Source organism: Macaca mulatta, chromosome 16 (assembly GCF_049350105.2).
Source record: "Macaca mulatta isolate MMU2019108-1 chromosome 16, T2T-MMU8v2.0, whole genome shotgun sequence".
Lineage (NCBI taxonomy): Eukaryota > Metazoa > Chordata > Mammalia > Primates > Cercopithecidae > Macaca > Macaca mulatta.
Window position 1 is genome coordinate 60,889,403 of NC_133421.1, and position 121,896 is coordinate 61,011,298.

At 46.0% G+C, this 121,896-nt stretch overlaps 1 protein-coding gene, 1 non-coding gene and 1 pseudogene across 5 annotated transcripts; all 3 read right to left on the reverse strand.

Annotated features, from left to right (window-relative positions):
• Window positions 1–66,412: 66,412 nt before the first annotated feature.
• On the reverse strand, window positions 66,413–121,498 carry IGF2BP1 (insulin like growth factor 2 mRNA binding protein 1). 4 transcript variants are annotated; one of them, XM_077968614.1, is made up of 16 exons: window positions 121,426–121,498; window positions 120,747–121,249; window positions 119,493–119,553; window positions 91,279–91,327; window positions 90,417–90,468; window positions 85,067–85,130; window positions 78,936–79,217; window positions 77,267–77,401; window positions 75,890–76,012; window positions 75,007–75,142; window positions 73,841–73,963; window positions 73,317–73,436; window positions 72,330–72,404; window positions 71,379–71,510; window positions 71,026–71,139; window positions 66,623–68,477 (listed from the first exon to the last, which is right to left on the reverse strand). In XM_077968614.1, the coding sequence occupies exons 2-16, from the start codon at window positions 120,919–120,921 to the stop codon at window positions 68,385–68,387; spliced, it is 1,734 nt and encodes a 577-aa protein (XP_077824740.1). In that variant the 5' UTR covers window positions 120,922–121,249; window positions 121,426–121,498; the 3' UTR covers window positions 66,623–68,384.
• On the reverse strand, window positions 79,938–80,190 carry LOC114673138 (COX assembly mitochondrial protein homolog pseudogene; annotated as a pseudogene).
• LOC114673246 (U6 spliceosomal RNA) lies at window positions 80,942–81,048 on the reverse strand. Its single transcript, XR_003723975.1, has one exon. It is a non-coding gene; the product is annotated as a U6 spliceosomal RNA (small nuclear RNA).
• Window positions 121,499–121,896: the final 398 nt, after the last annotated feature.

The following is a 121,896-nucleotide window of genomic DNA, read 5'->3' on the forward strand; positions in this document are numbered from 1 at the left end:
GTGCTTGGGAAGTAACATTTGCCATAGTGTTAGCAATTATTATTTGAAGGGCATCTTTTGTGAGTTGAAAAGTCTCCTATGGTTACTACGGTTTAAATTAATATTAAGCGTAGGCAGGCCATGGTGGCTCATGCCTGTAATCTCAGCACTTTTGGAGGCCAAGGTAGGTGGATCATTTGAGGTCAGGAGGTTGAGACCAGCTTGGCCAACATTATGAGACCCTGTCTCTACTAAAAATACAAAACTTAGCCAGGCGTAGTGGCACACACCTGTAATCCCAGCTACTCAGGAGGCTGAGGTAGGAGAATCGCTTGAACCCAGGAGGCGGAGGTTGCAATAAGCTGAGATCACACCACTACACTCCAGCCTGGGTGACAAAGCAAGACTCCGTTTCAAATAAATAAATAAATGTAGTGAAGTCACAAGTACAAGCTCCATATTCAACAAACAGACCTTTTAATTTGTGATGGGATGAATTATTAGTTTGAATTCCTCGCTTCCTTGTAAAAGAGTTGAACATCACACCTTGCCATAGCCTCAGAATGGACAATGCCCTTCAACCTTGGGTTTGACCAAAATACTTACTGTAGCCAAAGGGATGTTAGCAGATGAGGACTCAAGCAGAGACTGAAATATGTTTGTATGGATCAGCTTTCTCTCCTGAGTTCCAGTGATCCACCATTAGAAGAACATGCCCCAGGGACCTATTGCCTGTTCAGCCCTTGGCCCCAAGAGAAAACCCAGTTATCGGATCCAAACTGAACCCAGGGCCAGGCAGAGCCAAGCCCAGCTGGCCAGCAGTTTGTAGCAGAGTAACCCAGCTGAGCCCAGCCTAGATCAACTGAACTATAGTTGATATTCATACCCACAAGCACGAGAATAAAACTTATTGTAAGCATGGTTGGGGTGGTTTGTTATACAGCATTATTATTGCAAAAGTCACCTTAGACATATTTCTATCAATAAGTCTAATAAATTTTAAAAATAACTCAGCCTTGGCAACATGGTAAAATCCTATCTCTACAAAAAATACAAAAATTAGCTGGGCATGGTGGCACACACCTCTGGTCCCAGCTACTTGAGAGGCTGAAGTGGGAGGATCACTTGAGCCCAGGAGGTCAAGAGTGCAGTGAGCCATGATCATACCACTGCACTTCATTCTGGGCAACAGTGCAAGACCCTGTTTCAAAATAATAATAAGAAGTTTCAAGGGACCTTTGATGAATATTTAAACTTCCTTAAACAATCATATGCATTAGTCAATGTCAGTTTCATGAGAGAAAACATGGCACACTCAAAAGGGGGTAACTGCGGAGTTTGAACAAGGGCCTATTTACAGAGATGTGCATAGGGTTAAGGAAACCAACAAGGGATGGGGAAGCACTCAGGGACTAGCAAGAGCAGGAAGCTGTTACTGCCTTAGGCTTGAGGGAACAAGGGATGGCAACAGTGATAGCTGAACCCAGAAATAACTGCAGCCTTAGGTGAAGGAATCAGAGCTGTTGTTCAACCTCAGCCTGGCCAGGTGGGAGTTGAAGGAATAAATACTCTGCTCTCTTTTTTCTCCTACTTTCTCATCTCTTGCTGGTTCCTGCCATTGACTGAACCCAGCTGGAAACAAGAGGAGAAGGGAGCATGAGTCACACAGACAATGGATGTCCTCCTGGATCACAGAACAGGGTGGAGTAGGGAGGAGGACAGAGCTGGGGGAACAGAGACTAAATAGCACACAGTCACCTCTCACAGCTGAAACAGTCAGCACAGGATAATAGCTGCTAAGAAATTTTAGTGGCCTAACATACAATAAAAGTTTATTTCTTGCTTATGTAAAGACCAATGTCCGTGGTTCCTGAATGCTCCTGGTTGGGTCGCTCTGTTGGGTGGCTTTCCATCAAAGAGTGATTCACGGGCCGGGCGTGGTGGCTCATGCCTATAATCCAGCACTTTGGGAGGCCAAGGCAGGCAGATCACTTGGGGTCAGGAGTTCAAAACCAGCCTGGCCAACGTGGTGAAACCCTGTCTCTACTAAAAATACGAAAGTTAGCCAGGAGTGGTGGCAGGCACCTGTAACCCCAGCTACTCTGGAGGCTGAGGCAAGAGAATGGCTTGAACCCAGGAGGTGGAGGTTGCAGTGAGCCGAGATTGTGCTATTGCACTGCAGCCTGGGCAACAGAGAGAGACTATCTCAGAAAAAAAAAAAAAAAAAAGATTCAGGCTCTTTCCATCTGGTACAATCTTCATCCTTGATATGTGGCCTCTAAAGTCAACACATAATGGAAAGAAGCTCATGGGAAAAGCAAGCCAGATACCCAAACCTGATGGCCCAGAGGCGACACACTTAACTTCTACTGTCTCCCACTGACTATACCTGGTCACTTGGTCCACTTAACCACAAGAGGTTGAGAATGGAGTTCCATGTCAAGCAGCCAGTTCCTATCAACAACAAGCTACAGTGGACTTCCTCTGTGGAAAGGGAGCCCAGTTTATTTGGTGGTCAGATAGCCTTCTTTTTCACGACAATCTTAGTTAGTTAAATTCCCTAAACATTTTAACTTGGATTGTTAAAGATAACATAGCTATTTTTCTTTTTTAAGCATTTCACTTGTTTGATCAGATAAGCAAAACTTCTCTAAGCATCTAATCAGAAAAACCTAATAAACTCATAACATATAGTAAATCTCAATTATCTTAAAACAGTCCATCACTGTTTATAAACTTCATATATTCTCATACATTTCTCTTTAAAATCACGTGCTTAGAAACAATTACTTAACTGCTTATTAATACATGTCATTCCTGAAGATAACAGGAAAGTACTCATACAATGGATTTATTTTGTCATCTCTATATTTAAACTCTGAACTGTCCATAAACTTATTTACTAAGAGGACAATTTCACTCTACCCAGCAATAACCAAGATTACCATCTCAGTAGGCTGAGTTGTTTATTACATGGAAAGTTTTGACTGGGATGCAAAACTTGATTCTCCCTGACAGATGTGCTGAGCGTTTTTTAAACAAAAGCTCAGCCAGCTGGAATTGCAAATCTATATCCAGTAATAGGGGAGTTTTCATGGGACCTATCCATTTGAGTCCATGCTACACCATCATCTAACTCTTTCATTAAATTTGAGTATACTGAAGCTGATAACTTCACATCATGTTAAGCAGGCTTCCAAACTAATTAATGACTAATTAATCTGCATGATGTAATCTGTAGCAAATGATTGTAACTTCTGTATTGTACCCTCCAATGAAAAGAGGACAACTCAGGTATAAGGAGGAGTTACCCTCTCCCTTCTTTTAAACTTTTCTTTAAAAATCTACCTTGTGACAAATTCTAGAACACCTCCAACTTTGTTGATATGTTTTCCACACCACTAGACCCTACCCTTTCTGAACTTCCTTGCTCTGAACTCTCAATTCTCTTTCTCCTCCCTTGCTTTTGGATCCTCCTGAGAAGCCCCCTGTCCATTCCAGACAAAACCTACTAACTGAGGCACACCTGCTCTTGTTTATACTCCCTGAGATAAAACAGAACATAAAAATTGGATCATAGCCAGGCACAGTGGTTCATGCCTGTAATTCCAATATTTTGGGAGGCCAAGGCAGGTGGATTGCTTGAGCCCAGGAGTTCAAGACCAGCCTGGACAACATGGCAAAACCCCATCTCTTCAAAAAATACAAAAATTAGACAGGCATACTGGCACGTGCCTGTGGTCCCAGCTACTAGGGGGACTTCTGATTTCAGAAGAGAGGGATACCGAATGGATTAAAAAGGCTAATTGACAAAATCCTCTGGAAAACTTTAATAGAGTAAATGAGGGTATACAACAGAATAGAAGCTCGCCCTTTAGCCAGAGAACTTTTAGATGCCATCCCAAAAGTCTTTCCAAAACACATAGATTGGGTAAAATTTGGCAATGCTGTCAAGGTCCTAACCTAAGAGATTTAGATCATTTTGAAGGATTCAAAAAGACATTTAAACAATACTCTGGTGTGTCTGATAACAGTGTTAATAATAGAAAAAAATGAATCTATGTTAAGCTCAGCTTTTCTTACTGGCCTTGACTAAGAGTTTGTTACCCTCGTTAAGTGACATCAGATAAATTGGGTAACCACTCAGACATGTGATCTAGTTAATATTGTGGCCTTCTCCACAAAAAAGAAAATTCTAAATCTGCTAGGATTACAAGCTTTCAAGTAGCAACAGTTGGCCAATCCACAACAGGGATTTCAAAAACAGCCATTTCAGCCCTCACCAGTTCAGAGAAATGTATGTTTTTATTGTAAGAATCCTGGTCACATCAAAAAGGATTCCAGGAAGCTGAAATGGCAACCAGAAGAAAAGGCCATGACAGAACCATCAGAGTAGGACTGCTCCGAGGAAATTCCAGGGTCCTTTCCTTTCCTTCTAATGCCCTTGGTGAAATGAATTTAACTATTAATGGTGAAAAGACCAAGGTTTTAACTGATACTGGAGCAACTTTATCTGTTTTAAATTCCACCTCCTGAAAGGGCCTCCTCCTTGGAGTGCAGAAACCTTAAACATGGTGGAAATTTCTAATTGACCCATGACCAGGCACAAAACCTTACTGTTGCCTTTCCAATTAGATACCTTAGTCCATTATCATGAATTTTTGTTTCAGCCCCAACTCACCTTCTTGGGAGAGATTTCCTAGAATTACACAATGCACATATTTCTTTTTTTCCAAAGGGATAATGTATTTGAACCTGTCAGTAGAACCAACTGAAGCAGAACCAACTGACGTGTCACTTAAATTTTTCTTCCCCTGCTTATTCTATTTAAATTTCTTCAGCAACCTCTGGCACCTCAGAAAAGTCTTCTGAGTCCATGAAACAATTGCTTGATACCTTGCTAGCCCATTGTGGTCTCAGTCTTTCACTGATATTGGGGAAATTCTTTCAGCTACTACCATTAAAATGGAAGTAAACCCTTAAAAATCAAACATCAAGTAGTATCCTTTGTGACCAGAGGCACTCTAAAGAATTAAACCCATAATTGAAGAGTATATCAAGAAGGAATTTATCCTTCTGTGTACCAGTCCATGCAGCACCCCTATTCTGCCTGTTCAAAAGCCTAATGGTGAAGGATGAGGATTTGTACAGGACTTAACGGCTATCAGTAACACTGTAGTGCCACAGCACCCTGTGGCTCCCAATCCGCACACTTTGTTAGCTAACATTCCCGAGAATCCCGAGAATAGCACTATTTTTATAGTAGTATACTTACGTAGTGTCGTTATTAGAATTATTGTGGATCCTAATAGCCAGTATCTGTTTGCCTTACTCAGAATAATTGACAGTATACTTGGACTGTTATACCTCAAGGGTATACTGAAAGCCCCATTTATTTTTCACTGATCCTGAAAGTTTATCTAAATGATGTCTCACTTGAAATGTTTCTACTTTACTTTAGTACATAGATGATTTACTTCTTTGTTCACCTAACTTGTTTGTCTTTCAGCAGGATAGCCTGCATCTTTCTAAAGATGTTTTATTTTTAATTATTATGGATACATAATAGTTGTACATATTTATGGGGTACATGTGAGGTTTTGATATAAGCATACAATGTGTAATGATCAAATCAGGGTAATTAGAGTTATCCACTACCTCAAACATTTAAAATATACAATAAATTATTGTTAACAATAGTCTCCCAACTGGGCACAGTGGCTCACGCCTGTAATCCCAGCACTTTGGGAGGCCAAGGCGGGTGGATCACAAGGTCAGGAGTTCAAGACCAGCTGGGCCAACATAGTGAAACCCCGTATTTACTAAAAAATACAAAAATTAGCCAGGCATGGTGGCACATGCTCGTAGTCCCAGCTACTCAGGAGGCTGAGGCGGAAGAATTGCTTGAACCCAGGAGGTGGAGGTTGCGGTGAGCCGAGATCATGCTAATGTACTCCAGCTTGGGCAACAGAGTGAGACTTTGTCTCAAAAAAAAAAAAAAAAAGTATCCCTATTGTGCTACCAAATACTAGATCTTATTTCTTCTATCTAACTGTATTTTTTTACTCATTAACCATCCCCTTTTAATCCCCCTCCCCACTACCCTTCCCAGCTTCTGGTAACCAGTTTATCAAAAGAACATCCACACTCCCATGTTTACTGCAGCACTATTTACAATAGCCAAGATATGGAATCAACCAAGGTGTCCATCAATAGATGAATGGATAAAGAAAATGTGGCACATACATGCAATGGAATATTATTCAGCCATAAAATAGATTGAAATCCTATCATTTGCAACATGCAGATGGAATTGGAGGACATTACATTAAGTAGCTTATTTAAGCCAGGCACAGAAAGACAAATACCACATATGCTCACTCATATGGGAGTACCTGCATCTTCTAAGGCAACTCACAGGCAAATGTCACAAATTCTTTAAAGAAAAACTCCAGTTATGCCAAGAACAAGTTAAATGTTTTGGTCATTCAATATCTAAGGAGGGGTTTTCCATCAACTCTGATAGAGTTAAAGGCATAATTGTCTTTCTAAAACCAAACACCAAGAAATAGTTACGAGGCTTCCGCTGATTGGCAGGATATTGTCAAAACTGTAATCCTAATTTTTCTCTAATGACCCAACCTCTTTGTGAATTACTAACAATTGACCAGCCAGAGCTATTAATATGGACAGAAAAAAGTCAGAAATCCATAAATCAAATTAAACAAGCCCTAATGGAACTCCAGCTTTAGGACAGGCAAATTACAAAATGCCTTTTTATTTGTGCACTAGACACACAGGAGTGCCTTGAGAGTTCTTTTTTTTTTTTTTTTTTGAGATGGAGTCTTGCTCTGTTGCCCAAGCTGGAGTGCAGTGGCACGATATCAGCTCACTGAAACCTCTTCCTCCCAGGTTCATGACATTCTCCTGCCTCAGCCTCCAGAGTAGCTGGGACTACAGGCACCTGCCATCATGCCCGGCTAATTTTTTTTGTATTTTTAGTAGAGACGGGGTCTCACCATGTTAGCCAGGATGGTCTCAATCTGCTGACCTTGTGATCTGCCCGCCTCGGCCTCCCAAAGTGCTGGGATTACAGGCATGGGCCACTGCGCCCGGCGAGAGATCTTATACAAAAACATGGGAATCATAACAGACCCACAGGGTATTACGGTCAGAGGTTGGACTCAGTGGCTCAAGGCCTGCCCCCATGTCTAAGTGCTATTTCAGCTACTGCCCTGCTATTTAGGTCTATAGAAGAAACGATAATGGGTCCCCCATAACTATACATGCTCCATTCATTCCACTGAAGCACTCTTAAATGCATATCACATCCAATGTTAATCAATGAGTCCACTGACTTCTTATGAGATCCTTTTACTTTCATCTCCTAATGTAACTATTACCCAATGCAATAGTTGAACTCTGCTACTCTTTTGCCCTTTCCATTCAATGTATCTCACCATAACTGTCTGACACTTAACTGCTCAACTCCTTCTCCCCAGAGCTGATTTACAGGAAAGACCCTTGGACAATCCAGATTTTATTTGGTTCACAGATGGATCCTACTTGAGAAATAAAGATAGAAAATTTTCTGCAGGTTATGCAGTAGTTTCAAGTATGTGATCGAGGACTTTTATCGAGGATGGATGGTTCCCTAATGTTTCATCAGCCCAGCAGGCAGAATTAGCTGCTTCAACTCATGTTTGTTTCTTAGTTGAAGGAAAAACCACAAATGTTTATACTGACAGCAGGTATGCCATTGGTGTGGCTCAGGATTTTGGTACGCTATGAAAACAAAGAGTATTCCTCACCTCTGCTGGGCAGAGCATTAAAAATGAAAAACAAGTTTCAGAGCTCTTAGGTGCTGTTCAAAAAACCTAAAGCTTTGGCCATTATCAAAGTCCTGGAGCCAGTGGCTCACGCCTGTAATACCAACACTTTAGGAGACCGAGGCAGGCAGATTGCTTGAGCCCAGGAGTCTGAGACCAGCTTGGACAACATGGTGAAACCCCATCTCTACAAAAAAATACAAAAATTAACCAGGTGTAGTGGCACACCCTTATAGTCCCAGCTATTCAGAAGGCTGGGGTAGAAGGATTGCTTGGGCCTGGAAGGTCGAGGCTGCAGTGAGCCATGATTGCACCACTGTACTCACTCTACTCTGGGCAACAGAGTGAGACCCTGTCTCAAAAAAAAAAAAAAAAAAAAAATCGTCCTGAGACACTCTAAAGCAAGCTTGTCCAACCCACAACCCACGGGCCACATGAGGCTCCGGACGGCTTTGAACGCAGCCCAACACAAATTCATAAACTTTCTTAAAACATTATGAGTTTTTTTGTGATTTCTTCTTTTAGCTCATCAGCTATTGTTAGTGTTAGCATATTTTATGTGTGGCCCAAGACAACTCTTCTCCTTCCAATGTGGGCCACGGAAGCCAAAAGACTGGATACCCCGCTCTAAAGGAAATGAGCCTGAAGCTAGAGGCAACTATTTTGCAAATCAGGTGGCTAAAGAAGCTGCCTTAACTAAGAAATTTCGTTCCCCAAACTCTTATTTCATACAAATATTCAAATTAACCCCCTCAATATTGAGGGAGGCTCAACAGGCTGCCCCAGATACAAAAATGAGGTTTGGGAAGGAAAATGGAGACAATGTGCTTCCCAGACTCGTATATGGTACGGCCCAGATCCAGGTAACAAACCCATAATGCCCACTGGATTGCAGTTTGCATTGTTGGAGTGTGTATACAAGTTGGGGACCCATTGGGGTCCCAAAAAGATGAGTGAACGGGGATTGAAAACCATCATTTACTGTAGCAGAGAAGGTGGCATCTAGATGTATCAACCAGTGCCCCTGGTTGCAAAGGATTATCACCTGGGCAAGTCTTTCCATAGCACTGCCGGGCACTTTCCCTTATCCTTTGGACCTTCTGAGATGTGGCAACTGGATTTTATCCAGATGCCACCCTCCCACAGCTACAAATATGTCCTGGTTATTATTTGCATGTTTTCTTACTGGGTGGAAGCCTTTCTATGCAGAAGGGCCACCACCTTAACAGCAGGAGGAATGCTATGAGAACACATTATCCCATGTTGGGGAATCCCCTTGGGACTCCACAGTGATGAGGAATCATTTTATAGGACAGTCATGAAATCAATTTGTAAAATCTTGCCTCTTATACAACACTTCCATTGTGCCTCCCACACCCAGTCTCCTGGGATGGTCAAGCACACTAATGGGACTATAAAAATCCAACTGGCTAAGCTAACAGAAGCTTTTAACCTTATATGGCCTAAGGCTCTTCCACTGGTCTTGCTTAACATGAGATCCACTCCTTTTGGAAAACACAAATTGTCTCCTTATGCAATCATTACTGATTAGCCTTCATCATCACAGGACCCTAGTTTTAATTCAACAGGACTAAAAGGTGAAATTCTACACTATTGTAAAAACTTTGTTAAGTTTCTTAATAACAGCTGGCTGGTAATGGACTTTCCATAGAGCACTTCCAAGAGGTGAAGATAAAAAATTTCATAACTTACAACCAGGTGATTTTGTATCCTGGAAAAGATTGAGGATTCTCTCCAGCCTCGTTGGAGAGGTCCTTTTCAGGTACTCCTCACACTCCTGCACTGCAAAATTAAAAGAAGTCCATTTTTCTCATTTTAAAAAATACTAAATATCCTGAGTGGGTTGTTTCATCAAAGAGTGACCTCCGGGTCAGGAACAGTGACTCATGTCTGCAATTCCAGCACTTTGGGAGACCCAGGCAGGAGGATCACTTGAGCGCAGGAGTTCAAGACCAGCCTGGGCAACACAGCGAGATTCTGTCTCAATTTTTTAAAAAAATTTAATTAGCCAGGCAATCTTCCTGCCTTAGCCTGGGCACCACAGGTGTGTGCCACCATGCCTGGATAATTTTTTATTTCTATTATTTTTTAGTAGAGATGAAGTCTTGCTATGTTGCCCAGGCTGGTCCCAAACTCCTGAGCTCAAGTGATCCACCTGCCTAGGCCTCCCAAAGTGCTGGGATTACAAGCATGAGCCACCATGCCCGGCTAGCACTTCGATTAAACTATCCCAAAGTATTGCCACTGGAGGAAACATAGCCGATTGCTGGATCTGCCATATGATTCCTAGATATATTCATTACCAATATATGCAATTAGTGACACCTGTCACTGATTTTCCAGATGTCCCTGGTGTCACCACTTATTTAGAACAACCCTTTGGGGATTAACTTTCCAGGTCTAACTTCATAACCCCAATACTATCACCCCCTGTTTTGATTTGTCTCTGGGTTGTTAATGTTGGCCTGAGTTTTAACCCAGGCTATACCTTGATCCACGTGTTATTGGATAAACAAACGTGTTAAAGAAGATAAAAATGAGCCTCTACTATGCCAACAATATAAATCAATAGGCTACCGCGTACATGGATTCCGGAAGGCTTGCAAAGGAGAAAATTCCTGATTTAATTTGTTATTGTTACTCCCCATGAATTAGAATTAGTCTATTAACAAAAATACCTTGAGAGGAATCACCTGCCTCCCATGGGTTCTGTGTTTGTATGTGGCATTGGGACTGATTTGCCTACATAAGGATGGGCACGTTGCTTTAATAGCTGGCAGATAGAAGGCGTATGCTTGTTAGGACGTTTTCTAAATCCCTTGTCATTGCATAAAAATAAATGAAAAGATCCCCTTTTTCCCTCTCTTACAGAGCTAAGAGGACTACATCAAGCTAAGAGGATCTACATATGATTAGAAACATGTCAGCTACCATTGATCAGATAGCTGGAGACACTGGAAAAAGCATTGTAGCTCAACAAAAGTCTTTAAATTCTTTAGCCCAGGTAGTACTAAATAACAGAATTGCCTTGGACTATTTATTGGCTAAATAAGGAGGTGGCTGTACAGTAGCTCATACTACCTGTTGTACCTATATTAACACCTCTACAGAAGTGGAAACTTGAGAAATAGTAACTTAAAAGGCTAACTGGTTACAGGCATAATTACAAACTGATCCTCTAAATAACTTTTTTCGTTGGTTACCCTCCGGACTAAGTTTTGTTTGTTTGTTTGTTTGTTTGTTTGCTTTTGAGATGGAGTCTCGCTCTGTCGCCCAGGCTGGAGTGCAGTGGCCGGATCTCAGCTCACTGCAAGCTCCGCCTCCTGGGTTCACGCCATTCTCCTGCCTCAGCCTCCTGAGTAGCTGGGACTACAGGCGCCCGTCACCTCGCCCGGCTAGTTTTTTGTATTTTTTAGTAGAGATGGGGTTTCACCATGTTAGCCAGGATGATCTCGATCTCCTGACCTCGTGATCCGCCCGTCTCAGCCTCCCAAAGTGCTGGGATTACAGGCTTGAGCCACCGCGCCCGGCCCGGACTAAGTTTTTATTCCATTCTGGTCTTCAAGTTGTTATTACTAAAATCATAAGCATAATTGTTATTTTCCTGAATATTAAGTTACTTATGAATTACATTTTCGTTTGCTTTAGGTCAAAGACTAAGGCCAGAGTACTGCTCTCCTAGTGCTAGGGATGATTCATTATTCAAGAGAATAACATGAGAATAGCCTCAAATCACGACCTACCCCACTTTGCTAGCAACCTGGCCCACCTGCAATAACAAGGCTCTTTCTCCCCTGCTGAGAAACATGACTTCCTGCCAATGAGACTTCCCAGTGCCAAGGAATGAAGAACTTTCACCCCAACCTAGCTGGTACCACAGGTATGTGCCTCTCCAACCTAAGCAGAGATTGATCACCAGTGTTTTCATGGGAAGAGTTTTGGTGCTTTTTTTTTGGTTTTTGGTTTTTGGTTTTTGTCTTTTTCGAGACAGAATCTCACTCTGTGGTCCAGGCTGGAGTGCAGTGGCGCAATCTCGGCTCACTGCAACCTCCACTTTTCATGGGAAAAGTCTGATCAAAAGGGGGGAATTGATAACCTGCAAGTCACATTATGTTAAGCAGGCTTCCAAACCAATCCACCTTGGAGAGGTCTTGTGACTTGGAGATATTCTGCCACTGAGTAAGGAATCTTATTGTAAGTTCCTCAGATTGTTGATGTACTGATCATTGCATGGCCTGTTGACATTGACTAGGACGCTGATTTAGGATTAGCTGAAGTATGAAGTTCTACTGAGTGTCTTTCATGTAGACCTTTCTTTAGCCTGTATGATGCAATTTGTATCTAATGATCATAACTTCTATATTGTACCCTCCAATGAAGAGGGGACAACTCTGATGTGAGGAGTCTCCCTCCCTTCTTTTAAACTTTTCTATAAAAATCTTTCACTATGTGACAGACTCCAGAATACCTCTGACTTTGTTGATGTGTCTTCTAGGTCAATTCTCACATTTTGCTTTCAATAAACATTTATAAGATTATTTATTGGCACAGAGGCATATACCCATAGTCCCAGCTACTCAGGAGACTGAAGGGAGAGAGTTGCTTGAGCCTAGGAGTTAAGTCCAGCCTGGGCAACATAGTGAGACCTTGTCTCTAAAAAAACATATGTGTGTGTGTGTGTGTGTGTATTTCTGCCTCAACATCCTCAATTCAGTTGACAAGGTCAAAGATTGCATCAATTTCCTCATTGCTTGGATGGATTTTGCATTTCTTTCATTTTCTTAAGGAGCAGTAAGTTAGGGTAATAAGGTGGGTAAGAGTATAGACTCTGGAGGCAGACTGTCTGGGTAAATTTCTGTTCTACTTTGTAGCTGTGTGACAATGGGCAAGTCCTTTACCCTCTCTGTGCTTTAGTTGCTTTATCTGTAAATTGATTATGATAATAGTACTTAAAGGGCTATCAATACATTGGGAGTTAATACAAGTAAAGCATTTAGAACAGTGTTTGGCAAAGGAGTGAATACTAAATAGTTATATATACTTATTTGCTAACATTTTTAAGACTCTAAAGGTTTCTTTAATGTTATTTCATTCACTCCTTCACATCCTTACGTAATTCCACCATAATGTCTTCAAATTCTGTATCCTGAGCACATTATCCCTTTCTCTCTAGGCCTAAATGCACCTGAATGAATCTGCCCCCCTCCAAGGCTTTGCTTGGCATTACACAACACATGGAAAGAGCAAGATGAGACAAATGGCTTGAGTCACAGAGTACAAGAGCTGAGTGGCCTTGATCTCCCTAACATTGTTCCAGACTTTCCCACTAACACCCATTTCTAGAGTTAACAAGGAATGAGATCTTCCTCAGAGACAAGGAATGACCCAGGGATAAGAAGGTGGCTTCTGGGATTCCAGCAACATTTCTCCTTCTGAAGCAAACACCACCAGCTCTGAAATTGTTGGAATTCCTAGCCTGGAACTTCCACACTTAGGAAAGGAGTTTGAAACATCAGGATTCCAGCAGTGCTCCTCTTGTGCCAGACTTTTCTACGTGGCTCAGCCAGGGGCTAGGCCTGGGGCTGGGAAGAACCTTCGGGGAAGTGTACCAGGAACCTCAGGGAAAGATTCCCCCGAGAAAGAGAGTTCCTGACCCACTCACTCCATTTGGGGAGATGCCGTCTTAGTCTCCACCATGAAGAGAAACACTGGCTAGAACAGCAGAGCAGGAAAAGAGGATGAGCTTAGGTCCTCAGTGAGTCACTGAAACCTCCCTGGAGCAGGCTCTCCTGGCTCCAGGCAAAGTGGTGATCAATGGCCTGGCTGCTGTAGCTGTTTTAGCCAGGTGTTAATTATAACTGAAAAAAAATTCATTAATATGACACTGGAGTTTGCCCAGCTCTTAAATTCATATCTACAGATAACAAACTAAACGTGGAATAAAGGACAAAGTGGATTTATGAGGATCCACAGATCTCATTGGGCTATCTAATTGTGGCAGAGCCCTTAAGCCAAGATGCAAGAGACCCAACCCTGATCCCAGCTCCAACCGTGCCCAGCTCTGTGTGCCCTTGAGCAGGCCACTTCACCTCCCTGGGCCTCAACTTCTACTCTCTCCTCTTGGCCTATCCTTTCCCTATAATATGTAGAGATTATTTAAATCTCCACCTTCTCACACCAACACTCTTAGAATAAAGATAAGAAGAATAAATATTAATTTGCATATTGATGGCACTTGATACGTGATTCAAAGACAAGAGGTGTAACTAATATACTAGATGACAGAAACAAAACCAATGTTGGCTCTATCTAGTAATGAAACGTTCAGAGGAACATTCAGATTTGTGCTGATGGTCTGTTACTGGAAAATGGACTCAGGGAATAACCACACCACTTGTGAAAAGGATGAGGGAATTGATGTCACCTCTAAGTTCATTATCAATCAAGTAGGACCTGGTGAGGTTCCTCTCCTAGTCACAGTTCAAGTCCTACTTGTTCCCTGTGTCCCCTCCTCCCCCATTCTCAGAGCCTCACACTTGCAATAGCCTCTCAATCTTCTGTATCTTCAGCTTTCCCTCTCTACTGGACCCTTCCGGGCAATATTTAAACATGCCCATATCTCTCTTATTAAAAACAAAAAAGTCTGCTCTGTTTTTCTCTTCAGCTGCTGTTCTCCTTCCTTTATTCCTCCCTTCCTGCAGATTTTCCTAAAGAGTTGTGTATCTTTGATGCCGCCTTTCCCCCACCTGCCATGCTGCTTAATCCAGGACTCCATGCCGCTGTGTCACCAGCATTGCTTTTGCTAAGATCACCAATGATCATCATGTTGCTAAGTCTAATGTATGCTTTTACACATCAGACATGTTTTCATCTTTCTCAACCTCTCGGCTAAACTGCTGACGAACATTCCACCTACAGTAGATGGTGTTTTTTTGTTTGTTTGTTTGTTTGTTTTTGTCAGAGTCTCATTCTGTCACCCAGGCTGGAGGGCACTGGCGCCATCTCAGCTCACAGCAACCTCCACCTCCCGGGTTCTAGCGATTCTCCTGCCTCAGCCTCCTGAGTACCTGAGATTACAGGCACAAGCCACCACACGCCCGGCTAATTCTTGGATTTTTAGTAGAGATGGGGTTTAGTAGAGATGGGGTTGGCCAGGCTGGTCTCGAACTCCTGATCTCAGGTGATCCACCTGCCTCGGCCTCCCAAAGTTCTGGGATTACAGGTGTGAGCCACAGCACCTGGCCGAGGTAGATGATAGTATAGTTCCTAGCTGTATCTGTGCTCTCTGTGATGTGACTTTGTATTAGTAGTTCCTCTCGTCAGAGGTTAAGTATACTTTCCCAGTCCACTAGTGTTGGGATTGGCCATGTGACTTGCTTTAGCCAATGGGGTATGGGAGGAAGTGTGCCAGAACAAGCCCAGAACTTCAGGGGCATTGCATGTTTCTATTAACTTTGCTTATGCCACTGCAATGTCACGGGAAGAAAATGTTGCGGCTTCTGAAGAATGAGAGACGCGTGAAGCAGAGCTGCTCTGGCTGACCCACTGACTGACTGTAAGCATGAGTGTGATAGTTACTGCTTACTGTTGATCCCACTAACTTTGCAGTGGTTTGTTACACAACACTGTTATGGTAAACAGTAGCCTTATACACCTCCTTAAAATAGCCATCGGCTTCAAAAACTGGTCTAGAAATCAAAGTTGTTCACCAATGGCTTGCTTTTTTAATTTTATTTACTTATTTTGAGACAGGGTCTTGCTCTGTCACCCAGGCTGAAGTGCAGTGGCACCATCACAGCTCACTGCAAACTCCACCTCCCAGGCTTAGGCAATCTTCCCACCTCCACCTCCTGAGAAGCTGGGACTATAGGCACATGCCACCACGCTCAGCTAAGTTTTGTATTTTTTGTAGAGACAGGGTTTCATCAGGTTGGCCAGGCTGGTCTCTGAACTCCTGGGATCCTCCCACCTTGGCCTCCCACAGTGCTGGGATTACAGTGTAAGCCACTGCACCCAGCCAATAGCTTTCTTCAGACTCCATTTTTTCTCTTTCTATATCTGAGTACTGGAAGAAAATGGAAGGTTCCAAGGAGAAGACATGTTGGCTTTTGAAATGTTATGAGAATCCCAAATTTCAACATAAGAATTTGAGATCTAGGATCTGTGGGTTTGGACCACATGGGAGGTGATTTTAAGCATTAACATCACAGCTTTCTTACCCAGAAAGCACCAACCAGGACATAAGGTAGCTGAACTTTCACTTTTCTACAAACAGGTGTTCTTTTTTTTTCTTGGTTGGCATTTATGACCATAAATTCCCAGTGTTTGATATTTATAAACATTAACACTGTTTCCTATACTTCTGAAAATAGTAAAATGTTCATTATTAAATTCTGAAACCACGTCCCACAATTTCTGTTTCCAAGTTATGTACCTTTCTGGCACCCGTCACAGAGTTTCATCAGCAGCAGTGATTTCAGCTGTATTTTATAGCTAAGGCATAAAGCTTTTATTTTAAAATTATTCCATCCTTGCAGTACCAAGCTACTACATTTCTTAGTGATCTTTTTCTAATATTTGTGGCCTATCCATGAAAATTGTGAGGGAGAATTGAGCTGGCTCCCTAAAGAAGTACCCGTCGTGGGGCCGGGCACGGCAGCTCATACCTGCGATCCCAGCACTTTGGGAGGCCAAGGCGGGCGGATCACGAGGTCAGTAGACCAACATGGTGAAACCCCGTCTCTACTTAAAAATACAAACATTAGCCAGGCGTGGTGGCACGTGCCTGTAGTCCCAGTTACTCGGGAGGCTGAGGCAGAAGAATTGCTTGAACCCGGGAGGCAGAGGTTGCAGTGAGCTGAGATGGTTCCACTGCACTCCAGCCTGGCAGAGTAAGACTACGCCTCAAAAAAGAAAAAAAAAAGTACCCTTTGTATATATGTGTATATATTATATATATATATTTGTACACACACACGGGTATATTATATATCTTATCTATAATATATAAGTATATATCTTATCTATAATATATAAGTATGTATCTTATCTATAATATATAAGTATGTATCTTATATATGATATATACTATGTATCTTATATATAATAAATATGTATATATCTCATATATAAGATGAGATATGTATCATATATTATATATAATTATATATAATATACAAGTATATACATCTTATAAATTATATATAAGTATATGTCTTATATATAGTATACATCTTATATATAAGTATAGACATCTTATATATAAGTATATACATCTTATATATTATATATAAGTATATAAGATATATACTTATATACACATATATGTATATATACTTATATACATATACTTACATATATACTTATATACACATATGTGTATATATATATTGTGTGTGTGTATGTATACACTTTTTTTTCCATATATTCAGTACCTGGCTCTAAAGGGGATTTCTATGGCTGGATGAGGATGTTAAATACTACATCAGGTTATAAGCTAGAATCCTCGTGTCAAAGACCGAGTGTTAACTGATACCAGTGTTTTCCTCTTCGACACACAGCTCAATATCCTCCAGCCTATGCTGCAGGAAGCCATGCGATTTTTTTTTTTCAGATGAGGTCTCACTCCCTCACCCAGGCTGGAGTGCAGTGGCATGATCATGGCTCACTGCAGGCTTCACTTGCTTCTTGGGCTCAAGTGATCCTCCTACCTCAGCCTCCCAAGTAGCTGGGACTACAGGCATGCACCATCACACCCAGCTAGTTTTTTGGTTTTTGGTTTTTTGGTTTTTGGGGTTTGTGCGTGTGTGTGTGTGTGTGTGTGTGTGTGTGTGTGTGTATGTGTGTAGAGATGAGGTTTCACCATGTTACCCAGGCTGGTTTTGAACTCCCGGGCTCAAGCAATTCTCCTGCCTTGGCCTCCCAAAGTGCTGGGATTATAGGCATGAGCCACCATGCCCAGCCCACACAAATTTTGAGAGAGAATTATCCTTGTGCCCTCTTCTGTTTAGCTCCGGTTGTTGCTCATTCTGGCTAATTTATAATGCCCCAAGCAGTGGCCACAGCTCTCTCACTTCTGTTGTCCTGTGTAATGGAGCCACACAGTCTTTATGCTATCATGCCCGTGAATCTCAGGCCCCGGCTAGATTTGGAATATTTAATAAATATCCATTCCTTCCATAAATCCTCAGCTCTCCATGTACCACTGACTCCCCGTTCTACTCAAGCATGTTAAGAAAGTCTCTTGGTTTGTCAGAGCTGTGACTCTCTTAAGGGGATCTCTTCTGCCCATGCACAGGCCCAGACAGGAAAGCAGGGACAGAGATGATCTAGGGGCACTGCTTTTCATCACCTGGACCTGGCAACTTCTTCTAAAGTAAATAAAGAGAGCATAGTACTAGTAGGAGAGCCAGTCACAATTACCACCAAAGCTACACAGGCGGCTTTCGTCCATGCTTGGAGTCATTCATCCATTACTCAGTGACACCCTCATCAGCTCCCAACTTCTCTAGGGCCATTTTGCTGAGGAACAAAATGACCTTCCACTCTAAAGCATTGTCTGCCTGTAATCTGACTCCCCTGGGAATACCACACAGTTGCATTTATTCCATGGTTAGTTCAGAGGCTCCACTGAGAACCCAGGTAGTCAAGTGACGAGTGTGTAGATTTTGTTTGCGGTTATTTGTAAACATATTTTCTACCTGCACAGTTTACAAAGGTGACTCTTCCAAACAGGTGGCACTGTGTAAGCCTCAGGGTACCTGACATCACAAGGTTTGGTGGGTGCCTGATGGCTGTGCTGTAAGGTCCCAGGCCTAGGAACCGCAGGAGGACTACAGAGAAGTGGTGAGCTGGAGTGGAATTCTGCGTTGCTTTGGATTTAACCATAGGAAAAGTTCCACGAGCTCCTAACCACATCTGTGATAGATTAGCAAGCCAGGGCTTATCTGTCCCATTATTCAGTCTTGTTTATACCCTGTCTCTGTTTATGCACATACCCTCAGGATTCTAAGCTCCTTTTAGCTTTGAGTACTTAAAGACTGCTGGGGGGCAGACATGGTGGCTCATACCTGTAATCCCCCCACTTTAGGAAACCAAGGTAGGAGAATTACTTGAGCCCAGGAGTTTGAAACTAGCCTGGGCAATCTAGTGAGACCCTGCCTCTTTAAAAAAAAAAAAAAAAAAAAAGGCCGGGCGCGGTGGCTCACGCCTGTAATCCCAGCACTTTGGGAGGCCGAGGCGGGCGGATCACGAGGTCAGGAGATCGAGAGCATCCTGGCTAACACAGTGAAACCCAGTCTCTACTAAAAATACAAAAAATCAGCCGGGGTTGTGGCAGGTGCCTGTAGTCCCAGCTACTCGGAAGGCTGTGGCAGGAGAATGGCGTGAACCCGGGAGGCGGAGTTTGCAGTGAGCTGAGATCATGCCACTGCACTCCAGCCTGGGCAACACAGCAAGACTGTATCTCAAAAAAAAAAAAAAAAAATTCACACACACAAAAGAGACTCTCAAAAATGTGACTTGAATGTGGCTGTTTTATTTATCTCACATAACTCTGAAAACTGTGGCAGCTTTATCTCATATAATAAGTCATTCAGAGGAAGGTAATTCAGAGCTGATAAGGCAGTTTTACATCACAAGGGACCTAGGGTCCTCAAGCTCCCTACTCTTTTTTTTTTTGAGACAGTGTCTCACTCTGTCGCCCAGGCTGGGGTGCAGTGGTGCAATCATGGCTCACTGCAACTTCTGCCTCCCCAGGCGCAGGTGATCCTCCCACCCCAGCTTCCCAACTATCTGGGAATACAGACTCAAGCCATCACACCTGGCTAATTTTTGTATTTTCAGTAGAGACAGGGTTTCGCCATGGTGCCCAAGCTGGTCTCAAACTCCTGAGCTCAAATGATCCACCCTCCTTGGCCTCCCAAAGTACTGGGGTTACAGGCGTGAGCCACTGTGCCCGGCCTGAGCTCCCCGCTCGTATTCCTAGGGTGAGCTTTCAACCTCATGTCTACGTAATGGCTGCTAAGATGGAAGCAATTCCAGTAGGGGCGAGGGAAGAAACAGCTAAGTACAAAAGGCTGGGATTGCCTGTTGAGTCGACCTCTTTTTAGCAAGCCAGTGATTTCCTCTGCCATCTTATTGGCCAGAATTGTATCATGACCACCTCCAGCTTCAAGATAAGCTGGGAAATGTATTTTTTTTAGCTGGACTTTTTGACACCTTGAATAAAATTGAGATTCTGTTACTAAGAAAGAAGGGGAAAATGGATATTGGCAGGTACAGCAGTCCCTGCCACACTAGGCAAAGGCTTTGCCACTGGACTTGGGGACACATACAACACCTATGGGGAGGAAGCTACTCTAATACCCCTAATGGGAGGTGTCTACTTTTGCTCAAGGCAGGAATTAATTTGAGCCCTTTATTGATCCTTACCCTTTTAAAAATAAAGCAACTATGTAAACATCTTTGATAAAACTGAGTTTGCACTGCTTACCTGTGGAAACTCTCAGCTGTCAAACTAAATCAAAAACTGAATCAGGCACAGGCGCAGCGGCTTACACCTATAATCCTAGCACTTTGGGAAGCCAAGGCAGGTGGCTCATTTGAGGTCAGGAGTTTGAAACCAGCCTGGCCAACATGGTGAAACCCATCTTTACTAAAAATACAAAAATTAGCCAGGCGTGGTGGTGCATGCCTGTAATCCCAGCTACTCGGGAGGCTGAGGCAGGAGAATCACTTGAACCTGGGAGGCGGAGGTTGCAGTGAGCTAAGATGGCACCACTGCACTCCAGCCTGGGCAACAGAGCAAGATGCCGTCTCAAAAAAAAAAAAAAAAACTGACTCCAAACAGAATCCTGTATGACCCCAAAAGAGGAGACCACAGAAAGATACCGCAAGAACATATTTATAACCAGGGATATTAATGAGACTCCTACAAGAGAGAATACCCTGAGAGACACCCCCCAAAGAAAAACTCAGGAATAAAAATTACAAAATATAGAGGAAATCCAATACCATGAGAAATAGTTAGCAAATGCAACAAATTGTGAACTAGAAATCATAAGACAATTTGGAATCCACTTTAAAATAACTGTGTTTACATTTTTCAAAGAGAATAAAGAAGAAATTAAATCCATAAAACAAGGCCAGGGCATTATGCAAAAACCAGCAGGCAGATATGAGAAAGATTCAAATAGAAAATCTATAAAGTTTTTTTTAAATAATTAAAATTGTCTGGGCACAGTGACTCATGCCTGTAATCCCAGCACTATGGGATGCCGAGGCAGACAGACCACATGAGGTCAGGCATTCGAGACCAGCCTGGCCAACATGGCGAAACGCTGATTCTACTAAAAATACAAAAATTAGCGAGGCATGGTGGTGCATGCCTGTAATCTCAGCTACTCAGGAGGCTGAGGCAGGAGAATCGCTTGAACTCAGGAGGCACAGTTTGCAGTAAACCGAGATCACGCCACTGCACTCCAGCCTGGGCAACAGAGCGAGACTCCATCTCAAAAAAATAAATAATTTAATTAATTAATTAATTAATTACATAAAATAATTAAAATGAAAACTAGTGAATGGATAAAAGCAATTTGAACTTAGCTGAAAAGATATTACATAAACCAGAAGACAGATCTGAAGAAATTCCCCAGAATAATACGTAGAGAGTTAAACAACAGGGCTAGGCCTGGTGGCTCACACATCTAATGCCAGCACTTTCAGAGGCTGGGGCGGGAGAATTGCCTGGGCCCAGGAGTTCCAGACCAAACTGGGCAACATGGTGAAACCCTGTCTCTACCAAAAAAACAAAAATTAGCTGGGCACGGTGGCATGTACCTGTGATCCCAGTTACTCTGGAGGCTGAGGCAGGAGGATTGCTGGAGCCCGGGAAGTCAAGGCGGCAGTGAGCTGAGACTGCGCCACTGCATGCCAGCCTGGGTGACAGAGCGAGACCCAGTCTCAAGTAAATAAATATTTTTAAAATTAAAAGTTAAAAAGAGAATTAAACATCTGGAAAAAATGGAAAATAGGGTAAGAGGCATGAAAGTTAAATGAAGAGGTCCAGAAAACATCTGACAGAAGTTCCAGTAGAAAAAAATAGCAATAATTGGCCAGGCATGGTGGCTCACACCTGTAATTCCAGCACTTTGGGAGGCCAAGGCAAGAGGATCGCTTGAGGCCAGGAGTTCAAGACCAACCTGGCCAACATGGCAAAACCCTGTCTCTAATAAAAATACAAAAATTAGCCAGGTGTGGTGGTGCACACCTGTAATCCCAGCTACTCAGGAGGCTGAGGCACAATAATTGCTTGACTCCAGGAGGTGGAGGTTGCAATGAGCCAAGATTGCACCACTGCACTCCAACCTGGGCAACAGAGCAAGACTCTGTCTCAAAAAAAAAAAAAAAAAAAAAAATTAAAAATAAGAAAAGAATAGGCCGGGTGTGGTGGCTCACGCCTGTAATCCCAGCACTTTGGGAAGTTGAGATGGGTGGATCAGGAGGTCAGGAGCTCAAGACCAGCCTGCCCAATTTGGTGAAACTCCATCTCTACTACAAATACAAAAATTAGTCGGGCATGGTGGCGCATGCCTGTAATCCCAGCTACTCGGGAGCCTGAGGCAGGAGAATCTTGAACCCGGAAGGTGGAGGTTGTAGTGAGCTGAGATCGCACCATTGCACTCCAGCCTGGGTGACAGAGCAAGACTCCATCTCAAAAAAAAAAAGAAGAGGAAGAAGAAAGAAAAGAAAAGAATAGCAATAACAGAAAGGCACAACATTAAAAAAAGTGAATAGCTAGGAATTGTCCAGAACTGAAGAAAGGAGTATGCATCCTGTTTGAAAAACACATGCCAAGTTCTGAGCAGGATAAATAAAAATAAATCCATAGATTGTGGTAAACTGCAGAAGACCAATGATTAAAAGGAAAAACTTAAAACTGCCAGAGAAAGAGGCAATTGCTAATAGGTTTCCTTTTTATTATTTTTATTTTTTATTTTAAAAATTTTTTTGGAGACAGAGTCTTGCTCTGTTACCCGGGCTGGAGTGCAGTGGCACAGGCTCAAATGTAATGGCCCAGGCTCAAGTGATCCTCCCATCTCAGCCTCTACAAGTGTGCACCACCACGCCCAGCTAATTTTGGGTTTTTTGTTTTTTGTTTTTTGTTTTTTTTGGTACACTCGGGGCTTTGCCATGTTGCCCAGGCTAGTCTCCTGGGCTCAAGTGATCCTCCCGCCTCAGCCTCCCAAAGTGCTAGGACTACAGGTGTGAGCCATCACAGCCACCCCAAATAGGTTTCTAACAAGAAAATGATACCCAGAGTGGCAGCAGCCTTTTCATTAGTAACAACAGATGTCTGAAGACAATTGAATTACACCCTCAAAGTGCTAGGGAGAAATAACTGTCAGTTTAGAATCTTATACTCAACTTCAAGGGTGAGGTGAATTAGACATATTCAGACTTAACAAAGACTAAGAGTGTTTTTTTGACGCCAATATTCCTTCTGAAATATCTACTAAAGGAAGTACACGAGTGAAAGAAAATAAACCCAGAAAGAAGTTAGTGGGATGCAACAAGAAATATAAGCGTAGAAGCTAATAAAACAAATTGGTTTGTCTAAATATTAATAATTGCATGATTAAGGCCAGGCGTGGTGGCACACACCTATAATCCCAGAACTCCGGGAGGCTAAAGTGGGAGGATTGCTTGAGTCCAGGAGTTTGAGACCAGCATACGCAACATAGTGAGACCCTGTCTCTACAAAAAAAAATTTTTTAAATAGCTGGGCATGGTGGTGCACGCCTGTAGTCTCAGCTACTCGGGAGGCTGAGGTGGGAGAATTGCTTGAGTCCAGGAGGCTGAGGCTGCAGTAAGCCATGACTACACCATTGCACTCCAGCCTGGGCCACACAGCAAGACCCTGTGTCAATAAATAATAATAATAACAATAATAACATGATTATAAATGATGACTATTTTGTGTGTGCCTGTATTCATCAAAGTTCTCCAGAGAGACGAATAGGAGATATATATATATATATATATATATATATATAGAGAGAGAGAGAGAGAGAGAGAGAGAGAGAGAGAGAGAGAGATGAGAAGGGATTCATTAGGAGAATTGACTTACATGAATTTAGAGGCTGAGAAGTCACACAACAGGCCATCTGCAAGTTGGAGGCCCTGGGATACTGGCGGCATGGCTCAGTTCAAGTCTGAAGGACTGAGAACCTGGGGTGTCACTGGTCTATGTCCTGGAGTCCATCGGCCAGGGAAGCTAGAGTTCTGATTTCCAAGGGCAGGAAAAGGGTATACCCCAGCTCCAGGAGAGAGAGACCAATTCACCTATCCTCTGTTTTTGTTCTCTCAGGGCCCCCAACCAATTGGATGGTGCCTGCCCACATCAAGGGTGGGTCTTCTCCACTTAATCCACTTAGAGTCACACATCAGTCTCCTCTGGAAACACTTCCCAGATACACCCAAAAATAATGCTTTACCAATTTTCCAAGTATTCATTAATCCAGTCAAGCTGACACCTAAAATTAAACAGCACAGTGCCTAAAACTCTAAACTTTAATATTAAATATTTATAAATGTAAGTATTAGAAAACAAGAGCATAAAATATGGAAAAGGAATGTTTGGAGTGAAGCAACAAAGGGAGTAAAATTCTCATCTTGTTTAGAAAGACAAAAGGTGTTTTAATCAGCATGAGATTTTGATGGAAGACTATAAGGATGAGCACATTATATTAAAGATGTAAGAGTAATAGTTAAAAGTATAGAAATAAATGCATATCTTCCAAACCAATAAAGAAGGGGAAAAATGAAAAAAAAAAAAGTCTTAATCCAACAGAAAGCAGAAGAATAATAGGGAGTAGGAAAGTAAAAAAGCATGGATATCCAAAAACTCCAAATAAGATGTTAGAAATATGTCCAACTGTATGAGAAATTACGATCAATATGAATGGACTTAACTCATGTAAAAGACAGTCTTGTAATAGGCTATAGAATCTTCGTAAGGGACACCTAAAAACAAAAGAAAAACCACGCAGCAAGATTAAACAGGAAAGAATGGGAAGATATTTACTAGGCAAGTAACTAAAAGGAAGCTGGTAAAACAATACTAAAATCAGAAAAATAAAATTTTAGACAATGTCTATTGACAGAAATAAAAAATAGCATTTTGTAAAGATAAAAGGAACACTCTTACAAGAATATATAGCAATCAGGCTGGGCGTGTTCGCTCATGCCTGTAATCCCAGCACTTTGGGAGGCCAATGCAGGCGGATCACAAGGTCAGGAGTTCAAGACCCACCTGGCCAATATGGTGAAACCTCGTCTCTACTAAAAATACAATAAAATTAGCCAGGAGTGGTGGCAGGTGCCTGTAGTCCCAGCTACTTGTGAGGCTGAGGCAGGAGAATGGCATGAACCTGGGAGGCGGAAGTTGCCCTGAGCCGAAATCACACCACTGCACTCCAGCCTGGGTGACAGAGCCAGACTCCGTCTCAAAAAAAAAAAAAAAGGCGGGGGGGCCGGGTTCGGCGGCTCACCCCTATAATCCCAGCACTTTGGGAGGCCAAGGTGAGCAGATCACAAGGTCAGGAGATCAAGACCATCCTGGTGGCTAACACGGTGAAACCCCATCTCTACTAAAAACGCAAAAAATTAGCCGGGCATGGGCGCCTGTAGTCCCAGCTACTCTGGAGGCTGAGGCAGGAGAATGGCGTGAACCCAGGAGGCGGAACTTGCAGTGAGCTGAGATCGCACCACTGCACTCCAGCCTGGGCAACAGAGCGAGACTCCGTCTCAATAAAAAAAAAAAAAAAAAGAATACATAGCAATCAGGAACTCACCAGTCCCCTTATAACAGGACCTCAAAAAAATAGAATTATAAGGAAAAATTCATGTGTTCAATTGTAGCTGGAGATTTTAACATAATTTTCTCAGTAACAGTACAAGTACACAAAATTCTAGTGAGGGCCAGAAACTGTGACTCATGCCTGTAATCCTAGCACTTTGGGGGGCTGAGGCGGGCAGATCACTAGAGGTCAGGAGTTCGAGACCAGCCTGGCCAACATGGCGAAAACCCGTCTCTACTTAAAATACAAAAATTAGCCAGGCATGGTGGTGCACACCTATAGTCCCCAACTTGGGAGGCTGAGGCAGGAGAATCGCTTGAACCCGGGAGGTGGAGGTTGCAGTGAGCCGAGATCACGTCACTGCACTCTAGCCTGGGCGACAGAGACTCTGTCTTAAAAAAAAAAAAATATATATATATACACACACACACACACACACACACACACATATATATATATAGTGAAAATGTAGTAGACTTGAACAACACAGTTAAGTTTGGTCAAAATTTGTATATGTAGCCGGGCACAGTAGCTCACACCTGTAATCCCAGCACTTTGGGAGGCCGAGGCAGGCGGATCACCTGAGGTCAGGAGTTTGAGACCAGCCTAGCCAACATAGTGAAACCCCATCTCTACTAAAAATAAAAAATTAGCCAAGTGTGGTGGCACACACCTGTAGTCCCAGCTACTCTGGAGGCTGAGGCAAGAGAATCGCTTGAACTCAGGAGTCAGAGGTTGCAGTGAGCCGAGATCGCATCACTGCACTCTAGACTGGGTGACAGAGTGAGACGGGGTCTCAAAAAAACAAAACAAAAAACAATTGTATACACACACACACACACACACATACATGCACCCCCAAAATAGGGAATGCACCTTTTTTCTTTTTTTTTTTTGAGACGGAGTCTCGCACTGTCACCCAGGCTGGAGTGCAGTGGCGGCATCTCGGCTCACTGCAAGCTCCGCCTCCCGGGTTCACGCCATTCTCCTGCCTCACCCTCCCAAGTAGCTGGGACTACAGGCGCCCGCTACCACGCCTGGCTAACTTTTTGTATTTTTAGTAGAGACGGGGTTTCACCATGTTAGCCAGGATGGTCTCGATCTCTGACCTCGTGATCCACCCACCTCGGTCTCCCAAAGTGCTGAGATCACAGGCGTGAGCAACCGTGCCCTGCCTACTTTTTTGGTTTTTTTCTTGGTGTTTTTTTTTTTTTTTTTTTTTTTTTGTTAGACAGTCTTGTTCTGTCGTCCAGGCTGGGGTGCAGTGGTGAGATCTCAGCTCACTGAAAACTCCGCCTCCCAGATTCAAGCGATTCTCCTGCCTCAGCCTCCCAAGTAGCTGGGATTACAAGTGCACACCACCATGCCCGGCTAATTTTGTAATTATTTTTAGTAGAGAAGGGGGTTTCACCATGTTAGTCAAACTGGTCTTGAACTCCTGACCTCAGGTGATCCGCCAGCCTCGGCCTCCCAAAGTGCTGGGATTACAGGCGAGAGCCACCGTGCCCAGCCGGGAATATACATTCTTTTTAAGCACACACATGAATATTTACAAAATGGACCATAGTAAATGCACCATTTACTATGAGCAAAAGAGTTTCCCCAAAAATGGATAAATTACAGATCATATTCATAACCACAATGCACTGCAGTTAGAATCCACACGCACACAGGCCAGGAAATTAAGACGCACAATCCTAAAAAATGAACAAATTAAAGAGAAAAATCTCAACTGAGGTTGCTATTTAGAAATGGACTATGATGTGCTTCTGGTTTTTACCAATATGCTGAACTAACCATAGAGGAAAGACACCATGCAATGGGAAGTTTGTGAAAAGCCCCAGAGGCGGAGGGGTCTGTGCCAAGCGTAGGGCAGGAGCTTTGGCTGGCGGCCAGACGCCTGTGGGTATTTAAAGTAGGAGAGTAGCCGTTGGAGTTGTGCTTTTGCTTCTCCCCCACCATTACCTTGGGGCAAATGTTGTCTGCCTCACATCTGTGGCCACTCCGGAGACCCTGGAGTTCTGATTTCCAAGGGCAGGAGAAGAAGCGTGTATCCCGGCTCCAGGAGAGACAGACCAATTCACCCTTCCTCTGTTTGGTCCAGGTGTCCTCAGCAGTAAAATCAGGGCAGTGCAGGTGCAAGGGGGAGACAAAGAAAAACAAGGAGGCCGACTAACTTGGATATTACCTCTCTACCACCCTTCGCATCTCTCTTTCCAAACTTTCAGAAGGCAGTTTCAGCTCCTAATTCAGAAACCATGACCGTGCATTCCAACAAGAACACTTCTCTGTGCACTAGAACCTTCATATCCCCAAACTCAAGGTCATGGGGATGGGAAGCAGAAATTATTCAAGCAGGCTACGAGGTATAATAGTGAGGGAGATACTTCAACCTTCGCTCTTTGTTCCCCAATCCACGCACCTGGGCTAAAGCAAAGAAGACAACATGTTCCAGCCACTGGTTTACGGTGGATGCCGGTTAGACCCTGGCAAAAGGGGCCCTCACTTAGGCCCGTGTTTCAGAGGACCTGCTGTTTCTCCTGTGACACTGACCTCACAGGATGAGGAGTCTATGTCAAGGGGTTGTACCTGCTTAGAGCCCACGTGCTGCCCACCCCCGCCCCAGCCCAGGCACCTCCAGTGCCCAGGACCCTACAACTCCCTGCCCACTTCCAGAGTCTGTGCCATGCTCTTCCTGAGATGTGTGCCACTGCCAGCAGTGTGCGCACCCCTGGGCCCAAGGGGTGGCCCCGGGTCAGCTGTTTGCAGGACATGTGGACAGAGCTTGGGATGTTCACATGCAGGACATGTGGACAGAGGCTTGGGGGTTCATACCATATTATGAAAGGACAAAACCAATGATTGGAGAGGGAAGGGAGTGGCCCACAGGCTGCTGTAGGGAACTGACTTGCCTTGCACTGCAAAGACAAAAACTCTCAGTTCAAATCTGGGTTCACAGTTCCTTATGAAGATGTGATTGTTAAGACAGGAAGGCAGAAGGTGAGCCTCATTTATAACTTTAAAATATTTAGACATACGGTGTGTCTGCCTCTACTCCTATTCTTGCCTTAGCCCTGCAACGTTAGGGGAGGGTCCGTGTGCTGCAGGGCAAGCCCAAAGGCACAGGGTGTGGGCTCCAGGCCACTGAGCCTTCAGCAGACCCTTCCTCTGTTCTGTCACGCTGCTGCTTCCTGCTGAGGGGCCACTTGCCAAGACAGGGAATTCTGTGGGCACTGGCCCATTATCACACTTCCTTTGCCATAAAATGTGTCCCCTGGTTGGCATTTTACATTCTGTGAGGGACACGAGGGTGTTAGATGAAGCGTTCTATAAGACCATGAAAGAGGATGCCAGTGAAGTGCTGAAGATAGGGCATGCAAATCCATAGCCGGGATACGTGTCTATCCCCAAGTGGACAAAGTGCTTCTCCCCACCCCCATGACGGGAAAGGGCCCAGTGAAATCCACTTGTCCCTGGTTAGCCAGCTGGTCCCCCAAGGAATTTCAGGAGCTTAGTGTTGATCTCTGCTGTTGGTGGGTTGGGCACTCGGAGGTAGCCAAATCCACCTTGGGAAGAGAATAATGTGTCTCCACTATGACTGCTTTGTACCTGGACCCATTGAGCAAACACTGGTATGGCTGAGCAGGAAAATAAAACCCATGCCTGGAATACATGCTGATATGGTTTGGCTTTGTGTCCCCACCCAAATCTCATCTCGAATTATAATCCCCATGTGTCAAGGGAAGGACCTAGTGGGAGGTGATTGGATCATGGGAGTGGTTTTCCCCATGCTGTTCTCATTATAGAGAGTTCTCATGAGATCTGATGGTTTTATAAGGGACTCTTCCTCTTTCGCACACTCTCTCTCACCTGCCACCATGGAAGACGTGCCTGTTTCACCTTCCGACATGATTGTAAGTTTCCTGACGCCTCCCCAGACATGTGGAATTGTGAGTCAATTAAACCTCTTTTCTTTATAAATTACCTAGTCTCAAGTAGTATCTTTAAAGCACTGTAAGAACAGACTAATGTGCATGGCAATTCCAGTTAGGGCAGATCACTACCCACTCCAGAGCAGAAAGGCTCTGATGTAATCAACCTGTCTCTGAGTGGTAGATTAATCTCCTCAAGAGACAGTACCATATCAGTGGTTTAGCCATGGTTTCTGCTGCTGACAGGTCAGACATTTAGGGGCAGCAGCAGAAGCTAGATCAGGCTTGTTCAAGGGAGCCCAAGCATAGACCCATGCATAGCCTACACCCCTGCCACCACGGATACTCTGCTGACAGAGCCATTTGTTAGCCAGCACTGGGGTATGGAGGAGCAAAAGAGAACAGCTCATATCCACTAAGTGAGTTAGTGTATCCACCTGGCTATTGAGATTTCTGAGGTTGATGCCTGGTATTATTTGGCTCTGTGTCCCCACCCAAATCTCATGTCCAATTGTAATCCCCAGTGTTGGAGGTTGGGCCTGGTGGGAGGTGATTGGATCATGGGGGTAGATCCTTCATGAATGGTTTAGCACCATCCCCTCAGTGCTATTCTCGTGATGATGAGTGAGTTCTCACAAGATCTGCTTGTTTAAAAGTGTGTGGACCCTCCCCACTTTATCTTTTGCTCCTGTCCCTGCTCCTGCCATGTAAGATGCCTGCTCCCGTTTTGCCTTCCACCATGAGTAACAGCTCCCTGAGGCCTCCCTAGGAGCAGATGCTGCCATGTTTCCTGTACAGCCTGCAGAACTATGAGCCAATTAAACCTCCTTTCTTTGTAAATTACCCAGTCTCAGGTATTTATTTATAGCAGTGCGAGAACAGACTAGTGCAATGCCCTCTGATAATTATTGACAGAAAACATACATGTCTCCAATGCTGGTTCTTAAAAATAGACTACAAAAAAATTATATATATAATATATATATATATCTCTCACATATATATATCACATTATATATATATAACTTTAAAAAATAGGTCAGGCGTGGTGGCTCATGCCTGTAATCCCAGCACTTTGGGAGGCCGAGGTGGGCAGATCACTTGAGGTCAGAAGTTCAAGACCAGCCTGGCCAACACAGTGAAACCCCATCTCTACTAAAAACTACTCAGGAGGCTGAGGCAGGAGAATCGCTTGAACCTGGGAGGCAGAGGCTGTGGTGAACCAAGATCGTGCCACTGCACTCCAGCCTGGGTGACAGAGCAAGACCCCGTCTCAAAAAATAAAAGACAAATAAACAAACCAAAAAAAACCCTACTTGTAACTGTTGCTAAATGGAGCATATATTCAGGACAACTTGAATATATGCTCCCAGGTTGCAATCCTCAGTCTTGGCCCAAATATACTCTCTATTTATATTAATTTTACCTGAGCTTCTTCGTTTTAGGTCAACAAATGAAAACCTAAAATACACAATAATGGCCTTGAGAACAAGCAGCCAATAAGTAGCAAAGATACACAGAGTGTTGGGAAAATGGTGAACTACTATATAGCAAGACACTTGGTCTAACTGCTGCCTGGCAAAACCTTTGGTAAAATTGCAGACTCACATCTCAAGAAAGACATGAGCTTATAAAATAACTGGCCAGTTTGCAAACAGTCAAGAGGAAATATGGACAGTGCAGAAATTAAAATTGTTTAATTTGATATTAAAATTGAAATTAAATTAAAATTAAAACTGTTTCCTAGCATATGAAAGGCATGGCCATCAAACTATAGCCTCAAAAAACACCCAGATGCAGCTGGGTTCGGTGGCTCACGCCTGTAATCCCAGCACTTTGGGAGGCTGAGGCGGGTGGATCATGAGGTCAAGAGATCGAGACCATCCTGGCCAACATGATGAAACCCCATCTCTATTAAAAATACAAAATTATCTGGGAGTGGTGGTGAATACCTGTAGTCCCAGCTACTTAGGAGGCTGAGGCAGGAGAATCCCTTGAACCCAGGAGGTGGAGGTTGTGGTGAGCTGAGATGGCACCACTAGACTCCAGCCTAGCAGCAGAGCAAGACCCTGTCTCAAAAAAAAAAAGAAAAGAAAGAAAAGAAAAACACCCAGATGCTGCCATTAAGACATTAAGACACAGCCTGTATTCGTTAGATTTTGCTGCATAACAAACTACCCCAAAACCTAATGGCATGAAATATGCATTTTTCTCACAATTCTGTACAGGTTGACTGGGCAACTCTTCACATCTAGACCGGCTTGGCTTGGGCTGAGGCTGGATAATCAAAGAGTCTCACCCACGTGTCTGACTGTTGTCAGACTGAGTAGCCTGAAGAAACCTCAGCTGGAACTGCTCATCTCTGCTTTATCTGGTCTGTCATCTTCCAGAAGCCTTCTTCACAAGTGGCAGAAGGGTTCTAAAATGAACAAGCGAGGGCAAAGCTTTTTCAAGTCTCTCCTTTCATTGTTTTGCTTATGTAGAGCAAGCCACCGGCTAAACCCAGATTAAAAGCATGAGAAATCAAATCCACCTTTTATTGTGAGAAGTGGCAGAATCACAATGCAAAGGGGTGTGCGTACAGCAACCAGAGGAATGTGCGGCCATTTTTGTAATCTACCACATGGCTTTAGGGCAAAGACTAAATCAAGGGTGTGATTATCGCACCCTATTTTGAAGATCTATGTAAGGATTAAGGTGGTGCCATTCAGCTAGACAAAAGAGTTCCTAGAATGATGAACTGTGTGGTCCCACAGAAGCCTGATATGCCTATTATTTAGTATCTGGTATTAAGTCTAGAGAGGAAAGGATGAAAGAATTGTGAACATGGCTTTTGGCCCATGAAGTTGTCTGAAATCAAATACATAGAAAATACTCAGTTCAGCCAAGCGTGGTGGCTCATGCCTGTAATTCCAGCACTTTGGGAGGCCGAGGTGGGTGGATCACCTGAGGTCGGGAGTTTGAGACCAGCCTGACCAACATGAAGAAACCCCGTCTCTACTAAAAATACAAAAATTAGCCAGCCATAGTGGCGCACATGCCTGTAATCCCAGCCACTTGGGAGGCTGAGGCAGAAGAATCGCTTGAACCCGGGAGGCGGAGGTTGTGTTGAGCCAAGATCTTGCCATTGCACTCTAGCCTAGGCAACAAGAGCAAAACTCCAAAAAAAAAAAAAAAAAAGGAAGGAAGGAAGGAAGGCGGCAAAGTGCCCCCAACTTGGACTGAAGGAGACAATGTGTAAAATAATATCTATGTCCCCAACTTTCTACAGATAGAAAGAGGCTAAAAAAGCTTCCAGCCAACACAGAGGGCAAATGTTCCAGTGCCCTCTTCCACAGTGCCCAAGGAGGAGGATGAAAAAGGAAGGACTTTGTGAATATCGAGGAAGGTGACAAGAAGGACACCCAGGGGTAAATACTCCACTGAGAATTTCGTGTTGCCAAATGCAATGTTCATGTAACTGTAATAGGTTTGTTTCCCGATGCACACAGCAAATCAATAGGCCAAGACACTGGGCCACAGCAGAGAAACAGGTTTAATCATAGGACTGCTGAATGAGGAGATAGGAGGAAACCTCAAATCTGTCTTCCCGAGGAATTTTGGACTACGGTTTTAAGGGTTTGGAGCAGGCTGAAGTATGATCATTGGTTGGTCAAAGAGTAAAGGATGAAGTTATGGGACAGGGAGATAAAGAAACTGTATTCTCATGCTGATTCTATTCCACTGGGGAGGTCTTCAAACTGATTGGCATCAGCTGTTTCACTGGAAGTCAGGATCTGCTTAAGAAATTTTTTTTTTTTTTTTTTTTTTTTTTTTTGAGACGGAGTCTCGCTTTGTCGCCCAGGCTGGAGTGCAGTGGCCGGATCTCAGCTCACTGCAAGCTCCGCCTCCCAGGTTTATGCCATTCTCCTGCCTCAGCCTCCCGAGTAGCTGGGACTACAGGCGCCCGCCACCTCGCCCGGCTAGTTTTTTGTATTTATAGTAGAGACGGGGTTTCACCATATTAGCCAGGATGGTCTCCATCTCCTGACCTCGTGATCCGCCCGTCTTGGCCTCCCAAAGTGCTGGGATTACAGGCTTGAGCCACCGCGCCCGGCCCTGCTTAAGAAATTTTTAAACAAAAGTCTTATGATTCCAAAACCAGAGATCCTATCTTAAGCAAAAGCCTTAGGATTTTTTTTTTTTTTTTTTTTTTTTTGAAACGGAGTTTCGCTCTTGTCACCCAGGCTGGAATGCAATGGTGTGATCTCGGCTCACTGCAACTTCCGCCTCCTGGGTTCAAGTGGTTCTCCTGCCTCAGCCTCTCGAGTAGCTGGGATTATAGGCGCCTGCCACCAAGCCTGGCTAATTTTTGTATTTTTAGTAGAGACAGGGTTTCACCATGTTGGCCAGGCTGGTTTAGAACTCCTGACCTCAGGTGATCCACCTGCCTCGGCCTCCCAAAGTGCTGGGATTACAGCTGTGAGCCACCTCGACCGGCCTCTGAATTTTTTTTTTTTTTTTTTTTTAGACATGGTTTCACTCTGTTGCCACACCAGGCTGGAGTGCAGTGGCACAGTGGTGCTCACTGCAGCCTCAGCCTCCCAGGCTCAAGCCTCCCAAGTAACTGGGACTACTCTTACCTCAGCCTCTCAAGTAACTGGGACTACAGGCATGCACAACCATGCCCAGCTAAGTTTTGTATTATTTGTAGAGATTAGGTTTCACCATGTATCCCAAGCTGGTCTTGAATTGCTGGGCTCAAGTGATCTGCCCACCTCGGCTTCCCAAAGTGCTGGGATTACAGGTGTGAGCCACCACACCAGGCCCAAAGTCTGATGATTCTAACATCAGAAATCCTATTTATAGGAACCATGAAGATACAAACAGCCAGTATCTAGTGCTGCTACATGACTTTCAGTGACAAGGAAGGGGACCAAAATGTAGCCTAATGATTAATGATAACTATATTTCTGTTCAGAATTCTTGTTACCCCTGTGAGGCTGGCTTCAGTCACTTCTCTGTGTTCACACTATTTGCCTTCTTGGAAGATTTTAGCACAGTTGACTTCTCTCTCTGATTTGGTTTAAATGTTTTGTTCCCTCCAAATCTCATGTTGAAATGTAATCCCCAGTGGTGGAGGTGGGGCCTTGTGGGAGGGAGGTGTTTGGGTCATTGGGTGGATACCTCATGAATGGCTTGACACCCTCCTCTCGGTAATGAATGAGTTCTCACTCTGAGTCCATGTGACATCTGGTTATTTGAAAGGGTAGACCATCCTGCTCTTGCTTTCTCTCTCACCATGTGACAGGCTTGCTCCTGATTTGCCTTTCTCCATGAGTAAAAGCTCCCTGAGACCTCACCAGAGACAGAGCAGATGCCAACACCATGCTTCCTCTATGGCCTGCAGAACCGTGAGCCAATTAAACCTCTTTTCTTTATAAATTACCCAGCCTCAGGTATTCCTCTATAGTGACACAAAACAGACTAACACATCCTCCTTCTAGGAGCCTGTACTTCTTTTGGCTTCCACTCTACCACATCCTTCTGTAACCACCTGACAGTTCCTCCTGCCCACTGCACAAACAAAATCAATTCATGGGGACCATGGCATTGAGTAAAGACAGAGTTTAATTGACCCAAGGCCAGCCATGCCACACTGGAGATAGTTATTATGCAAATCAATCTCCCTGAAGGCTTAGAGCTTAGGAGTTTTACAAAGATAGTTTAATGGGCAGGGGGCTACAGTGGAGGAAATGCTGATTGATTGGGTCAGAGATGAAATCATAAGGAATTGAAGCTGTCTTCTCGTGCTGAGTCAGTTCCTGGGTGGGGGCCACAGGATTGGTTGGCAGGTCCAAGTGGGTCCATCCAGTTGTCAGAAACGCAAAAACCTGGAAAGACATCTCAAAAGAGGCCGATCTTAGGTTCTACAATAGCAAGGTTATCTGCAAGGTTATCTACAAGCAAGGTTGGGAAAGTTGCAAATCTTATGACCTCTGGAACCACGGTTGGTAATTATTTAGAATTCAAGCCCCTCTCATCCTCCTAACTTGATGGCCTTTCATTAGTTTTACAAGAAGAGTTTAGTTTTGGGGGAGGGTTATTATCATTTAGACTATAAACTAAATTTCCCCCAAAGTTAGCACGGCCCGCACCCAGGAATGAGCAAAGACAGCCAACCTGGGAGGCTAGAGGCAAGATGGAGTCAGCCATGTCAGATTTCTCACACTGTCATCATTTTGCAAAGGTGGTTTCACTTCAGGTCATTGAGGCTCAGAAGCTGATACCCCAAAATACGGTACTTTGACATACTGAACTGAAGAAAGCTTGTTGTCTCTCTGACCATCTCCCCCCACCACACTATCTCCTTCATCTGCCTAAGATCCAGACCCACCAAAAAGAATGATTGTTTTTATTTCCCCTCCCTGTAAGACCAAGAATGTAACCATACCTGAACAGACCCTTTCACTGACAAAGAGAACTATTTACAAGTGAATCTCTGTTCCCGAACCCATTCATTCTCCCTAGTAATCCTTTACTGTCCCTCAACAGTATTCCTCTACCCTGACCCCCTAATCTGTTTTGCCAGCATGATGTATCCCATTGCAGGGTAGATAATCACTCTGTGGTTCTCCCCATGTACATGTTAATAAAATTGGTATGCCTTTGTCTTCCATTAATCTGCCTTTTGTGAGTTTCTTTTTCAGCAAACCTTCAAAAGGCAAAGGGGAAGTTTCCCTTCACCCCTACAGTTGCCTCACTGATGCAGGATTTTTCTCAACCACTTTGCCAACCAGGGTCCTCCACGGCTGGTGACACCCCCATGCCCAGGCCTCACTTGGTCCCAGGCCTGTCGCTGGAGGTGCCTCACCAACTCAGCCCACCTGTGCTATAGCTCGTACCCACATTCTGTGGTCCTGAGCTCTTGTCCTGCGTCCAAGAAGAATGAGGATATGCTGACAATTGAAAGGTGAGGATGGGCAGAGAACAATTTTATTGAGCAATGGAACAGCTCTCAGGGAAGAGGGGATGTGGAGAGTGGTCTCCTATCCCCTCAGTGGGGTGGTTTCTTTCTGTCAGTGTGGCTGAGTCTGGGGCTTTTATGGCTCAGAATAGGGGAGTGTGTGCTGATTGGTTTGTGAGTATGTAAAGAAAAGCTAAAGCAAAGGCACCACTCAGAGGTGGGCACGGCAGTGTAGAAAACCAATTAGGAAAGGGTTGGCATATGTAAAATAGGCAAAGGGTAGGGATCAATCAGTGGAAAGTGCACCAAATGGGAAGACAGGTTCTCAATTCAGTTGGAGACTTATAGCTAGATTTTAAACTGTCTTCAGCTTGAAGGTGGGGTTTCACTGGAGACCCTCCCATATCTGCCTAGGCATTTGCCTGCCTCCTGCCACTATCATCACCACCTCTTACTCCCTGAAGAATGTAAGCATCATGAGAGTAGAGACCTCGCTTATTTTGTTCATTCTATTTCCCCCATACCAACACCAGGCCTGGAACATAGTAGGCATTCAGTGAATGAAGAAATTAAGTGAACTATTCTTGCCCAGCCTAAGGCTGAGGTCTCAGTTTGTCGTCATTGCCCTGCATTCCCTGGCCTTTCTGTCTTGGAACAGCACAACTGGAGTTTACTGTCATCATGTTTGTCTGCAAAACCAAGATATCTTGCACATATCTTAGTGGTTTCTGATCCCAAAAGAAAGCACATCTGGTGACTCAGAAAGGGTGTGGAAGCTGTGCCTGGATGTCACAGACGCCCTTGATATTTGCCTTCGCTCTTTCTGCTGCTGTATTGCATCCTTTGTCATTATTACTGCTAACGTAAGTGTACTGCATGAAGTCTCATGAATCCTTTCTTCCGTCTAACTATCAGAGGTGTTTGAACCACAGTGACTCCATCTTGAATAAGGACTGGGTAACATAAGGCTGAGACCAACTGGGTTGCATTCCCAGGAGGTTAGGGCATTCTTTTTTTTTTTTTTTGAGGCGGAGTCTTCACTCTGTCGCCCAGGCTGGAGTGCAGTGGCACCATCTCGGCTCACTGCAAGCTCCGCCTCCCGGGTTCGCGCCATTCTCCTGCCTCAGCCTCCGGAGTAGCTGGGACTACAGGCGCCCGCCACCGCGCCTGGCTAATTTTTTGTATTTTAGTAGAGACGGGGTTTCACCGTGTTAGCCAGGATGGTCTCGATCTACTGACCTCGTGATCCGCCCGCCTCGGCCTCCCAAAGTGCAGGGATTACAGGCGTGAGCCACTGCACCCGGCCAAGGGCATTCTTAGTCACAGGATGAGATAGGAGGTCAGCACAAGATACAGGTCACGAAGACATTGCTGATAAAACAGGATGCAGTAAAAAAAAGCCAGCCAAAACCAAGATGGCAACAAAAGTGACTTTTGGTTGTCTTCATTGCTCATTATACACTAATTATAATGTATTAACATGCTAAAAGACACTCCCACCAGTGCCATGACAGTTTACAGATGCCATGGCAACATCAGGAAGTTACCTTATATGGTTTAAAAGAGGGAGGAACCCTCAGTTCCAGGAACTGTCCACCTTTTTCCTGAAAAACTCATGAATATGTCCTTTGTTTAGCATATAATCAAAAAGTAACTATAAGTATTATCAGTCAAGCAACGCAAGCTGCTGCTCTGCCTATGGAGTGGCTATTCTGTATTCCTTTACTTACTGTTTTTTTTTTTTTTTTTTTTAAGTGAAAGCAAGTTTATTAAGAAAGAAAAGGAATAAAGACTGGCTACTCCATATGCAGACCAGCCTATTCCTTTACTTTCTTAATAAACTTTCATTTTACTCTATGAACTTGCCCCAAATTCTTTCTTGCACAAGATCCAAGAACCCTCTCTTGGGGTCTGGATCAGGATCACTTTCCGATAACATCTTCCTGTGGAATCACAAAGGCACTATCATGAGGAGACCCCCGACCCAAAGGAAGTAGACTGCAGCACCAATTGGCCTACCTTGGGTAAGTGGTGGGATACATTTTACCCAGTTAAAGGATGGGATTGGGTTAGAGTCCTTCCTAAAACAGAGAGGGTAAAGGTCCCTCTTAATAATAAGGCAAGGATGCTTGACCAAACTTGTATTTGAAGCCCAACTTAGGAAGGTTAGAGTCCTTCCTAAGATTTAGGGGGTTAGAGACCCCTTTCAGTAAAGGCCCTCTTGGTTAAAAATGAATTTGGCGGCCAGGCGCGGTGGCTCATGCCTGTAATCCCAGCAGTTTGGGAGGCTGAGGCAGGTGAATCACAAGGTCAAGAGATCGAGACCATCCTGGCCAACATGGTGAAACCCTGTATCTACTAAAAATACAAAAAATTAGCTGGGCGTGGTAGTGTGCGCCTGTAGTCCCAGCTACTCAGGAGGCTGAGGCAGAAGAATCGCTTGAATCCCAAAGGTAGAGGTTGCAGTGAGCCAAGATTGCGCCACTGCACCCCAGCCTGGCGACAGAGCGAGACTCCGTCTCAAAAAAAAAAAAAAAAAAAAAAAAATGGATTTGGCATTCTGGGATGTTAACCCTTAGTCTCTTTGGATTAATCTGTCTTGCACTCTTTGCTGATGGCTGTGAGTGACAGGATTAGGCATGTACAGGATCATTGGACATGGGGAGCTTTTTTCTCCCTATAGAGGGAAACTTGAGAGCTAATGGGACTGCTGGGAAAGATCCCTTCACTACCGACAAGGAACTGCCTGAACTTTTGATTCAGTGTGGCTGCAATGGGCGTTTTTTTCTCTGGCCTCCCTGAGCTCCTTGCCTTCCCCACCCTGCCAACCACCCTGTCACAGGAAATGTCTTCCTCCCTTTCTCTCCTTTCTCTTTCCTACCTTTTCTGTTACTCAGGGCAGCTGTCTGCTCTTTCATCTTGCCCAGAGACCACATGTTAAATCTCCTGGTCAGAAGATCATTCCACCCCACCCTGAGTCGATCAGAGTTCACAGGGCCCAACCAGGGGTAAGTTTGAGCCTTGCCAGGTCAATATTGCAAGCTACGTGGAGTGGCTAATGTCTGTGTTTTATCACATGTGTTCTGCTCTGGCCAGAATGGAAAATGTTAATTTGGTTACCCCATGTAAACCTCTTGGGCAGCATCTTATAGAACTAAGAGGATTTTGCCTATGGTTCCATGAAACAGAAAAAGATGATTTTCTTTTGTGTGGTGGCTTGGCCTCCAGGGCTATGGTGTGGCGAGCAGGGAACTGCTCAGGGAAAGGGAACCCAGAAGCCTGGCATGTGCCCAAAGGGTAAGAATTTCTTACCAGTCAGGCTTTTGGTCTCTCTCTTGCTATGCAAACTGGTTGAATGCATGGTAAAAATCACTGTTTATCTCCTCTGTAAGGTTTTAATTAATGGGAAAAGGGATTTTTGAGGCTGGTCTTAAGCCACAGCAAATCTGGTATACTTTGTGCTATAAATGTATCTTTCTGTATCATTCGGTCATAAAGAGGAGTACTTTAGGATAGAACATGGGCTTAGGACCCCATAAGCCCACTGTTCAAGCCAGCCCAGCAAACTGGCCAGTAACAAACTTTGCTGCAGGTCCCTGAAATTAAAAAACAAAACAAAAGACTGGATGAGGGCTCCTTCTTGTTTTATGTCCTTGGGAGCTTGACCTTGTAACCACGCGGCAGTACTTTCTCTTGGTCTTCACCATTCGGAAGACAGGAATTTTGGATTTCATGTCACAGTTACCCCTAAAACTTGTCTTGAGCATTTAAAAGCCATTGCAAGCTCAGAATTGGCTGCTTCTAGGATCCTTGTGGGAAGAGCAGTGGTGACTGCCCATTGCTATAGCTCATTAGCTACAGCTTTCTCTTTTCACAATGGCATCCAGGGTTCAATTCCTGGCTTAAGGAATGAGTCTTTTCTGGTTTGATATCTGCACGACCTTTACCATTTGTTTATTCTCTTCCCCTCCACAAACTGTCTTGAATTTTCCTTTCTCTGAGCACCTGGGAGGTTACCTTTGGTAAAGTTCAAAAAGCCAGAAATATTGGCTGTTTGGCATGGCTAAAGTTGGGTAATAAGAGATTTTAAAGGATTTTTTTAGTGTTATGGCTAAAAGTCAGCTTAATTCAGGCCAGGAATGGCAGCTCATGCCTGTGATCCCAGCACTTTGGGAGGCCAAAGTGGGTGGATCACTTGAGGTCAGGAGTTCGAGACCAGCCTGGCTGACATGGCAAAACCCCATCTCTACTAAAAATACAAAAATTAACTGGACGTGGTGGCACACATCTGTAATGCCAGCTACTCAGGAGCACCAATGGGATGGCGCTAAACCATTCATGAGAGATATGCCCCCATAATCCAAACACCTTCCAGTAGCCCCACCTCCAACAGTAAGGATTTCATTTCAACATGAGATTGGAAGGGTACATCCAAACTATTTATCAACGAGGAAAAGGGGTGCGTGTGTGTGTGTGTGTGTGTGTGTGTGTGTCTGTGTGTGTCTGTGTGTGCCTGTGTGTGTTTTGGAGACAGGGTCTTGCTCTGTCACCCAGTCTGGAGTGCAGTGGTGCAGTCATAGCTCACTGCACCCCCCAACTCCTGGGCTCAAGGGATCCTCCCCTCTCCACGTCCCAAGTAACTAGGACTATAGGTGTGTGACACCACACATGGATAATTTTTAAAAGCTTTCTGTAGGGACAAAGTCTTACTGTGTTGCCCAGGCTGCTCTCAAACTCCAGGACCCAAGTGATCCTCCTGCCTTGGCCTCCCAAAGCACTGGGATTACAGGCATGAGCCACTGTGCCCGGCCAGGAAAAGTTTTTATTATAGAAATATTTCTGCTAATACAAAAAAAAGAAGAAAAAAAAGAAATATTCCCACTAATAAATAAAGAAGAAACCAAACATGCTGGTGCACACCTGTAGTCCTAACTACTCAGGAGGCTGAGGTGGAAGAATCCCCTGCACCCAAGAGTTTGAGTCCAGCCTGGACAACATAGTAAGACCTCATCTCTAAAAATAAATAAATACATCCATAAATAATAAAGAAGGAATGGTGGCATTAGAATATCAAAATAAAGAAGGAATGGTGGAATTAGAATATCACAATATTGCATTCTCTAATGAAATAATGAATCTAGGCAGTGATTAAAAGCAGCTGCTAGCTGGGCACGGTGGCTTACATCATACCAGTAATCCCAGCACTTTGGGAGGCTGAAGTGGGCGATCACCTGAGATCAGGAGTTTGAGACTAGCCTGGCCAACATGGTGAAACCCCATCTCTACTAAAAATACAAAAATTAGCTAAGCATGGTGGCAGGTGCCTGTAATCCTGGCTACTCGGGAGGCTGAGGCAGGAGAATCACTTGAACCTGGGAGGTGGAGGTTGCAGTGAGCAGAGATCAGGCCATTGCACTCCAGACTGGGCGACAAGAGTGAGACTCCATCTCAAAAAAAAAAAAAGCAGCTACTGATGAGTGGGTAGGGTGGCTAATGCCTGTAATCCCAGGACTTTGGAAGGCTGAGGCAGGAGGATTGCTTGAGGCCAGGAATTCAAGACCAGCTTGGCCAACATAATGAGACCCCTGCCTCTACAAAATAATTTTTTAATGTTTTAATTAAAATAAATAAATAGGCCAGGCATGGTGGTTCACGCCTATAATCCAGCCCTTTGGGAGGATGAGGTGGGTGGATCACTTGAGGTCAGGAGTTTGAGACCAGCCTGGTCAACATAGTGAAACCCTGTCTCTACCAAAAATACAAAAATTAGCCAAGCATGGTGGCAGGTGCATATAATCCCAGCTACTTGGGAGGTTGAGGCAGGAGAATCACTTGAACCGGGGAGGCAGAGGTTGCAGTGAGCCGAGATGGCGCCAGCGCACTCCAGCCTGGATGACAGAGCAAGATTGTCTCAATCAATCAATCAATCAATCAATAAAAGCATTAGGTGAAAAGTTGTATGTATTTTCATTGTTACTTATGCATAAGAGTAACATATAATGGATAAAACAATGTCTAAATAAATCTTAAAAGGCTCTTTCAATAAGATAAAATGTCTAAGTGACTGGAAGCAATGGCAATTCTCCCCATGATGAGCCATCAGAGAAATGCAAATCAAGGCAAAATGAGGCACCACTCCACACTCACTAGGATGGCTACAATCAACAAGACAGTCATAAAGAAGTGTTGATGAGAATATGCAGAAATTGAAACCCTCATGCATTGCTGGTAGGAAAGTAAAATGGTACTCCTACTTGCAAAATTTTGTCGGTTCTTCAGAAAGTTAAACATAGAGCTACCATATAACCCAGCAATTCCATGCATAGGTATATACCCACAGAAACAAAAATATTTGCCCATGCAAAAACTGATACAGGAATGTTTACAGCAGCATCATTTATAGTAGCCAACAAGTAGAAAAACCCTAAAATATCCATCAACTGATAAATGAATACACAAAATGTGGTATATCCATACAATGAAATATTATTTCGTAATGAAAAGAAATGAGAAGCTGATATATCTATGACAAGAATGAACCTTGAAAACATTATGCTAAATGAAAGAAGCTAGTCATAAAAAGCTACTTATATCATGATTCCATTTATATGAAATGTCCAAGATAGGTAAATCTATATAGAGAGACAGAAAGTAGATTAGTTACCAAGGGTATCAGAAGAGAAAGAAAAAAGAAAAGGAAAGGAAAGAAAAAAGAAAAGGAAAGGAAATTTAAAAAGAAAGTAGGTTAGTTGTTGCTAGGGATCAAGGGAAGGGAGGAATGGAAAGTGACCACTAACAGGATTTCTTTGAGGACGGGAGAATGAAACTGTTCTAAAATTAGACCTTGGTGATAGCTGCTCAACTCAGAATATATTAAAAACTATGAGCTGAGCATGGTGGCTCACTCCTATAATCCCAGCTCTTTGAGAGGCTAAAGCGGGAGGATCACTTGATCCCAGGAGTTCAAGACAAGCCTGGGCAACATAGCAGGACCCTGTCTCCACAAAAATGTGTTTTAGGTCAGGTGCTATGTCTCATGCCTGTAATCTCAGCACTTTGGAGGCCAAGGCGGGTGGGTCACTTGAGGTCAGGAGTTGGAGACCAGCCTGGCCAATATGGCAAAAACTTGTCTCTGCTAAAAATACAAAAAAAAAAAAAAAAAAATTAACTGGGTGTGGTGGCACGCACCTGTAATCCCAGCTACTGGGGAGGCTGAGGCAGGAGAATCGCTTGAACCCGGGATGCACAGATTGTGATGAGCCAAGATCGAGCCACTGCACTCCAGCCTGGGCGACAGAGTGAGACTCCATCTCAAAAAAAAAAAAATATTTTAAAAATGAGCTGGGCATGGTGGTGCATGCCTGTAGTCCCACCTATTCAGGAGGCTGAGGTGGAAGGATTGCTTGAGCCCAGAAGGTCAAAGCTGCAGTGAGCCAAGATCATGCCACTACACTTCAGCCTGGACAACAAAGCAAGACTTGCTGTCTAAAAACAAAAAAAAAAGAGAGAAGCAGTGATGACATTTTCCTTTAATGATGATATATAAAATAAAGCTGCATGCTGCATCTTACAATTGATGACATCTTAGCATTAAGTATGGTTGTTGGTTTTCTTTTTTCTTTTCTTTTTTTTTTTTTTTTTTGAGACGGAGTCTTGCTGCATTGCCCAGGTTGGAGTGCAATGGCGTGATCTCGGCTCACTGCAACCTCTGCCTCCTGGGTTCAAGCGATTCTCCTGCCTCAGCCTCCTGCGTAGCCAGAATTACAGGCATCCACCACCATGCCCAACTAATTTTTTTGTATTTTTGTAGAGACGGGGGTTTCACCATGTTGGCCAGACTGGTCTCGAACTCTTGACCTCAGGTGATCCACCCACCTTGGCCTCCCAAAGTGTTAGGAATACAGGTGTGAGTGGTGTTTGTTTTCCTAACTGTGAAAACAATTCTGGGACTTAGTATTAATACGTGTCTCTTGTAAAGTGAACAGCCATTTTCCTGTAATGACTCCTACATTCTGCCCAGGGAAAGTCTGAGTAATTGCAAACCCAGGTTAGTGCAGAGTTAGGCAGGAAGCCAGCTGTAATATGAAGGAGCAAGATCAAGCCCAAGCCTAGGGGTCTCACAGAACTGCTTTGGACTCCAGGAATCCAAGTGGAGGAGAATTAGACAGATGTCAATTTCATCCAGAAGAAGACATAGGCAAAAATGGAGCTGGAAACAAAGTATCATTATCCTAAGCTCAGTAGTTCCCCAGGAACCTGCCTGGTGCTGGCTATGGGACCCACTCTCAACCCTCAAGCCCCAGTGTCAAGGATGGAGTCATCATAGGCCTTCTCTGTTTACCCCCATCCTGAGGGCAACACCACCAGCTGTGACTCTCCCTCAGAACGTTTTACCCTGTTCTGTTGGAACGTTACAACCAGAAAACTTTTTCTCTCTTCCGCATGAGAGGCCCAGGAGTTTAAGACCAGCCTGGTCAACATAGTGAGACCCCAACTCTACGAATTTTTTTTTTTTTTTTTTTTTTTGAGACACAGTCTCACACTGTCGCCCAGGCTGGAGTGCAGTGGCGTGATCTCAGCTCATTGCAAATCTCTGCCTCCCGATTTCAAGCTATTCTCCTGCCTCAGCCTCCCGAGTAGCTGGGATTACAGATGGCTGCTACAGATGCCCGCCACAGATGCCGCTAATTTTTTGTATTTTTAGTAGAGATGGGGTTTCACTACGTTGGCCAGGCTGGTCTCGAACTCCTGACCTCATGATCCACCCACCTCAGCCTCCCGAGGTGCTGGGATTACAGGTGTGAGCCACCATGCCTGGTGAATTTTTTTTTAATTGGATGGGCATGGTGGCACAAACCTTCAGTACCAGCTACTAGGGAGGCAGAAGCAAGAGGATAGCTTGAGCCCAGGAGTTCAAGGCCACAGTGAGCTAGGATTGCACCACTGTACTCCAGCCTGGGTGACAGAATAAAACCCTTTCTCTAAATAAATAAGCCATTCTGAGTCATCATAGACCTCTGTTCTCCCCCTTCCTGGGGGTAACACCACCAGCCCTGATTCTCCCTCAGAACGTTTCACTCTGTTCCGTTGAAACATTACAACCAGAAAACATCTCTCCTCCCCATGAGGGGCCTGTCCCCTTGGGCATGGCGTGGGCTCTGGCGTAGGAGAAGCCTGCAGATGCTCTCACAGGCTAGGGGCTTCGTCTTTAACTAAATGCTCTTATCAGAGGCTTCCTCCCCCAGCCCATCCTTAGTGCACAGCAGACAGCTGTTTGGAGAGTTTCTGGAGCCTCATTCCAAGTGATGGCTTGGGACTGGGTTAGAATTTTGGCTTCATACAAGTAGCAAACCAGCCACAAAAGCCATCTGAGCAAGGGGGAGGGAAGAAAAGGCAGATGAGTAGGTGTTTGCTTAAGGAGGTATAGTTTCATCCCCAGATGATATCCAGAAAACAAGGATCCTCTGAGCAAGGCCAGGATTCCTGGAGGGTAAAAATAGTATCTAAAGCCATTCCAACGGCCAGGTACAGTGGCTCAGGCCTGTAATCCCAGCACTGAGAGGCTGAAGCGGGAAGATCACTTGAGCCCAGGAGTTCAACACCAGCCTGGTCAACATAGTGAGACCCAGCTCTACAAACATTTTTTTTTTTTTGAGATGGAGTCTCGCTCTGCCGCCCAGGCTGGAGTGCGGTGGCGGGATCTTGGCTCACTGCAAGCTCCGCCTCCCGGGTTTACGCCATTCTCCTGCCTCAGACTCCCGAGTAGCTGGGACTACAGGCGCCTGCCACCTCGCCTGGCTAGATTTTTTGTATTTTTCAGTAGAGACAGGGTTTCACTGTGTTAGCCAGGATGGTCTCGAACTCCTGACCTCATGATCTGCTCATCTTGGCCTCCCAAAGTGCTGGGATTACAGGCTTGAGCCACCGCGCCCGGCCTACAAACATTTTTTCTAAGTAGGTGGACACGGTGGCACAAGCCTGTAGTTCCAGCTACTCAGGAGGCTGAGGTGGTAGGATAGCTTGAGCCCAGGAGTTCGAGGCTGCAAGGACATAGGATAGCACCACTGTACTCCAGCCCAGGCGAGAGAACAAAACCCTGTCTCAAAATAAATAGATAAGCCATTCTGAGTCCCCTCTCTTTCCTGACTTCTCTGGGTTAGGAAAAAGAGCTCGGCCAAGCGCAGTGGCTTAAATCTCTAATCCCAGCACTTTAGGAGGCCGAGACGGGTAGATCACTTGAGGTCAGGAGTTTGAGACCAGCCTGGCCAACGTGGTGAAACCCCATCTCTACTAAAAATATAAATTTAGCTAGGCTTGGTGGTGCACTTCTGTAATCCCAGCTACTCGGGAGGCTGAGGCAGGAGAATCACTTGAACCCAGGAGGCAGAGGTTGCAGTGAGCCGAGATCACGCCACTGCACTCCAGCCTGGGCAGAAAGAGCGAAACGCGAAACTCCATCTTAAAAAAAAAAAAAAAAAAAAAAAAAGCTCTGGGTTCCAGCTTTTTAGACCAGTTTTCTTGTGTGTCTCCCAACCCCAACTCCCCTGAAATCTGCTGTATTGCATTCTTTTTCCTTTCTGAGGCTCAACTTTGCCCTTGATGGCATGGGTAGATTTACCCTGCCCTGGTAACTATCGCGGCTGGGAATTTGCCACCTCCTGGTTCTTCCCAGCCTCCTGCAAGAGCATCTGTTCAAACCTCCCTGCCCTGTCTGCCCCTGCCACTGCTGAGCTGCCAGGACTCTGCTGTGGGGCTCCTCTTATCCTGCATTCTCCCTTCGGGGTGGGACAGACATAGTCTGTGCCTTGGTCAGGAAAAGAGCGACACACGGTTCAGACAATTGGAATGAATAGTGCAGCACCTAGAATCAGTTCGCACTGCAGCATGGCTCAGGCTTCCAGGTGGAAATGTTGGTGGTAGAATCTGTACACCTGAGGCCGTCCCTCTCATTACCAAGAGAATAATGACTCAGCCCTGGGCTAGGTTTATGGAGGGGAACCCCCAAGGGAGCCTTCTCTACAACTTCTTCGGGAGCTGGCTTTATACCTTGTTGCAACAGAAGAAGACCCACTTGGTGGGGTTTAGAAATAATAGGAAGGCCTATCTAGCCCCACAAATCTCTGCCCACAGCACTTGAATCCCTCTGCTTTGTCAAGTTGCCTGGCTTAGCCTCATTAGGGATGCATTCCTTTGAGTTAATTGAATCCAGAGTACCACCCAGGTGGCCAAGATTGTTAGGTTTAACCTAATCTAATATAAATCAGTTAGCTTTGCATAAAGGAAAATACCATTGCTAGACCACTGCATCCCATTAGGTTTGCTCCAGCCCAGGACAGGATGCAACATCAAAATATGAATGGAGACAGCGGAAGACGGGAGTGGCTTAGTCTACCATGGGGGTGCTTGGGACATAGAGAAAGAACCCTGGTCACACAGGACTATGCTAGGAACACCTTAGGAGTTGTCACCTTGTATTCATTGATTATTATCATCAGTGTTCATAGTTGCCCAAATCCAGCAAGCATAGCTGGGAAGGAGAGTACGACAAAAGGACCACGAGGTTAGAGTAGCCAACCTCCCTCTCCAGATCTTCTTTGTTACTTGCAAGTTCCAGGAGCCCAGTCTCCCACGGGTAGATGTGGATGGGAAAAGGTAGAGTGAAAATGGTTAATTGTGTGCTTCAAGTCTCTTACAACCATTCTGGGCCTTGTCCCCTCCTTCTCAACATTTTATTTAGATAGGAGGTACCTTTTTGGGAATTGCCACATTCAGAAACAAACTGTGGGTCTTTTGTTTTGGGAGGTGTGGAGTTTCGCTCTTGTCGCCCAGGCTGGAGGGCAATGGCACAATCTCGGCTCACTGCAACCTCCGCCTTGCAGGTTCCAGTGCTTTTCCTGCCTCAGCCTCCTGAGTAGCTGGGATTATAGGTGTGCACCACCATACCCGGCTAATTTTTGTATTTTTAGTAGAAATGGGGTTGCACCATGTTGGCCAGGCTGGTCTCGAACTCCTGATTTCAGGTGATCCACCCACCTCCGCCTCCCAAAGTGCTGTTATTACAGGTGTGAGCCACCACACCCGGCCTAAACTGTTGGTCTTAAGTGTATGTGCTGCTGGGAGCTGAAGTTTGGTTATCCAATCATCCATTCCAACTTCTCCTTTTTCAAGAATCGATACCATCCTTTAATGGCACCTGCTACCTGGGGACGATATGGGGCCTGAAAGGTCCAGTGAATGTCCCAGGTGCGGCTCACTGCTGGGTAATTTTTGCTCTGATGTCACCATGGTTTGACTGGATATGTTCAAGGAATCAAAAATGTAACATAGTCCATCTAAGAGTCCTTGCATAGTATGGCACTAATCTACTGTGCAGATGGAGATAGTAGTGTCAGATCCTGAAGAGATATCTATAGTAGGCAAAATAATGAACCCCCAAAGGTGTTCAGGTACTAAACCCTGGAACCTGTGAATATATTGTGTTACATAGCAAGGGACATTAGAGATACAGATGTAGTTAAGGTTGCTAATCAGCTGAATCTGAGACAAGGAGATTATCCTGGATTTCCTGGCTGGGCCCAATGTGATCATAAGGGTTCTTATAAGTGAAAGAAGGAGACAGGAGAGTTAGCATCAGAGAGAGTGAAGAAGGGCTGGATCAGCCAGATGCAGTGGCTCACGCCTGTAATCCCAGCACTTTGAGAGGCTGAGGAGGGCAGATCACTTGAGGCCAGGAGTTTGAGACCAGCCTGGCCAAATGGTGAAACCCTGTCTCTACTAAAAATATAAAAATTAGCTGGGCGTGATGGTGGGCACCTGTAATCCCAGATACTTGGGAGGCTGAGGCAGGAGAATTGCTTAAGCCTGGGGGGCAGAGGTTACAGTGAGCTGAAATCATGCCACTGCACTCTATCCTGGGCGCCAGAGCAAGACTCCATCTCAAAAAAAAAAAAGAAAACAAAAAAACAGAAGGACCGGATTGACCACGGCTGGCTTTGGAGATAGAAGGGGACCAGGCACCAAGGAATGTGAGCCACCTCTAGAAAAGGTAAGAAAATTATTTCTTCCTAGGACCTCCAGAAAGGAATGCAATCCTACCAACATCTTGATTTTAGCCCAGCAGAGACTCATTTTGTGCTTCTGAACTACAGAACTGTAAAATAATACATTTATGTTATTCTAGGCCTCTAAGTTTGTGGCAGGTTGCTACAGCACCGGTAGGGTATGAACACGGTGTCTGCTGCAGTCAGCGCCCAGCAGTATTCTTACAAAGAAGGGTCGATGCAGTCCATCGCCAGGACTAACAGGATCCGGTACCCCTAGCTATATGCTCTGAAGTTCACTTTGCCACTCAACTATGTGGCTGACATTTCAGGCATGTTTACCAGGCTTCCTTGGCCTCAGGTGCTAGAACCACTAGACCTGGTTTTGGGGCCCAGTCCTGAATTGTACATGAATTACATGTGTGACGGTATATCCAGGGAGCTATGGTCCTCACCTGGGCAGCGCAGATCTGATTACCTCACTGATTTCATTGATGTTCATCCTTGAAGGGTCCTTTCTCAGGGGCATCCACATGGGTCATGAAGTGGAGGTAAGGGTAACAGGCTACAATGGCCGGGTGGGGTTGTGTTAACAAGGGCAAGTGCCACAACCTGCCACCCTGCCCATCGAGCCGAATTCTCTTGCCCATGCACAGTTTGAAACTGTTTTCTTTGAGGCTGCCCAGCAGGAGTGGTCCAGGACAGTCCATCAGCCATTAACTAAGTGGATCCATCCATGAACCAGGCCCAGGCATCTTCAGAAACTTTGTGTACCAAAGCCCCCAGGAAGCCCAAGACGCCAACATAGACCGGCATCTGGGGTAGCCACATCTGGAGTGTGACTGGTCACTTTTTCATGTTGCTGTGGGGCACCACTAATGCTCAGTTTACTTCTTTCCCAGATATACCGCTTGCACTTAATCATGAATGACTGCTGGGCAACACCCACATGTTGGCGTTCTCATTTCTGATGCATCCAGTGATAGGGCTGTCAGCGCCTGACACCACCTGTGTTGATTTATTAGTCTCTCGGTGTCTGCTCATCAGTGATGTCCAGTAACAAGCCAGTAATTGCCTCTCAAATGAAATATACTGGGTGGCAGCGTCAGCCACATGCTGTACCAAAACCCCAGGGTGCCTTTTGCCACAGTCTCCAGTCTGCATAATTGTCAGTCACTGACACGTGTAGTTCAAATAGCTCATTAGGGCTGATGGCCCCAGCAGAAGTCTATACAACTTGTTAAATAGTTTCTAGGGCCTGTCATTGGTCAGGGTGCCATTCAAAGGTGGCTGCCTTGTGAGAGATCTTATGAAATGGGTTGAGCAGGGTCCCCATGGGAGGTAGGAGCTGCCTCCCATACCCAAATAGTCCCATTAGATGCTGTGCCTCCTTTTTGTTTGCTGGAGGTTTTGAGGCTGACAGTTTTCCTTCAACAGTTTCCAGTATTGTTCTCTGAGGATCAGCCCACGTGGTTCCTACATTAGTCTGTGAGGCCTGCCACAGGCAGGTTTGTGTAAACCACACTGTGTGGTTTAAACAGCAGAAGTTCATTCTCTCACACTCCTATTTTCAATTTTTTTTTTTTTTTTTTTTTTTTCTTTAGAAACAAGGTCTTGCTCTGTCACCCAGGCTGGAGTACAATGGCATGATCATGGCTCACTGCAGCCTGAACCTCCCAGGCTCAAGCAATCCTCCTACCTCAGCCTCCCGAGTAGCTGGGACTACAGGGACATGCCACCACACCCATATAATTTTTGTATTTTTGTAGAGACAGTGTTTTACCGTTTTACCCAGGCTGGTCTTGAACTCCCAGGCTCAAGTGATCGGCCTGCCTTGGCCTCCCAAAGTGTTGGGACTACAGGCATGAGCCACTATGTCCAGCCTCAAATTGTCTTTTTTTTTTTTTTTTTTTTTTTGAGACAGAGTCTCACTCTGTTGGCCAGGCTAGAGTGGAGTGGCGTGATCTCAGCTCACTGCAACCTCTGCTTCCTGGGTTCTCCTGCCTCAGCCTCCTGAGTAGCTGGGATTACAGGTGCACACCACCACACCCTGTTAATTTTTGTACTTTTAGTAGAGACGGGGTTTCACCACGTTGGTCGGGCTGGTCTCCAACTCCTGACCTCGTGATCCACCCACCTTGGCCTCCCAAAGTGCTGGGATTACAGGCGTGAGCCACCGCACCCAGCAAATTGTTTCTTCTTAAAAGGATGCCAGTCAGATTGGATTAGGGCCCACCCTAACAGCATCGTTTTAATCACCCCACTACAGGCTCTATTTCCAAGTGCATTCTGTTGGCAATGGGGATTAGAGCTTCAACATATGAATTTAGCGGGGACACAGTTCAGCCCCTAATAGTTCCCCAGAACTTGCCTTGGTTGGCTGGCCCCTGCTTTATGTTGGAGTTAATCTTCTAGCCCTATTTACTCAGGTATTGAACCATCTTATCTAAGCCATTAGTTTGCTTGCCCTTAGCCATTAGTCTCCTCTTTGGAGACCCCCTGGCATAATTGCCAGGTCTACATTGCCCTGTGGTCTGAACCTTCAATTTTTCTCTTTCTCTTCCCTTTAGCCTGAAGCACATTTACCTTGGCCTGTATCCAGGCTTCTATTCGAGACAGTTTGTTGCCCAGTAGCTGAATGGCTTTCTGGACTTAATTGTCCATGACAATGCCATTTGAACAAACTGGTCAATCTGACCCTGAGTGACTATGTCATCATCTGGACACTTGTGTTTTCATTGTAAACCTAGCCCATGGTTACAAAGACCCTAAAAGCTATAGGGTCTGTTTCCCATGAGTGCTCCTCAGACAACAGAAGCTTCTCTTGGGTAGGCCACTGTTTTCATTGTAGATATAAATACTCACCGACTGTGCAAACCTAAAATACCCTAAGGAAAAAAAGGTAAGGCATAGTGGCTCACTCCTGTAATCCCAGCACTTTGGGAGGCTGAGGTGGGCGGATCACCTGACGTCGGGAGTTCGAGACCAGCCTGACCAACATGGAGAAACCCCATCTCTACTAAAAATACAAAATTAGTTGGGCATGGTGGCGCATGCCTGTAATCCCAGCTACTCGGGATGCTGAGGCAGGAGAATTGCTTGAACCCAGGAGGTGGAGGTTGGGGTGAGCCAAGGTCACGCCATTGCACTCTAGCCTGGGCAATAAGAGCGAAACTCTGTCTCAAAAAAAAAAAAAAAAAAAAAAAAGAGAACTCCAGCTTGGCCGGGCACAGTGGCTCACACCTGTAATCCCAGCACTTTGGGAGGCCGAGGCAGGCAGATCACCTGAGGTCAGGAGTTCGAGACCAGCTTGGCCAACATGGCAAAACCCCATCTCTACTAAAAATACAACAATTAGCCAAGCTGGTGGCAAGTGCCTGTAATCCCAGCTACTTGGGAGGCTGAGGCAGGGGAATCACTTGAACCCAGGAGGCAGAGCTTGCGGTGAGCCGAGATCGTGCCATTGCACTCCAGCCTGAGTGACAGAGCGAGATTCCATTTCCAAAAAAAAAGACTCACTGACTGCAACAACCTTGATTAGTCTTTTTTTTTTTTTTTTTTTGACAAGGTCTCACTCTGTCAGCCAGGCTGGAATGCAGTGGCATGATCTCAGCTCACTGCAACTTCTGCCTCCAGGGTTCAAGCCATTCTCGTGCCTCAGCCTCCAAACTAGCTGAGATTACAGTTGTGTGCCACCACGGCCCAGCTAATTTTTTGTATTTTTAGTAGAGATGGGGTTTCCTGATTGATCTTTACATGTTCTTCCTCCACGTTCGTGTCATCAGCAAGGTGGAGGTGGCCAGGCTGGCCTGGAGCTTGGGGTCAGTCATTAGGCAACCAAGTGATTTCTATTCCTCAAATAGCACAACCTGTGTGGCTTCCTAATCTATAGCCCAGGAAGCAACCTCTCTAGTCTAAACCCTCCTTTCACACTCACTGCAAAAGTGGACCTCAGTGCATCTCTGCATAACTGACTGCTCTTGATGACCAGGGAGCATCTCATCTGTAGTCATGGTTACTGGTCAGAGGGAAGCAGTTTTGCTTTCCCAGTAGCCCTAAAGGGCCTTGAACAACAATCACAATGTGCTTTTCATAGCTTTATGGGGCCCTTTTCCCATTATCTCTAAGTGCAACCACCAATGCAAACCATTAAGTTTTTCAGGGCAATAGGCGAGTGCCACTTGTCCCCCTTGTCACTAAATGCTTCAGCATGCAGGTCACTACCATCCATGTGTCCTGATCTGTACCTGGCTGGTTGGCCTGCTGATCTCACCTGTCTTTCTACAAAAGGGCATTGTGATCTTACTTCCTCCAGGAGGAAAGGGTTAAAAATCCAGTGTTGCCAGCCTGTCAGGAGCCGGTGGCCCAAAGCTTCTTGTAGTATGACCTCTGTCATGGGTTAAATGTTGTCCCCAAAAGATAGGCCTACTGGGGACCTTAGAATGTGACTTGGAATAAGTCCAACACTTTATTTGGAATAAGGGTTCTTGCAGATATAATCAAGGTAAAGATTTGGGGTTGAGATCAGCCTGGATTAGAGGGGGCCCTAAATCCAACAATGAGTGTCTTTATAAGAGAGAGACAGACACCAGGAAGAAAGCCATGTGAAGAGCAGGCGGGGTAGAGTGATGTGTCTACAAGTCAATGAATGCCAAGGATGGCGAGGAGAGAGACCTGCGGTGGATTATCCTTTAGGGCATTCTACTGACACCTTGATTTTGGACCTCTGGCCTCCACAACTATTGTTTTCAGCCACACATTTTGTGGTAACCTGTTACAACCACCTTAGGAAACTAATAAAGCCTGTATTACAGCAAGACAAACAGGCCTTCTTTGGCCAACTTTTGCTGAGTTAGAAGTTCTGTATCAGGAACGTAGAGTTTCTTACTTTGTAAAAGACAGAAGTTTCTCCTGGACTGCCAGAGAAATTCAGTGTTGTAAATCCACCTACATTGTTTTAAAATACTTTACTTGGCAAGCAGGCCCTGAGTGTTACTGGGGCTTATGGGTCGGGGCTGCTCCCACTGGCAGGCAGCCAAGGCCACTAAGAATGAGGCCTTTAACTTGCCAGTCAGCAAGACATCATTATAGACTGGAAATTCTGGACACCAGAAGAATTTTCCAGCACTTTATGCACATTCAGAATCAAAACATGTAGCTACTCTGGGCACACTGCCTACAGCCCTGCTCTGCAAGGGGCAGGAAAAAGAAAAAAAACAAAACAAAACAATTCAAACTTGTAACACATTTCAGCACCAATGACACATTTTTACAATAGTTCATTACAGTGAATGGGCTGGAGTCTCATTTGCAAAGTCACTTTATCCTTTTTCCCCCCTCTTCGCTGCAAGTTTTTTGCCTAATATGTTAGGTAGTTTTTTTACAGAAACACAGACCAAGGACTTTTAACACAGGTACTGCAGGAGTTATGCAGTAGCTAGAAGCACACGGAGTAATGTACACTAGGGAGCACAGCTTTGCACTACTTTTGGTTTTAAGTGACCATTAACTCAGCCTCCAACTCACCTTCAACACCTGGGCGCCAATCCTACCTCTAGCTGCTGGACCTCCCAATGTGGATCCAATACATTTTTTGAGTTTTGTTTAAATTTTATTTTATTTTATTTTATTTTATTTTTTGAGATAGAGTCTCCCTCTGTCACCCAGGCCGGAGTGCAGTGACACGATGGTAGCTGTAGCTTCGACCCTTGGGATCAAGGAATTTTCCCCTCAGCCTCCTGAGTAGCTGGGACTATAGCCATGCACCACCATGCCCAGCTAATCTTTTTAATTTTTGTAGAGACAGGGTCTCACTGTGGTGCCCAGACTGGCCTTGAACTCAAGCGCTGTTCCCGCCTCAGTCTCTCAAGTGCAGGGATGACAGGTGTGAGCCACCACCCTGGCCTGCCTCCCAATGTTTATCAACAAGGTGGCATGAGCTGCCAGCTCCCTGGAAGTCCCATCCCCTAACTGGATCCACGCAGCCCCTGAACGAGTAGGAGAGTGGGAAGATCCTACTCCTTCTCTCTCACCTGCCACTCAGGTGAAGGCCATGCTAGCAGATACTGGGGCACACAAATCATCCCCTTATATTATCTCACAAAGCCTCAAGTCATTTTTTTTTTTTTAATTTTATAAAGTAGAGACAAGGTCTCGATTTGTTGCCCAGGCTGGTCTCGAACTCCTGAGCTCAAGCCATCCTCCTGCTCTAGCTGGGATTACAGGTGTGACCCACCATACTCAGCTTTGGGTAATCTTTTAAGGGCACTGTAACTTTACAGTCCCCACCATTGGGTGGCAAATTTGTCAAACTCCTGAGTACAAGGCAAGGCCAAGATCTGACTGATTCAACCAGTAAAGATACAATGAGGCTGGGTGCGGTGGCTCATGCCTGTCATCTGAACACTTTGGGAGGCCGAGGCAGGTGGACCATGAGGTCAGAAGTACAAGACCAGCCTGGCCAACATGGCGAAACCCCATCTCTACAAAAATACAAAAATTAGCCAGGCGCGGTGGCGCCTGTAATCCCACCTACTTGGGAGGCTGAGGCAGGAGAATTGCTTGAGTCCAGGAGGTGGAGGTTGCAGTGAGCCGAGATTGCACCATCGCACTCCAGCCTGGGCGACAGAGCAAGAATCCGTCTCAGAAAAAAAAAAAAAAAAAAAAAAAAAAGATACGAGTCACTCTTAGATTTCCACGTTAGTACTTACATCAGTGGTGAAAAGAAGGATAAGCCAAAGGCACCTGCTCCCATGATCCTTGTCCTACAAAGCATGGAACACCCTACTGAGGAGGAGCCAAGCTGAGGCTGCAGCTCTGTGGTTTGGTATCCTGCACTCTACTCTGAGGGAGGGAGGGGGCAGACTGAGTAATCAGAATCCAGGAGTCATGAAAAACAGTTTCATGACAGTCTTCTGGGAGAGAGAGGCAGGTGGGAGTTGACCTCATAGTAGCCCTTTACAGGCCTGCAGTCCCCTCGTGTTCTGGGAGGATCACAAGGCATTCTGCCAAAACTCAGGGAGGCTGTGTCTCAAGCCTTTGCCTGCGTGAATACATGCAAGGTCACCATGGTGCCATAGCAGAGTTATTCCCCTACTAGAAAACAGAACAGACAGAACAAAGATCCCTGCCTGCATGGAGGTTAGATTCTAGAGGTATGGCAGAGAGCAAATAAGTTAGAAGCCAGAATGGTGGCTACCTTTGCTGGGGATGGGAAAGAGATGAGCATGAGTGGCTTTCAGGGGTGCTGGTGATGTCCTCTTTCTTGATCTGGGTGTTGGTGATAGCGGTACATTTTCAGTTTGTGAATTCGTTAATTCACTTATGATTTGTGCACTTTTCTGTATGTGTGCTATACTTAAATTCAAAAGGTAAAATAAATATACAATGAAGTACAGATTAAATAAGGAAAGTATACAGTATGTCAGACAATGGTAAATTAGAGAATTTTCTTTTTTTTTTTTTTTTTTTTTTTTGAGATGGAGTCTTGCTCTGTCACCCAAGCTGGAGTGCAGTAGAGCGATCTCAGCTCACTGCAACCTCCACCTCCCAGGTTCAAGTGATTCTGCTGCCTCAGCCTCCCGAGTAGCTGGAACTACAGGTGCGTACCACCACACCCGGCTAATTTTTTTGTATTTTTAGTAGAGACGGGGTTTCACCCTGTTATCCGGGATAGCCTCCATCTCCTGACCTCGTGATCTGCCCCGCTCAGCCTCCCAAAGTGCTGTGATTACAGGAGTGAGCCACCACGCCCCAGTCAATTAGAGAATTTTCTGTAGAGAAAAATTGAAGTTGACAAAGGGAAGAGAGCATGTTGGGTTTGGGAAAGAGGTTGCAAGACCCCTCGATGGTCATAGAAGGTGTCTCTGAGCTCTCAGGTGACATTTCAACAAAAACCTGAGGCTGGCCACCATGTCCCTCCTATCTCCCCCAGGTTCCATCTCAGGCCTCTTGTTACCCTCTGCCTTGCTTTTCTATTCCAAATAGCTGACCTCTTTTCATTTTCTTTCTAAATCCCTTATTAAAAAAAAAAATCAGACATGCACCGGTAGTCCCAGCTACTCAGGAGGCTGAGGTGGGAGGATCACCTGAGTCCGGGAGGCAGAGGTTGCAGTGAGCCCAGATGGTGCCACTGCACTCCAGCCCAGGCAATAGAGACACAATCTAAAAAAAAAAAAAAAAAGCTATCTGTCTATCTCCATCATCAGCACACTCATACACCGCTTGGTTGCTTCCTCCAGCTTCGTGGTGCTAATATTTCTAGACTTATCTCTTTATTTCTGGATTATAATGGATAAAACTTTTCTTTTTTCTTTGGCCTCAGTTAATTCTGTTAAGACAACAAACTCTCATACATCTCTTACAGTATCTCCTTGTCTTGTCTTGTCTCACCTCTTCTTAAAATATTTCATCCAAAACTGCTTATTTGCTTGTAAGACCTCGCAGGACAAAACTTCTGAAGCCTTGCATTCCTGGGGATCTTATTACCAGGCACCTATATTTGAGCACTTTGGCTGGATGTAAAAAACCTGTATTTTAAGTTATTGTGCTTCCATATTTTTAAAACTTCTTTACTTCTCCAATATCTTCTTGTACCTAGTATTACTGTTAAAAAATATAATATCGGTCTGGTTTTGTTTTTTGTTTTTTGTTTTTTTTGAGACAGAGACTCTGTCTCCCAGGCTGGAGTGCAGTGGCGCGATCTCAGCTCACTGCAACCTCCACCTCTCAGGTTCAAGCAACTCTCCTGCCTCAGCCTCCCGACTAGCTGGGACTACAGGCGCCCATGACCACACCTGGCTTATTTTTGTATTTTTAGTAGAGATGGGGCTTCACCATATTGGCCAGGCTGGTCTCAAACTCCTGACCTCATGGTCCACCTGCCTCATCCTCCCAAAGTGCTGGGATTACAGGTGTGTCACCGTGCCCTTTTTTTTTTTTTTTTTTTTGGAGACGGAGTCTCTCTCTGTTGCCCAGGCTGGAGTGCAATAGCACGATCTCAGCTCACTGAATCCGCCTCTTGGGTTCAAGCGGTTCTCCTGCCTCAGCCTCCCGAGTAGCTTGGACTATAGGTACCCACCACCACACCTGGCTTATTTTTGTATTTCTAGTAGAGACAGGGTTTCACCATATTGGCCAGCCTGGTCTCAAACTCTTGACCTTGTGATCTACCCGCCTCAGCCTCCTGCTGGGATTACAGGCGTGAGCCACCCACCCGGCTTCTTATTTCTTTATATGCAATTTGCTCTTAGAATTTTCTCTTTGGCTTTGATCTACTTAAATATCACTAGAACGTATGTAGATGTGATATTTTCCAACTCTATTAGCTTTGGCAAGCTATGGGCCCTTTCAATCTGAGGTTTGACAAGTTTGTGAACTCTCAGAAATTAATCTCTACTGTTTTTCTTTAATATTTCTCCTGCCATTTCTCTCTCTTAACACAAGTATCTGGATGTTAGCACTTCTACAACTATCCTTTGTATTTCCTAGTTCTTCTTTTCTATTTTGTATTGCTTTGCTCTTTTGCTCTTTTTTTATTCTACATATCACTGCTGTGGTCTTCTAATTCTTCTTCTTATTTATTTATTTATTTATTTATTTATTTATTTTAGATGGAGTCTTGCTCTGTCGCCTAGGCTAGAGTGCACTGGCTTGATCTTGGCTCACCGCAACTTCCGCCTCCCTGGTTCAAGTGATTCTCCTGCCTCAGCCTCCAGAGAAGCTGGGACTACAGGCACACACCACCACACCCGGCTAATTTTTGCATTTTTAGTAGAGATGAGGTTTCACCATGTTGGCCAGGCTGGTCTCAAACTCTTGACCTCAGATGACCCACTGCCTCAGCCTCCCAAAGTGCTGAGATTACGGGCGTGAGCCACTGTACCTGACCCACTTATCACATTTTTTTTTTTGAGACGGAGTCTTGCTGTCGCCCAGGCTGGAGTGCAGTGGCGCAATCTTGGCTCACTGCAAGCTCCATGGCGCAATCTCAGCTCACTGCAAGCTCCGCTTCCCAGGTTCACACCATTCTCCTGCCTCAGCCTCCCGAGTAGCTGGGACTACAGGCGCCTGCCACCACACCTGGCTAATTTTTTTGTATTTTTAGTAGAGACCTGGTTTCACCCTGTTAGCCAGGATGGCCTCGGCCTCCCAAAGTGCTGGGACTACAGGCGTGAGTCACCGCGCCCAACAGCCCACTTATAACTTTTAAAATTGTTTTTGTTTTTAAGACAGATTTTCGCTTTTGTGCCCAAGCTGGAGTGCAACGGCGCTATCTCTGTTCACCACAATCTCCGCCTCCCGGTTCAAGTGATTCTCCTGCCTCAGCCTCCCAAGTAGCTGGGATTACAATCATGCACCACACCTGGCTAATTTTGTACTTTTAGTAGAGACACGGTTTCTCCATGTCTGTCAGGCTGTTCTTGAACTCCTGACCTCAGGTGATCCGTCCGCCTAGGCCTCCCAAAGGGCTGGGATTACAGGCGTGAGCCACTGTGCCCAGCCTGGTTGTTTTTCTTTAGGATATTTAAGTGACCCCTTTACTAAATTGTAAGTTTATTAAGGGCCGGTACAGTGGCTCACACCTGTAATCCCAGCACTTTGAGAGGCCGAGGCGGGTGGATCACCTGAGGTCAGGGGTTCGAGACCAGCCTGACCAACATGGTGACACCCTGTCTCTACTAAAAATACAATTAGCTAAGCATGGTGGTGGGTGCCTGTAGTCTCAGCTACTTGGGAGGCTGAGGCAGCAGAATCGCTTGAACCCAGGAGACAGAGGTTGCAGTGAGCCAAGATAGTGCCATTGCACTCCCACCTGCACAACAGTAAAACTCCATCTCAAAAAAAAAAAAATTTATTAACTTTTTTGACTTCCTGAAAATGCAGTATTAATTGCAAATAATGACTATGCTTTTCATATTAATTTTTTTCCATTTAGTATCTCACTGTATTGTCCTGCCCATAAACTTTAAAATGTAGTTATGCATTATCTTTGGGGTTTTGTTCTTGATCTTAATGGATCAGTTCAGTAGTCAGCATGAAGTATATTTGGACTGATTATTTGAATTAGAGTATCTTAATCATGTTATTAAAATATTTAAACCAGCTGTGGTGGCTCACACCTGTAATCCCAGTACTTTGGGAGGCCAAGGCAGGTGGATCACTTGAGGCCTGGAGTTTTGAGACCAGCCTGGCCAACATGGCGAGACCTCATTCCGAAAAAAAAAAAAAAAAAAAAAAAAAAAATTAGCCAGGTGGCTGGGTGCAGTGGCTCACACCTATAATCCCAGCACTTTGGGAGGCCAAGGCAGGCAGATCACAAGGTCAGGAGTTTAAGACCAGCCTAGCCAATATGGCAAAACCCCATCTCTACTAAAAATACAAAACTTAGCCAGGCATGATGGCAGGCACCTGTAGTCCCAGATACTCGGGAGACTGAGGCAGGAGAATCTCGTGAACCCGGGAGAAGGCTGCAGTGAGCCAAGATCACGCCACTGCACTTCACAGCCTGGGTTACAGAGCGAGACTCTGTCTCAAAAAAAAAAAAAAAAATTAGCCCAGCATGGTGATACATGCCTGTAATCTCAGCTACCTGGGAGGCTGAGGCAGGAGAATCACTTGAACCCGGGAGGTGGAGGTTGCAGTGAGCCAAAATCGCACCACTGCACTCCAGCCTGGGTGACAGAGTGATATCCTCAAAAACAAACGATCAAAGAAAAAACCAAATTGGAAAAAAAAAAAAAAAAAAAAAAAAGGAAGGCAAGGTCAGAAGAGACCTTTCCCTTAACAGGAAACCCAGAAACATAGGTCACTTACATGTTTTTTTTCTTAGGGTGTTAGGAAGAGTGACACATCCTCATCACTTCTTGGACAGCTACTTCTCTGCAGTGATGTCCCAACATCTTCTTTAATGCTGGAACCCTCATTCCAAACACCTGACCTGCCCCCCTCCCAACATGCAAAGCTAATTAAGAGCAGGGCACCATTTAAAAACCAGTCTTCTGTACGTTGAAGGAAAATGCCTACTTTGCATTTGGATGACTCAGGTCCCTGGGAACCAGGGCTCCCATGCTGAGGTTGAGCATCTCAGCTCCCAGACCCAAAAACCCTGAGACACAGACATACTTGTCTTTCAATATAAGTTTCCTTTTATTTTGAAATTGAAACAGCAAAATGAAGTGGTTTGTGGCTGAAACAACCTTCACGGGAAAGAAAACTAGAGTGTTCCTTCATCCATCAAAGAACAAACTCCAACGTGTGAGCCAGCTGCCCCACCTCCCCCAAAGCAATGAACAGATTAAAGGATGGGAGGAAGGGTACAATCAAAATCGGGTGGTGATGGCCGGCAGATTTCCAGTAAAATACAATTTTCAAAGTTGCTGCAACTACAGAATAAGGTAGCACTCATATTTTTAAAAAACCAGTCCCAAGCAGTAGGCCTCCAGCCCTTCCCGATTTGCACTCATCAAAATACATCTTTCCCTCTTCTGAGTAAGTGATGTTTCAGAACTGCTTACAAATCCACTTTGCCTCAGGGGAGGAAGCTCTTTTGATTCATTCTGGTTTTGGGGACCAGGATCAAGATTCTGGAGAAAAGGGAGACTCCAAATGTGGTAGAGGACATTTATTCATTATGGTAACACATAATCTGCTGAAATTCATTTTGAACGTGCTTTTACATAGCAGTGGCTAACATAAAATCTGCACAGAAATGTTACAAGTGGCTCCCCAGCCCCCAAAGCGGGGAAGTGCAGTCAAGATTTAAGCATCCCCAAAACAAAGCCTTTATTCCTAGGGGGCTTGTTGGCAGGGGGGAGGGGCGGGGGTGACTGAAGTCAGCTGGCTAGGAGGGGAGAAGGGAGAGAAGCACAGGAAGGACTCACTGGCAGGAATAGGGTGGGGGATGGGGTGAGACAAGCCAGGGGCAGACAGTGAACGCTGTTACCTGTTAGATTAGCTAGCACGTTGTCTTAAACAAGAAAATCGCCAAAGAGTGAAACTTATTTATGGGGGAAAAAAAAGCTTGGGAAATTAAAACAATCCAGTGGTCACTGGAAAATGTCTCCCTCTTTTAAAAAAAAAAAAAAAAAAAAAAAAAATTTTTTTTTTTGGTTTATTTTATTTTATTTTTTGGAAAGTATTCTCAAGGTAATATTTTTTTTCCTTTGGAAAAAGAAATCTTTTTCCCCCCCTAACCTAAGCAAGTGGAGTTGCCACTACCTAATTTATCTATTGTTTTGCTAAGAGGTAGATAAAACAAAAGTGAAATGGGGCTTCTATGAGGAGGTCCATTAGAGGGTGGGGAGAGGCTGGGATCGCCCAGTGAAACTCCCCCAACTACAAAGACGGCCTGAATGAGTCCAAGGACTGGGCCCCCTCGGACTCAACCAGGGCAAAGGATCCTGCTCCACCTCTTCTCCTTCTAGAGCCAACTGGGCCCCCCTTGAAGACTGAGAAAGGGCCCAATGGAGGTGTAGGATCTCAAAGAAACCCTGTTGATGAGGTCTCAGCTCTGGCTTCCCCAGGCTTCCTGACTTTGGGGCTGTGTGGTGGGTTCCAGGCCAAGCCCCAGGTCTCACTCCAGCCAGTCCCCTCTAGAAGGGAGGAGGCCATTCCCTTCCTCACCATCATGGTCCAACAAAGCTATAGAAAGAGAGAGACAAGCTGGAGGCCAAAGGGGTGACACATGGGCAAGGAAGGCAGAAAGTGGGGACCTCACGGCCAGCCCTCCCAGCCCAATCGATATGGGGGGGATCCTGGCAGGCCTGCCTGTTCCCCAAGGACAAACCTTTTGTGGCACAAGCCTCAACTCACTTGTCCTGGCTGGGATTCATACCCTTATGCACGAGTCCCTGCCCTTAGTTCCAATCTTACTGTAAGGATTGAGGTAGTTAATCCATTTATACTCGTAGCATCCATCACCTGCGGTTAATCAAAACACATGCTCCCGAGGAGCTTCCTGCTATTTCATTCAAGAAAAAAATTTTCTTTTGTCCGTCCGGAGTCAACCATACTAAGACGCCAGCAAAGGCGCCATCAGACTGTGCCCCAAAGCGGTGCACAGGGCCAAGGGTCAGGGTTGGGGCTCTAGCCCCTAAATCCCTCTTCAGACATGAGGCCTTCTCCCTGTCCCGTACCCCGATAGAGAAGCCTTATGTATCCAAAGGTAAGAAACTGAAGTTTTCAGCTGGTGTTACTCTAAGAGAAATGTTCTGCATCTAAATTATCGCGTATTTGGAAGGGAAATGGCTTTTATGTCCCCTGGCATTGATGAGGATTTTTCTTCAATCTTCCTGCAATTACTGTGACAGGCTGTGCTGTTTTCCTTCTACTGGTTTTCAAGAAACAGGCAACAGTCGAGTGGTTTGAATGGCAAAGCCACTAGGATCTCCCCATAAACACTTCAGGGGAAAGAAAACCCCCACCCCTGATGAGAGGTGGGAGGAAGGGGTTGCCTAGAGGCACCAGCTTCTCCTGTGGAGCAAGAAGGCTCAAGCAGGCCCTCTGGGGCTCTGTGAGGTAGTTACTAGCACTGCTGGTTCCCAGTTTGGCAGAGGGTGTGTCTGGGGTGGGAGGAGGGGAAGGCACCCTTGAGAGCTAACTGAGGCCCCTCCTCACTGCCCGTCTGCCAGGCCTGAAGGGAACTTGGCGGTGCTATCTCTGCAGTAGGGGCAGGGAACTGAGAGCAGTCCCACAACAGGGAGCTACCTGGAGCCCCAAACTTCCTCTCCTTCCCCAAAGTGCAACCAGAAGCTGACAGACCGATTTCTCGGCTCCCTACCCCTTGGCTTGGCAAACACCACACCCTAGTCCCCCAGGAGCCTCTGAAGGGAAGGGCCTTACCCTTAGCTCCCAGTTTCCAGGAGGCCTTCCTCCTCAGACAGCCAGGTATGTGTCGAAAGCTGGCTATTGCTTTGATTCAGGAACAGCCTCTCTCAGCCTCTGTCCGTCTGTCTTTGGCACAGAGGAAAATGGACACAGAACCAACTAGAGGATCCCCCCCTCCAGTGTTCTCTTTTAAATGGGGTCTTTTCTGCCAATAGTGAGGAATAAACAAGAATAGTTCCCAACTGCCTCCAGAAGGAGGGGGTCAGGAAAAAGGAAAAAAGATTGATAAGGACTGGGAGGAGGGGAGGAAAGAGTAGAAAAGGGCTATAAAACTCCCTGTCCTTAAAAATGGCTCTCTCCTAACCAGACCCCTCACAGGAGCTGAGTCCACAACCCAAACTGCAAAAGGCAACCAGACCCGAGAGGGGATTAAAGCCATTTGGGGTGTAACTGGCAGATGCAGCTTCAAAGTCAGTCAGTGAATCAAACCATTTTGGTTATGTGTTTCAAAGAATTTAAAAATATATCCTAAAGAGATGGTCCTTTCTTAAAAATATATATGTAGCACACACACACACATATATATCTTAGAGCACAGAAGCATTTTTTTTAAGTCACTCTTCTCAAATCATCCAAATCTCCCAAGTGCTTTTCGCGATAGCTTGTTATCTCACCAAGGATGGGGAAATGGAGGTGCTGAGCAGGAGGGCAAGGAGTTGCCCTAAGACCTAGCCTATGGGACACAGGAGGGCCCGGCCCACCAAGACAGGTCCTTCATCCTACTAAACCTTAACCACCAAACCATGCTCCTTTTGCTTTCTGGTGGTATAACTTCCACGATTTTCCTGCTGGGCAAATATCAACGAGTGGAGCCTTGCCTAATCCAAGCAAGTGAAGTTTTCCAGTCCCTTGCCACACACTTCCTGGTCTCTTCTGGGAGCTGAATCAGCCAACGGAAAAGGACTTCGGCTCAAGGTGTGAAGGGAGCAGGCCCCCAAGGAAACTGAACACTGCAACAATCACATTTCAGGTACTGTGGGATTTTTTTTTTTTTTTTCCTTCCTGATGATAGTCTGAACCAGGTATCAAAGCATGCTTGCTGCTGGAAATTCGCTTTAAATTATTAAATGGCCGACGTCTGAACGTTATCTGCTTTGTTTTGGGACAAAGCATACAGAGCCAGAGATGGAGAGCTGGGAGACCCTTTTTATGGTTGGGACAGGTGGAGAGGCTTAATTCTACTGGCCTGATGTGATCCCTAAATGCTTTTCTGCTTCTCTTCAATTTGGGCCAGTTCTGGGGGCTACAAGGGAATGTCCTAGGGAGAAAGTGATAAGGCAGGAACCTGTCCCAGTCACGTCCCCATATTCCCTGCCCCTCCTTGCCATGAGCCACCCTAAATCAAGAATTCCCTAAGTTTGGGTCCACTTTTAAAATCAATCAGACCTATCTAAAGAAGACAGGGAGACAGAGGCGGGGGCAGTAGTATCTGTTTGCCCCTTGGATCTATGGATATAGATTAAGAAGAACAGCAAGACGGAATTGAAACAGTAACAACAACAACAAAAAAAAATGAAAAGCACTGCAATGACAAACCAGGTGGACCTCTCTGAGGGCGAGAGGGTGGCCTTGTCTTTCTTCCATGAACGGAATCTCGGCTCCCATATTTTTAGACGGAGAAATATAGATTTTTTAAAATGGTATATTTTTTAGTTATTATTTCTCTCCTCGATAAAACGGAGGCAATATTTTAAAATATCTCAACAGCACCACTGGTGGGAAAAGCTTGCTGAGATGCTGTTTAACCAAAGGAGGAAAGAGAAGAGACCAAGGGCCAGGTGGTTGGTTGTTGGGCATTGTTTAACCACTGAGAGCCCCCAGCTCTGCTAGGCCTTTTAATCCTATCAGGTAGGATATTCCAGCAGTGGCCAGCAGCTGGGGCTCTAGAAGTCAGGGATCAGGGCCAAACAAGGCTCTGGGCTCTGCCCCTCTGGGCTCTCTCAAACCCAGGCCTTTCCTCTTAGCACCAGCCTCCTCCTAAGGGGGCAGCCCCCAAAGCCTTTCCCATCAGGCCTGTTCTCCATAGAGAGTTCCTAAAGGGTTACTGGCTCATGTAAGAAATTATGAAACATAACTTTGTTTTTTCTTTTCATTAAAAAAATAAAATATTCAAGACTATCAGCTTCTCTTTTGTTTTTTCTTTTTTATATAAAATATCAGCAAGCCGCAAAAAAAACAAAAATAAAAAAAAATTTTTTTTAATGGGGTTGGGGGAAACAAAAAGGAAAATAATTGCTGAGGTAACTTCATACCTTGAGGTAGTTTACTTCGCACACAGCATTGCCTGACTACGCCCACATGTTGCGGTTGTCTTGTTGTTACTGTTGTTGCAATGTTGAAAGGAGGGGAACTCCACGCATGGGCTTTTCCATATGTAGAGAGGCCTTCCTCCCTTCCCACACACTTGATAGCATTGTCCAGGGTAGCTAAAGTGCATTACCTGGCTAATATGCATTGTCAATCAGTATATTAGGAGGGGAGGCCTAGCCTCATTTAACTGATGGCTTCTGTCCCCTACAAGGGCTAAACACTCCATAGGATCTTATTAAGCCTGGTAAATTAATAATACATTATATTTACCCCTTGCTGTACAATGCTGCTGGTATTCTGAATTGTTTTTTAGACACACCTTTCATCATGCTGATAATGATTCATAGAGACAGAAGCCGTCAGTTAAAAATTCCTCTCAGATACAAACAGAAGCAAGTACTCTCCAATTTACTCAATTTGCCAGATGATGGACTTTAGCTTTATCGGGAGCTCAGGGTTGGGTTCCAAGTCCCACCACCAAGGAAACAGTGCCGTGGCTGGGAGTGCCCCACAACCCCTGCCTCTAGGAACCAGCCCTTATGGGAGCACATGGGCTGGGGTGAGGGCACCGTGGCAGCCTTTGGGGCCACTTAAGTCCTCCATGGAACTGAGACTTTATCAAGGGGAGTTAGCGTCCCCTTCCCAGTGCTCATATCCAATCATTAAAATAGACTTTAAAAAAATATAAAATCCGCCTGAGAACGATGGGAATCAGGGACAGTGGTCAGCCCCTACCCTGCTGAGCATTCAATACCACCTATGTGCACCTGGACATAATGTGAAGCCTACACGGGAGAGGGACGTGAATGTGGTGGGGAAGCCCCAACACAGTGGGGAAATTTCGGTTGTGCCAATTTGAAGATGGTGATCTGGAACAGATCAGCCACAAGGGCACTTCTTTTAAACGTGGATTATTATGTGTTTTAACCATCTTTCTCCCCATTTTCCCCTCTTCTTCATTCCCTATTGTACCTATTGGTTAGGGAGTGATTGGAATTAATCTACAGATACTGACAGTTCTTTTCCCTTGAGTCAATATTGTAAGCAAAGCAATGCATTCGTTCGCATTTTTTTCTGGTAGCAATAAAGATAAAACAATTAGTGTAAATATAGAAAGAGGCAGCAAATGGAGGTATTTTAATCAATTACCCAAGTAGGGGGAAGAAAATTGGAAAAATGTTAAGGTCAAGAAATGAACCATCCTTTAAGGCTGATTAAAACACCCCTCTGCATGTTTTTAAAACCTGAAGGAAATTTTATTTTTCTTCCCACTGAGGTGTAATCCACCCTCTTGGTGGGGCCTGGAGAGCTTCTATAAACAATCCACGTTTAAAAGTGCCTTGCGCTAGAATTTCTGACACCCCGAGGGGCAGAGAATGTTGGGCCAATTGGGTGGGTGTCTGGGGCTAAGAGATCAGGGTTCCTCACTGGAACATCTTTCTCAATCAAGTGGGCAAACCTGATCTACAGCCCGGCCCAGGTGTCCCAGATTCCCACTCATTCTCAGGCCTGCCGGGGAGAGCACACTCTCGATTTCTGCCCGTTGTTGTCCTGGACTCGAAGGGACAGGGAGGGGCTGGTCACTTCCTCCGTGCCTGGGCCTGGTTACTCTGTCCCTTCTGATGCTGCTGCTTAACCTGGGCCAGGATGTCTCGGATCTTCCGCTGAGCCATCTGCAGCAAGAACAGGCAAGAGGGTGGGTGTGAGGACCTCCAAGGAGACAGCCTTCCACGGAAGAGAGGTCGTCAGGTCCAGACCCAGGCAATAAACATAATAGGTCACACGGGACTCAGAGGAAAGATAAAGAGGAAGAATGAGGGGTGGGGTGACCTTACATTTCTTTGCCTCCAGTGGAGCCTGAGCATCCCCTGGAAAATACAGCAAACGTGGTGGGTTTAAGTGGGAGATGGGGTTGGGGGACATGAAGGAAGGAGAAACAGTAGTATCAATCCATTCATCAGAATTTAAAATTTGACAAAGTTGATACACATTACCAAACCCAAAACAGAATGCCTAGAGTTTCTAGGCAGAAATATATTACGCATTGTACAGCAGTGGTCCCCAACTCCCAACTGTTCTGGCACCAGGAACTGGTTTCATGGAAGACAATTTTTCTTCCACAGATGGAGGTGGGGGTGGGGAAGTGGTTTCAGGATGAAGCCTCAAATCAGCATGCATTAGATTCTCATAAGGAGTGTGCAACCTAGATCCTTCGCATGTACTACACATCCCTGGAGCACTTCACAACAGGGTTCACCCTCCTATGAGAATCTAATGCCGCCCTGATCTGACAGGAAGCAGGGCTCAGGAGGTAATGCCCGCTCGTCCGCTGCTCACCTCCTGCTGTGCAGCCCAGTACCAGTCCGTGGCCCGGAGTTTGCGGACCCCTGTTATAGAGGGTCATAACTTAGGAGACATCATCAGAAATCCATGCTTCATTTTAATACCCCAGGAAAAGGAATAAAATGTCCAGATATGGCCAGGAGCGGTGGCTCACGCCTGTAATCCTAGCACTTTGGGAGGCTGAGGTGGGTGAATCACCTGAGGTCAGGAGTTCGAGAGCAGCCTGGCCAACATGGTGAAACCCCATCTTTACTAAAAATACAAAAATTAGCCAAGCGTGGTGATGCACACCTATAATCCCAGCTCTTTGGGAGGCTGAGGCAGTGAGATCACTTGAGCCCAAGTGTTTGAGACTAGCCTGGGCCACACGGTGAAACCTCATTACTACAAAAAAAATACAAAAATTAGCTGAGTGTTGTGGTATCTGCTTGTAGTCCCCGCTACTTGGGGGGCCTGAGGTGGGAGGATCACTTGAGCCTGGGAGGTAGAGGCTGCAGTGAGCTATGGTCACACCACTGCCCTCCAGCCTGGGTGGCAGAGCGAGACCCTATCGCCAAAAAAAAAAAAAAAAAAAAGAAAGAAAGAAAGAAAAGAGGAAGTTGATCTAGGTTGGGAAAATAATGTGGAGTCAATAAGAGGTCCAACTCCATCAACCATGGCTTGATGTTTTACATAGCTTTTCATTTAATTCTCCTTCTGATCAGCTAAAATTGCTTCCGTGTTTAATATTAATATATCCTGGCTTTGTGCATCTTTGGATATTTACTCTCTTAAAAAAAAAACAGCTGAATTAAAGATTCACATTTACCCTCTTAAGCTTCATTTATAAAATGAAATTGTTGTGAGAATTAAATGAGTTAATATATATAAACCACAAAAAACAGTGCTGGGTATATCCAAAGGCACCCATAAATCTTAGATATTATTATTATTTTATGGCTCTTATTAATACTTCCTTTTTTATTTGTTATTTTATATATATATTGTTGAGATGTAACGAAAGCCTCTTATAAATACTTCTCAAAGGGTTACCAGAGAAAGTAACTTATCCAAGGTCACATAGCAGAAAGGCTATATATGTGAAGTTTGAGGTCAAAGCTCCCTGGCTCCAAAACCTCCATACTTGATGCTGTACTATATGGCACTGGAAGCCAAAAAACCAAGAGCCAGTTTGCCCCAATTGCTCTAGCAGCCCCAGCAGACCACAAGCCTGCTAAGATCTGGATATCCTCTATGAATTGTAGGAACTGTGATCAACAGTCTCCAAAGTTCCTTTCCAGTTCTAACACTGATGGATTTAAGACTTTAGGAAAACACCATTAGCTGTCAACCACCTGTTTGCTTGCCTTGCTGAGGTTCAGCAAAATTTGAACCTGATATTGGCCTTCCCTTCCAGGCCCTGAGGCCTGTCCAAGTGCTGAATAGCGATGATGAGTTCTGGGAAAGGAATGGGAGGATGAAGAGCAGAAAACAGAGAGAGAACAGCCATTCTGAGAGAGGCAGAGGGACTACATTTCAAAAAGTAATCAATCCAGGGTATTAGTACTGTTATCATTATTCCATGAACAAAACCAATCTTCTTTCATAACCAGTGCAGAAAGGGTTTAGGGAAGGACTAATGTAGAACATATATATCTATGAAACATATATACATTAAACTTGTCAAATCACTTTCCCTAGAGAATAATAAGAGGGAATATGTCATCTACACATCCCACTTCTGCACCTCAAAGAGGGCAATAACCTAGCCCAGAGGCAGGCAGATGTGGCTGAGGCCCCAGGACTTGTCAAGGTCATGCAGGTCAACCTCTGGAGTCTCTGCTTCTCTGCTCCCTGGGCTCCTGCAGCCCTCCCGCAATGGGGGAGCACCATATGTACCTGACTGGCATAGAAATGTCCGATGATTTTCACGATGACCTGGTCGTTCTCATCAGGGGTCTGGTCTCTTGGTACTACCACCTCAGCTGCCGTCAAATTCTGCAACTCGTTCACCTGGGGGTGGCCAGAGAGGAGCTCAGGGTGCCATCAAGAAAGCATGGGTGGGGTTGGAGGAAGGAACCAGGGTTAACTAGTAGGGAGAAACTGGAAGAGTCAGGACGTGAGCTTGGGGAGTAGAATCAAGTAAATGAGCAAATCAGGAGTCCTGAGATTGAGCAGCACAGGAGGCCAGAGAGAGCTGTTGAGATTGGAGACCATGGCCCAGGGCTTTCAACCTGGCCCTCACAGCTCACCGTTTTGCCACCTTTGCCAATGACCCGGCCAGCTGCTGATGCTGGCACACGTATGTGGGTCTCCAGCTTCACTTCCTCCTTGGGACCAAAGAAGTTCTCCTCCTTGAGTTTGCCGTAGATTCTTCCCTGAGCCTGAAAAGAGCAGGTAATTGTTAATCAGTGGTTCATATATCTATGACAAAAGGGAAAAGTGGGAAAAAGGAAGCTCCAGCCCATATTTTCTGGCCCACAGGCCCTCCCCATCCTGGGTGGGCTAACCATCTAAGGCAGGTGAAGGGCAAGGCTCAGGTGGGCAGCTTGTCAGCACTCCTTCTGCTTAGCTATCATACTGGAGACCCTGGGTGGAGATTATGAGTTATAAGTAACTGAATAAACACTTCCCAAGGGAAAAAACAGTTCCCAGAGGAATGGAATTCACAAGCTACAAACCAGACCTATGGAGTCTGGACACGGCACTGATCAGCATTTCAAGGCCCTGAATGGCAACTAATCAAGTCACACAGAGAGCAGGCCTGTCTGACTCTCCAGTGGCCCAGAGAGCTGTCCCACTCCTCTATCATCACATATGTTAGGTTAAGCTAATTGATGGTTTATTTTTTGGCTGTCTGATCAGAAGTCCAAGAACCTTAGGATTTAGTGGGGACATAAAAGAATTTGGCATTAAAGGCCTTCCTTAGAAATGAAGGCAGAGTGCAAATAAGATGCCCTCGGACTTCTTTCCTTCCCATCTTCTTCTATGGACCTTAAAAAGGGAAGACGAAGACAACAGAAATCCAGTTTGATGTCAATTTGAAAATAGCTCTGCAGCCCTTTATCCTGCATGGAAGGCTTAAAGATGTGATGAGGACTTGATGGCTAACGGGAAACTGCCCCAGCCTTTTTCCTACCTCAGGGGAAATACTCAACCTCAATTCCTCCATGTTCAGCTTGCAAAACAATAAAGACCAAAACCTTGAATTGGGCCTCTGGCGGTCCAGTGATGATAACCATACGGACTTTGGAGTCAGGTGTTTCAGGTGGTGCAATCTAAAAACAAAAAGCTTGTCAATGAAGGACCCTCTATGGGAAAACCCCCACCATGTCCACAGTTGCCCTTCTACCACCCTTACTCCCAACTACCCATTCTGAAGACTTAGGGAAGGAAGAACAAAGACTCTGAAGCCCACATCATTACGCCTGCACACCAGAATTATTAGAAGGGCAGAGGTGGTCAGTTAGAAGGACTGGCTTCAATGACACTTTCTAACTAGGGCCTCCTGCTCTCTCCACTTACCAATCTCCCAATCTCCCAGAGAGGTTTCAGTGGAGTCCTGCCAACAGGCAAGGACACAAATGAAATGACCAACGGATAGAGGTCAGTGACTGCACCTCCAGTGGAGAACAATCAAGGTTTCTGCTCAAAGCTTTTAAGATAACTAAAGCAACTGGATTTAAGTTTGTGAAAATTTAACAGCACCCTTGTTTCACTATGACAGATTCTCCCTTCTCTCTCCCCTGGACCTTGACCAGGGAAGGCGACAGACAACTAACACTTAACTTGGTGTTAGTATGTAAGCGAAGGGCTTTCTTTGGCTACATAGCTTCATAATATTGTACTGATGAGGAAAGTGAGGCTCGGATCATATAGTGTATTGGGAGAAGGGGGTGATGAGGTGGATCTGGGATTTGAACCCAAGTCAATTGGTGTTAGAACCTAAGTTCTCTTTCTATGTTATAACCCTGCCCCTGCCCAGCCTGAAAACCCAGAAGCACTGAAGCCATCCCATGGGAACCAAGCAAGGTCAAAAACAAAGAGAACTTTGATTCCATGGGGGAAAGGTCCCTCACATGACACACAGAATTCTCAAATGAGTAGGGGGAATGTGGGAGAAAGTGCAGAGTGATAAAAGCAGAGCCCCTTCCCTTTCCAGAAACAGGAAGACCCACAGAGCAGATCACCTTGATGGAGGCGCTGGCAAACCGGGAGAGCTGTTTGATGTGCTGCCCCTTCTTGCCGATGATGGCGCCCACTGCCTGGGCGGGAATAAACACCTGCACCATCTCCTGCTCGGGAGCCTGCTGCCAGGAGAGGGGGCGTTACTACCAGGGGGCCCAAGTAGCATGGCCCAGAAACCCTCCACTCCCCTGCCTTGCACCCTCAAAAGGAAGGAGTAGACACCAAACTGCCACCCTGGGCTGCCAAGGGATGCTGTGAGCTCTTTAGTTCTTCCAATGCCCAGCAGGGCTAAAGGGAAGAGGCCAGGAAAGAGTGAGGTTACAGTGCTGCCTATGCCCCGGGAACTTTCTAGGCAGACATTTGGGAGCCTCAGAGCCAGTGGCTAGGAGCACTGGAGAGGAGGGATGCCCATGAGACCTTCCTTCCCTCTCCCTGCAAACTTGCCAACTCCCATAGGGTGTTGGGTCCCCCTAAGGCAGGCCACATATGGGCCCAGGGGTCCCGTGTAGTAAGACCTTCCACCTACCATAAAGGAGCTATAGGGAGCAGCCCCAGTAACGCTGCTGGGAGGTGGCGGGACTGCGCTGGACGAGGCGGGGAAAAGACCTACAGCAGCCAGGTTCAGGCCAGGGATCAGGTGAGACTGCAGCTGGGGAAGAAAGGTGAGGACGAGGAGTCAGCACACCCTGACAGGCCCTGGCTGTACAAAACGCGAGTAGCCCCAGGGGGAAGTGGGCCAAAAACATGAATTACATGCTTTTGCACAAAAGCCTATTCTGTGCTTTTCATACACTCTCACCTACACACTTCGGGCGTGGAATTTTAAGTGATATGATGTTCTCACTGGACTAACGGCTAGCAACTGCAACCAGAAATGCCAAACAGTTATACACCCTCAGGAGTTCTTCCTCTCTGGCTGTTCAGGCTGCTGGAGACAGACGATAGACTCATGACACTGTACTATAATCCCCCTACATGAGAAAAAGGCGTGGAGACAGCTCCACCTAACTTCTAGGACTGTGGTTCTAAACATTTTTGGTCCTGTACACCAACCCCAAGTCTCCTTTAAAAATCAGATGAGTTGCATGCAGTGGCTCATGCTTATAATCCTAGTACTTTGGGAGGCCAAGGCAGGAGAATCGCTTGAGCCCAGGAGTTCGAGACCAACCTGGGTGACACAGCAAGACCCTGTTCCAAAAAATACAATTTTTAAAAATTAGCTGGGCATGGTGGTGCACACCTGTAGTCTCCTAGGTACTTGGGAGGCTGAAGCAGGAGTATCCCTTCAGCCCAGGGGGTCATGGCTGCAGTAAGCTATGATTGTGCCATTGCGCTCCAACCTGGGCAACAGACCAAGACCCTATCTCAAAAAAATTAAAAAAAAAAAAAAAAATCAGATGACAATGATGGATCCCCGCATTTCACTAAAGTGCACACAAACACAAATTGTACACATACTTGGAATCACAGGACTCAAAGCCCAAGATTGGACCCCTACTCTAGGAACCAGGTGAAGAATCCTTGCTAATTAAATACTATTTAAATACTATTTCTGACAGTCGAGATCCAAAACCATCAACTAAAGCTCCAAAGCCACACGGCACAGGGCACATGTCCATCACCCCCCACCCCCCAAGTTGCTGTTGCTAAGACTCAGGAAAGGATAAGCAGAGGGTACTACCCAGCACTCACGCTCATGGCGGCCACATCGTTCTCATAGGCCTCCCGAACTTTCTTCATTATTTCCTGCTCGGCCCTGCAACAATTCTCAATGGCCCCCTTCACAGTGATGGTCCTCTCGGGGTTGTAAAGAGTAAGGTCTTGCAACCTGGCAGGAAGAGCAGAGTCGTGTCCTTTCACTGGCAGGCCAGGACCAGGCCCCGGCAGGAGCAAAGACAAGAGGCCAGTTGAGTCACATGCCCACCACTTCTGCAGCCTATTCAACTTCTAGCAAATAACTCTGCATCTCCAGTCTTTGGTGTCCCCAGTTTTAACCAGGGCAGGGAGTAAGACAGAGGGATATGACAACACCCAACTCAAACCTCTCTGTTAGCAACGGATCCAATGTCAGACAGATTATGGTTGTGTTTCTAAGTTTCTCCCTTGATTCTACATAATCCATGTCCTGTACCTTTTTGGACAAGAGCAATTACTTTGCCCACAGGCTAGTCTCTGATGAAATGAAGCAGCACACTGCTTGCAGGAGCAGCCCACCACAGACAGAAAAGGGCCAAGGTCACTTCTCACAGTGACAGACAGGACTAAAGCCCTGAGTCCCTGGCTCCTAGCTGCAGGCTGTCGGCAAGCCACAGGGAAAGAGGGCTGTCACGTGGTTGAACGTGGACTGTAGAGGCAGCACCCTACAACACCCCACCCCATATGGCAGTGGGAATGGGCAGATCCAGTCCTTAGAGAGATTTTTTGAATGTTCTTTATCACTTCTACTATTTTTCCTTCAAGAGGCAGAAAGAGCATCTATTTTAAAAGAGCACATGTCAAGGTTCCATGATGAAATACTGACCCTGGCCTCCATGCATCCCCCACTCATAAATAGGGAAACAGAAGAGAGCCTTACGAGGAGATGGTGATTTTTGTCTCGGTATCTTGCTCTACCTTCTTCAGGTTCCGTCCTTCCTTGCCAATGAGACGCCCTACAAAGTTATTATGGGCCAGGATCTTCAGGGGAACCTCGTCAGCCCTTGGGAAGACAAAGCAAGAAGTGGAAGACAACAGCTCCTTCAATTGTGGGCATCATGAAGACTCAATCACCGTGACACCCTAGACTTGGCATTTCCAAGTAAAACATCTCAAAACTTATCAAACTGCATACTTTAAAAATATGTATGATTTATTATACATCAATTGAACATCAATAAAGTCAATTTGCTTTATTTTATTTTTTGAGACAGGGTCTCACTCTATCACTCAGGTTGGAATGCAAGGCTCACCACAGCCTTGATCTCCTGGGCTCATGCGAGCCTCCCTTCTCAGCCTTCCGAGTAGCTGGGACTACGCACACGCCCAGCTAATTTTTCTATTTTCTGTAGAGGTGAGGTTTCACTATCTTGCCCAGGCTGGTCTAGAACTCCTAGCCTCCAAAAGTGCTGGGATCAGAGGCATAAGCCACTATGCCCAGCCAATAAAGCTATTTTAAACAGCACAAGTGTATAAAGGAACATGTCTAAGCAGATTCCTTGCATCACTGTTTTATGATAAGGAAAAGTTTAAAACAATTTAAACACCAATCAAGAAATAGGAGATTGATCACATGAACTATGGATAAGCTATACTGTGGAATTCTATGCAGTTATAAAAAGAATGAGGTCTGTCCATATGTACTAATATACGTGCTGATACAGAAAATGAAAAAAATATAGAACAGCCTGTTCAGTGTGATTCTCTTTGAGCTAAAACACATGTGCACACATGAATACACACAGGCACACATAACCATACATGTAGGCACGCATACATAATATACACACACTTGTGAGTGCACAGAATTTCTAGGAGGTCATACAACAGGAGTAAGAAGGGGTGGGGTATGGCGGCACACGCCTATAATCCCAGCACTTTAGAAGGCTGAGCTGGGTGGGTCACTTGAGTCCAGGAGTTCAAGACCAGCCTGGGTAACATGGCGAAACCCTATCTCTACAAAAATCACAAAAAACTAGGCAGGCGTGGTGGTGCATGCCTGTTGTCCTAGCTACTCGGAAGGCTGAGGCGGGAGAATCCCTTGAGACCCGGAGGCAGAGGTTGCAGTGAGCTGAGATCATGCCACTGTACTCCAGCCTAGGTGACAGAGTCCCTGTAAGAAGATTTCTCAGTTTACATCTTTTTGTGCAATTGCTGACTGTATTTCTTATATGTCTGTATTACAGCTTGGAAGTTGAGTTGGGGAGGCTAACTGGACTACCAGTCCCTGAAGAGCCAAGAAAAGCTGGAGACTTACGTTTTGGTGTCCTTGGCCTCTTTATGCATAATCTCCAAGATCATCTTGCAAGCGGAGGAGCAGCCCTCAGGGGTGGAGTGCACACTGATGGCTTTTTCAGCTGCACCTGCATTCTCCTTCCTATGCACATCTATCCTGGGGGCCACAAGAACAAGGCTGGTTAGTCGTCCCCAGTGATACCAGTACTTCAGGCTCCCCACCCCCACTACCACTCCTCAGTCAAAGGCATAGAACCTGCTCTTCTTGGAACAAGGCCAATCAAGTTCAAATTTGGGAAGGGCAATGAAAGGACTGGAGAAACATGACCCATCTGTTACTATGGATTCTGTCTCAGACCAGCTATGCCTCAATCCACAGGTGGTTGGTGGCCAGGCACGGTAGCTCATGCCTGTAATTCCAGCACTTTTGGAGGCCAAGGCGAGTGGGTTACTTGAGGCCAGGAGTTCGAGACTAGCCTGGCCAGCATGGTGAAACCCCGTCTCTACTAAAAATACAAAAAAATTAGCTGGGTGTGGTGGTGCACACCTGTAATCCCAGCTACTAAACAGGTTGAGGCACAAGAATTGCTTGAACCTGGGAGGGGGCTGCAGTGAGCTGAGATCACACCACCGTACTCCAGCCTGAGTGACGCAGTGAGACTCTGCCTCAAAAAAATAAAAAATAAATAAATAGATAAATAAATAAGTGGTGGCTGGGGACAAGAACACAGCAGGGGTGGGAATTACACAAATGCAGGGGTGGGAACTACCAGCCCACAGTTCCAAAGCTGCATTTCCACTTGAATTTCGTATGTCCCCCTTGAAACAAATATAAAGAGAGGACACAGTGCCCCAAACTCAAAGTAAATAACAAGAGTTACTATGATAAGGACATAATGTGGCATGTCCTTTGCCACTGAGTACACTGATATGATATAACAATTAGAGAAAAGGCCTGGTGTGGTGGCTCATGCCTTTAATCCCAGCACTATGGGAGGCTGAGGCAGCCGGATCACGAGGTCAGGAGCTCCAGACCAGCCTGACCAACATGGTGAAACCCTGTATCTATTAAAAATACAAAAATTAGCCAGGCATGGTGGCACGTGCCTGTAATCCCAGCTACTCGGAAGGCTGAGGCAGGAGAATGGCATGAACCCGGGAGGCACAGGTTGCCATGAGCCAAGATCACACCACTGTACTCCAGCCTGGGCAACAGAGCGAGACTGTCTCCAAAAAAAAAAAAAAGAAAAGATAAGATTAGAGAAAGAAGGTAACAGTGGCAGAATGGGAGATGGGACACAATTAATGAGGGTCCTAATTTTGGACAGGTTGGCCAGCCCTGTTACCACATTAAGTGGTCATGAAATCACAGAGGACTGAGGAGTGGCTGACTCATCAAAATGAGGTTTGCTTGGAGACTTTTTATGAAACTGCACGAAAAATTATAGAACCTCTCTTGCTAATACAAGTGTGTGGCCCAGCACCCCAAGACCCATTCTCCCTCCCTATCTGCCCTCCCTTTCCCAGGAGGCTGGTATTGGAAGCAGTGACCCCTGAATGCTCCAGGCAACATTTCCTAAAAGGTAAATGTTGATGTCCCCAGCATGCTTCCAGGCTTCTAGTGGGCCTCTTTAGGTACCAACCACTGTTCCCTAGCAACCAGCCTCCATTTCCCAAGAGCCAGGACTCACTTGGACTGGGTCTGTTTTGTGATGTTGCGGATGGTGGCCCCCTCCTTGCCAATGATGGCACCCACATACTGGGTGGGCACCAGGAGCCGAAGGGGGATGTCCACTTGCTGCTGCTTGGCTGGGGCCCCCGCTGCCACAGGTGAGCCCTGGCGGGGCTGACCCCGAGAGCCAAAGCCCCCTCGGCGCCCATTCTCAGGTCCCTGTGCTATCTGTTCATCAGGGATGTAGGAGACCTTCAGAGCATGGTTCTCCAACTGGTGGCCATTCAGCTTCATGATGGCTCTGGGGACAGAGTGAGAGTCTACAGTCATTCCAATCCATGCCAATCATACCAGACGCTCTCTTGGCCAAAGCACTCTAGTAAGTTACAGCTTGGAACACACTAAAGAAAAGGAGATAGTCGCCTGCCCACTACTCCCACCTCCATTTTATAGAACTTTCCAGTCTAAATGGCATCAGACTCCAAAGGAAAAGTAAATAAATACAGTGTTCCCTAACTTAGTTGGGATTTAATGTTCACAAAGGCCTTCCACTGGAACCATCAGAGAAATGGGCTTCTAGTCCAACAGAGTATAGGGTTCTGTCAGCCTAAAAAGGAAGAGCAAGCCATAAATCTCAAAGTCCTCCCATGCCAACTGGAGAGCATACCACAGACCTGAAGAGGCTCTGCAAAGCTAACAGGTACACTTTCTGGATTGAGGAATCCCTACCACAGGGTGAGGAAACCGACTGCTAACTACTACATTATCCTAACTTTGGAGACAATGAAACCAAGGTCAAAGGAGATTGAGATGTATATATGTAGAATTCAAATGTTAATCCTGCCCTAATGAAGTGTGGGGTTTATTTTTGTTTTTGAAATAAAATCTTTCAGGCAAAAATTAATATTTCCATAATTAAGATAGAGCAAACACACATTCTTGAGTCCATTATTTAAGCAAATTTATACTATAAATGACTTCCATGAATATTAGAGTTCCTGAATATGATTTGAATGTTTGCCTACAGGCTTATAGGAAGTTTCTGTAGCCTTCTCTTTGTAGAAATTCCAGTTTTTCTAAATTTTTCCTTCCTTCAGGTATTCCATTTTGCATTCTTCATAAAAGGCTGGATCACTGTAGTGAGCAGTTAGACATTCTTTTAATAGAGGATTTTCTTTATGGCATTTTCCTACCATAAGGATTCCAGAGTTCTTGCAACATTTGGTAAAATCTTGAAGTTGTTCAGAACACCTCTCTCTGGCCTTTTCTCTCATTATTTTAGGGATCCAAACATCTTTTTCAAGATGTCTGAGATGCTGCTTTAAAACTTGCAGTGTCTTCCCATTGTTTCTCATATAAAATTCAAACTCCTTGAAATGCTTGAAATGGTTTACCTGACATTTCATGATTCACAACTGAAACCCCTCCATAGCCATGGCACACACTCCTCTTTGATCTCAATTATTTCTTGTGGCCTTTGCTTAACTAAGCCACCGTTTTTTTTTGTTTGTTTTGTTTTTTTTTGAGACAGAGTTTCGCTCTTGCTGCCCAGGGCTGGAATGCAATGGTGTGATCTCGGCTCACTGCAACCTCCGCCTCCCAGGTTCAAGCGATTCTCCTGCCTCAGCCTCCCGAGTAGCTGGGATTACAGGCATGCGCCACCAAGCCTGGCCAATTTTTGCATTTTTAGTAGAGACGGGGTTTCTCCATGTTGGTCAGGCTGGTTTCGAACTCCTGACCTCAGGTGATTCGCCCACCTCGGCCTCCCAAAGTGCTGGGATTACAGGCGTGAGCCATCGCGCCCGGCCCAAACCACTGTTTTTCAAATTTCAGGGCAACCCATCAGAGAGTTGTTAAATTAATCTGCCAGGTCCAGCGCCATCGCAGCGGGTGGAGAAGCAGCAATTGGGGAACTCTTCTGAGCTGCTGGTGCACCAAAAACAAAAAAGTGCCGTCTTGAAATTTTAGCTCCTTCGCAGTCTCCCACTGTCTTTTTTAAATATATATATATATAGATTGATTGATTGATTGATGGAACGCTTCATGAATTTGCGTGTCATCTTCGCGCAGGGACCATGTTTATCTTCTCTGTACCGTTCCAATTTTAGTATATGTGCTGTCAAAGCGAACACCTCCACTGTCTTTTGTGCTACCCTTTCTTCCACAGTCTCCAGAGACCCCTAACTGCCCACTTGGCTCTGGGGCCACAGTCTCACAACCCTCCGCAACCCATTGGGGTAAACCAGCGCGGTGCTGTAATACCACACGCCACCAGCAGATGCCGCAGCTCCAACACTTCACAAAGCCAACTTTCAAAATTACCGCTGGCAGCCATTTACTATGCTATATACTTGCCAAGCTTTATGCCAGTCGCTTCCAGTCAACCCTGCACCAGTTGGCCCAGCTGGGAAATGCGGCCACTGTGAGGATTAAGTTAGTAAAATGGTACACAGTGCCTTAAACAGTGACCGGCTGGCAGCGTGAAATTATTACCAGGCCGAGACCAGCCTGGAGCCGCGGCCTCCACTCCCGCCTAGTGCAGTCCTGTCCCGGGCCCTCCTACAAGGACGTCCGGCCCTCGGGGTTGCCTTACAGCCAGTTGGGGCTTTTGCCCATTTTCCTGTCACCTGCCACCAAGCTGCTGCTACGTATCCCGGCTGGAATCTGACTCCCACTCCAGCAAAGTGGTCGGGGGGCAGGCCTGGGTCAGCGAGGCCACATCACCAGCTTCCTGCAGGAACTTCTAGAAGGCGAGCAGCCCAGAAAATGGCACGGGCGGCGGCCTGGGGGAGACCTCGGAGGGCAGGGAATCCCTGCTCCCAGGTGCCCCAGCCACCCCCACCGTTGCAGGTGCACGCCCACAGGGAGGCGCCACGTGCGTGCGGGCAGGCTGCGTGGTCCCAGTCTACCCACTGCAGGCCGCTGCCACCTGCCAGCGCACCACGCATCCGCGTCCGCCCAGGCTCCCGGGGCAAAGATAACTGAGTTAAGACACCAGTATTCCAATCTTAGTTCTATTGCTCACTAGCTACGTAAAGCAGGAAGCTTACAACCTAGTCTAGACCTAAGTCTCATCAACTGTAAAGGGAAACTGATACTTGTGCCCTGCCTACCTTACAGCTAATACATTTAGGTCTGTAATCCATTTTGAATTAATTAGTATGCTCAGTGTAAGGTAGAAGTCCGAATTCATCTTTTGTCATGTGGATATCATCGAATTGCCCCAGCATCATTTGTTGAAATCACCTTATCCTTCCTAATAAATTGTCTTTTTAGCACTTTGTCTGAAAATAAAAACAAAAACCAGCCGATCATAAACATAAAGGCTTATTTCTAGGCTCTGAATTCTATTCCATTGATCAGTATGTTTATCCTAATGCCAGTACCACACTAATTTGATTACCGTAGTTTGATGTTAAGTTTTAAAATTTGGGAGTTTAATTCTTCTTTGTTCTTCTTATTCAAGACTGTTAAGGTTTTCCTGCATTTCCTCAAGATCAGCTTATCAATGTCAGCCAAAACTGCGTATCTTACAGGATTTATGTGACAATCACAAGTGAAAACATTGTTTTTATATATTTATTATGTAAATTAAGGGATTTATCATTTTTTACACCTATTAAGTCTGGCACCTTCTTTGGTTGAATCCACCTCTGTGGATTCCATCTTGAAAAGTTTTGTTTTTGGTTTTTCGGTTTCTGTTTTGTTTTTGTTTTTGTTTTTTGGAGACAGGGTCTTACTTTTTTACCCAGGCTGGAAATTCAGGGGCATGATCTCAACTCACTGCAACCTCCACCTCCGCCTCAAGTAATCCTCCCTCCTCAACCTGCTGGGTATGTGCCACCATGCCCAGCTAATGTTTTGTAATTTTTGTAGAGATGGGGTTTTGCCATGTTGCCCAGGCTGGTCTTAAACTACTGAGCTCAAGCAACCCGCCCTGCGTCGGCCTCCCAAAGGGCTGGAATTACAAGCACAAGCCACCAAGCCTGACCGCATTTTGAAATATTCTGAGGTTTTTAAAAATAATAATAATAAATAAAGGCCGGGCGCGGTGGCTCAAGCCTGTAATCCCAGCACTTTGGGAGGCCGAGACGGGCGGATCACGAGGTCAGGAGATCGAGACCACCCTGGCTAACACGGTGAAACCCCGTCTCTACTAAAAATACAAGAAAATTAGCCGGGCGAGGTGGCGGGCGCCTGTAGTCCCAGCTACTCCGGAGGCTGAGGCAGGAGAATGGCGTGAACCCGGGAGGCGGAGCTTGCAGTGAGCCGAGATCGCGCCACTGCACTCCAGCCTGGGGCACAGAGCAAGACTCCGTCTCAAAAAAAATAAATAAATAAAATAAAATAAATAAATAAATAAATAAATAAATAAGGCAAGGTGCGGTGGCTCATGCCTGTAATCCCAACACTTTGGGAGGCCAAGGTGGGCGGATCACCTGATGTCAGGAGTTCAAGACCAGCCCGGCCAACATGGGGAAACCTCGTCTTTACCAAAAAATACAAAAAATTGCCAGGCATGGTGGCGGACACCTGTAGTCCAGTAGTCCCAACTACTCGGGAGGCTGAGGCAGGAGAATCACTTGAACCCGGGGGGTGGAGGTTGCAGTGAGTCGAGATCATGCCACTGAACTCCAGCCTGGGCGACAGAGTGAGACTCCATCTCAAAAAGAAAAAAATTAAAATTAAAAGAGTTTTAAAAAGTTAGCCAGCCAGGCATGGTGGTGTACCACCTGTAGTCCCAGCTATTCAGGAGGCTGTTACAGACAAGACTACACATTTTGCACATTACTCATTTTTATTAATATCCGAGCCTGTTATAGGCTTTTGCCACATTTTCCTTTGGGCTTTCTTGCACAAGAATTGCTTGAACCCAGGAGGCGCAGGTTGCAGTGAGCCAAGATTGCACCACTGCACTCCAGCCTGGACGACAGAGCAAGACAGAACAAGACTCAGTCTCAAAAAAAAAAAAAAACCAGAAATGTTAATGAGGTTACAAAGGGCAAGTGAGGAGTGAGGTGGCTCAAGCTTATAATCCCAGCACTCTGGGAGGCCATGGCAGGCAGATCACTTGAGCCCAGAAGTTCGAGACCAGCCTGGGCAACATGGTGAAACCTCGTCTCTACAAAAAATACAAAAATGAACCAGGCATAATGGTGTATGTCTGTAGTCCCACCTACTTGGCAGGCTGAGGTGGGAGGATTGCTTGAGCCCAGGAGGTTGAGGTTGCAGTGAGCTGATATCATGCCACTAAATTCCAGCCTGGGTGGCAGAGTGAGACTTGTCTCCAAAAAACAAGAACAAGGCAACAGTAGGCAGGAGAGAATGAGCAACTGTTGACATGAGCTTTAAAGCCAAACCCTGGTGGCCACAAGGGGCAGTAGGAACCTCTAGAAAATTCTGAGCCCAGGAGGTATCTAAAAGAAAATGGTAGGTATTTTAATAACAGGTAGGATTTTACAAAGTATTATTAGATTGGAGAAGGCGGCATGTTGAAGAAGCAAGAAAGCCCAAAGCAAAATATGGCAAAAGCCTATAACAGGCTCAGATATTAATATGAGTAATGTGTAAAATGTGTAGTCTGTCTGTAACAGCGAGAAGCATAATTGCTCAACCAAAGGGCTAGGAGCTAAAATTGTGGGTACGATGGGACCAAAAGGACCCCAAAACTATCACCAGCTAGGTTCACGACCATCACTGCAATAAAATGTCCCAGAATCCCAAGGTTGAGGAATCTTTTTGGAACCCCGAAGTTCCCCTTCATTATCACTAGATGGCGCCAAGAATACAACAAAGGACTCTAAGGTCCCAGAGCAACCAGAAACCTATCAGCGGGGAGGGGACATTTTCTCCGCAAGGAATTTCCCACTTCTCTGGGAGGGCTTTGGGTCCCTTCCTTCTATATATTTTTGCTATCGATCTTGACGTTTCTAAGCCTTTGAGATCCCTGAAACAACGGACATGAAGGAGACCCCCTGAAGAAACCTTTTATGCAAGACTCTCGGTTTGGCTTGGGCTAATAACAGAACCCTGGATGGGGACCCCAGCCTGCCTAGACCCCCTGAGGAAAAAAGTGGGACCAGGCTCACACCACCCACCTCAGAGCGCCCCCCGCCAACCGCCCCCAGCCCCACTTTCCAACCCACTCACTGCCTGGTCTGCTCCCGGTTGGAATAGGTGACATTCACCACTGCCGTCTCACTCTCAGTGTTCACTGCAGAGAAAAGAGAGGACAGCGTCAGAGCAGGGAAATCTGGAGGCCCAACCAATGAATCTCCAACTCCAGCTTTCCACATTTTGAGATCAAGAAGACATCTGGCAGGCCAGGCGCGGTGGATCACGCCTGCAAATCCTAGCACCTTGGGAGGGCGAGGCTGGCGGATCACTTGAGCCCAGGAGATCAGCCTGGCCAACACAGTGAAACTCTGTCTCTACTAAAAAATACAAAAATTAGCTGGGCATAGTGGCATGCGCCTGTAGTCCCAGCTACTGGGGAGGCTGAGGCAGGAGAACTGCTTGAATCACTTGAACCTGGGAAGCAGAGGTTGAAGTGAGGTGAGATCGTGCCACTGCACTCTGAACCTGGGCAACAGAGGGAGATTCCGCCTCAAAAAGAAAAAAAAAAAAAAAAGATATCTGGCAGATACTCCAACTTGAATAAAAAGGCAAAAAAAGAAAAAAAAAAATTTCCCCTTTCAAGGGAGCTACTTGAAAATTCAAATTTACCAGGCAGGGCATGGTAGCTCGTGCCTGTAATCCCAGGACTTTGGGAGGCAGAGGCAGGTGGATCACTTGAGCTTGAGAGACCAGCCTGGTCAACATGGCAAAACCCTATCGCTAACAAAAAACACAAAAATTAACCGGGCGTGGTGCTGCACCCTTGTAGTCCCAGCTACTCAGGAGGCTGAGGTGGGAAGATCACTTGAACCCAGGAGGCAGAGGTTGCAATGAGCCAAGATTGTGCCGCTGCACTCCAGCCTGGGTGACGGAGTGAGACCCAGTCTCAAAAAAACAAAGAAAGAAAGAAAATTCAAATTTACCTTCTTGCTTTTTGTAATTTGCTCAGTCGGTTCCCAAGAGAGTAGATACACAAATGGGTGTAGCCGCCCTATCAGCAGTTGCACAACAAGGCTATATGGCAACGCAAACACTACTACCCACCTCCACACACTCTAAAGGGAGTAAATTCCCTTTAGAAAGTTAAACTAGTTGGCCGGGAGTGGTACCTCACACCTGAATCCCCAGCACTTTGGGAGGCCGAGGCAGGTAGATCACCTGAGGTCAGGAGTTTGAGACCAGTCTGACCAATATAGTGAAACCCATTTCTACTAAAATTACAAAAATTAGCTGGGTGTGGTGGCGTGCGCCTGTAGTCCCAGCTACTTGGGAGGCTGAGGCAGGAGAATCGCTTGAACCCGGGATGTGGAGGTTGCAGTGAGCCAAGATCGTGCCACTGCACTCCAGCCTGGGCAACAGAGCAAGATTCTGTCTCAAAAAAAAAAAAAAAAAAAAAGTTGAACTAGTTAAAAATCAACACATGGGGCCGGGTGCGGTGGCTCATGCCTGTAATCCCAGCACTTTGGGAGGCCAAGGTGGGCGGATCACGAGGTCACGAGATCAAGACCATCCTGGCTAACACAGCGAAACCCCATCTCTACTAAAACAACAAAAAATTAGCCGGGCGTGGTGGCGGGCGCCTGTAGTCCCAGCTACTCGGGAGGCTGAGGCAGGAGAATGGCATGAACCTGGGAGGTGGAGCTTGCAGTAAGCTGAGGTGGTGCCACTGCACTCCAGCCTGGGCAACGGAGTGACATTCTGTCTCAAAAAAAAAAAAAAAAAAAAAAAAAAACACATGCTGAATGAGATTAGCAATTTATAGAAGTAAACATCCCAAGAAATGGCCTGCAAAGATATGGCTGACAAAACTTGTAAACACCTAAATCCATTCTAGCAGTCTATGTATTCTCAAGGACACAAGAACCAACGTGTATTAAAATCTAGCTAAACAGAGGCCAGGCACAGTGGCTCACGCCTGTAATCCCAGCATTTCAGGAGGCCAAGGCAGGTGCATCACTTGAGGTCAGGAGTTCAAGACCAGCCTGGCCAACATGGCAAAACCCAGTCTCCACTGAAAATACAAAAATTAGCCCAGTGTGGTGGTGCATGCCTGTAATCCCAGCTACTTGGGAGGCTAAGACAGGAGAATTGCTTCAACTCAGGAGGCGGAGGTTGCAGTGAGCAGACATTGCACCACTGAACTTCAGACTGGGTGACAAAGCGAGACTCTATCTCAAAAAAAAAAAAAAAAAAAAAAAAATCCTGCTAAATGGACTGACAGGAATGGCTGTAGAAGTCTAGAAAGAAAAAAAAGAATTTGCATGTTTTCCAGGGGAAAGGATTTCCTGTCTTGGATGTGGCCATTGTAGCCTCAGGATGCTAGCCATTGATCCCATCAAAATTCTTGGCTCTAGGAGAATGATTTGGCAAGCTGACATTAGAATCCCAAGCAGTCTAGAAACATATTTCTCACTTACAATTATTAAAATTAACCGTCTGAGGTGGGAGAATCACTTCAGAAGGTCGTGCCAGGAATCTGAGACCAGCCTGGCAACACAGGGAGACCCCATCTCTACAAAAAAATTAAAAAAAAAAAAAAAAATCAGCCGGGTGCAGTAGTAAACACCGACAGTCCCAGCTACTTGGGAGGCTAAGGCAGCAGGAGAATCACTTGATCCCAGAGGTTTGAGGCTGCAGTGAGCTATGATCACACTGCATTCTAGCCTAGGAGGCAGAACTAGACTCTGTTTCAAATAAATAAATAAATAAATAAATAAAGTTAACCTTCTTTCTCCTATACCAATGTCTTGTGAATTTCGGTCCCCTGGGCTTGCTCAACCATGGGGTGGGGGACCATGGCTTAAATTAAGCCTCTGCCCCCACAACACTGAGGACAGAGAAGGCACTTGGTCACAAACTTCAGTGCAAAGAATCTGTCATCCAGGCTGGAGTACAGTGGCGTAATCAGAGTTCACAGAAGCCTTTAACTCCTGTGCTAAAGCTATTCCTCCCCTCTCAGCCTCCCAAAGTCCTGGGATTACAGGCATGAGCCACCACGCTAGGCCCCAGACCACTCTTAACTGCTCTGGCCTGCATCAGCAGGTCTCTCCCTCCTCAGTGGTAAGGAAGCTTCTGCAAGAACAATCTTCCGGTGACTGGAAATACAGTAGTAAACCAAAAAAACCTCTGCCTTTGTGGAGTTTATGGAGAGAGAGACAACAATAAGCATAATAAATAAGCAAGTTCTACAGAATATTTGACAGTGATGACTGCTATGGAGAAATATAAATCAGATGAGGCCAGGTGTGGTGGCTCACTCCTGTAATCCCAGCATTTTGGGAAGCCAAGGCGGGTGGATCACAAGCTCAGGAGACCAGCCTAGTCAATATGGTGAAACCCCATCTCTACTAAAGTACAAAAATTAGCTGGGTGTGGTGGTGGGTGCCTGTAGTCCCAGCTACTTGGGAGCTGAAGCAGAAGAATCGCTTGAACCCAGCAGGCAGAGGTTGAAGTGAGCCGAGATCACACCGCTGCACTCCAGCCTGGGTGACAGAGAGAGACTGTATCTCAAAAACTAATAATAATAATAATAAATCACATGAAAGAGGATGAGATAGGTAGAAAGAATGGACCTCACTCACAGTGACTTTTGAGCAGACTTAAGGACTTTCTCTATTGTCCAACAAAGTCAAACATTTTCCACATGGTTCTCTCCAAGTAGCAGATATCTTTCCAGATAGGGTGTGTTACAGCTCCCTAGTGAGCCTTGGATAAATTTAAACTAGTGTTGACTCCTTATACACCACTCAGTGAAATTCAGCATGCACTTGCTTCCAAGCCACTGCTCAATCTTACTGTTTGTCCAGGAGTAACGTATTCATTAGTCTAAACTGTGAACAGTACTGAGCAGTAGTTATCAGTTAGTCCTGCAGCATCCTGGCATTTAAGATAAAGGGCAAGCTACAAGATTAGAGCAGGTTAGAACGTATTTGATAGATTCATCAGTTTACTCTTGGGTGGGTGAAGGTTTTCATCATTTATAATCATTTATAGCTTGCCCCTTTCCACAAATAATTTGAAGAGGAATATTTAAATCTCAAACCAAGTGATTATCCACTTGTTTCTTTAAGATCTCCAAACCTAACCCAGTATCTTGTCTGCCTAAAGACCACCTTATATCCAACCAAAGTCACTTGCCATTACTAAATGGACAAAACTTGTTTCATTTTGTTTTTGAAACAATAAAGAGTCTTGCTGTCACTCAGGCTGGAGTGCAGTGGCACAATCACAGCTTACTGCAGCCTTGGCCTCCTGAGCTCCAGCAATCCTCTTGCCTCAGCCTCCCTAGTGACTGGGACTGCAGGTATCCACCACTACTCCCAGGTAATTTCTTGTAGACATGGAGTCTCACTCTTTCCCAGGCTGGTCTCAAAACTCTTGTGGCTCAAGAGATCCTCCCACCTTGGCCTCCCATAGTGCTGGCATTACAGGTGTGAGTCACTTCACCCAGCTGGCAAACTTTTTATGACCTAGAATTCTTTTATCATTTTTCCTTCTGTGGGCCTACTCTTCAAACGATTTTGCTTACCTATCGAACTACATTAACTAAGTATTAAATCCTCTGCTTTTTTTTTAATTGACCAAAGACAGACATTGCTACCAATCAGAGCTTCTAAAAAGAGACAACCGGTTGATTATTCCAGCCAAAACCAAGAAACATGAAGCTTTTAAAGTAAAATGGCTGCAGGGTAACTCAGGTTGAATGCAAGATTTCTGTTCTTAGACTATTTCTAAAATCCTGGGATAGCCATTTCTACCTTGGTTGATCCCTAAGAACCTGGAGACTCCATGCTGGGAAGGAGTGGCTTTGTTCAAGCCTCCTGCTAAACAGAAGAGAAACCCAGTTCCACAGATAACTAAGACCCGAAGCCGAGGCCAAGAGTCCAGGCCCCCAATCCAATGTACTTCCCTGTGTAACACATTCTATCTGCCTTTCTTCTTTTGGTTTTCAATGTTGATTTGATCATGGAAAGTGAAGCAGAGGCCGGGCGTGGTGGCTCACGCCTGTAATCCCAACACTTTAAGAGGCTGAGGCGGACAGGTCACAAGGTCAGGAGATGAGACCATCCTGGCCAACATGGTAAAACACGTCTCCACTAAAAATACAAAAATCAGCTGGGTATGGTGGCACGTGTCTGTAATCCCAGCTACTCAGGAGGCTGAGGCAGGAGAATTGCTTGAACCCAGGAGGTGGAGGTTGCTATGAGCCAAGATCATGCCATCTTCACTCCAGCCTGGTGACAGAGCAACACTCCATCTCAAAAAAAAAAAGAGAAAAGAAAAAAGAAAAAGAAAAAGAAAGAAACAAAGTGAAGCAGAACAAATGCACCAAACTCCTCCAACCCCTACCACAAGCACCACCCCATGCCCGGCCCACTCTTACCTTGCTCACAGTTCTCTACTGTCCCATACTGAGCCAGCAGGCTGTCCAGTACCTAGGAGCATGAAGAAGGGAAGTACACTTAACTCTGAGTCCCAGGACCCTTGCAAAGCAGCCACTGGACACCCTGCATCCTAAAGCAATGGGGCATACACAGAGTCATAGGAGTGTTTGAGCATTATTACCTGTCCAGTGTAACCTTTCTGGGGTGCTAATGCGGATGGGGTGTCTTTGCAGGACTGTACTTAAGTTCTGCCTTAAGGGCTTTTTGGGAAGCAGACCTGGGCTGCCTGGGTCCCTAAATTATCTTCTGCCACACTACCAAGTTTAGGGCTTAGGAAACACTCATCTACCATCTCCCTAATGCCTCTCACCATAGGGACAACCTAAAAGATGGGGCTGTGGGTTAAGAAAAGATAAGGCTGGGCGCAGTGGCTCACTTGAGGTAAGGCATTTGAGACCAGCCTGATCAACACAGTAAAACTCTGTCTCTAATAAAAATACAAAATTAGCCGGGCATGGGGGTACACGCCTGTAATCCTAGCTACTTGGGAGGCTGAGGCAGGAGAATCGCTTGAACCTGGAGCAAGAGGTTGCAGTGAGTCAAGACCACGCCACTGCACTCCAGCCTGGGCAGAGAGCAAAACTCCATCTCAAAAAAAAAAAAAAAAAAAAAAAAACAGAAAGAAAGGACGAGGAAGGACGGACGGAAGGAAGGACGGATGGACGGACGGACAGACGGGACCCAGGCCTCCCTGGCCTGGCCCCAGACCTCCCCAATCATTTCTGGCAGCTCCAGCTGGTCCAGATGTACTTTCTAGGCTCCAGTATCCCATTCCATTTAGAGTTTCCCCCAAACACTTACTTCCCATCGGAGCTGAGGTGGAATATTTCGGATTTGAATTTTCCGGCTCCTGAAAGTAAAGAGGGAGCAGAATTAAAGAAAGCTCTGAATACATGAGGGGTCTGTAAACTTCCAGTTTCTAATCCTTTTTTTTTTTTTTTCTTTCTTTCTTTCTTTTTTTTTTTTTTTGAGACGGAGTCTTGCTCTGTCGCCCAGGCTGGAGTGCAGTGGCCGGATCTCAGCTCACTGCAAGCTCCGCCTCCCGGGTTCACGCCATTCTCCTGCCTCAGCCTCCCGAGTAGCTGGGACTACAGGTGCCCGCCACCTCGCCCGGCTAGTTTTTTGTATTTTTTAGTAGAGACGGGGTTTCACCGTGTTAGCCAGGATGGTCTCGATCTTCTGACCTCGTGATCCACCCGTCTCGGCCTCCCAAAGTGCTGGGATTACAGGCTTGAGCCACCGCGCCCGGCCACGCAGTTTCTAATCCTTGCCCCAGTTTCTATTTCCCTACCTTCAGCTCACCAACACCATAGTCTTAAAATCTAAGAATAAACTTTTAGGAATGGAAACTTGCAGTAGGGGTACCTTGCTTTAGAGACGAAAATTATCATGAATGCTACCACACCTAGGAATGCAGAATCAGGTGTTCTAAGCACTCAGTTAACATTTCAAACAAAAAAACACACACACACACACAACTGTTTTGTTTATCCCACTACTTTCTCACTCATTCCTTTATTCAGTAAGCAGGTTACCATAACTATGTTCCGGGCACTAGGAATACAAAGCTAAATAAGACATTATTTTTTATTTTTTATTTGTTTTTAAGACAGAGTCTCGCTCTGCCACCCAGGCTGGAGTGCAATGGCACGATCTCGGCTCACTACAACCTCTGCCCCCTGGGTTCAAGCGATTCTCCTGCTTCAGTCTCCCTAGTAGCTGGGATTACAGGTGTGCGCCACCACATCAGGCTAATTTCTGTATTTTTATTAGAGACGGGGTTTCACTATAATTGGCCAGGCTGGTCTTTTTTTTTTTTTTTTTTTTGAGACAGAGTCTCGCTCTGTCCCCTGGCTGGAGTGCAGTGGCGCGACCTCGGCTCACTGCAAGCTCCGCCTCCCGGGTTCCTGCCATTCTCCTGCCTCAGCCTCCCAAGTAGCTGGGACTACAGGCACCCGCCACCGCGCCCGGCTAATTTTTTGTATTTTTTGTAGAGACGGGGTTTCACCGTGGTCTCGATCTCCTTACCTTGTGATCCGCCCGCCTCGGCCTCCCAAAGTGCTGGGATTACAGGCGTGAGCCACCGCGCCCGGCCAACCAGGCTGGTCTTGAACTGCAGACCTCAGGTGATCTGCCCATCTCGGCCTCCCAAAATGCTGAGATTACAGGCATAAGCCACAACACCTGGCCCAAGGCATTATTAATTAATCTAACAACCATTTAATTAATACCTACTTCACATACTACTTTGTTCCAGATGCTGGAAACACAGAAATAAACAAAAGAGACAAAATGCCTGGTTGAAGGTGTTCACAATTTATTAGGTGAGATAATATACACAAACAAATCACAGCAGGATATAGTGCAGTGGTTAAGTCCTTGGCACAGATACGGATTTAAACCTATGCTCCACTTACTAGTACTGACCTTTACAAGATTGTTTAACCTCTTCAAGGCCATTTCATTCACAGGGTGGTAGGTGATGCTAGAAAATGTAAGTACTTAAAATTTGTAACAATAGATGTATCTGTGAATACTAAGGTGGGAGTGATTAACACAGGTACAAGTCAGCATAATGCCACTACTTTTCTCTTTCCCAGTAACTATACAATATTTTTTTCTTCCCAGCTTTATTATGACTATTATTTACTAACAATCTTGTAAAGTGCTCTGTCACCCAAACTGGAGTGCAGTGGCATAAACACAGTTCACTGCAGCCTAGACCTCCTGGGATCAAGCAATCCTCCCACCTCCCACCCTCCTGTATAGCTGGGACCACATGTGCATGCCACTATGCCCAGGTAATTTCTTCTTCCCATCTTTAAAATGTAATTTTTAGGCAGGCGTGATGGCTCATGCCTGTAATCCCAACGCTTTGGGAGGCCGAGGCAGGCCAATCACTTGAGGTCAGGAGTTGGAGACCAGCCTGGTCAACATGGTGAAATTCCCTCTCTACAAAAAAAAAAATTAGCAGGGTATGGTGGCACGTGCCTGTAATTCCAGCTACTCAGGAGGCTGAGGCAGGAGGATCGCTTGAACCAGGGAGGCAGAGGTCACAGTGAGCCAAGATCAAACCAGTGCACTGCAGCCTGGGCAACAGAGTGAGACTCGTTAAAAAAAAAAAAAAAAAGGTAATTTTCCCTAAGGAAGGCTTTCAGGTTCAGGACTGACTCCCAGATCACTTGCTCACCACCCAAATCAATGCGCTAATCCCTGTGTTTAAGACTTTTAAATTGACTTAATGCATTGGTCAATTGCATTTGTATCTTTGTTTATCCTTGATCACAAACTCTTAGTCCAAGGACAATGTCCAAAAAAACTCTAGTGGCTTGAAGGAAAACTGAACTAGAAAGTAAGAAAGTCTAGTTCTAGCCCTTAACCTGCCCCTGACTGGCTGTTCCTCTAATTAAGCCTCTCTTAAGCTTCGGGCCTCAATATTCCTATCTGACATGCCAGCCCTTGCCCAGCCTGGGGGAAAGGGTGCTGAAAACATAAGGGACCAGAGAAAAGGGATGCTAAGCTCTAGCTGTAAAAGCATTGACCTTGGCTATCCTGAGCCAGTTCACTCACTTCACCCATTCACCCATGTGACCTCAATATCTCCAGCTTTACAGTGGGTACAAGCAAGGTCTCTGATATTTTCTAGCCTGCCATTCTAAATATGTTAAGGAAAACTCTCTGAGGGATGAAATAATGGGGAAAGAAGGAAATAAGTATTGAAGAGAATCTCTGCGGCTTTCTTTGGTTTGTTCATGAACTTGACCTAAGTAGGTCAGATTATAGCAGGACAAAATAATAAGATACAAATCCAGTTCCAGGTCCCCAAATGCCATCAGACCACCTTTTTGTGATTCAATTCATTGGCCAAGAGGGAACCCCTGCCTTTACCCATGTGAGGAATTTCCCACAACTCATTTGATGACCAACTAGACAGACTGAAAATGTAGAAGCCCTCACAATGAAAGCAAAGCTGCTGGAAGAAATGAGGAAAAGAAATGGCCATGCCATTGGAAGAGTGAGAACACAGACCTAGTTTAACACCTATAACAGGTATTGCCCAGGCCCAGGCCCAGGACCTCCCTCAAGGGAACACTTCTGGATGAAGGGCAGAGAGGTGGGGGTGGCTTACCTGGGAGTTCAAACCAGTAAGGGCCTAAGGGAACCCCAGTTTAGGAGCCCAGTTTGAAGTGTGCTCTTTCAAGATGGTCCCTTAGTACAATCTAAGGTCAAAGGTCAAAATTCCCTCACACTTCAAACTCCCAGTTTTAGAGGCTTTCTTTCGTGGAGGGGATGGGGGGAGGAGAAGGGTGGCAGTGGTGAAATCAAATCTCTGCTGGGATGTTAATCCATATCCTGAAAGCAATGGCAGGCAGATCGTCTGGAATGTCTGGAATGTTCCAGGAGAGGGAGGGGGAGGAGGGCAGGGCCACCCAACCAATGAAAGAAAAGACATCCTGGCAGCCCTCCCCCACCCCCAACCAGCAGAGACTCACCCAGCCCTCCAGGGCACACACCCCACCCTGGGAACCCACTCCAGGCCCCTCCAGGCCTCCTTTCAGCAAAGCCCCCAGCCCTGATTAAAACACAACGAAGGGGCAGGGAGGCAGAGGCCATGAAGAACCTTTGTCTTTTAAGCCCTTGGCCCAGTTTCTGTTAAGTATGGTGCTACCTAATTTCTTTCAGGCCCAAAGCACATGGGGCATTGCTGAGAACTGTAACCTGTATTTTCCTTCGCTTGGTCCCAGTCTCATTCATTCCACAAACACTTAGAGAAGGCCTGGTGTGGGCTGAGCTCCGGCAGTGTATTGGGAACTTGGGGGATCCAGATGGAAGCTAAGAGCACCCTAACTGGTTACTTCTTCACTCTGAACCTTAGTTACCTCCTATGAAACTTGAATAAGGCTTTTATGAAGACTTCAAAGAGAAGTTGTATAAAACAAGCTGCTTGCCATGTAGTAAGCACTCAGTCCATGTCCAAGTCCCCAGTCCCAGGGAACTGGAGCATCCACACTAGCATGGAAAGAGGCAGGCGGGTAGGGTTGACGATAGAAACAATTATTAAGATTTTACTTATGCACTGGTGGGGAAAATAGTGAAAAATACCACTGCCTAGAGCCCCACCCCACTCCCCCATCTCCCCAGTTAAAGGGTCCAGGTACCAGGGACCAGGGACCCACTCCAGTACTTCAGTAGATCAGCTTCTACTAGAGCTGCGAAGTGCCTTTGCCCTGTGGGCAGTATCTCCTGGGCACCTTCTATGTGCCTAGATTGCCGAAACCAATGAACATCCATTGTTCAGAAAAGGAAGGTGAACTCTGAGTTCATTAATTCCCCCTACCCTCTTCCACCCTCCTATAGCTGATAAACCTGTGGATTCAAAGAATGAAGCAACCAGTCCCTGGCAATAAAGGCAACAGTTGCACCAGCCTATTTTCCTGGGTGCCAACATGCTGTGGCTTCTGGTACCCTCTGCCTGCCTTGATCTACAGAGCAGTTATCAGGTCCTGGGCCAGGGGTGGGGCATGTGGGGGCAGGGGCGGCAGCTTGCCAGATACATAGTAGCTATTGAGGATTCACCTCTCAAAGGCTGCTGGGCCAAGGAGGGGGCATAAGAGCAACAAAGACGGAGTGACCATTCTCCAGAAGCCCAGGGGGGATTCAGGAGAAAACAGAGGGAAAGAGCATCCTTGCAACAGCTTAAGAAGCTATGTAGGGCCGGGCACGGTGGCTCAAGCCTGTAATCCCAGCACTTTGGGAGGCCGAGACGGGTGGATCACGAGGTCAGGAGATCGAGACCATCCTGGCTAACACGGTGAAACCCCGTCTCTACTAAGAAATACAAAAAACTAGCCGGGTGAGTTGGCGGGCGCCTGTAGTCCCAGCTACTCGGGAGGCTGAGGCAGGAGAATGGTGTAAACCCAGGAGAGACAGACAGTGAGCTGAGATCCGGCCACTGCACTCCAGCCCGGGGGACAGAGCGAGACTTCATCTCAAAAAAAAAAAAAAAAAGAGTTCAGAGAAGTGTCACTGACTTGACTTACACCAAAGAGAAAAGAAAACAGTTCTCAATTAGGGAAGAGCCTACTTTTTTTTTTTCTTTGAGACAGAGTATTGCTCTGTCATCCAGGCTGGAGTGCAGTGGTGGGATCTTGGCTCACTGCAGCCTTGACTTCCCAGGCTCAAGCGATCCTCCCACCTCAGCCTCCTGAGCAGCTGGGACCACAGGCACATGCACCATCACGCCTGGCTCCAATTTTTTTTTTTTTTTTTTTAATTTGTAGAGATGGGGCCTCACTATGTTTTCCAAGCTGGTCTCACACTCCTGTCTGTCCTCAAGCGATCCTCCCACCTCAGCTCCCAAAGTGCTGAAATTATAGATGTGAGCCACCACACCAGGATGACAATAATTTGACGTCATCAAATACCTAGTCAATGTTCAATATGCCAAATAATCACTTTTTAACTAACTATGGAAATAGGAAGCTGGGAAAAGAAGTTAATAGTTTAAAGAATTATAGGTGGGATGTTTTGATTTATCGGAGTGCAATTCCATGGCACAGACCCACTGTTCACTGGGTCATGTGAACTCTTAAAAGTGTTTTCTATTTTGTCCTCCAGCCTAAAGTGAGTTTACTTTGGCAAAGGCCTTCTGTTCCCTTTATGTCTTCAAAAAGGCAGCACAGGGACAGTGCAAAGAGTCTGGATTCAAACAGGCTTTGGGTTCAAATTCTGGCTGTGGTTCTGTGTGGCTGTGTGACTCAGACAAGATACTCAACCTCCCCATCTCAGTACCCTGGTCTGTAAAACATCCATTGACACCACCTTAGTGGGTAGGGAGGATTATGAGAGATAATGAATCTCAGAGCCTGGCATGTTAATTCCCTTCGGTTAAAGTAGAAGTTAGGGCCGGGTACCGTAGCTCACGCCTGTAATCCCAGCACGCTGGGAGACCGAGGTGGGTGAGTCATGGGGTCAGGAGTTCGAGACCTGCCTGACCAACATGGTGAAACCTTGTCTCTATTAAAAATATATAAATTAGCTGGGCATAGTGGCGCACACCTGTAATCCCAGCTACTTTGAAGCAGAAGAATCGCTTCAACGAGAGGCGGGGAGGTTGCAGTGAGATCGCACCATTGTACTCCAGCCTGGGTGACAGAGCATGACTCTGTCCCCCACCCCACCTCCCCCCAAAAATACATATATATATATACCCCCCCCCAAAAAAAAATTAGCCAGGCATACACCTGTGGTCCCAGCTACTCAGGAGACTGAGATGGGAGGATCACCTGGGCCCAGGAGGCAGAGGTTGCAGTTAGCTGAGATGGCACCATTGCACTCCAGCCTGGGTGACAGAGTGAGATCCTGTCTCAAACTAAATAAATAAAGCGTAAGTTAGGAGCCAGGCACGATGGCTCACTCCTGTTGTCAATCTTTTAAAGTCATATTGTAATTCTTATATTTTAGAAATACATACTGAAAGTTACAAATAAAATGACATGTCTAAGATTTGCTTCAAAATAATCAGAGCGCAGGGGAAAATGAAAACAGACTGCATATGCATGGTAATTGTTAAAGCTAAGTGATGGGTGGTACATGGAGGGGTTATTACATTATCCTTTCTACTTTTATGTTTGTATTTCTTTCCATAATAAAAAGGTAAAAACAAAAAAGACTGGTAATTCCAGCTCACCCAGTTCTGAAGTCATAAGCAGTTCAAAATTAATAGAAACTAGTATGAAGTAATGAAATTTTCCTTTTGGTGTTCTATTCGAAAGAATCCAGAGCATTGAGGAGCTTATGGAGGCTGGAAGGAGACTAGGGCTTGGGGTCCAAGGGAGGAAGGAGCAAATGCACCAGATGAGACGGTCTCAGAAAGAGGCCTCCCAGGAAAGCAGTATGCACAGTGTGAATGGGAACTCTAGGTCTCAGGGAGGGAGGCTGAAAACAGCCCCTGGGACTGGGATTTCTCTAATCCTCTGCAAACCTGCTTTCAACCTCCATACCCAGAAGCAAGGATGCCATTTTCAATCACATTTATGGCCTCCCTCACCCCTCCCTAGAGGGAGAAGTGCCTTTAAACTGGGGTGGGGCAAGCCAGTTGAAGGAAGGGAGGAGGGCAAGGTGGGAGCAGGTTTTGGAATCTTGTCAAGTTTGGGGCCCCAATTCCCCTAAGGCCCCTGTCATGAGTCAAGCCTGGACTTTCATCTCCAGCAAAGAAGTAGGATTAAACCCGGATCTTCAGATTAGAACCTTCACCTCCACCCTTCCCCCAGGCCAAGCTTCCGGCTCCATGTGTGGTCTTGGACAAGTCAAGCCTTCAAATCTGGACCTCAGTTTCTCACATCTGGGAAACTAGGAGTAGGATTAATCCATCTTAGAGGGTCCTGTGTCCCCAGACAGGGATCAACCCTGTCTACCTATAAGGAAACACCTTCTTAATTAGATGGATTTTCTGTGCCCTAATAGTCTGAATAACTGGTTCTTAACTTCTTTTTTTTTTTTTTTTTGAGATAGTTCCTGTTAGGATAAAAGGCAAGAACACTCCACCAGAAAAATGCACTTTGCACGTCATTTCAAGATTTCAGGGGTTAATGAACACTTTTGAATCCATCCATAACCCCAAAGTAAAGACACACTGCTTAATGCCCATCCCCACCTAACACTTTTAACTTCATCCCAATGATATCTAAGTCTTCAGTCAAGGCTGCAGGCATCTCAAGAAGTAGAGAAGGCATCAGCCTGAAGCAATTAGAAAACAAAGCTAGACTGGGAGCCGGTTTGGGGTTCCCCGGATGCTGGAAAATGAGCAACAAACATGTTTCAAACCTGCAAAAACACACACACCATGCTCACATCATCTAACAGGTACCAGATTTCTAATCAGAAGTCAAGAAGCTGGTGGTTTCTGGTAAGAGTCCAGCTGCTTGGAGCCATTTCTTCGTTGTTGTTGTTGTTATCTTGACAGCTACTATACACTGGGCCTTCTCTGTCCACTACAAAAACCACTAATTACATTTGGCTGCTCTGCTGAGGCTCTTGCAGCGTGGCCAGTCCAACTGAGCAACTGAATGTTTCATTCTGTAACTTTTAAGTGTTAGGCCGCGCGTGGTGGCTCACACCTGTAATCCCAGCACTTTGGGAGGTCGAGGCAGGTGGATTACCTGAGGTCAGGAATTTGAGACTAACCTGGACAACATGGCAAAACCCTGCCTCTACTAAAAATACAAAAATTAGCTGGGCATGGTGGGCATGCCTGTAAATCCCAGCTACTGGGAAGGTTGAGGCACAAGAATCGCTTGAACTTGGGAGGCAGAGGTTGCAGTGAGCAGAGATCATGCCACTACACTGCAGCCTGGGCGACAGAGCAAAACTCCGTGTCAAAAAATATATATATATAACTATTTAACTTTTTCAACTGTAAACTTTATGAAATTTAAAAACAGAGCAAGTGTTTCCAGTCAAAACGTAGCATCTGAATTTGGAATGTGTTAAGTATAAAATAAAATATGGGCCGGGCGCGGTGGCTCAAGCCTGTAATCCCAGCACTTTGGGAGGCCGAGACGGGCAGATCACAAGGTCAGGAGATCGAGACCATCCTGGCTAACACGGTGAAACCCCGTCTCTACTAAAAAATACAAAAACTAGCCGGGCGAGGTGGCGGACGCCTGTAGTCCCAGCTACTCGGGAGGCTGAGGCAGGAGAATGGCGTGAACCCGGGAGGCGGAGCTTGCAGTGAGCTGAGATCCGGCCACTGCACTCCAGTCTGGGCGACACAGGGAGACTCTGTCTCAACAAAAAAAAAAAACAAAAAATAAAATAAAATAAAATAAAATAAAATAAAATAAAATATGGCCGGGTGCAGTGGCTCACACCTGTAATTCCAACACTTTGGGAGGCCGAGGTGGGTGGATCACCTGAGGTCAGGAGCTCAAGACCAGCCTCATCAACATGGCGAAACCCCATCTCTACTAAAAATATAAAACATTAGCCGGGTGTGGTGGCAGGTGCCTATAATCTCAGCTACTTGGGAGGCTGAGGCTCAAGAACCACTTGAACCCAGGAGGTTGAGGTTGCAGTGAGTTGATTTCATGCCACTGCACTCCAGCCTGAGCAATAGAGTGAGACTCTGACTCGAAAAATAATAAATAGGCCGGGCGCGGTGGCTCAAGCCTGTAATCCCAGCACTTTGGGAGGCCGAGACGGGTGGATCACGAGGTCAGGAGATCGAGACCATCCTGGCTAACACGGTGAAACCCCGTCTCTACTAAGAAATACAAAAAACTAGCCGGGCGAGGTGGCGGGCGCCTGTAGTCCCAGCTACTTGGGAGGCTGAGGCCGGAGAATGGCATGAACCCGGGAGGCGGAGCTTGCAGTGAGCTGAGATCCGGCCACTGCACTCCAGCCTGGGCTACAGAGTGAGACTCCGTCTCAAAAAAAAAAAAAAGAAAGAAAAATAATAAATAAATAAATAAATAAAAATAATTTTAATCTAGTTTAGAATACTAGATTTCTAAAACTTGAGTACCCTCCAAAAAAAGATTAAATATCTCTTTAATAATTACTTATACTGATTGCATGTTGAAATCATTTTTTATATGTTGAGTTAACTATCTTTAAAATTAATTTCACCTGTTTCTTTAATATGGCTCGTAGAAAATAAAAACTTAGGCCGGGCGCGGTGGCTCAAGCCTGTAATCCCAGCACTTTGGGAGGCCGAGACGGGCGGATCACGAGGTCAGGAGATCGAGACCATCCTGGCTAACACGGTGAAACCCCGTCTCTACTAAAATACAAAAAACTAGCCGGGCGAGGTGGCGGGCGCCTGTAGTCCCAGCTACTCAGGAGGCTGAGGCAGGAGAATGGCGTAAACCCGGGAGGCAGAGCTTGCAGTGAGCTGAGATCCGGCCACTGCACTCCAGCCTGGGCGACAGAGCGAGACTCCGTCTCAAAAAAAAAAAAAAAAAAAAAAAGAAAATAAAAACTTACATGTATGGCTCACATTGCATTTCTATTGGACAGTGCTGGGCACTGTGCTACAGTACCCAGCACACAGTGATTGGCATGGTCCCTGCTTTCACCAGGTTTAAAGTCCAGCAGGGGACTTGGTTTGATTTGGTTTGGTCTGGGATAAGAGAACAGACAAAGCTAACTGGGGAGTGAGGGAGGGATGCTCACTGGACCCCTTCAGAAGTAGATGATTCTGCTAACTCTTCAACAAGAGGGTTCCATGTGGCTGACACCAGAGTAGAAGCCCCCTCCCAAAGCTGGCCCCTCTCCCAATTGTCCCTCCCATCTGGAAGTTGCCCTAAGGTGCCAACCTCTGCCTTTTCCAGAAAATCACAACTGACTCAGCCCTTCCTCCCCACCCCACCTCCTTATCCCTACAGGGTAGAGAGGCGGTGAAAAAAAAAATTGTCCAAGAAAACTTCTGAAGGGGGCGGACCTGGCACGCTTCAGGCATGGCAGTAGCTGAGAAAAGGGGCGGGGGCGGGGAGGGGAGGAGGAGCTGGCCAAAAGCCCAGGGCTCTGTGCCAGGCTGATCCAGAGGCAGGGCAGCCAGACAGGCAGGAGGACAGGCAGGAGGACAGGCGGGCGGGCGGGCTGTCGGGTGGCAGGCTGGCAGGGGTAGAGGCCAGAAAACATTGACCTACTGGGAGATGTGGGACTGAGCAGAGCAGATGCCACCACCACGAAGAAAGCCAGAGTGTGAGGGGACTGGAAGGCAAGGACACCACTGGAATGCAACTATCACCCTGTGAACAAGGTCTTTTAATGTATGTGGCATACACACACTGCCTCCTTCCTATACTCCTTGTTGGGGAAAAATAGGAAAGAAAAGCAGGTCACCAAGAGCTACTCTGGGCTGAACCCTTCTTCCCACTCCTCTAGAGGGCTCTTCTACCCATGTTTAGGGGACAGAAGGGAATCACTTAGCTTATATGACCAGACACACACACACACACACACACCCCTTAATCTGTCACCAGTAAGTTCCAGTTGAAAAACATCAGATTGATACATTGAGGTAGAAAGGAAAGGGGGTAAGCCTCTGAAGCCTGAGAGGATACTAAACAGTCACCCTCATTTCACAGATGGAGAAACTGAGGCTCAGAGAAGGAAACAGACTTGCCAACTTGGAGGCAGGACTAGTAGGCTGCTTGTGCTCACTGCACCAAACTCCTCTGCTTTCTCTCTGAAGACAAGTGTTAATACAGCAGAAGCCTGAACAGCCCCGACGTCAGGAGCAGGAAAAGTGCCCATATTCTGTATGGTTAAGCGCGTGCCAACTGGCTTTTACTGCATGCGGCTCTAATTTGGGCACGGGATTTCACTTGCAGAAGAGCTAAGTGCCCTATGATACGGCTGAATGGCTGTCAGGGAGATTTTTTAGCGGGGTGAAAGGGTGCTCACCAAAAATTCCTACCATGCAAAATGTCATCTTGCTCTGGGGGAGGAAGAAAGCAACTTGTGGAAGGTACTAAGTGGCGGGGGTCAAGCTAACCTCAGCAAGAACACTTTGCTCAATTTGCCTATTTGGGAAATAGTTTGACAAGAAAGCCCATCTGAGCAGCCCCCAAGGAGGCCAAAACGAAGCTCTGGGACAGCCCAGCTCTTTCCAGACAATTCCACATCAGCCTGGGCTAACTGCCACCCTCTCCTCCATCTTAAGTGACTCCCAAAGGGGAGAGGTGGTCATGTGGAAGCACAGAGAATATGGGGGGGTCCCTGGGGTGGAGTGAGGGATGTGGAGAAGAAACCATCAGGACAAACCTAAAGTATGAGGACAAATGGAAAAGAGATGACCCAACAGGAGCTGTGCAACTGAGCCTTCCTGCTGGAAGCAGAGATGGGGAGGCCCCCTCAGGCACACTGCTCAACATCCTTCTCAGACTGGCAGAGGGAAGGGAAGAGTTTCAGAATCTTCCCCCGGGGTCGGGAAGGTTACTAAGCTCCGACAGAGGGATAGGTGGAGGGCAGGAAGACCATCTCCGGCCCGGCCCCGCCTCCCTGGAGATGCTGGTTTAGCTCTCGCCCCCGGTGGAGATGCCAGCCTCTCTCCAGAAAGCTTAAAAGCCATAAGCTCACAGCCGGGTGAAGTAGCTCACGCCTATGATCCCAGCACTTTGGGAAGCCGAAGCGGGCGAATCGCTTCAAGTCAGGAGTTCGAGACTGGCCTCACCAAATGGTGAAACCCCGTCTCTACTAAAAATACAAAAATTAGCCGGGAGTTGTGGCGCATGCCTGTAATCCCAGCTACTTGGGAGGCTGAAGTTGTAATGAGCCGAGATTATGCCACTGTACTCCAGCCTGGGCGACAGAGCACACGCTTGGGCACTCGGGGGCTCAGAGGCCCGGCCGAGGATGGAGCTGGTGCCCAGTGGAAGGCGTCATGCGAGGTGCCTTGGAAAGGGACAGAGTCGGGCTCTGTTCCGTGAGAGGGACAGCCGAGGTGGCCCTCTCAGGAGCAAGGAGAGGAAACCAGACCAGCCTCCAAAGCAATCAGTCTTCGGCAGCTTCCCACTGCACCATGAGAAGGACCCGACGGACATCCACGTGCTCCTCGTGGTCCTTAGTGCCCCCTGGTGAGGATGGGCAAACATCTGGGCACCAGCCAAGCAAGCGTCTGCGTATCCGTGAGTGGCGGGCACTGCGCAGGAGCCCTCAGGGATCCGTATCTCCCCCTAGCTGCCAACCATGACCTGCTGGTGGGAAACAGGCACTGCTGCTGGCTTCTTCCTGGCGGGCGCTTCGTCAGCCAGTCTCTCCCCTGACACCGGCCCCTGCGTGGCCCTCCTCCCCTTCAAGTGCCCTCTCAGGGTAGGTCTTCCTCCCCATGGCTCCGCACGGTCTAGAATGTTCTACCACCAAGGATCCTGTCTGGGAGGACTGAGTGCCTTCCAAGATGGTTCTCGCCTATCCTTGGCCAGGAGGAGGGGACAGCCAAGAGGACCCAGGCGGTGAACACGGCCCCTCGCGGTGGAGCAGGGGAAAGCGCAGCAGAGCGGGCCACTGAGGGGGACGGCGATATGGGGCTGAGACTGAAGGAAGACTGAGGGGGATAGGGACTGAGGGGGAGAATGAGAGAGAGACTGAGAGGGAGACTGAGGGGGACGGGGACTGTGGGGAGAACCACTAAGGGGGATAGTGCGGTGCCTGGGAAGGGCGGCGGCAGCTGAGGCGGGGGAGGGGCGCCCTCGTGAACGGGCAATTGAGAACTGAGATGGCGCAGCTGAGGGGCGGGCTATCCCCGCCTGTGCCCACAGCCGCCCCCTCCCCAGCCCCTCTCACCTAACCCGGGAAGCTGAGCACTCGCCCTCCCACCCCGGCCTCTGGGTGGGCTGAGGCCGCAGCGCACAAGGAGGGGGACAGAGCAGCCACCCAACCCCTCCGCTACAAGGCTCCGCAGAGTCTCGAATGTTCTACCGCCAAAGCCCCCTTGGGCGCCCCGACTCGCTCCAAACCTGTCCGGCAGGCACCAGCGGCCCTCGGCTACCCGCCCTGGGCCCCGAGGGGGAGGGGACCCGCGCCAGGGGCTGCGGGGTGGGGGTGGGGACCAGGACTTTGCCCTTTGTCTCTCTCCAGAGCCACCGGCCGGTCGAAACCCGACCCCATGGCGAAGCCAGGCAGCCGGCGAGGGGCAGTATCCCCCTCCGGGGTCCTTTAGTAAATCCAGACCCGACCTCCCTGTGGTCAGGGCTGTGACTGAGGTGGTCCTGTGGGGGAAGGGGGCTTCCCGCCTGCACCAGGCCTGCAAGCATTTAAGTGGCAACCGGTTGGGGGTAGGGAGCCCGGGAGAGGCTGGAAGTGGGGCCGCGGAGGCTGGAGGGGAGAAAATGGCCCGGGAGGCGGGATTCCTTAGAGACCTTGGCTGGGCCGCGGGAGGAGGCGGCACGGGGCGGGAGGCCTCCCACTGTGAGGCCAGGAACTAAGGCCTGGGAGCAGGGTGGGGGCACGGAACTAGGAGCCTTCGGCGCCCGCAGAGGAAGAACGCTCTCCTCCCGTGAAAGTCCCCAAGGCCTTCTGGGAAGCTCCATAGCAAAGTCACAATAGAAGTCATACTCGCCCCCATGCAGAGTAGGGCATTTGTTTGGGGGTGAGAATGACCTTTCAGCCCTTTTGGGGTATCATCAATTAATGATCTTCTTAATAACTCACCTTTGCATGGTGCTTTAGAGTTCACAAAGTACTTCCCTTTGCCCACACTATGAATCTGGAACCACTACAAGAGGCTGAGTTGAGCCTCTCAACAACAGGGGAGACTGAGAATATTGCTACTTCCGTTCTGCAGATCAGAAAACTGGCTCAGAGAGGTCAAGGTGACACGGGCCAGCAAATGTCACTACATTGTGCAGCCTGTTCCTACTTGCCAGGAGAAAAAAAAGTAACTGGGTTCCTGATTTTTTAGAAACTAAAACGTATGGAAGCCAGGCGTGGTGGCTGGTGCCTGCAAACCCAACACTTTGGGAGACTCAGGCTCTTGCTTGAGCCGGTAAAGTCAAAGCTGCAGTGAGCTGTGATCGTGCCACTGCACTCCACCTGGGTGACAGAGGGAGACCCTGTGTAAAGAAAGAAAGAAAAACTAACATGTTGGAACTATGAATTATGATTCTGTAGACTTGTAACAAAGGTCAACTCTTTGTCCTTTCCTGCTGGGAGGAGGGAGGAGGAGAAGGAGGGAAAAGGAAGCATCTCAATTCCCGCCCTTCCCCCCAAGCTCCCATTTTCCCGTGGGTTGAACCCAAACAAAAGGGGGGGTGGGAGGATCAGCCTAAAGCTCCAGCCCTGGTACCTTCCAGAAGCGTCAAAGGATGAAGGCTCCTAGAACTCAAAACACTCATCCAGCTTATTTTATGAGGTTTCTGGAGATGGGGAGGATTCAGGTGAGGAAACAGAGTCCCAGGAAAATAGATAGTGACCCCAGATCCCACACCTTACACATCTGCAAAAGGACAGGCTGAGACTGACACCTAAGTTCTAACACCACTCAGATCCTTCTTCCACTTTGTTCAGCTTCCTCTCAGTGTATTATTTCATTCCAACAGAATTCCCATTTCCCATCTTCGCCACCCAGACAAGGGGAGAAAATTTGGACCCATCCAATCTCAATTTTCTTCAACTGACTTTATCTGCTAAGCTTACGCCCCACTTCCCAGCGCCTGCAAAAAAAGCTCAAGAAAACCTCCACCTCTCTGGGTACTGGAGGATCACCTGTTCCCAACCTTTTCTTTTCTTTTTTTTTTTTTTTTTTTTTTTTTTGGGACAGGGTCTCATTCTGTCACCCAGGATGGAGTGCAATGCCACCATCATAGCTTATTGTAACTTGAAACATGTAGGCTCAGGCAACCTTCCTGCCTCAACCTCCAGAGTTCGCACCTTCTAAGGGAGCTCAACTTTGGAAACAGAAATGCCTGAGTTTGAAATCCCAGTACTCCTACTTATTGAAGGTGTGACCTTAGTTCAGATTCTTCTGTAGAATGAAGATAATACCTTCAGAGTTCTTTGGGAGATTCGGTGAAGTAACAGCATGATCTGAGTAGATACTCAATAAATGCTCCTGCAATTGTAGACAGAACTCATCTTTTGAGCCTTACCACCTCACAGTGCTCAGAAGCAAAGATGCTCAATAAGAGAAATAAACAGGAGTGGCTGCCCTATTAACTGAGAGCCTCATTTCTGTGAATCCTCACTTAATGCCTCCCTCTTCTAGGTGAATGGTCTGCCCAAAAACAGCTTCCTGTCCATCCACAAGGCTGTATTTGTTTTTGTTTTGTTTTTTTGTTTCTTTTTTTGAGACACTCTCACTCTGTTGCCCAGGCTGGAGTGCAGTGGCACGATCTCGGCTCACTGCAACCTCTACTTCCCGGGTTCAAGCGATTCTCCTACCTCAGCCTCCCAAGTAGCTGGGATTACAGGTGCACGCCACCATGCCCAGCTAATTTTTGTATTTTTAGGAGAGACGGGGTTTCACCATGTTGGTCAGCCTGGTCTCGAACTCCTGTTCTCAGGTGATCTACCCACTTCAACTTCCCAAAGTGCTGGGATTACAGCATTTTGTATTTTTAGTAGAGACGGGGTTTCAATGTTAGCCAGGCTGGTCCACGAGGTTCCTCTTAACCCATTCCTATATTTTTTCTGCCTTGCCTCCAAAACCTAGATTAGCTCTAAAGCCTCCCTCCTCTATTTTTGTTCCTGAGTTTGTGTGCCTCCCATTTTAGTGCGTGGACTCCTGGACTCTGTACTCTCAGCTTTTCCTGGATTTAAAGTGAAAATGCTGGAGGGCAGAGACTTGGCCTTGTACCTCTCTCTTTTGGGAGCCCTCTCAACCTCTATGTCTCACTTCCCCACCTGAAAAAACCCAATAATGCTAAATAAAAACTCAATAAATAATCAGTATTTAATGCAGGAAAGGGACACACAAAGGCTTCCATTTTCTTTAGAATGAAGAGGTGACCGAAAAAGTAAAACTGGCAATAGTTTTTAAACGGCCATTTTTTTTGAATCCCAGCACTATTTACTGGAAATGACCAGAGGGAAGGAGGAATGGGTAATTTATTATTTGATGGGTACAGAGTTTCAATTTTGCAAGATGAAGAGTTCTAGAGATAGATAAAGGTGATAGTTACACAACAATGTGAATGGTTTTTTGTTGCTTTTTTTTTTTGAGATGGAGTTTTGCTCCTTTTCGCCCAGGCTGGAGTGCAGTGTCGCAATCTCAGCTCACTGCAACCTCCACCTCCTGGGTTCAAGCAATTCTCCTGCCTCAGACTTCCGAGTAGCTACAATTACAGGCTCACGCCACCACGCCCGACTAATTTTTTTATTTTTCGTAGAGACAGGGTTTCACCATGTTGGCCAGGCTGGTCTCAAACTCCTGACCTAAGGTGATCCACCCACCTCCGCTTCCCAAAGTGCTGGGATTACAGGCGTGAGCAACCGCGCACAGACATGAACGTTTATGTCACTAAACTATATACTTAAAATGGTTAAGGTGTTAAATTTTACCTTTTTGTGTATTTTACAATTTTTTTTTTTTTAGATGGAGTTTTGCTCTTGTTGCCCAGGCTGGAGTGCAATGGGACGATCACAGCTCACTGCAACCTCTGCCTCCCAGGTTCAAGAGATTCTCCTGCCTCAGCCTCCAGAGTTGCTAGGATTACAGGCATGCATTACCATGCTCAGCTAATTTTTGTATTAGTACAGACAGGGTTTCACATGTTGGCCAGGCTGATCTTGAACTCCTGACTTCAAGTGATTTGCCCGCCTTGGCCTCCCAAAGTGCTGGGATTACAGTGTGAGCCACCGCGCCCAGCCTAAAAATATTTTTAAAAATATATATATATATTTATATATAGATAGATAGATATACACACACACCAAGGATAAAGAGAAAAACCCACAAGTTTCCAAAGAAAAAATATCTGAAATATCTGTTAAATTATATTTCTAGCAGGGCACGGTGGCTCACGCTTGTAATCCCAGCATCTTGTGGGGCTGAGGTGGGTGGATAACCTGAAGTCAGGTGTTCAAGACCAGCCTGGCCAACATAGTGAAATCTGTCTCTACTAAAAATACAAAAATTAGCCGGGCATGCTGGCGCACACCTATAGTCTTAGCTACTTGGGGAGATGAGGCAGGAGAATCGCTTGAACCCGGGAGGCAGAGGCTGCAGTGAGCCAAGATGGCACCACAGCACTCTGGCCTGGGCAACAGAGCAAGACTCCACCTCAAAAAAACAAACAAACAAAAAATTGTATTTCCTTCCATCTGCACTGTAAGATCAGGGTCTTTCACTTGTTCCTCATTGTATTTCTAATACCTAAGCAAAAGGCATCTCATGCAATAGTAGACTCTTAATGGATAAAAGTAACTGGATGAATGTATGCATGTATGAATCAATGAATACATTAGAGGTACCAATTTTTGCAGCAATATGCAAACTATCACAGAAGTCTGCAGCGTCTTATTAAATGTTTTCTCCCATGGCTTTTCATTGTAAATATATATCTTTAAGTTATTTTTCAAACAGCCAGTGACTGAGTGGCAAGGACCCCACACACACTCCCAGGCTACAGTTGCTAACCATGGGGCTTTTAAGAGAAGAGAGCAAAGGAGTTTGGACCTAGACAGACAGCATTCCTCTTTTAGTTAGAAGTTTAAAGGAAACTACTCATTCAAGATGGCCAGCAAGAGGGGCAAGGGTAGAAGAGTGGAACAAAGATTATCTCACAGAAATATTAGAGGTTTGTGAAGATCATTCTGTTCCACCTCCTGCCTACACCCAGAGCTCATTCTGGACAGGAATCACTCCACTCTATTCTAAAAAGCAGCAGCATATCTTAACCAAATAGTAATAAATATAGAGAGTAAGAAAACCCTATAGATAACCTCAGTCAGCTAGATTTTAAATAAATTTAAATAAGTTTCAGGAAGACCCTTAACAAGAGTACATTCTTCTGAATCTAGCTGCTTCCTCAGCCAACATCCTAGTACATCTAGTCTTTGTTTGGAATACACTGGCTGCAGCCACCAACAACCATGTCTCTCTGTGAAGAATTATCTTTGCCCTTCAATTTATTTACTTTTTTTTTTTACTTTTTTTACTTTTTTTTTTTTTGAAATGGAATTTCACTCTTGTCACCCAGGCTGAAGTGCAATGGCACAATCTCTGCTCACTGCAACCTCTGCCTCCTGGGTTCAAGCAATTATCCTGCCTCAGCCTCCCCGGTAGCTGGGATTACAGGTGCTAGCCACCACGCCCAGCTAATTTTTGTATTTTTAGGAGAGACGAGGTTTCACCATGTTCGTCGGGCTGGTCTCGAACCCCTGATAGGTGATCCACCCGCTTCAACCTCCCAAAGTGCTGGGATTACAGGCATGAGCCACTGCGCCTGGCCTGCCCTTTAATTTAGAACTTCGTCTCCAAATCCTGCCAAAGCAACTGGTCTCTATTACAGTTGGAGGTTCTCCTCCCAAGCAACTTAGAGACCTTAAGGAGGAAGTAGAATAAATATTTCTAACTTTGAATAGACATCCTCAACAAGTTTACTCCACCCAAAAGCTCCCATTTCAGTTCCTGTCTCCCCTCATTTTCTCCTCCTCAGAGTCCCTAATGGAAAGTTGACGAGCCCCAAGCAATCCCAAATGCCACTCTAGAAAGAGGCAACACACATCATTCTGCATAAACTAATTGTAAAACCCTTTATAGTAAATGATTAAAGTCACAAGCCTGTTAAAAGACTGAAAACCACATCCGGATGAGAAGCCCTTTTCCTCCCCATCCCAGTAAGAAGGTTCAACCCTTATTCCCAGGGCTGGGGCTGTGGACCTGTGTGTATGTATGTGTATGCATCCACCCATGTGCCTGCATTACGGCATGCAGCCTTTGAGCAGAGAGCTGAAATGAAGAAGTGGGCATAAAAGTGGGTTCTGTGTGCATCTTTGGGAATTGGTTCCAGACCAGGGAACCAGGGAGAGAATGTGAGGACACTACAGAGGCAGAAGAAGTAGGGAACAATGTGTGCAGTCACCCCTGGGTATCTAGGGATCCCCAGTTCCTGAATGCCTATTTTGTTAGCTTACCAAGAGCAGGACATGAAAATAAACATACCCATCCCAGCAGAGGGGGGACATCGCTCTCATTTCTTCCTCAGACCCCCAGGAGGATTCATACAGTCCCTTTCATCCTGAATTCTTACAACACCTACCTTATATGCAGAGGTAGTTCCCCTCTTACCAATGTCCCTACTCTACATGTACCTTTCACAGTAGCCCTAAAGTGTGAAATTTCAGCTAGGAACCTGGACCAAGTTCAGGGCATAAATGGTAACAGAATAAATGGCCTGTTTCCCCTAATGAACAATTAGTAGCATTATCTGCCATGCTTGCCTCATCTCTCCAAGCCTTCTGTCTCAGAGAATGTACTGGGGGAATCTATAATCTAGGGGCTCTGTGGGGTTGCCCTGGTGAGCTTCATCTCTCTCCACTAAAAGATGGCTTTTCCTTTCAACATACAGGTAGAGTTACCAAAGCACCCTACACACAGACCCCCAAAGCACCCTACACACAGACCCCCTTCAACATGCCTAGCCATCACTGTTCCTAGTGCCTTAGATATATAGCCCAAGCTGACACACACAGTTCAAACACAAACTCTCATGGACACATTTTCAGGCATCTGTACACTTGATCAGTTCTAATACTCATGGAGCTTACCACAGCTATATGGGGCAGAGTAGGATACAACTGCAAAGCTTCAAAGGAGGACAAACAATGGCTAGGGCAGGAGTGAGAGAAGTCAATATCTACAACAAAATAGTAACAATAAGAGCTATTGTGTACTACTATTAGGAACATCTCTTTACAGTTACAGAAATTGAGCTCAAGCTTTTAAACCCTGAATGCTCCTGGGAGGAAGACCTTTCCTCCAGACCCCAGTAAAAGATGAGTGAGAGACCTAGGGTAGGTCATTAAGACTCTGACCTAACAGCACTTCTACCCTCCTGGAGTCTTAAGAATTTTGAATGATTCCTTTCCTCCTCATTCCTCTTTGCCAAAGAGCTCAGACCACACAAACAACCATTACACACATATTTCTGAATTCTCTGATTTCTCCGCTTAAAGATCCTAACTATATCCAATCAACTAAACTAAACTATCCAATCAAATTTCACTCAGACTTAACATTTTCCATTTCAAGTGGCCAAAACATCCAAATGAGTGACTGAGTTGGTTTCTGTTTTTATTTGAGACACAGTCTCGCTCTGTTGCCCAGGCTGGAGTGCAGTGGTGTGATCTCAGCTCACTGCAACCTCCACCTCCCAGGTTCAAGCAATTATCTGGCCTCAGCCTCCCGAGTAGCTGGGACTACAGGCATGCACCACCACACCTGACTAATTTTTGTATTTTCAGTAGAGACAGGGTTTCACCATGTTGGCCAGACTGATCTTGAACTCCTGGCCTCATGTGATCTTCCCTATTCGGCCTCCAGAAGTGCTAGGATTGCAGGTGTGAACCACCAGGCCTGGCTTGAATGAGTGATTGAGTTTTTAACTAAAATTAATTCAAAATGGGCCGGGCGCGGTGGCTCAAGCCTGTAATCCCAGCACTTTGGGAGGCCGAGGCGGGCGGATCACAAGGTCAGGAGATCGAGACCACAGTGAAACCCCGTCTCTACTAAAAATACAAAAAATTAGCCGGGCGCGGTGGCGGGCGCCTGTAGTCCCAGCTACTCAGGAGGCTGAGGCAGGAGAATGGCGGGAACCCGGGAGGCGGAGCTTGCAGTGAGCCGAGATCGCGCCACTGCACTCCAGCCTGGGCAACAGCGTGAGACTCCGTCTCAAAAAAAAAAAATTTTTAATTCAAAATGAAAAAAAAAAATTGAAGTTCTCCTTAATCCTCTTTTCATAAGGAAATGTGGAGAGGACTGACTAGAATCCACTAACCAGACGCGATAGAAAGGAAGAGAAAATGCAGAGCTTCCCCTCTTCTCCTGCCTCCTCTATTATGGGATTTTTCTCCACAACCCTCCTCTAAACTATACGCAAAATTTCCCAGCCATCCCATATCAGACACATCCCTTACATGCCTTCCAGCCACCAAAATGCCACTTGTCTAACAACCAGACTTGTCCTAAGGGGTCTTGAAAATATCTGCACAATCCACTCAAAACTTCTCTTAATCATCCAGCTGTATGCTCTCTATTTCAGTCAAAAGCAGTTTGCTTATGATCAGCCATGCTCCTGGGAATGTGGATTTCTGCAAAAGGACTGCATTTCTGATGGTGTTTGTTCTGCACACAGTTACATTTCAGTGTGTTGCAATCAGGGTTTTTCCAACTGTATGTATTAAAAGTATGAGGTCCAAACCTACTTTTCTGTGATTTACCTGTAATCAACACATATTCTGTCAGTCGACTATGGTTAGAGCAAAAGTTTGTTCCAGCCTGTTGTATTACTGCAAATCTACTGTGCTGCAAGGTAGTAAGCAGGTGTTACAAAGTTCGCTCTGCAATAAATTTTAATAGTAGGATGACCCCCTCTTCTATCCACTAATAAGTAAATAGTCCCCTCTGATTAAAAGCTGAAGGGCCATCCCAAGTTCTCCTAGTAGAATGAAGTCACTACCTGGGGACTAAATAGCTTCCTGCTGGCATTGTCTCCTTGCTATGGTGTGTATCAGGTGTTATCTTACAGGATCATTTTTAACCAAACCATCGGTAACCAAATGGGCATACACTTTCTTGAGTACAGGTTTGAGAGACCTTTCCTTCTGCTTTTTGTTTTGACACGCATTTAAAAGGTAGAGGGGAGGAGAGGAAAGGTGGAAATGGATGGGGTGCAGTTTTATACTAACATGGAGTCAAAGACTGGCTGAGACCCTGAGAAAGATGCTCAGAGCCTTGCCAGTGGCCAACTGGAAGGCCTGTTGTCTCTCTTTCACAAGATAAACAAAATCCATGGATAGAACCTCTGACTACTATTACTGCCTCTGTTATTGTTTCGGTCAGCCTTCAAGACCTGTGGACAGACACAAACAGCTCATTTTGTAAAGATTGCAGGTTACTTAAATTGACACTTAACTCTTTAAGGTTCTGTTTCTCAGGCCAAGACCTCAGCTACTGGGAGAGAGCAACAGCTACTTGCACTTCCATTTTCTCTCCAACTCTCTCATCCTATTTTCCCTTTACCCACTCTTCCTCTCTTTTTGCCTCTTTTCACTTCACATTTACCCACTGGCTTTTTGCTTTAGAATGGAGAGCTCTTGAGGCAGCCCAGGTGCTGGAAAGGGTCTGCAGCCCGCAGCCGGTGGGGGGAACCCTTTCGTGGGGTATCTGCTGCAAGGTTTGCGATCTGGGGGTTCCCAGGACTAAGGCGCGCCACAAGCAGCCTGGGATCTCCAGGGGTCTCAGGGATCTGAGAGGGGACGTCCTCTTCGGAGACCCAGGCCAGCGGATGTTCTCTGTCAGGGGCTTGTTAAGAGAAGGCAGGCGGGCGGCCCCACCTCAGAGCGAGCCGAGATTGCCGGGCTGGGACTGGCGCGGGGGCGGGCGGGGAAGGTTAGGGCCGCCGGGCCGGGGCAAGCGCTCCAGGAAGAGCCTCCAGCGCCGCCGCCACTTTCCCTCTTCTCTCTTTTTCAAAGGGGAAGGGAAGGCAGGCAACTCCAAAAGCAAATATAGCCTTGCCCTGCGCTGAGTCTACCACCCGTCTCGTCTCCGACCCCTCTCCCGTGGGTAACACTGTGAGCCTCCAGCCGCTCCCCTTTAAAAGGGAAGCGGGAAATCCACCCAACCCCGTATCTCCCCTCCCTCCCTCTCTCCCTCCCCCCTCCCCGTCTGGAATTTCCAAGCCGGGACTAACTCGTCTGATTTCTCCAGTCTCCCCCGCTGCTTTTTTCCTCCCCTTTTCTTTCCCTAACACTCCCATCCCAAATTCTAAGCTGCACTTTCTGGAAGACATTAGCCACATTTCAAGAATCTTTTAAGAGAATGGGGAACGAACAAGACTTAATTTAAATTCTAACAGCTGGGAAAATGTCCGTTCTTCAAATGCCTTTGGTTTATACATTTATTCTAACAACCCCATCACCACCACTACCACCCCACACACAAAAATCAACAGATCTAACCACTAAATAACTCTTCACAAAACCTTTAAACTTCAACAAATAGCACTTGCTGTTCCCCACTTCTCACTCAACTAAACCAGACCTGAATTTTAAAATGTTTTAAAATTGTATACTCACTAGACTATCTCAATAGTATCTTGTCAACTGGCTGCTACACATTATAGTATAAATACACTCTTAAAAAGTAAGCCTTAAAAGTACCCACATACATAGATTAAAATGATACATATTAAGGTAATTTTAAAAGATTAGAAGCTCAGAACCTTTGAATCAAGGTTCCTCCAATTGCTAATGTCATGTATTTCATCTCTGAAACATAATTATAAGAATGTTTTTTTTCCACCAAAAGCTGTGCCATTAAAACTTTAAAAAACTTTACCTTTTCAACAATTAACAATACTTTGAATAAATTAGTGATGGGAATTGCAGTTCTTCCCCTTTTTTACTAAAAAGTTCTCCATCTGAGAAGCCATTATGGTAAAATTTCATCTTTTTAATTTGGGTCAGAAAAATAAGGGGTTCTAGAAACCTACAATTCTTCTAAGGGACTTAGCTGCCACTGCCTTAGTTGCCACTGCCTTCTAAGGGACTTAGTTGCCACTGCCCTTAGGAAACTCTCATCTTGAAATACTGACCACCCAAATGAGAACAGTTAAGGACTTCTACCAGCAGTGAAGGAAACTAATTTATGAATTTGCAAAGTTTAATTTTTAGGTGAAAATTAAAATAGGGAAAGAATGTACCCCAGTTTCCACCTTTCCTCCAAACAGTGCACAAAAACTTAACATTCAACCATTTTTTTCACTTATGTAAAGCAAAAAAAAAAAAAAAATTCTAACCTAATATTAATAAGAAAACCTTTTTAAATGAGTAATCAATTGTTTCTACTTCAAACTTTCTTGTTGAATAGCAGTCACCTGTATCTTTTACCTCTTATGAGTTAAAAACTTTTTCATTTGGATACTAATCCATAATTACAACCATTAAAGTAAAAGTGCCTGAAAACCCTGCTGCTCTAATAGTTTTCATTCCCTTGTTTTTTAACCCCTCTTCATTCATTTTCAGCCCCAAAGTACAAGGTGGGTTTGTTTTTGTTTTTGTTTTTGTTTTCTTAAGTGCAAATCCATTTCTGAAGGCAATTTTTAGGTTGTTTTGAAAACGTTTAGTGATCCAGTGATTTCTTCAGAACCTCGAGAAACCATTGTTAAAATATATTTAAAATATTTTTTGCCATTTATAAGACATCCCTTCACAGATTTTTAAAGCTGTTAACTTCAGAAAATTAAACTGTAAAAATAGGAATCAAGTTTGGACACTTTCTTTTGAGAGTTCTCAATTTTATGAATGGTTTATAAAACTAATTTTGTTTAATAGGTGGAAATTTAAGGGAGCTAGCCCACCTCATTTTAAGTCAACACAGAGGAAAAGGAAAGAAGGACCATTAATCTGCCTAAAGAAATCACCAAACTTAGAATTCCTTACTGTGAACACATTTCACCTTTAAAAAAATGATTCAGTGCATCTCTTTCATTTTTTTCTTAACAGTAACACCTTTTATTTTGATGACACCAGTTGACAGTGAATATGCTATCTTTAGGTCACATTCCTCTAGAAAAAGGCACACCACAGTGGCAAGCGTAACAAAGGTTTAATTCCCTTAAAAAGCAAATCATGTCTCAAAGTAATCAAGTCACACTAAAATGGTACCCCCTTTACCTCAACTACTCCTCGGTCTCTCAGAATAAAACATATACAAGCCCTTTCCACAACTGTTTTTAAATGTATTTGGTTTTTCTCTTTTGTCTCAATATCTGGCAGTGAACATAAACAAATTCTCAACAAACAAGCACAAATTGTTAACCAAATTCCAACACTAAAAGGGGGTTTGAGATGGTGATCTCTGAGAAATTTAATATCACCTCATTTAAAAAATTCAAGCTAATTGCTGTTTTCAGTTGAAATGCATAGTGTTCGGCCTCTTGAGTTCTTAAAAAGGTACAAATTATATGTATCAAATTCAAACTGAGAACAAAATACATTAAGAGGTATTGTTATAGCATATCTTTTGTTTGATTTCCCCCTCTTAAAAAAACAAAACCACCAGGAACATTTAGTTGTTGGGTTTTTATGAATTATCTTAGAAACTGAAATCATAGTTCATTTGGAACTGAATGCCTCAAGAAGAGTTCATAAGGAAAATACAAGAGTACATATATACACAAAATATTATTTGTGTAGTTCATTTTGCTTAGAATGTGTTAGTCATAATTAACTATTTCCTGTTCTATACATCCATGAGATGATGGAAAAAGTCAGTAACAAACCTAACTGACGAAACACTTTTCAGACACAGACTAAAGACACATACCACAACATACTTCCTCAAAGACACAAAATGATAGAGCAAACTGACTTAATGAAAACAAACTCTTTCTTTTTTAAATCTTGAGACTTCAAAAATTGATTCATTCTAGAAAAATGAAGTGCCTTCTCACCACCAACCAAAATAAAAAGCAAAGAAAACACAATTGACTCAATGTTTGGGCTAAAAAAATTATTTCAGGAAGGGGGAGAACACACAAAAGATCTAATTTAATATGGGTGTGGACAGAGATTTTTTTTTACCCAGTCTTCTCACAAACCCCCTCTCCATTCCAACTCAAAAAAGAGCCCTCAGTAATGCATTTTGGAGGGAACAAGAAGGAGCCTAGAAATGGCTTAAAAGCAAGCAAATGGCTTGGGGAAAAAGATTCATAAATACAGGGCACCATGAAAAAATATAAATGTTTTGAGTTCCATTTCATCACGTTTTGCCATTTCTCTTGCTTTTCACTTTATTCCCTAAAATTTAAACCATCCTCAAGAGCAAAAGAAAAAATTCACATATCTTAGAATTCCATTTATTCTGGATATTTTTCATCAACACTCAGCTTTCAGTTCAAATATCCATATCCTTTTCAATAAACCTGCTGGTGTCAGTGTATCTTCCTTGGTCACATCTCCAGAAAATGTTTCAAAATAGCAAGTAAGACTTCTTTTCTTCCTTCCCATTTTATTACCTCTTTACACCTAACTCTAATTGCCTTTCCAATAACACTATATTTTAAGCATTTGAAGTTAAATCGCAAGCTCTATAAACGTAATAACAAGCCATATTGATCTATAGACACAATAGTTCCAAGTTACTTAAATATCAAGATAAACCACTAAATAGATTTTTATCTTACATTATACTTTCTAGGCCCTCTTAATCGTCCCCCCAAAAAAGCAGTCACTATCCCCCATCTACCCACCCGGAAAAGGCCAGAGACTATTCTGAATTGTACCAAGTTTTCAGTTGAAATGGGGGGTGAGGAGGATCAAAGATTTACTGGGAGCTGCTTTTCAACTTGGGACATGAGAGCAAACTCTACACTGTCAACATGTTTAAAGTCTGATTTGAGAAAAGTGGAAAGACTCTGCCCTTACACTTCCCAGCCAGAGTTCAAGGAAAGATTTCAGAGTTCAATGCAATATTTGAAATCCACCATGAATTCTCGGTAAGCATGATGGAGGTACCCCATTTTGCTGAAGAGAGAGAATAGAGAGAGGGTACTGGAACACACACACACACACACACACACACACACACACACACACCCCATTCAATTCATCCACGGAGTTCTAGACCCTCCAAAGAGCCCCAGCTCACAGCCTCAACACAAAGCTCTCACCCCAGATGGTCCCCTTGTAACAATGGGCTGAAGGAGTGGGGGTAGGGGGGCTCGAAAAGGATAGTACAGCCAAGGCATATTCTTTGGAAAATCCAGTTGGGGAGAAGGATGATGTGAAATATGAGGGATTGGGGGTGGGGGGGTCCATGGAAAATAAAGTCTTTGCCTGTTGCAGAAATATAAATAAAATACAAGCATAAGGGGATTCTTTGGGGGACGGGAAACTGATTCCACATCACTTAGGAGTAGAAGGGCAATCCACTTAAGAATTATGGTGTGGAAAGAGTGGGAAAAACAGAAAATGAGGCCTGCTACGAAGTTGCAGAAATCGCCCTGAGTCTGAACTCTTCGAAGATTTTAAGGTTCACCACAAAAAACGGCCCCACAAGTTGAACAAACTCCAAAAGGTTTCTCCCCTATTGATTTTCTTTCCCCTTTAATTCTACAAGCAACATCTTTTAGCCCACCCCAGCCCCAACTTATTTTTTTTTACAAGCTGTAAACCACCCATTACAAGATCTTGGCCAATCTTCCCTCCCTGCCCCCAACATCCGGAGTTGGGGGTGGGAAAGACCAGTAATGGGTTTCTTCCACTGGAGACGCTATGGACCCCTGAACACAGCTTCTCAGCACACCCCCGCGGCCCCCCCACCCCCCCAGAAAAGAGCTCTTTCCTACCTTTGTTTTTTGGGCACCGAATGTTCAATCTCTAGGCGTTTTCCTTGTAATTCTACTTTCCCTAAAGATTTAAAAAAAAAAAAATTACCATGAGAGCGTGAACAGGGGTTGGGGGTGGGAAGAGGAAGGGGAAAGACACTAGGCTAATTCAGGAGTTACTGGGATTCGAGATCTTCCTAGGAATCCAGGCAGTGGCTTCTGCAGCCAGATGGGAAAAAGGTTGCTCTAGGAATGGTGGAGTCTATAAATTCGTTATTATTCATTTTTTAATTTTTGCTTTATTTAATCACTGAGGCTCGTTGAGTGGATCGCTCTGGAATCCCGATTTGGGAAAGGTGCGAGGCCATTTGTGTGGTTGCGCTGCCTACATTGCTCCCAGATGTGGGGAGAAGGAGCTAGGAGAGAAAGGGCTCCCCGTTCCTCAGAAAGTGGGGCGCGGGGCGGGAGGCGGTGTACAGAACGAAACTTTATTTTTCTCTGTTGGCCAGGAAGAAGGGCTTGGAGCCGCGGAGCGGTCACCTGTCGGGACTGGTTTGGGAAGAGGTGGACCTGGGGGAGCGGAGCGGGGCCCGGCGGGGAGGGTGCCTGGCTGCCGCCGCGCGCGCCTCTCGGCCCAGCCTCGGCGTCTCGGGAAGCAGCATGGCGACCCGGCGCCGCCGCCGCCGCGCCACTCCGCTCACGCCCCACTTTCAAATCAAAATGGCTCAAGCCCCAGGCCCTAGGCAGGAGGCAGGACCCCCTTCCTTGCAAGTCCTGCTAGAGGGCTGCATTCCCCACGCTAAACGGAGAGATCGCAAGCGGTCCGGGGGACCCCTTCCACGCCTGGAAAGGCCTAAGACTGAGGAAGGAGAGCCAGGGTTTTCCAGCTGGGGGGCCGTCCACCGGCGGACAGGGAGGGGCTGGACGTGGAAATAACGCCCAGCCGGGGGTCATCTCCGTGTCCCTAAATCCACCCCCCCACTACTGCCAGTGGGGGCTCCCGCCCCGTCGGTGGGGAGGAGGGATGGGGGAAGCCAGAGCTGCTTATCTCGGGCTGGGAGGAAGGGATGAGGAAATCCCGAATGTTTCTGCGCGGGGGTGGGGGGCGCAGAGCGAGGGAGGGGGCATCGAAGGGGGTAGGTCGAGGTTGGGTACAGAGGCCAAGCCCCGCAGGCCCGGGAAGAGAGGAGTTGGCGGGAGAGGAACCGGAAGGTGCGGGTCTCCGTTGTTCGGGGCTTTCGTTGTGGCTTTTCCGGGAGGTGGCTGTGCTCTTACCGGAGAAAGTTTCGATGGCCTTCATCGCCCAGTGCTCGTCTGGGCAGTCCACGAAGGCGTAGCCGGATTTGACCAAGAACTGGCCGCTGTAGGAGATCTTGTGCTCCGCAAACACTTTCTCCAAGTCCGCGGGGGTCACGCTCTCGTTGAGGTTGCCGATGTAAAGCTTGTTCATGGTGGCGGTCTCGGGGCAGGACGCGGTCCCGGGCAAGGCCAAACGAGTGGACGCGGGCGGCAAGCCTCTTAGGCCGAGAGGCGGGGAGGCCGGCGGCAGGAGCCGCAAACTTTCTTTGCACCCCACCCCAGAAGTTGTCCCGAGCCCAGGGCGGGGAAGGCGGCCTGAGGGCGCGCAGAGGTCGCGGGAGAGTTCGGGGAGAGCCCGGGAGAAGTGCCCGCGGCGCGCAGGGAGACGGACGACGCGGCGCAGCTCCTTCCCTTCGGTCCGAAACCCCTCCGAGAGGGCTGGTGTGTCACGTTTCTCCGCGGCCGCCCTGGCGCCGCCTCTAAATAAAATCGACTTGAAAAAAAATGGAGCGGAAAAAAAAAAAAAAAAAAGGAGAAGCCACGTGGTGACAGCCCCCACCCACCCTGCAGGGGAAGACCCCCGACGCCACAGGGCCCCTCGGCCCTCCGGCCAAACCCAGCAATCTCCCGCCTGAGGGTGGAGAACTTAACTCACCCCCGTGGTAAACTGGGGCGGTGGGGCAGCGTCCCTGAAGCTCTATGGCCCCTTCCCCCTTTGCAAGAACCTGGCCCCTAGGGAAGCGCCCCGCCCCCACCCATCCCCCTACCCCAGCCCGAACTGGGGGAGGATGGTCCAGCCCAGATCTCCCAGGTCTTAAAGGGTAAAATGTACGGTTATTTTTTATTCGTTTTGGGGGGCGGGGTTGCTCACCCCACCCCGGTTAACTGCTAGCGACTGACAGGCGGGGGACGGCCGAGATAGACAAAGAGAAGCCGAAGACTCTGGGGTCTTCAGGAGAGGGTCGCACGAGCTGGTGATTTAAAAAGAAAGCCACCTTTTCCCTAGATGTTTAAATGGGGGGGTCTCTGCCTTCACCACCCCAGCCCCACTAAACTCCCCCGCCTCCGGGGATGCACGACCGGGGGACCCTGCGAGCGCGGGACTGGGAAGCTGGGAACACGGGGG

What these genes read in the sequence shown, in the direction of transcription:
- IGF2BP1 (XM_077968614.1), bottom strand. Translation starts at nt 120,921, where the DNA reads ATGAACAAGCTTTACATCGGCAACCTCAACGAGAGCGTGACCCCCGCG. An exon ending in TTGCCAGCGCCTCCATCAAG is followed by an intron (nt 72,405 to 73,316) that starts GTGATCTGCTCT and finishes TTTTGTTTTTAG; the next exon opens with ATTGCACCACCTGAAACACC. An exon ending in GACATTTCTATGCCAGTCAG is followed by an intron (nt 68,478 to 71,025) that starts GTACATATGGTG and finishes TTCTTGCTGCAG; the next exon opens with ATGGCTCAGCGGAAGATCCG.